This window comes from Xyrauchen texanus, chromosome 17, assembly GCF_025860055.1.
Source record: "Xyrauchen texanus isolate HMW12.3.18 chromosome 17, RBS_HiC_50CHRs, whole genome shotgun sequence".
NCBI classification, from domain to species: Eukaryota; Metazoa; Chordata; class Actinopteri; order Cypriniformes; family Catostomidae; genus Xyrauchen; species Xyrauchen texanus.
This window is the reverse complement of record NC_068292.1, coordinates 34,156,986-34,301,164: the sequence shown is the minus strand read 5'-3', so window position 1 is coordinate 34,301,164 and position 144,179 is coordinate 34,156,986. Positions and strand designations below refer to the sequence as shown.

General features: G+C 38.8%; 1 protein-coding gene across 2 annotated transcripts; it reads left to right on the top strand.

The window, feature by feature from the left end:
• Positions 1–25,563: 25,563 nt before the first annotated feature.
• On the top strand, positions 25,564–141,249 carry LOC127658351 (adhesion G protein-coupled receptor B1-like). 2 transcript variants are annotated; one of them, XM_052147594.1, is made up of 32 exons: positions 25,564–26,028; positions 50,017–50,952; positions 68,234–68,392; positions 69,759–69,833; positions 70,267–70,371; positions 72,711–72,878; positions 75,165–75,344; positions 76,232–76,561; positions 77,514–77,615; positions 78,403–78,509; positions 78,617–78,811; positions 78,903–78,971; positions 81,153–81,261; positions 90,358–90,501; positions 93,708–93,783; positions 96,987–97,089; positions 97,310–97,353; positions 105,660–105,786; positions 114,557–114,660; positions 117,375–117,477; positions 117,596–117,746; positions 118,051–118,120; positions 118,365–118,431; positions 122,014–122,099; positions 126,957–127,055; positions 132,164–132,335; positions 132,446–132,541; positions 133,119–133,158; positions 134,495–135,144; positions 137,759–137,794; positions 137,869–138,027; positions 139,469–141,249. In XM_052147594.1, the coding sequence occupies exons 2-32, from the start codon at positions 50,235–50,237 to the stop codon at positions 139,661–139,663; spliced, it is 4,839 nt and encodes a 1,612-aa protein (XP_052003554.1). In that variant the 5' UTR covers positions 25,564–26,028; positions 50,017–50,234; the 3' UTR covers positions 139,664–141,249. The 2 variants fall into 2 exon arrangements, with proteins under 2 accessions (XP_052003554.1, XP_052003553.1); XM_052147593.1 differs by lacking the exons at positions 25,564–26,028; positions 50,017–50,952; positions 126,957–127,055 and having other exon boundaries at positions 68,352–68,392.
• The last annotated feature ends 2,930 nt before the right edge of the window (positions 141,250–144,179 follow it).

Here is a 144,179-nt window from a genome sequence, read left to right as displayed (position 1 = left end):
TAGTTACCCTTTAATAATGAGTTAGTAATGGTACACATGCACTAAGATGACCCTTACCATTTTAAACCAGTGACATAAAGACCAAGATTTTTTTTAAAGATCTGCTTATTTGAAAATACAAATCAACCAGCATATATAATATTACAAAACACACAATTTAAAGGGGGAAACACCTTTAATGTGAAGGTAAAAAAAAAACAATACTGAAAGACAAGTGTCAATCTTCCAACCAATATTCTTTAAATGAATTAAATCTCTTTTGAAACATAAACAGACTCAAAAGAAAGTCCAAACATACCTGTTAAGACAGACATAACACGAACTGCCTCAAATTTTTCCCCCTCACCTTCAGTTCACTTCTGTGTCTGTTTAGTTTCCCCTGTGCTCACGGACTACTTCCTAGCATGCACCTGTTGATGACTCTCACCTGCCCTCCATCTTCCTCAGCTGTTCCCTGTTCCCTCATCAGTCATCTGTTTGTATATATAACCTTTAGTTTCAGTCACTTATTGTCAGTTCTTGTGTTCCTATGATCATTGTTTCCTTATGTGTTACTATTTAGTTCTTTGTATTGCTCCACGTAGTGTGTATAAACTTCATCTCCTTTTAAAAAGTCTGCATTTAGATGATTTGCCAAATCTCTGCATGTTACAATAGAATGCACTTAAAATTGATTTATAAGGTGTGTTTTCTCTCTCTATCTCCTGATGTCAAATCGGAAATTCTAATGTTAGCTGTTTAATACGTTCAATTCAAACAACAAAACTTTTTCAAATACTACACATAACATTGACAAAATTAACATTATTAACCCTCCGAACCCTGAGACTTTGATGGGGCACATATAAGCAGCACTCTATAGGTGTTGGCCCAGAACCACAGTATTTGGAGACTTTGATGGGGCACATATAAGCAGCACTCTATAGGTGTTGGCTGGCTCCTTGCCACTATTTCTTATGGTAATGCTGACATATGTAATCTAAAATTATTGGTTGTTCTTTTGTACTGAATTAAGAATTGAAATCAGAGGGTAGCAAACTATCTGCATTTTAAATGGCAGATGTTCACACAATAAATTATTGAATGTTTACATACACAAATGTCCACAGAAAATGAACAAAACAAATGACTGTTATTAACAGCGATGATCCAATCATTATCAACAGTTTGAATTTTCACCCCCCTGAGTCATGTTGTAGTTAAAGTTAGCTCTTCATTAGTTTCTGATTAGTCCATTCCTTAACTCATCATTAATTTATGTGGAATTAACGATTAATTCAGGTATTAATTCATGATTATTCATGTACTGTCATTATAAAGTGTTTTGAGCATATTGTGGTGAATTATGCAACGTGCAGTCCGATTCTCCCCAGGTGGCTTCACCTTGCCTGAATGGATGAGATCTCAAACTGGCCCCCCTTGTCATTTAAAGTGAAGCAGAAAGCGGTGTGTGTGTGTGTGTGTGTGTGTGTGTGTGTGAAGAGAGAGAGAGAGAGAGAGAGAGAGAGAGAGAGAGAGAGGGGATAGATAGAGAAAGGCAAATGTGTTCCCCTTCTGTCGCTCTCTCCACGTTGTGTCAGAGAAGCGACACTAGGGGTCTCTCTTGAGCGCCGATATTCACCTCTGAACTATGAAAAAAGGCCAATGAGAGTTGGCAACCAGTATTTGCATGTCCCGCCCCCGGACATACGGGTATTTAAGCGGCGCAAATACGGGAGTTCATTCAGAAAATTTCTTCTGAGCCGATGGTCGTGTTTGCAGACTGCTGCGTTTTACACACCAAGTTCCTGCTATCCTCTGCTGCATGCTGTTGGATTCTACGCCGCACAACAGCGGCTTTCTCCTGTTTGCACGGCTATGCACTTCCTGCCCCTGAGCGCATCGACAGTTGCAGATAAGAAAGATCTCTCACGAGTTCTTTCATTCATAAAAGAGTGATTTTATTTAAAAGAGTAATTTCCTCTAAAAGAGCAAAAAACACAGCGGCGTTGAATGTCCTTTTAAGGACGCGTCTTTATAAAGATGTTTCCACCCCTGTGTTGTTCCTGGATGCGGTAGAGTACTCTCCGCTTCCGACGGCCACAGGCGTTGTCTCGTGTGTCTGGGCAGTGATCACACTGAGGCTGCGTTTGTGGATGGTTCATGTTCTCATTGCCCAGGAGGAGGCCAACACACAGATGTCCGATATGCTTTCCCGGGCAGCCAACAACGTGGACCTGGATTGGAACCCTCCATCCTCCCCACAAGCCATCACGGCTGGACGATTGGTTCTTGGGCGTGGGGCGCCGCTCACAGCCTCGCCCCCCCCCCCCGGTTCCTTTCTTCCCGGAGGTGCATGATGAGCTGAAGTCTTCGTGGAGAGCACCCCTCACCACTCGTCGCACCACCACCTGCTCATCCGCCCTCGCCACCCTCGACGGCGGAGCGCGCCACGGGTTCACAGAGATCCCCCAGGTGGATAGAGCTGTTGCACTCCACTTATGTCCCGGAAGCACTACCACCTGGCGGGGCCGCCCTGTACTCCCTTCCCGGTCCTGTAGAGCAACATCCTCGCTCACCGCGAAGGCCTACAGCGCTACCGGACGCGCCGCTTCCAACCTGCATGCCATGGCTCTCCTGTAGGTCCACCAAGCCAAGGCACTTCGCAACATGCACGGGGGTGGCCCTGATCCCGACACGCTGCAGGAACTGCGCTCAGCGACCCACCTCACCCTGAGAGCGACAAAGGTCACAGCGCAGGCACTCGGGCAGGCGATGGCCACTCTGGTGGTCCAGGAACATCAGCAATGGCTGGACTTGGTTGAGATGCGTGAAGCTGACAAGACTCGCTTCCTCAACGCCCCTGTCTCCCAGTTCGGCCTCTTCGGCGACACCGTTGAGGACATTGCCCAGCAGTTCTCCCTGGTGAAGAAGCAGACAGAGGCCATTTCGCACATCATGCCGCGCCGCAAGCTTGCCGCCACGGCCCAGGCCCCACCTGCTCGCCGAGGGCGTCCTCCCGCGGCCAGAAGACCTTCTGCTCTGCCCCAACCTGGGCCCAGCTCTCAGCCCCGGCGTCGAGCAAACCGCAGGAAGCGTACGCCCCCTGCCTCACGGACCCCTTCGAGGACCCGGAAGGCTCCCAAGCGTCCCTGAGACAGCAGACCCAGAGGACGAAAAGTTAGCTCCGGAGGTGGTAAGACCACTCCGTCCCCCGGTGGAGGGCCGGGAGGAGAATATTTTGTTTTTTCATTTGCCACACCCCCTGACGGGGGCTGCGGTACCCAAATTCTCAATAAAAGAGCTATTTCCTTTACCTCTGGGTCACATGGCCCGCAAATGCCGTTCTCATGGCACTTTGCTTTCAGGCCTCAACAGTGTTGGTGCCCAGGATGCGGTGCTTCCGCCCTCAGCCCCACGACTGTTCCCCGGCCGGCCAGTTCAGACGAGTCCAGAGGACGCCAGCATCAGACCTCCTCCTCAGTCACGAACCCGCCCCCTGCCAGGTGCGCGGAACAAGGTAAGTGCTTTGAATTTATTCTCAGCACCAGAGCCTCGGGACGCCACAGCGCCTCCCGACGCTGCGTTACCTGTTCCGCACTGCTGCGAAGCCCCGCCGGGTACGTCCAAAATACTCGTCCCTTGGTGCCCCTAGCACGGAGCTTAGAGGCATGGCTTTCACTGCCCAGCTCATCACGGTGGCTGCACTGGACCATCCGACTCGGTTACGCAATTCAGTTTGCCAGGTCTCCGCCCCCCTTCGTGGGCGTTCGTTCCTCCGCAGTGCACGGCGAACATGCCCACTCCCTGCACGAGGAAATCGCCTCCCTTCTAATCAAGGACGCGATAGAGCCTGTCCCTCCAACCGAAACGAAGAAGGGTTTCTACAGCCCTTACTTCGTTGTACCCAAGAAAGGCGGCGGCATACGACCGATCTTGGACCTGCGAGTTTTCAATCGGACCTTGTCCAAACTCCCGTTCAAAATGCTTACCCAGAAACAAATTCTATCTGCCGTCCGGCATCTAGATTGTTTCGCAGCGGTAGACCTGAAGGACGCGTACTTCCACGTCTCAATTCACCCTCGACATCGACCGTTTCTACAGTTCGTGTTCGACGGCCAGGCGTATCAGTACAAGGTCCTCCCCTTCGGCCTGTCTCTGTCCCCTCGCGTCTTCACGAAGGTCGCAGAGGCGGCTCTTGCCCCGCTACGAGGAGCGGGCATACGCATACTCAATTACCTCGACGATTGGCTCATTTTGGCCTCCTCGCAGGAATTACTATGCGCACACAGAGACCAGGTGCTCGAGCACCTCGGCCGTTTAGGGTTTCAGGTCAACTGGGAAAAGAGCAAGCTCACCCCGGTCCAGAGCATCTCTTTTCTCGGTTTGGAGTTAGACTCAGTCTCAATGACAGCACGTCTCTCCAACAAGCGTGCTCAGTCAGTGCTGGAATGCCTCGCTTCTTTCGAACCAGGCACCGTGGTCCCTTTCAAACGTTTCCAACGGCTCCTGGGGCATATGGCATCCTCCGCGGCGGCCTCGCCACTGGGGTTGATGCATATGAGACCACTTCAGCATTGGCTCCAGACTCGAGTCCCGAGACGAGCATGGCACCACGGCACGCACGGCATGGAAGTTACCCCCACCTGCCGCCAAACCTTCAAACCCTGGACAGACCTCTGCTTTCTACGGGCAGGAGTACCCTTGCAGCAGGTGTCCCGTCGCGTTTTGGTTACAACCGACGCCTCCAAATTGGGTTGGGGCGCCGTGTGCAACGGGCGCGCAGCCGCAGGTCGGTGGAACCGAGGCCTGCTGCGTTGGCACATCAACTGCCTAGAGCTGCTGGCCGTTTTTCTTGCCCTGAAGAAATTTCTTCCATTGATTCGTGGCAAGCATGTCTTAGTCAGGACAGACAGCACCACGGTGGTGGCCTACATAAACCGCCAAGGCGGAGTACGCTCCCTCCACATGCCACAGCTCGCCCGTCGTCTCCTCCTTTGGAGTCAGCAGCGACTGGAGTCACTGTGCGCCACTCACATCCCCGGCAACCTCAATGTGATAGCGGACGCGCTGTCAAGGCAAAACTTGCCCGGTAGAGAGTGGAGGCTCCACCCCCAATCGGTCCAGCTGATTTGGGACAGGTTCGGCAAGGCCCAGGTAGACCTGTTTGCCTCCCAGGAAAACTCCCACTGTCCGCCCCGGTATGCCCTCACAGAGGCTCCCCTTGGGACAGATGCTTTGGCGCACAGCTGGCCCACGGGGCTGCGCAAGTACGCTTTTCCCCCAGTGAGCCTTCTTGCACAGGTGCTATGCAAGGTCAGGACAAGGAGCAAGTCACTCTGGTGGCCCCCTACTGGCCCAACCGGACGTGGTTTTCAGATCTCACGCTCCTCATGACAGCCCCTCACTGGCGAATTCCCCTGAGGAAGGACCTTCTTTCTCAGGGACGGGGCACGCTCTGGCATCCGCATCCAGACCTCTGGAATCTCCACGTCTGGTCCCTGGACGGGACGCGGAGGATCTAGCCGGCCTACCTTCGGCCGTCATAGACACTATTAACCAAGCCAGAGCCCCTTCGACCAGGCATCTTTATGCCCTGAAGTGGCGTCTGTTCGCGGACTGGTGTTCTTCCCGAGCCGAAGACCCGCAGAAGTGCGCAGTTAGGTCAGTGCTCATGTTTCTTCAGGAGAGGCTGGAGAGGAGGCTGTCCCCCTCCACCCTCAAGGTGTATGTTGCTGCTATCGCGGCCAACCACGACACGGTAGACGTTCGGTCCGGCGGACACTTTCGTGATCCTAAGACTGCGACCGGGCTACGTGCCCAAGGTTCCTACCACACCCTTCAGGGATCAGGTGGTGAACCTGCAAGCGCTGCCCCGGGAGGAGGCAGACCCAGCCCTTTCACTGCTGTGTCCAGTACGTGCCTTACGTATTTACCTGGACCGCACACAGAGCACCAGACGCTCTGAGCAGCTCTTCGTCTGCTTTGGGGGACAGCAGAAAGGGAATGCTGTCTCCAAGCAGAGACTCGCCCACTGGGTTGTCGACGCCATTTCCCTGGCTTATCACACCCAGGCCGTGCCCCCCTTTGCGGGTCCGAGCCCACTCCACCAGGAGTGTTAGCGCCCTCATGGGCACTGGCTAGGGCACTGCCCTAGCAGACATTTGTAGAGCAGCGGGCTGGGCAACACCTAACACTTTTACGAGATTCTACAATCTCCGAGTTGAGTCAGTATCGTCCCGTGTTCTCTCAGGTACCGAGCCCGTGAGAACTCGGTGGCACGTCCACAATCTGACCGGAGAATCGCTTGCACCCAGCCCTTCCCCTAACCAGGGAAACAGTGCACCTTCATTCCCAGGAGATCCCAGGTTTGGGACACTGGTTGACTCCTCCCTAGCCCTCGTGGGTCGCAGTTCTGTCGGAGGAACTCGCCGACCCAAACCACTGCGTGGTACCGCAAGCTACCCTGTACTGATATAGGTGCCCCACAGGTAAGGCCTCCTGTTCGGACTCCCCTGTGTGTAAAACCACGGTTCTGTCCCCTCACGAGTTAACTCCGTGTTTCCCTTAGGTAGTTACAGCTGCCTCGGTTGCCGTGCTGTATGCTTCCCCTCTGCGAGGCTGGATCTACCACCACGACTACTTTTCCGCGATAAGACCTAAGTATAGGCCATGCGATGTATTTGCCACTCAAAATTTGCCTCCCTCCCGGGTAGGTGTGGCCTCCGCAGGGTCTTCTCCGCCCTAATAAGGGCTAAGACCCCCTTCCCTCAATGCGTGTAAGGGCCCCGGCCGTAGTTGCTCTATGCGAGAAACATAGAGAGAAAAGAGGCCCAGCCAGGCTGGCCCGTTCCCATGTTGGCGGCCGTCACCTTGTTCCCCCCTCCAGGGTAACGATAAGGAATCCTGGTGGCTTAAATGGGGCATTGGGGAAGGGTACGTGCAGCCTGATACAGTTGGTCGTTCTGCACGTAGGAATACCTGCTCGCTCCTGTATCAGCGGATCACGTACACGGCTCAGCGCATGGCTCTTTTTAAGTGGACCCCTAGTGTCGCTTCTCTGACACAACGTGGAGAGAGCGACAGAAGGGGAACATCTAGGTTACGTATGTAACCTCCGTTCCCCGATGGAGGGAACGAGACGTTGTGTCTCCCCTGCCACGTCGCTGAGCCGAGCCCCTGTTGTGGCTGGACCATTTCCGGCTCCTCAGAAAAATCCTGAATGAACTCCCGTATTTGCGCCGCTTAAATACCCGTATGTCCGGGGGCGGGACATGCAAATACTGGTTGCCAACTCTCATTGGCCTTTTTTCATAGTTCAGAGGTGAATATCGGCGCTCAAGAGAGACCCCTAGTGTCGCTTCTCTGACACAACGTCTCGTTCCCTCCATCGGGGAACGGAGGTTACATACGTAACCTAGACGTTTTGAAGGCTGTGGTATTGTTTACAGATGGTAATTTCCATAACAGTACATGTCAGTTGAGCTATTACAGTCTGATAATTCAACGATTGTTCCAGAATGTAATATGCTGTCAGGGTCGGGAGGGTTACTTTTGAAATGTATTCCACAACAGATTACAGAATACATGCTGTTTAAGAAATGTATTTACGTATTTCATTAGATTAAACAAGGTCAGTTACGTATTCTAAATACTTTGGATTACTTCTTGAGTACTGTTCGATTTTTTCACTTCTTTTGATTATAAAAACTTTGCCAGTACAGGAAGACAAAATATTCGTTAAAAATTAATTCTCTGAAAAACCTAAATATTTTATGCAGTGTTATTTCTAAAGGATTTTTAGATATTTTTACAGGAAAACAATACAAAAATTATCATCAAGAATATGACTTTCGCTCTAACATCAAAGGTCTTACTAGAAAAAATGTATTATGATCCAACGTGAATATTCTTGATACAAAAATATGATCGTGCCTGGCAACATGCATGTAAAATGACTAGAAATAGCATTTTAGCTTAGCATAAAGCTGACAAGGTTTATTTCTATTTCTTGTGCTCCTTCTCTACTTACTTCTCTGTCTGCTCATATGAATGTAACACATCTGTAACGCTTCCCACAAGAAGGAGGACAGGGAACAGGTGTTCAGCAACAGGTAAGCTTTTAATTCTCTTTTTATACTACACAATAGTAACCAAGCGCACTGAGTTGGCTTGTCATCTCTCTTCGACTGGAGGCTCGGTGTCTGCTTTTATGCCGCTCTCCTCGTGCTCACTGGAATTAGAGACAGGTGTTAGGCATAATTTAGCTCAGGTGTAAGCGCCCTTACCGCTTTCCTCTCCCGGACGGGCGCTTGACCACGCCCCCGCTGCCACAACATCATAAAGTGTTTCATCGCTGTTCTGAAACGACTAATTATTCAATTAAACAATTTACAATAAAATGCAAAGTAATCTCTATAGTAGCCAAAATATTTTTTGAATGTAACTTTATTCCAATTACCAATTATTTAAATTGTAACTTGTGGAATACAGTTACTTACTTGTATTTTAAATACATAATCCCGTTACATGTATTCCGCTTCTCCCCAACCCTGTATGCTATAGGACAGTAGGACTGTCCTCATGTTATGTTCCCAACATGCACATTAATGCACATCCAAAATAATTTTTAATTGAGCCTGAAATCATAAAAATTGTGTAACAGTGGTGAAATTCTTGCAAAATTATATTGCGCGAATCCTTTAACATATCACAGCAGTTCTGATGTTTTCCAAGATGGGCTAAGACACCCCCCTTAAGAACAATATTAATTTACTTTAAATTAAACATTTATAAATAAACTTTTTAGCATGTACAGGATGGGGCATCTCACCCCAATGGTCTAACTTTAGCTTGTCACTTCAAAATAAAAACAATAAATTTTACTCCAAAAATCCAAATACTTTACTGTGTCCACATATCCCCCATTAACATAGACATAAGACATTTTAATATCCAACATAATAGAATGTCACAGATCACTATTTTCCAATTACAAAAAAATTGATAATTTAACCTCAAATATCAAATTTTACTATCAAATATTGTACACATAAAAACTTTTACTGTGAAATAATAAAAGTGTTAAAATGTATTCATTTAAATGCAAAGCTAAGCACATTTTAAGCACATAGGATCTCTTCTAAGGGAATTACTTTTTGGTCTTTGCTCAGAGATGGAATGTGGAGGTGTTACAACTTTCAATCGCAGTTCACCTAAAGTGAAAATCTACTGCAAAACAATACAAGGACATTTCAGCAAGCATTTAGGGCTACTCTGCCTATCCAGTGTGTTCTTCTACACTCTCATTCTGGTCTCCCTAGACACGCCGAAGGCAGTGGCAGAAAATAGAATGATAGTGAAACTGGGTTTTTAATAAACAATTTTGCACGTGTTCTCTATAATCATCCGTAATTAGCTACTGATTTTTCCTACCAGTGTTCTGAGAAGCTCTCCTGGAGATCTTCACGCCTGCTGCCATCAGACAACAATGCATCCTTGTCCTCTTCCTACTCCTGCTGAGCCCAGTTTTGCATAACCTCTGGCTGTCACCCCATTCAGAAGTAACTTGTGCATACAATTTGTTTTTCTCACTCATGAACCCAGTTAAACACAAAGTGTACAGTATGTTTTTATTGCACATACATAAAAACAACTTTCATTTACAAACATGCTTCATAGCATAATTTGCATATCTTTATCTACACATTTAATTCCCAAATACATGAAGTAATAGTCCCATGTTTGGCATGATGAGCACATCCATGTTTGTTTAACTTAGAGTGAAGCATATTCACATTAACTTTATATATATATATATATATATATATATATATATATATATATATATTTGTGTATAGCCAGTTGCTACTCATTTGATAAAATGTCTGGGGCAGTAAACCTTAAAGGTGCAGGTCACAGTCAAATAACCTTCCATTTATGGTTAGATCAGCACACTAGAAATTATACAATGTATAAAGGGATACAAAGTTATTTTTTTCTGTCTGTATCTGTGAGATGGGAAGTGTAAAATGTGCTAAAGTTCAGTTTTAAGAGTAGGAAAAAAGGAATTGCACACAGGGAGTAAAGCAGCCAATTTCTGTTAAGAGGCTGTGGCTGACTGATTATGTTTAAGATCTGTTGTTAATTAAAGGTGTGGAAGGTTTTCACCACCATCCACTCACTGCAACCATCACTCATTGAATACCAAGAACTGAAAAGAACAGGGTGAGAAAATCCCTTCTGAAGAGATAAGAAGAAACAGAGAGATTATTTTTAAACACAGTCTCCCTTTTCTCACGCATGTCATGTTTTATAGTCAAATAATATGGTATGAGGAACACCACCACTCAAAGAAAATAAAAATCCTAAATTAGACCTTTTAATGTCCCTGTTGTTTCTACTAGATGCAATTAGATCACAACGAGAGCAAAAGTCATAGAATTGAACATCACCATTTATTTATTTATTTATTTATTATCAAAACCATCCACAAAATTGTCATAAACTAAGCTCTATAATACCCCTAAGGGGAAAAAATAAAGGTTTAGTTAAACCAACAATTAAAAATGTTTCTGTGTAGATTATCTTAATCACCCGCATGATTTACTGTGGATCAATATACAATATATATATATTGGTGCTGTCGATTTAACATATTAATTCAGTGTGATTCATTTAATTATAAATAATGTGTTATTTACCACTGAATACATACGCCATTAATCGCGCTGAAACCGGATTGTAATAAGGAAGATTCCTGAGAAATCCAAGCTTCAGTGAAGAAAACAACCAGACAGCACAAAACGGACATTCGTTACGTTCTTGCATTCAAAACATTTGATGGAGTGCAAATTCAAACTAAGGGATCTCAAGATGTATTCTAAGTATTAAGCTATATTTAACTTGACACAGTGACCTAAAACAACGCACCCGAGACTCTACACAAGCATGTCTGAAGCTTGTTGAAATTGACGGGTCCGTAAACAAGCCCTCATAATAAATCTCGAACTGATTGACAAATTCACTTGCGAAATGGATTGCTGTGAACTGTGTGCCAATGATTGGTTTATGTTCAATAATATGGTAGTAAACAATACATTGTATTCTAAAGCCACTTTTTGTATTGTCTTATCAATGATTAACTCTTCTGCCACAACAATGTAATGCATTTTGATTATCTGAATATTTTTTATTTATACATATATACAACAGTTAGTTCCGGTCCTCGAATGTGATTGGACAAGAGACATTTCATGAGCACTGATGGTCTGACACCATCAGCACTCCGACACTTCACTCTGTGTGTATCAATCCGCTTGTGTTCGTGCTGTTATAAACTAAAGTGTAAGAGCAATGCATACTGTATGTGTTAAGAGTTACTGTATATGTGTCTAATACATGTATTTTTAATTTTAATTTTTTGACATTACATATATTAGCCAACAGGTGGTGGCAAAAGATAATTTTTGTGTGTAATATGAGCAGTTGGTGATGTGAAGTGAATCTGTCAGTCATTGTTTACATACAACAGTGCCACATGATCGCTCGTATTACTACTACAAGACTACAGCTAGAAAATAGCTTTAACAGATTTAAACAAACTACTTCAGCATTACGGCTCATCACAGCTGAGAGACACAACAGACTGATTAATTACACGATGGGTGCTGTATAAAATGGCGGAGGACATTGTGGTTTCTATAGTGAAAGACTCTTGCACACCTTAGGAAGAATTACCCTCGCTTTGACTGCTATTATTTCACTGAGAAAACTGATCTTCAGAAACTTGACAGCATCTCTGCTTGGGTGTGGCAACAGGTGATCACACATGCTCCGTCTCTCTCTCTCTCTCTCTCTCACTCACACACACACACACACACTCACTCACATCCATTGTTTATTCAACAACTTTGTAGAAACAGCAAAAGCCGTGATATTATTTCTGAAGTGACATTTTTTTAATTACTAATGGAGGCTTGGACTCATCATTTGGTTTGAACCAGCAAGGGCAGATTCTGATCCACTGCGTAATAAATTAGTTCCATGCACAAATGTAGAATCACAGCAGTGCTGATGTAGGGCCATATTGCACACTTGCTCGTGTGATATTGCTTTATATATATATATATATATATATATATATATATATATATATATATATTATACTGCATATGGTAGATTAGATGGCACTAAGGGCACATTCAGACCTGTAGACCATTTGCTTTGTTCTGAAATGGGGACTAAATTTGTTTAAATTGTTGCAATTTCTTCTTGGTTTAGTTTGCTTTCACAAGGCAGCATTTCAAAACTGACCAAAACATCATGGTTACTGTTGTAATCTCTGTTCCCTCAGGGAGGGAACAAGACATTGTGTTGAATGAAGTGACACAAGGGGTCTTCCTGGGACACCAAATGTATTTCTGAACATGAGAAAAGGCCAATGTCAAGTTGGAAGACAGAATTTGCATGCCCTGCCCCGAACATATGGGTATAAAGGGAAGCGGGGCAGTGAGTGCCAGTCAAGATTTTGCACTGAGGAGCCGAAAATAAGGTACGGCCGTTTTCAGTGGTTGGTCTAGTGCTGTGGCAGGAGGGACACAATGTCTCATTCCCTCCCTCGGGGATCGGAGGTTACAACAGTAACCATGAAGTTCCCCTTCTGTTACTCACTCGACGTTGTGTCAAATGAAGTGATACAAGAGGTCCCATATAAAAACGCCATGCACTAACCGTGTTACGTGAACTGCAGAGACAGGTGCAAGCAGTTACTGCTTGCTAGAGGTGAGGGAACTGCGACCGGGGAGTTCTGGGGCCGGGGTGCCGTGAAAATAAATATATATATATATATGCATGTATATCTGGTCTCCGTGAAAACAATCAGAGGCAATGGTAACTGACAGTAAGTGTTTTTGGGATAAAATTTTAAAATAACGACATAGCTCTGGTCTCAGTGAATACAATCAGAGACAATGGTAACTTTAGCTGCATTAGCCATGGAATCAGCTAACAAGCACATTCGGAAAGGCGATTTGCAGACATTCACAAAATATAAAGTGCGATACATATTCAGGATATAAAGCTGAAACACGAATAGTTGGTACTAATTCCATTATGCATTTCATTACCTAATAATGTACAATAAGGACAGTTTAATTTAGTTCATAGCTCACATATTTCAAGACCCTAAATTCCCTTACTTATATTGGTGTTAGAAGACGGGCACATTAACGGTTCCCATCTAAATTCATCAGTACCAAATATCTTACATATAATGGTGTGAGAATGAAGGCACTTTAACGGTTCCCTTCTAAATGTTGCATACATAGTCATGTACATGTCATTAGTGCACAAACATTAGCTGCCTGTCAATCAAACAACACACAGCTACAGAAGTCAGGAAATAAAAAGTCAATCTTTTATATTTTATCTAGATCAACCAACCAGTGGTTGTCTTGATATCACAATTGATGTAATGAACACCCCTATTCTAGATGTAAAACATAGGCCAAATATAGAAAACTACTCAAAAGTTTGATTGAGGACATTTCTCTTATTTCAATAAACATCAAGATTGTTTTATTGCCCAGCCCTATTGGTAACATTGCATTAATCTCCCACAGCACCCCAATAATCTCAGTGATAGAGTTAAATTATACGTTATAGACACACGTAATCTAGTAATCAAAAATATGAAATTTACCTCGATATGTTTCTTCAAATTAGAGGCAGGATTAATGCTGATATATGGCTTGAGCTAGTTAAACTCACATGACACAATCATGCAATTGCCATTTTTCACTGTGAAAAGCCCTTTCAGGTGCGGCCGAGATTTTCAGCTCTAAACTATGCTTGAGGCATTCCCCACATCCATAACAGTTGGCACCAGATCTGCAACTGCCGTTTATGTTTTTTATGTGTGATTTAATTTGACGGGAGTCACAAGACTGTGTGATTATGTTGATGGATAAAAATAAAATCAGGACAGGAAAGTAGCGAACACAGACGGTGTGAAAATAGTGCAGTAAAAGTATAGTTACAGCACTTAAAATGTACTCAAGTAAAGGTATAACATTTTTAAACTACTTAAAAAAGTAAAATTCTTGGGAAAAATTTGTTAACTACAGTAACATGAGTATTTCTAATTCATTTCTTTACACCCCTGTCCAAAATAGAGAAACAATCATATTAAAATTACCTCTGGAATGATAAAATAGCTCCTATTTTAAACATGCAATTATATTTAATATAGTTGCCAAAAGGCTATATCAACGTTTAGATGATGAATTACAGAGAACTGCTTATCTACAGATGTCTTCTCTAAAGATCTTTCATGTTCATGGTTTTTATAGGGATATTGTTTGGTTCGGTGGTCCATTGTGTCGGTTTGCATTCTCACCACAAGCGAACAGCTCCAGAGTTCGTTTGCAATTGGTTTGAGACAACCTCATTCAGGCGGTCTTGGACTGATTGTTTTGGTGCGGATCCGAGTGCGATTGCCGTGCAATCATATATACCTAAACGAACCGAATAAACTGAGAAAATGCGCCAGATTCCGAAACAAATGCTCAAAATAAGCCAGATGTGAAAATGCCCTAAATCTCATCTCAACAAATTTATTGAATGGCTGTGCTCTTCTTAATCTTGATATTTCATCTGAATTTGTGAGATTTTATTTTAGAAGTTTTTAGTGATTTGTGACATTTTTTTTTTTAAACTATTAAACGTTTTAGGTCTACAGTATTTGTTAAGGAAGGTGTCACATCCACACCGGATTCCCCCTCTCACTCCACACTCCGCTCTCTCTCCCTGGAATATTAATCACCTACACATGATCCCAAGCCATCACGCAATTACCTCACCTCTATAAATACTCATCCCGCCACTCCATCCATGTCTAGTCTTCGCAAGGATCTCTCAGACTTACCAGCTAATTGGACTTCCATCATGAAGCTACATTAGTGGCCTTGTATCGCTCATCCTAAATATTCTGAAGTTTCTTCTTCTTCCTTCGACTTCCTGGAGTGGGGATCCGCCAGTAATCTCCCTGGGAACATGAACTCTGTCATTCAAAAGCTAAGTTATCAATACCTTGTATTACTGTTGACTTACCTGTAAAGCATATTCAATAAAGCTCCCGCAACTGGGTTCAACATGTCATCTGTGTCTGTGTGTGTCATGACAGAACGATTTGAGGACACAGTATTGTATTTATTTTTGGAGTAACAAATATGGATTTTGTTTTGAAGTCAGAAGGTAAATTTTGACCCAAGGGGTATGTTCTTTCATTTTTCAGTTATTCAATTATTTGACTAAATTGTGAACCAGTAGTGGGGTAAGATGGCCCCTTTTCATAATTTTAAATTGTGCTATGAAAAATAAATTATCAAATGTTTCTATTAATTTCTATTGATAATATATCATCATCCTGTACATGCTAAACGTATATCTAAATCTGTTTAAATTTAAACACATTGTTCTGAAAGGGGGTTCTTACCCCATCTTCCCTATAGTGCTCTTTTAAAGGTCTTCTGATGCCGTATAATCTCTTAGTGTGAGCAAAAGACCAGAGTTTAATTTAGTGACCAAAAAAACTCCCTGACTTTCTGCAATATATCTCCTTTTGTGTTCCACGGACAAAAGAAAGTCGTACAGGTTTGGAACGACATGAGGGTGAGTAAATGATGGAAATTCTATATATGAATGATGGCCATCTATAAATGAAACATATTATAGCAGAAGTATTGCAACCTTTCCTCTGTGCAAAACTATCAAGCTACATATGCAGAATTAATACTAAACCATGTCTCTTTTCCATCACCTTGTTAGGGCAAATCAATGAGCAGATTTTAAAGAAAGGGGATTAAAATATACTTTCTCTAAACCAATCCAAATCTCCTGCTATGATCATCAAAGGCCACAGGTAAATGAGCATGTCGATGGAGGAGATTTGCGAGGACTAGCGGAAATTAAAGGAGAAGATCTGAGCAAAGAGAGGAAACTATTATTAACATGCCACAAACATGTGATATCCCCCCCCCCCCAACCCCCCACCTAATCAAAGCTGAACGGGGATGTTTGCACTTGCTGAATTTAGTCCTACTCTATCATGCAGTTGTGGTTTTATAGTCTGCAATTTCATCTCATCTGGATTAATGTTGGATTCAGAGCTATCAATTTGTTTTATGTGGAACTGATTTGTTGAAAGTGTGGGTTGTCTTCCATGTGGCCTGGAAATGTGCTTCATTTTTTTTGTGTGTGTGTCTTGGGAATAGTAGATCAACAAGATTAATAATATTATTAATGACAAAGAAGTCCAAAAGGAAGTATAATCCAGAGGACCGTCCATATGCATGGTGCTAATTTTTTTTTCAGATGTGGCAACATATGGGCTAGCTGTTTGCTTTTAGCTGTGTGCACATGTGTTAGTTTGTGAATACATGTAAGTTATCTCTAAGAAAGTCCACATTCTAATGACCTTCAGGCTTTTACAATCTTATATCAAATTATTCTGTTTCTGTGGCCATGACTTTTCTAGCCTGAGGTCAAACTGTCTGACACTCATCAGAACGTGGAGATTCTCTTCTTTCAAGCTCTATGGGGGGAAAACAGTCAGGGAGGGATTCTGAACCAAATAGAGCAGAGCAAGCATTCGGCTGAATGACTAGCACAGCACATTTTAGCACAGAAACAGAGCAATACACTGCCAAGTTTCATCTGACCCCTTCATAATAACCTGGACTCAGAAATAGGATTGTTTTTCTTAAGAGCTTTATTTGTTATATCAAATGACAGACCATTAGGAATAGTTCACTAAACATTTAATCGCAAAATAAAATGTTATGCAGAATGCTTGCCTCAGGCACCATTCACTTTCATTGTATGTAAAAAAAAGATGCAATGAAAGGTGACTGAGGCTGTAAAGATGAAGTTTGAAGAAAATCATGGCGGTTCTTTTCCATATAGTGAATGTGGTGTGAGGCTGCCAAGCTCCAAAAGGACTTAAAAAACAGAACCTTACCTGAGTGGAGCGACTTGTCTTCGTGTAAACCTTGAACCTTTACACTGGTGCCGAAACCCGGGAACAGAAAAAAAAAATATGCCTCATGGAGCCCTATCAGTTGGCTGTTATCCTCCAGTCCCTTGCCAGGATGCACCAGGCCCACCAACAGTCCATGACTGAGCTGCGCCAAGACCAGGACTGGCGTTTTTTCGAAATCCTGCAGGCTCAAGCAGAGGACCGCCACGCGATGCGGAGCCTCCTTGGTCAGGTGAGAGACCCAGTCCCGAACCCCAACATCCGCACTCAGCTGCCCGCCCCCCCCCACGCTTCTGAAAATGGGCCAGAAGATGATGACAAGGCCTTCATCGACCTCTTTGAGAGGACGGCGGAGATCTGGGGCTGGCCGAGTGAACAATGGCCGGCCAGGCTCCTTCCATTGCTGTCCGGGGAAGCCCAACAGTTGCCGGTGGCGAATCTCCTGGCTTACACGGACCTGAAGAAGTCTATCATACAGCGGGTGGGTCGCAGTGCGGAACAGTATAGCCAGCTTTTCCAGTCCTTAAAGCTGGGTAAAAAGGACCGCCCGTTTGCCTTTTCCCCACGGCTCTGAGATGCGTGCCGGAAGTGGTTGATAACAGGGAGTCCTGACGTGGGGGGAGAAATCGACCAGGTGGTTCTGGAGCAACTTATTCACGCTCTGCTGAAGGGAACCACGGAATGGGTCCAGTGCCACCACCTGGCGTCGCTGGAGGAGACTGACCAGCTTGCAGAGGACCAATTGGCGGCGCACCCGAGGGCGAAAGAGCCCTGTTCTCTCTCTCTCTCTCTCTCTCTTCCCCCTCCCCCTGTGTGTTCCCCTCCTCCCCCTCCCTCTGCTCTCTCCCCAGAGCCCGTTCCTGCCCCGCTGAGGCGAGGAGCTCCGCCTACGCGACCAGTGCCCTGCGCAAGGTGGTGGATGACCCCCACCACTACACCATCTCGCCGCCCTCCCCCTCAGGTGGCAGTGTCCACCGACACAGGTGAGGGCATGGCGTCTGGGCCGGCCTGCCAGGGCTGCGGGGATCCGGGGCACTTCCGGGATCAATGCCCTGTGATGGAGCTGAGGACTGTGGTTCGGGACCCCGACGCCCCGCAGACTGCCCCGACCATGTTAACACACTGCTTTTGCAATACATATGAGTTTGTAGCAACATGAGGGTGAGTAAATTGTGACAGAAATTTCATTTTTTGGGTGAACTATTCCATTTAAAACCTTTAACTTTTATCACAACCCAATAACGAGATGTTTATGTGTGTTTATTGTGAATGCAAACACACTCAAGCAGAGGCAGATGGTTGCATTACTCATCTGAGACTGTAAAACTGACACATATTTTCACCCCCTCTTCTTCCTTTCTCAGCAGAAATGCAGCCCACAGTGCTGTGCGTTCACATGTCCAAACCTCCCCCGTATTCCAGCAAGATGAGATGCTTAGAACAGGGGCTGCTGTCCTAAAGCCTTACCATCTTTGCAGCAACCGCTCTGGTGAAAAAAAAATAAAATAAATACACCTTGGATTTAAGACAAACAAACAAACAAACAAACATGTCTGCAAAATCAACAAAACCACTCACTCGATGAATAAGGCATGATTAAAACAAGCTTTTTTGGTATGTTTCATAGGTTCCATGTTATATTGAACATGAACAAGGAAATCGCAGATTATAGAGTATATATTTTTTGCTGATGCTTATAGATAAAAAAGTGCATTTTGTGTTGCATTTTGGCTACCCTTCTGAAAAAGTGTTTTGTAACATGGTAGCTGATGTTTAGCTAGTCCAAGCACCATCTTGGACTAGCAACAAATCAGCTACCAGCTGGTCAAACCAACTTCAGGTGTTCAAGCTGGTTAACACGGCATCATCTTAAAGGAATATTCACCCAAAATTATCATCATTTACTTACACTTATGCCATCTCAACCTTGGAATGACTTTCTTCTTTGGAACACAAACAAACATTTTAAGATGAAGATGTGTGAATATTTCTATTCAGTGCAAGTCAATGGGGTCCAACACTTCCAAGCTCCAAAAAGGACATAAAGGCAGCATAAAGGTAATCCATACGACTCATGTTGTTTAATCCATGCATTCTGAAGTCATACAATCGGTGCGAACAAACCAAAACGTAACTTATTTTTACTATTAATCTTACCATCTGCAGTCTCTTGGGTGCAATCATGATTTGAAGCTCGATGATACTTCCTCACACCTAACATATTGAAGTATCTTTTTTTGTGTTCCGAGGGAAATTTGTAAAACATTTTTACCTCATCCAGGCCTTGGTTATCTCTCCACTAGATTTTTGCAACTCACTCCTTTCACACAACCAAAACTCTTCCTGAACTTTATCAATCAGAGCAACAGTTTCCTGTTCCTTGTGAGCTCTGATCATTGATATTTGCTTCTCATTGTGAGAGTGACCTCCCAAACAAATTCAGAAATAAATGCATTAAAATTCACTTCGGCCTAAACCTGGTAAGTAGAAATAGTATGTCCTAACACTTCCTCTGTTCTATAGATGGCAATATGTAGCCAGCATAATTTTTGTTAGAATGCTTGAACTGAATGGAACTTAATATAGCTTTAGATGCATTTACTGTCGAAATCTTTTCCAAGTGTGTAATTCTTTTAGGTAGACATCCATTTATAACTGGGACTCAATAAAGAGCTAAAAAAAACTGTTGCCTTGATGAGACAATGGTGGTTTACTGCAGAGATACGACACAAGCTGCACCGCTTAATTATAGCTATTTTAGACATCTCATACATTGCATTTCCAAATGTGGGCAATTGTTTTCTGTCTACATATTAATCTGCATGCATTTGAAAGAGTAAAACTGTGGCCCTTCTTTTATGAGGAAAGATGCTGTATTTGCATTTCTACGGTCTTGTTAAATATTTTATGAGTGGCTGTATAGTGAATAAATCATAACTTATAATGGTTGATAATGACCTTAGCTCAGAATATATTGCTTTCAGGCAGACACTTAGAACAGATTTGCAGTATTTTTGTGGAACTTTCTCTTTCCTTGCCAATAATGGCCATGAGGATGGAAGAAGGCAGTCTATAGTAGAGATCTAAGCAATAGTGCTTGACAAAATCAGTATATTCTAAAGCATGTGAATTCACATGGCCCGTGCACAATATATATATATTTTTTTTATTGATTGTCATCATAAATTTGCATGATCATACAGGAAATATACATGTTTCTCATGAAAGTTCATGTACCCTGAAATCAACCACATTGACAAGTGTCACAAATCCACCTGACCTTTCCACTACAAACACTCAACCTTTCTGCTCCCCGAATACTAATCACCCTCACCTGCAACCAATCACCGTGTCAATCAGCTCCTCTTTATAACTCTCCACTCTCCTTTCATTCTTCGTCTAGTATCTATGCTGTATGCAGACTCACTTACCTTCTACTTACCTGACACCATTCCAGTGTGCTCCTTCACTTCCTCTCCAGCGATAGTCCAAAGTTTATTCCAAGTCTCATCTCCTGTGTCTCCTACCCTTAGTGTGATTCTCCAACCCAAGAAATACTTCAATCTGCAAATACAATAACCATCATCAAGTACTGTTGTCAGTTTCTGAATCGATCTGCTCATTCTTCACTCACCTGATAATTGCTGTTTGTGTTTGTTCTGATAAATACATGCATTTGGGTTCACCACCATCTTGGAATGTGGTTACCCAACTATCACTGGTTACAGCCACAACAAGGGCCCCTCCACCATTTTTAATAAAAATAAATTGTGAGCACGTTTCCCTCTAGCGCTACTGAGACAAAGGTTCTGGCCCCATTGGAACCAGGAAGTAATCACAAAAAATGGTGAGCATGATTCAGAGGTTGCATTTTCACTCTTAAATATATATATTTTTTACTCCACTCATGATTAGGGTTGGGGTTTAGGGGTGTAGTTAATAAATCTGCAAACATATAACTCCCTTTTGGTGACACTCTGTGGACATTTCATCCAGATACTGGAACTCGCATACCTTTTTTTTTTTTTCTACCAAAAATGCCACTGGATCTTGTGACGGAGCCTGTGTTCAGCTTGTTCTCGTTTGGGGGAATCTGGAGCCTATCGCAAACCAGCCCACTTTTCCAATGCCTTGAGACCAGTGACGTACCGTTATTCGTGGCTACATGGTTGTTTTAGCCAGACTGTTGTTGATTGGAAAACTTTACCTGGTGACAACATATTATAACACCCTCCGCCCCTGACCCAATCGGTTACTGTTTAAAGACTGGCAAGCTTTTAGGGATGATGTGGGACCAGTTTTCTGCCCCAGATCTGTCTTTTCTGCTGTGGACATATGCAATTTGAAAATCTTCACAGACCCAGCCCCGGAACCACATTGGTGGAAAAGGTTTAACACATGCCCTGACATTTAACTTCACTTTCAGCTTTGGCCAATGGTGTAGTAATTAGAATTTCGGCAAGCACAGACCGTTTTCAGCAGCAAAATTGTTGACCTACTGTTGCCGAATTCACAGTGTGATCAGTTTGCAATGTAATACAATAAATTTAAAGGTGTGTTTAGTAATATTTCAGTTTATGTTCACTTAACATAATGCACCATCACGCTAAACAGATGTTCTCAGTAACCAATGTCACTGTAAAAACGTGTTATTCACAGTCAGTCATGATATCATGGACACCACAAGTGAAAGTGTCAAATTACAGGGGATTATTGAGATAGAGCAAGTAAGGTGAGACAGCGTTTAGCTATTATGCCACCGGCAGCTGGAACCAGCTTCCAGAAAAGGTCAGATGTGCTCCAACGCTAGCCACATTCAAGTCCAAACTGAAAACACATCTGTTCATCTGTGCATTTCTTCACTGAGCTGTTTAATTTTATTTCTGTATTCTTTTTCTGTTTTCTTCATTATTAATCATTTTTACTTTTTAAAATGTATTTTATTTCTTTTTATTATTTTTTGTTCTTTAATTTTAAATTTGATTTTGTTTTTATATCTTGTATTTTCTTTATCCTTTTTATGTGAATCACTTTGAATTGCCATTGTGTATGAAATGTGCTAAAAAAAATAAACTTGCCTTGCCAAATATTGGGCTCTTCATATGATCTTAACGTGGCGGCACTAGTGAATGTGCTCCTCCTGTATGTTTAATAAAGCAGCTCATGTGAGTGTATATCATTTTAAACTTTTTTTTTTTCCTCAAAAATATGATTCCACTATTACTTATTTCTGTTTAAAAGTTTAGCAATTAGCAAAAAAACTAAAAAAGTGCACCTTGAAATACCGACCCTTTAGCTGTTTATATGTGTCACTACATTTGCTCATGATAGAAGCATATCACTTGATGTCTGTATTGTATGTGGATACATGAGAAAGAAACAGGAAACCTTTACTGATGTTCCTGCAAGTCCCTTTTCACATCTCCGTCAGTTTCACATCAGAGGGTTTTCTCAACTGTGGTGTCTGAGCCGAGGGCAAAACTCAAATAAATAAAAAGAGTTATTTGAACATAAAGGCAGCACATATGTGCCTGACAACTAAATGTGCATTGGAAAAGAAGACAGTGGTGTAAATCTATACCTATTTATTCAAGATGTTTATGTTTCTCCTTTGTTCCATTGGTTACATTTGTTGTCATGGAGGATGCACAGCTGCATCCATAAACCTGTAAACTGATGCATATCTGCAATGGTTGACATACACACATCACACATCTTTTAAATGAATTTTGGCAAATTCTGATTTTATGCACATGATTTTGCCATTTTCAGAGTTCCACGCTTCCTTACATGAACAGGTTGCATGATGCCAGCTGATCCATTTGCTAGATTTGCGCACAGAAAAGCGGCGTCTGGCGACATGATGACATGTGATGGGTTTTTGCATTATCATGCTCTCCCTGCTTCTGTTAGATCCCGATCTTTTCCATGAGCAGCAGCTTTAGTATCAGACGCCACCCACTCCCCACCCTCGAGCTAAAGATCCCAGAGTCAGTGTGTACAGTGGGCAGGTGGCCGCCCATGAGCCAAACGCTAGAGGAACTGTAGGAAACTGAAGCACATTTTCCAGGCACACCACCGATAGATTGGCACCAAAAATCATTGTGCAAAATGTACACTGATGTTGATGTTGCATGTTGCTGTGTATAACATTCCCGTCTCCCATCTAACAATATATGATGATGTTTTTTTAATTTGGCAACAAAACTGTGTGTCTCTTATTAAGTGTTTGATAAACCTGTAGACCTAATTTCATTTTTGACGGGAATGAAAATGAGGCTGTGAGGGAGAGAATTTTTTCAATTACCTGTATTGTTCTTCAAATTGTTGTTGATCATTCAGATGAAACATTGAAAATACGTCTTTAAGAAATCAGTCCATTAAAAACTCTGTGACCTTTGACTTTATAGAGCTTTATAGTGCATCCAATTGAAGAAACCTTCGTTGCATCTGAATATCCATACTTCCCTACTATATAGGATGCCAAAAACAGTATGCCATAGTATGTAACAGTAAACAGTAAGCAAGAAATACCTGGATGACTTGCTGTTTCTGGCAAGATTCTGTAGTGTGGATCGAATGGATACTTTACAATCCAACAATCCCTCTGGAAATGAGGAGATGCCACGTTCAAAACGGAACCGCGATTCAGACTGCTCATTTCAACTATAAGTGATATACATATATATATATATATATATATAAGTTGTTCCTTGTGCTTAAATGGTGCTTGTTTGACAAAACCAGAGTAGATTACTTTTGCGGTTGTTATTCTTACATCATATATTCAGGTCATGGGTCAATTACTCATGTCAACGGATGAAGTATGTCTGGAATCAGGGCCGCATTAAAGTTGCAGGAGGGCCACCTTATTCTCCTTCTTCGACGTTTGTGCATGTAAATGCGATCAGCGGAAGAGGGTGCTATATGATGCTTCTTATTTATTAAATTGTGCATCCTCCTTTCCTTGCTTCCTAGCTCCTCCCTTTTAGGAAAATAGGAAAGGATCCAAGGACAGAGGAATCAAAGCAAGACTGATTTGTGAAATGAAATGTCCTGCTCACTCCAGCGGCACTTCAGAGCGCCTACTCTGCGCAGCTATATTACATCAGAGCGCTTGATTATATGTTGTTGTAGCAGCTTAATTTATTGATATTTTCATAATAAAACCTAATAATTCAAGATGCACTGTTAAAGTAAGTGACAATAATGGTTTATGTAAAATGCAAAGGTGAAACATGAATTAAAACTGTTGTGTCAGATGTGAAGGGGGAGAAAATGTATGGGTGCATCAGGTGCATCGACCAAAAAGTCTTCCACATAGTATGCTCCTGTGCTTCCTCGCTCAAGCATCCTCAGTAAACTTCTTCCATCCTAGCCTCCTCCCTCACGATGTATTTAGAGGCTGTCTCGTTTGGAAGGCTGCATCCTCCAGAGGTCACATTTGTCGGCTGCGTACGTCACCGAGGATGTCTCGTTTTAGAAAAGCGAGTAGGACACTTCGAATGCAGCCTTCGAATGCGACTTTCTTTCAGGGGAATTCGGAGGATGCATGAGGTGGATCCTTCGTGGGCTCTTACAACCCAAAATTCTTTGCTTCAATGGAAATGTCTAAAAAAAATAATGTCAATTTGTCAATGTTCAAACACAAGGAATGTTAATTCCCAAGTTGAAGTACCTCAGTTGATGTATGCAGAGTAGATAATATGTATAATTATATTAATATTTAATTAAGATAATAATCTATTAGACTAAAAGTACACTTGTAAAATCTATTTTCTTTTGTCTTTACATCATTATAACGGTACTAAAATTGACCTTTTGGATTCCCTTCCAAAGCGACTTTGTTCCCTTCTCACTCAAAGCGCTGGCACATGTTAAAGAGTGGCGTGCTATCATAGCAACCACGTTACGTTCTGTTACCATTTGTCCTACGAAGGGCGTCTCATTTAAACAAGGCTTGTTTAAAGGAGGACGCTCGGTATACTGCAGCCTTCAAAGGACGTGTCCTACCTAGCACGCAGCCTTCGAAATGAGACACAGCCAGAGAATTGATATGTCCTTCATGATGGTGGACTTTGATCTGTTTCCGGTCTGGAGGATGGAAGAGCACGGAAACTATTTTTGTACAGATTACTATTGTTGGCTAAAGACACAAAAATCACCACAAAATAAACAAACAAAAATAAGTAAATAAATACATAAAATAATTTAAACTTTTTGAAATCATTAGATTCCTAAAAACCCTTTCAATGAGGAAATAATTAAATAAATCATCAGTGTCAAATTGCCAATGCTTAGTTCTCTGAGGGTTAAAAAAACAAACAAGTCTCCATGCTCTCTCTCTCTCTCTCTCTCTCTCTCTCTCTCTCTCTCTCTCTCTCTCTCTCTCTCTCTCTTCATTTTCACTTTCCCATCGTTGTATCTATCCTTCGGTGTTTTGTGACTGACGCAATGCTGTTGCTCCACCAGGGGGGGCTGCTGGATATATGCATTAGTGCCCAACTCCCCGCCTTCAAACGCTGAATCCAGTTTGTGTGGACAGAGCGGACGAGGACAGCCCCTGAACCGAGAGGACGACATCCACTGCCCCGATACACACCGACAAAACAACTCGAGCTTGAGCCACCTCCCTGGGGCTTTAACGTCACTTGAGGACTTTCTTTTTTTTGTGGAAAACGGGAGAACCATGACGACTTGTGGGCTTAAGATGTGGATTAAATTATAAACAATTGGGAAACAGACTAATAGAAGTGACAGACCAGAAATACACGTTAACAGGATAAACTGTGCATTTATGGATGCTTGTTGCTTTTTTCCGGACGTGTGAACACCTGTCTTCCAGTGGAGCAAACAGACCTCCTTTTGTGTCATTGTTCGAGCAGATATTGCCTGTTGAAAGAATGAACGCACCGAACTTATTCTGAAGAAGTTGGAGGAATAGTCGTGGAGTCATTTTGCAAAGGCTTTATGTGCTGACAAAACAGATGAAACATGCCAACTTGTTGGAGGTAAACCATCAATATGATTATTTAAATGGTTAGATTTGATTAGAGCATCTGATTTGCATTTGCAATTGCAGCACCATTCGTCATGCTAATTTAATTAAACGCATTTGCCTACACAACACACAATAAATACAGTTACAGTAGTCAGTGGCACTACTAATCCTTGATAAGAATAATGCAGTGATATCTATCGTTTTAAGGTGGTGTTGAGTGGAGCCTATATGGATTATTCTCCATAAGTGTTGCCAGGCGTTTGTCTTTTGTCTACACGTTGTAAGTGTTGCATTCAAGATCGAATTTAATTTAATTTATCTCTAAACCCTCCCGCCTGCATGTACCTGTTATGGGTCTCCTCAAGAAGCTTTCGCTGTCCATGGTACCTCACTGCGGAGCTGCAATCCAAGGCAGTTTTAGACATATCAATATTGTCTCCTTATTAAATAATTTAGTCATTTTTGATCGACTTTTTGTTTGTTTTGAGTCAATTTAAAGCATTTGTTGTAGTTGGTTTTACATTGTGGGCAATGGTTGATGGTCGTATCTCCCTTGTGCTGAACGTAGATGAGCAAATTGTACGTGAGTAATTTCCCACAATAATTAAATAACAATCAATTACTTAAACCTGGAACAAAGTTTTCCTCTTAATATAAAATGCAGTTGTATTCTCGCAACTTGTGACTATTACGCAACGTGTTAGTTTTATTATTATTATTATTGTTGTTGTTGTTGCTACTGGTGTCGCATATCGTAAATCGGACGCTTTCTTTGTAATTGCAATATTTATTTTAAAAGAACAGCTCATACTTTTTTTTTTTTTAGTTAGTTAGTTAGTTAGTTGCTTATTTGTCTGTATCTTTGATAAAGATATAGGATCTTTCTCGTGGCCAATTCTTTTGGTTTGCGTTTGGGACATTTGTAGGCATTTATGCCATTTGTTTAAGTTCATATAAGCGGGAGCCTACTTAAATCATTATTACAAAACCAGTATGTTCCTTTATGATTTATATAACAGCAGTATCGTTAAAAACACTTCTCTGATGAAGAGTCCAGTGCGTTATAACGCATTTAACGGCAGATTGAAAGAAAAGGCTTAGAGCTCTCGGTGTTGTGTCCGGTTCAGTGATTATGTCTCTCTTTAACAATGAGAATAAAAGGCAAATTCTCTCTCTCTCTCTCTCTATCTTCCTCTCGATCGGTTTATGTGTTTAACTGGTTTATTATATGCTGCTTTTAAAGCCTAAAGCTATACATAAAATGAAAACTTCTCGTGTGTTAGTAATATATGTGGTTGTTTGCTGGTGCTTGGCTGAGAGTTTGCGATGGTAAGGGTGTAGAAGTTCCGTTTTTGTACAGTAGAGGGGACTCTGCCATCGCTCAATTCCCTCCGCGGGAATAAGGGAATAAACGGGGATCACTGAGCGGGAGATGCCTCACTACGCACTATGAGCCTCTGCAGCACAGCAGAGCTGGACAGGTCTGAAGCACAGACCGTGAAGCCCCCATACCAACAGGTTATGATGATGCTCAACCTAAACCGAATATACATTGTTCTCAGTTCATTTTATGTACTCACACATTTCATTGAAAAATAAAATACATTAATAATAATAAAAAATAAAGTAAAATAAATGTAATTTTATCATCATCACCAAAATAACAGTATTAGTAGTAATAATAAAAATAAAAAAAATACTTTGCACTTTGATTTTCACTGAAAATAAATCATGATTCTGAATTATTTTGCTGAAACATCCATGTCACAGTCTATGCATTATCTAAATGGCACTGCCATATCAGTGCTGTCCGACTGCCTCTTTTAAATACAGTCTGCTCTGAGTCTCCGAGGAGTTTCGAGCTGAAGAGGCAAACATAGCACTAAGCACTTGCCCTGTGGCCACAGATATTCGGATGGCTGTGTTTTCTTCTTTATCTGAGGAAAGGAAAAGGGATGATACTTTGAGAATAAAAATAGATCATGCCGTAGCAGGCTGACAGCATTGATTTGAATGTGCATCCTTATCCCACTGTTTATTTCCTCTCCCTTGCTCATGCAGCTTTCGTTGACGAGCATATATCAATTGCATGAATCAGAAGTGATGGCAAATACTTTCATTAAGATGTACACATATGTAAACGCACACACTCTTCGTCATATTCACTAGTCTGTTTGTGACAGGTTCCTGCTTCCACCTCATATCTGCAAAGACCCTCACAATCCTTTTCCCTTTGTTCACAAGACACCTCCTCTTCTGGAAATAGCACACACTGCTTTCACTGTCGAGGAACTTGAAAGGAAAATCACTTCACAGTTTGATAACAGTCAAACCTTGATTAAGAAATGTGGTCATCTCTGTCTGGATCTTTCTTTAATACTAGACCAGATATTTAGTGTAGAGAGTGACAGGAAATTTTGGGGTAAAATGACAAGGAATGGAATCTGACTACATTGCAGGCCAGACTCAAATCTGCATCAGCCATATGAGCAACTTGGCTCAATCTGGCTGAAGCATGTGTGCAAACCGTTGCACCAGAGCTCCGTCAGTTCATCGATGGCTTAGAATGTGGCTTAGACAAACAATGTGTGGATCAGGTCAGACTCGAACCTGTGTCTCCCATGTGGGCACCCATATGGCTCAATGTGGCTGAAACACATGTGCTTATCACTGACATCACTTGCTATCTTTGTGTGATACCTTAAACTATATGCATGATTTGTCCTCCACATATGACACATGATTTGTCCTCCACATATTACTCCAATTAAATCTGATTGAATTAAATCTTAAAGTAGGGTGCCGACTGTTTAGACTTCCTGTGATGGAGTGGGTACAGAGAGGGGGGAGGTGCTTTGAGAATGGGGTCGGTATGTTTGCAAGGTGTTACCCGATTAGTGGTGTGATTGTGCAGAGGGAGCTTGTGGCCCCTGGCCATCCTCACTGAACAAAATGATCAGGTTTGGAACACACCACATTTTGCCATTCCTGCTCTAATTAGGGCCTAAATCAGAGCCTGTGCTTCAGACTAATAAAGCTTAGACAGTGTTTAGAGACAGGACAAAGTAGCTTGGAACAAGGTGGAAAGAAGGATACAGATAATTACGTTTTGCCATCCCACCTTAGGTCCTGAATCCCATGTTGCCAAAAAAGTGAGTTAATGGTTGGCTTTTTGTGAGTTAATGGTTGGTGGTTTGAGCAATCTGCTCAAACCACCACAAGGATGTACAACACTTGATTCCACATGCTTGCTAACTCATACACTGGCATTTGCCCCTCAGAGGTCAAAAATATGGAAAATTGATGAGGACCTCGCCGGAACTGTATGGCACCTTTGTCAGATAATTAGTGACGACAGAAAAGCAGTGTTCTTTGCTTATTCATAATTTGAAATGTCAAATGCATGTGTGTGGAGGAGTTTCATTGTTTCTCTGGCATCTGTGAGGATGTCACAGGCAAATCGCCCCCACAAAATGTACATTTAGTTTCTTCTCTCTTCTCCATTGAATAAGGCAAAAGCCGATACCCCACTCTCTGTTCTTACAGTATGTGATGATAACGTAAAATGTTCCTCTTCTGCACATGCTAAGCCGATAAGCTATGATAGCTTTCTCTTACTATTTATGAGGTGAAAATGAGCTTGGTAGACATTTGTAGGATTGCACTTTGATGTTTTATTGTTCATCAGATACACAGTTAAAATTAAGCAACTTCCAATGGCATGCGGAGAGTCTTTAATGATAAATGAGCATGTGATGTTCAATTAAAATATGGTTCACCCCCTATAAATTTTATATAGGCGATATGGGTGGATCTTTCAAAACCAAGAAACTGTCCAGGTCACATTTCACCCCAAACATCAAAAGAAAGAAATACAAAATTAAAATGGATCCTGTTTTAAAGACCATTCAAATTTTTACATTATACCTTGATTTTAATGACAGTTAAGCACCTACACCGTCTATGCAAATGTTCGTAATAAAAAATACAAATAATTCTCATTACTGTAATGCAAAAAATTATGATATGCTGTATTATTTATATATTTGGGAGTATTTCTTTTAAGTATTCATCTGTCATGGTTTAGTATTTGTTGATTGTATTATTAAAAGTTTTGCTTATTTAAATAAAATAAAAAAATTGCTTTATTAAAGTGTGTTTTTTTTTTTTTTTTATGTAATAATGAGAATTCTGAAGAGAAAAAAGTCCATATTCCAAGCATTATAGTAATGAAAATTGGGGAGGGGGGTCTTAATTTTCAATGGGACAGTACAAACATATTTATGATCCTTCATTTTGTTCACATATAATATCATTTTTATAATAGTTTTGTCTTTTGATTTTGGGGTGAAATGTAACCTAGACATGTATTTGTGAGATTCAAACATACATTGATCAATAAACAATCCAGATCTGGAGTAGACATATCAGTGCATTATATGCAGATTTATAATGCATTAAGATTGTCAATGCACTAACTACCGACTAGAGCATATAAACAGATATAAGACCAAAACAATGAGTCAGTAGAAGACAAGCAAAGAGAAAGAAAACTAGCAAGAAGCAAGAACAATTGTAATAAGACAATAGAAGACCAAGCGACTAACGTTTATCTATCTATACACATATTTCCCGTTTAAGTCATTTGTTTTCTGAAAAGAAAGTTATTCATGCTAAAACAGTTTACACAAAGGGAGACCCTGTCTACAACAATGTGTGTGGGGTGAATAGCTTCAAATCATTACATCCTGAATTGCCTACTCAATTTTGTACAAGAAATCTCTTTCAAAGACTTTTACAAAATGTTGCCGGCTTTCTGCCTTGTCAGTTTAAGGCCGTTTTGTGTACAAACTTCAATCAAAGAGGTCTGTAACAGGGAATGAATGAATGTAGTCCCTCTTTTTCCACCTGTCTATGTTCCCTTGTGAGAACAAAGCTGTCTTTGATGTGAAGTGCATGTATAATCCTCACTATCTGACATCGCATCTCTGGCACATCTTGGTACAAACCCCTCTCAAATATCAGAAGGCCTCTGTCTCCAGAGCAATGTCGTTAACTCCCCTATTGTGCCGGTGTGTCACTAATGGCACCGGTGTACAGCTTGAATGGCTGTCAACACTGTATGTTAGCTATTATGATATACTCGACTAGACATATTTGTGACTTTAAGTCACACTTTTTCAGTGTTCTGAGGGTGCAATGTTCACATTTTTCTTATGTTCTGTCACTTTTTGTTTTCAATTCTCTGTGTATAGCGGCTTTGTGGCAGCCGTTGTCTTTCTTGTTGCTTTTTTATATCTCTGTGCCCTTAGAAGAACAGATGAACCCCAGTGTTGCTCATCTGTAAGATTGTATAAGATGGTATAACTGAATCAGTCTTTTGAACAAAATACATCTGTGAGTAATTAAACTTGCATTTCTCTCCCTGTTTATCATAAATGTGTTTTGTAATTGTTTCCCCTTCAATAAACAACTAGAGACATTAGAAAAAGCAGACCAAAAGTGAAAACATCTGCTCTTGGAAGTACAGACTGTCCACTCTGGACATTTCAGCCTTTCTGAAGACTGTGAAGTGGAGCGTTTATCTGTTTCAATGCAGCCTCTCTCTTTCCATCCCATTAATTTACAAACTCTGCACAAATGTGGTTTTCCTCGGGGCAAACTGCAGCTGTATTTCTGTTTACAGTATATGATGCAGTGCATGTGTATATATGTGTGAAGTGTGGCTTTCTTCTAAAGGACTCATTCCCCACTTCACTCTGCAAATGTCAATCTGTCCTCATTGCCCATAAAGAAGATTCTTGTAATGGGACTATATATCTCTTCTAATTAGAGAGAGAGAGAGTCATCTCACTCTCTCTCCCACTCAGGTTGGTACAGTTTGATGGATGGAGCGGGTCATCTTTCAGGCGCTGACAGTGATAGCCTATGACAACCCTCAGATAGCGACATGGCTCAATTCTTTGATATATATACCATGGTACTGAGTTATTAAAATATTCATATACATATATGTTCTAAAGAGGTTTGCTAGTCTTAATTTAGCTGACCACCAAGCTGGTTTCTACTGGGCAGGCTAGTCTGGTGTGATGATTTTGGAAAAGTTTGGGCACTTTTCAGCTGGGAGGCCAGATAAACAAGCCTAAACTAGCTATGACCACCAAATAGCTTTAGGCTCATTTACATTGTTTTGTAGTTATTGTGTTGTTGTTTTCAGTGAAGATATCTTAGTATTTACTACATTATATTACCATGAAAAAAGAAAAAAAACTTGGTATACAGTTACCATTGTATATGTGCTAAAAACATGGTTTTAACATGATACCATGTCCAAAATACCATGTTAATACTGTGGTACTTTTTACGAGTTGGATTAAAGATGCACGAATATTCCTCCAGGTTCCATATAAACTTATGGTTGTTCAGTGCCTTCAGAGCTAATTGCTGACACTGGGTAATTGTGCCCTGAAGGTCTTTCGAGTTTTATTTAGTTTTGTGATGAGCAACCACGGCAGGCCCTGCAGTTTGTGTGAGGCAGAATGGAAACATATAGCAAAAGGGAGCATGAGAAAGTCAAAGAAGGGGGCAATACTTTACAATACTATACAATGTTTTGATGGGATCGTGATCAACTCAGTGTAACTGGTCATGCTCGACCTGCTCAGAATGAGATTCAAACCAGTGTCTCCAGCGTGGGAGGTGGGCACGCTAACAAGGAGGCTAAAGGCTACAGCCCCTAGCGTGTCTCTTGAGGCCAATGACTGAGGTTTACACACACTGCACAGCACGTACCAGCTTGCTACCATTACATGAGCAAGCGATTAATGTAATTAGCAGTGAGCGTTATGCTAACACGCTGATCAACTTTTTGTTGTTTGTAGATAATCTTTGAGCCAGTGCCACTGACCACTGCAAATGACCTCAGTCTCCATATCCCATGTGATCTTATTTGTATCTGTAGGTATTTTAAGTATTTAAGTATAAGTTTGTAAAGTGTCAGAGTTCCCACGGCCATATTGGAAATATTGTATGAGAGAATTCTACAAAAGAGATTTCCAGGCCTGGAAAAGTAATGGAAATTACTATAAATTAGTTTATTTATTTTGTAGTTTTGCTCTGCTCTAAATTAATTAATTGGAGAGAAATTGCTCTTCGTGAGTACAATCTCTATAAAAATATTTAAAAAAATCTTTATCCAGTAATCCATGTGACTTGAAAAATAATAGATATGTCATGGGAATAAATTGGTCAAAAAGTACAAATGATACATATTAATGTATTTTTAATGACAGCATCTAAAACATAAATCCTTCTACTTAGGAAAAACTTTAGAGTCAGCAGCATCTCTATTCTCAGCGCAAAGTCTAAAGTCAGTTCCTGCATTTGCAGTATGAAGATTCCACCAGCGGGTGGAAATAAAGTTCATGTCCAAATTCTGAAAATATAGTTAATGTTTAAATGATGTTTAACTTCTCTAAATATATATATATATATATATCTATATTCAAATTAAATTTCATATAATATATATATATATATATATATATATATATCATATATAAATTTCATATATATATATATATATATATACTTTTTTTAAATGTAATGTAATTTGAATTTACAAATATTTTTGCTTTACATTGTTTATGTTCAATAAATTAATTTAATTTGAAAGCAAAACTGACTGATAGAATTGGATTTTGTTTTTCAACTAAAAAACACTCCCTCGACCACAGCCTAACTTGAAAGTCCGAACAAATCACTATTAATGCTAGCCATGTTGTATGTGTTAGTAGATCAATTTGATAAATAATACTTACATTATCTATAATTTAACTGAGACTACATTCAAGTCCTGTTGATAACCACACTTTCCATGCATATAAAAGGAGAGTGCCACTAAATATGCCAGCCATTCAACCAGGACGCAGTTAATGGACAAAGGAACATAAATCCATAATTCTATTCTTCCAATTCTTGCACACAGCCCATTTAAATGACCAAATTCTTATGAGTGTGCTGTCTTTGTTAATATAGCTGGTGATTAACATGGAATGGACTATATAGTGGTTTTTGAAAGATTGGTCGGAACAATTGTGACAACACACTCACAAATCAGTAAATACGTGAAACACAAGTTAATGTCACACCATGGGGCTATTTTTGTCACTTAGCCCAACTTTAACGGCACATGGACATCGGAGCAACCGGTGTTCGTGTCTACCATCACCAGACATTGTTAAAATATAAGATTCATGCAACAACCAAGCTGCATGATGATCTGCAGGAGTGAGCTTAGAGACTGCAGCGTCTTTGTTTTCACGGAGACGTGGCTTAGCGACAGAGTTTCGGACGCCGCCATTCAGCTAGACGGGCATTTCGTGCCAACAGAAATGCAGGTCTGTGTGGTAAGACTCGCGGTGGTGGCTTGTGTGTTTACATCAACACGGAATGGTGCAATAACTCTATGCTAGTCTCTAGTTACTGCTCATCGCTGGTGGAGCTTGTGACTGTTAGATGCAGACCTTTTTTATTTACAATGGGAATTCACCACTGTTATTATAACAGTTTACATTCCTCCCAGCACTAACGCTAAGGAAGTACTCTGTGAACTGAATGGGGCTATGAGCGAACTGCAGAACTCTCACTCTGATGGACTGTTTATTGTTGCCAGAGATTTCAACCATGCAAATCTCAAGACAGTGCTCCCTAAATTGCATCAGTATGTTGACTTTGCAACGAGAGGGGCAAACACGCTTGATCTTGTTTACACAAACATCCCAGTCACGTACAGGGCGGAGCCCGGCCCCCACCTCCATCTCTGTTATGCATATTCCAGCATACAGACCGCTCGTCAGATGCACAAAACCACTCCAGAAGTAGGTGAAAACCTGGCCAGCAGGAGCCATCTCTGCTCTTCAGGACTGTTTTGAGTGTACTGACTGGCACATGTTCAGGGAGGCTGCAACATATGGTGACTCTACCAACTTGGAGGAATACACAGCATCAGTGACCAGCTACATCAGTAAGTGCATTGATGATGTCACCTTCTCCAAGACCATCACCACACGCTCCAATCAGAAGCCGTGGATGACTATGGAGGTGCGTGCGCTGCTGAGGACCCGAGACTCCATCTTCAGAGCAGGCGACAAGGCTGCCCTAAGAACAGCGAGGTCCAAACTGTCCTGGGCTATCAGAGAGGCAAAGCGTGCACATCCCTTCCAGATGCGCTGAAAAACTTCTACGCTAGGTTTGAAGCACAGAACGACGTGGTGGTGAGGAAGACCTCCCCTCCTACCATCGACAAGGTGCTCTGTCTCACCAAGGCTGATGTGAGGAAAACTCTATGTAGAGTCAACCCACAGAAGGCTGCTGGACCAGACAACATCCCTTTCAGAGTGCTCAGAGGATATGCAGACCAGCTGGTAGATGTTCTTATCGACATCTTCAACATCCCTCTGAGCAGTGCCGTCGTTCCAACGTGCTTCAAGGCCACCACCATCGTCCCCATGCCAAAGAAGTCTTCAGTGTCCTGCCTCAATGACTACTGTCCCGTCGCACTCACACCCATCATCATGAAGTGCTTCGAGAGGCTCATCATGAGGCACATTAAGACCCAGCTGCCCCCCTCACTAGACCCACTGTAGTTTGTGTATCATCCAAACCGTTCAACAGACGGCGCCATCCTCCATCTGGCCCTCACCCACCTAGATAAAAAGGACTCATATGTTCGAATGCAGACCTGCTGGGCCTGGACACATCCCTCTGCAACTGGATCCTGGACTTCCTGACTGGGAGACCTCAGTCAGTCCAGATCAGGAACAGCATCTCCACCACCACCACACTGAGCACTGGGGCCCCCCAGGGCTGTGTGCTCAGTCCACTGCTGTTCACTCTGCTGACTCACGACTGTGCAGCAATGCACAGCTTGAACCACATAATTAAGTTTGCCGATGACACGACCGTGGTGGGTCTCATCACCAAGAACGACGAGTCAGCATACAGAGAGGAGATGCAGCGGCTAACGGACTGGTGTAGAGCTGGTGTAGAGCCAACAACCTGTCTCTGAATGTGGACAAAACAAAATGACCGCTCTCCGCTGAACATCGACGGCTCCTCTGTGGAGATCGTCAAGAGCTCCAAATTCCATGGTATTCACCTGGCGGAGAACCTCACCTGGTCCCTCAACACCAGCTCTATTACCAAGAAACCCCAGCAGCGTCTCTACTCTCTTCGAAGGCTGAGGAAAGCACATCTCCCACCCCCCATCCTCACTACATTCTATATAGAGGGACTATTGAGAGCATCTTGAGCAGCTGCATCACTGCCTGGTTTGGGACTTGCACAGTTTCGGACCACAAAGCCCTGCAGAGTATAGTGAGGACAGCTGAGAAGATCATCAGGGTCTCTCTTCCCTCCATCAAAGACATTTACAAAAATCACTGCATCCACAAAGCAACCAGAATTGTGGATGACCCCACACACCCCTCACACAAACTCTTCACCCTCATGCTGTCTGGCAATTCGGGCCCTCACGGCCAGACTGTGTAACAGATTCTTCCCCCAAGCCATCAGACTCCTCAATAGACTGGACTGACACACACACACACACACACACACACACACACACACACACACACACACACACACACACACACACACACACACACACACACACGTGTCCTGAGTTGCACTTTAATTATTGTCACTTTATACCTTGCTGCTACCTCAATAACTGCTATGTGCATAGAACACTCATCTCATAGTATATTATGTTTACATTTGGCATTTTTAGAAACTGTCATCTTTTTGCACTACTGTGTACTGGTCGATGCTCCATCAATTTATTGAACTGTCCTGTACTTTTTGCACACATTTGCACCTGCACTTTATATAGGTATGTTATTTAGTCTGTGTAGTCTCATGTAGTTCTGTGTTTGTCCTATGTTGTTTTATGTAGCACCAAGGTCCTGGAGGAACATTGTATTGTTTCACTGTGTACTGTACTAACTGTATATGGTTGAACGACAGTAAAAACCACTTGACTTGATCAGGGCCTAGGTAGCTCAGTGAGTATTGATGCTGACTACCACCCCTGGAGTCACAAATTCGATCCATTGTGTGCTTAGTGACTCCAGCCGTGTCTCATAAGCAACCAAATTGTCCCTGTTGCTAGGAGGGTAGATTCACATGGGGTAACCTCCTCATGGTCCCTATAATGTGTGGTTCTCACTCTCGGTGGGGCACGTGTAGAGTTGGACATGGATGCCACGAGGGAATAGCATGAAGCCTCCACATGCGCTATGTCTCCGCGGTAAGGCACTCAACAAGCCACGTGATAAGATGCGTGGATTAACGGTCTCAGACGTGGAGGCAACTGAGATTCTTCCTCCACTACCCGGATTGAGGGGAGTCACTACGCCACCACAAGGACTTAGAGCGCATTGGGAATTGGGCATTCCAAACTGGGGAGAAAATAAAAAATATAGATATTTTTCAAAATGTCACACTGTTACACTGATGGCATTTTACTTATATTTCAAAATTATTTAGATTTGAAGATACAAACATACAAATTATACATGTTAATATTACGTATAAAAGTACTAGATAGACCCTGCCATATCTGCTGTTCTCTCCTTGATATCCATCTGCCTTATTTATTTATTCATTTATTCATGTGCGTGTAGTGAGATGTTAGGTGCCGTTAGCCGCAGGTAATGCTCGTAAATTTCCTGCCATTGATTTGTAGTTAATATGGATTTTCTCTCTCTCTCTCTCTAAAGCGGTGGGGTCAAATAAGCTTTGTTTGGTGGGACGGCCCTGTGTAAATCTGCCTGTGACATTTTGATAGCTGTAGATGTACTAGAGAAAAGCAAATATCATTAGAGGTGGGCCGGATTAAAAACTGTCACTCAAATTCTCCATTATCAACCAAACAAGGGTGCCACACTCGGAATGCTGTGTGAAGAGTTGCTGAGTTATCAGTTAAGATAAAGAGACACACAATGAGAAGGAGAAAGCAAGTGGAGGAGGAGAGAAAGCAAGGGATGAACTCGTTGGCTTGTCAGTGCGAGAGTCTTTCAGTAAACAGCGAGTCGTAAATATTTCAGCCGTCACAGCAAAGTGTCGACAGCTGTTCCATCTGCATCTTAATGAAGGCAGAGGCGAGGGACCCGAGCTCAATGGGTCCCTTCAGCTCCCACAGTCTATGACACATGCACACACACTCCCACATTCCCACACCCAAGCTCTTTCTCTGTCTCTGTCTCTCGGGGTCTGCCACAGCTCTCCATCACTGGATGAGCATTGTGCTGCTCATGCACCCTCAGCCCCACACGTCCATAAACACACTTGTGTACTTGTCTCTCTAGAGCAGCCGTGAGGTCAGTAAGCTATAGAAAATCCCTCCTTTCTTAGATAGAGAGAGACCCAAAGCTACAGTATGAGATGGATGACAGGTGTAGGTAGTCAAGTGAGGTCAAGTGAAGGTGAGTTTATGATATACTTTACTTATGTTTTATATATAAGAAGAAGATTTGTTTGTGTGTATGTTTGATATGTAGAGTGCTGATGTATTTAAAAGCCAGAGGAAAAAAGTTTAGAAGTAGAAATTCCATATTTAAATAAGCAAAAAGGTACAAAGGGCCATGCTGTACTGTGTCCACTATAAATTGTCGCTAACAACACTCTTTAGCCATGACTACTTTATATTCACAGTATAGCAGAAACTTAAGTGCCTGATTGCTTAAAAATAGGTAACTACTGTATACAATAAAAATATTTTGGACAAAATTCTTTATTTAAAGCGTTATTTTATTCCGCTAAAATATATCCCTGATATATATATATATATATATATATATATATATATATATCTCAAGTTATCGAGAATGTGCAGTGCATCTAAAATTACAATTAGCCTATGAGTGCGGTGCATTGTATGCTAGCAAGATGAACAGTTGTTTTACAGCATAGCTATTGCTATATCGTGGATTTTAGATTGACTTATAAGTATGCAGAACTGAAAATATTCAGAAGCTTTGAGTCCCAGCTTTGCAGTATGCTAAAAACACACCTTAAGTCATGGTCACACTACACTTCAGATCTATTCATATGCATCTGGAACAAAGAAAACATTTTGCATTTCACTGCACTTGTAAGTTAAAGTTTGTTGAACTTTGAAATGCGAATTCTTATGATGAGATGTGTGGGCAACAGAAGATCAAACTTCACAAAATGACCTCTTGGCCCAATACAAAATATAGGCCAGCGTAGTTCAAAGTTGCATGTTTCACTTGTCGGCAGGAAAGTGAGAAGATTGGATATTTTAACATTTTGAAAATAATGTTTTTTGTGATATACTATCTATTAAAACTATAAGCCGTCAAGCATGACAGTCTATGTCTGAAATTAGTCTAGCGTGACACAGGCTTGGTAAAGCAATGCCACATTAATATAGAATGTGCGGTCACAGATGTGCATTTAAAGTCTTTTTACAAAATCTATCTATCTATCTATCTATCTATCTATCTATCTATCTATCTATCTATCTACTCTCTCTCTCTCTCTCTCTCTCTCTCTCTCTCTCTCTCTCTCTCTCATATATATATATATATATATATATATATATATATATATATTAACCTAATCAAAATGTACACTATTAACAGCATTTTCTTTCATCTTTCATTCATATCACAAAAAATTATTTTATTTAAAAATATTATGAAAACCGAATGAAAAGTTACACTTCACTGAAAAAGAATCTGAATGAATGAACATTTGTCACAATGCCAACATTGTTCTGATATTTTGTGTATATTCTGTATTGCATAAATACATGAAACAGTTTAATTATGCTTATAAATGTTTTAAACAGTACAAAAACAGAAGGAAAAATAAATAAATAAAAAAGTGATTCTGCTGCAGGAGCAACCCCTGGCCATGAACACATTGCAAACCGAATCCTCCATTCATCTGAATTTAAATAGCAAAAAAATTTTCTCTCAATGGAGACATTTACTCTGAATAGTTATAATTATTATTTTTTAAAGATATTACTAAAATTGCAAGGATTCATACCTGTGAAATGATAATCCGCCTTAGTAGTATCTATAAAAGCATTTTTAAACTCCAGTAAACTTCCTATATTAATAAACGACTGTAATTGGCCCTTCCTGTCTAACGCTGAGAAAAGTAACAGGTACTACATGTCAGCGACAAGACTGAGGGATGAGAGGATGGTGATAGGCTGTCCAAGTTCCAAAAGCACCATACATATCAATATATCAATTCTTCTGAAGCTATTCAATAGTGCTGTGTGTGGGGCATATCAGTGTTGATTCATTGTTTTCCCCAAAACTGGCACGCGAAACGACTTAGTTTACAAAATTGCAACTGAGAGCGCACTTGACACTGTTACATGCTTTGTGCAGTTCGCGCTGCGGTGCCTGGTGAAAGTTTAAACAAAGCAGGAGAAAAAGTAGAGGTGTAGAAATTGTGCATATTGGTTCTTGCATGTATTGTCACTATTTTTGCTGAATGTGTGAAAGTGATTTGAGAACGGTCAGTCGTCAGACCCCCCCCCCCCATGGTGCGTGTCCCACACTTTGAGAACCACTGCTCTACAGTATTATTCCTATGGTCATCCTTAGCCAAAGAAAACTGTATAATCCTTTTGCCTCCTGCCAAATGTTTACCCTATAGTCATTGTGTAAGAACTGACCCAACGGAGTGGGATTGAGAGCCTGACCATGTCTGTGCGTTTGTGTATAAGTAGAACCAAGCAATATTAGCCTCAATGTCACCCTGAGGATGATGAAAGGTTATTCCTTTTCTCACCTGCTGCGGTTCAAGTACTTAACCTTCCATCCCTTATGTGCCATTAAAGCTTTGTAAAATAACATTGGCTAATTTGATGGATGGATGGATGGATGGATGGATGGATGGTTGTCTAGTTGTTGAAGATCTAGGGAGATAACCAAATTATTGCATGTTCTCACCCTGAATGTGCTGATCCTTGAGATATAACCTGAGTAATGCCCAACAATTAACTTATAATAACGCACACATGTAACGTAACACCATGCCATTCTATAGCTTTGTTATATGAAAGTCATGGAAACAAATGGTCATGTTATAATGAATAAAATAAAAAGAGTTCAACCTGGGAACACAAGGCCATTAGGTACTAATACTTTATTCCAGCTCTTAAGACCTAAAAGTTCTGTCTGGCTCATTTGCACTGGACGTGATATGGCTTGATTGGATTTGATATTCAGTACAATTCCCCCTCATATGTATCTGATTATGTTCAGTCACAAAGCACTCATTATCTGTGGGATTGATTCTGATGGAGAGAAAAGAGGACAGTCTCCACGCCATCTGCAACAGCCCCACTGTGAGATGTGTGAATTACGAGCGATTAGCCATTTTATCTCCTGAACTCTTCCAAGCACTCTCTGCACACTGAAATGCGCACACACACTCACAAACACACAGAACCCTGTGTTTTTCCCAGCCACGCTTGATTCATTTTGTCCCCCTGCTTCCGGAATTAAAGGGCCCCTTTTAAGCTAACTGGGCCTCTGATTGTAAATGTTTGTGACGAATCACTAAGGCAATGAATCTGTTTATCATTAACAGCCTATAAAAGTGTTTGTAAAGCAATTTCTGTAATTTTTGTTGTTTGGCACCACTATAATCTGAGTTACAGATGGCGTAAATTCTGCCGGCATGAAACCCAATTTAGGTAGTGTTCGGGGTTGTATCCATTCCAAGCCCCTGCTTGTGTTGTGTACAGGAGATAGTTGCTTTCTTTCATGTGAGGGATGATGCCACTGGGTATCTTCTGGATGGATGGATAAAGCAGACCCAGATGTGGAAACTGGATAAGGGAGAAATATGTTTTTAATGAACTGTTGGGATGGTAATGAAGGGTTTGGGTCCTCACATCTGCTCATGTTAGCCAGTTTTGAAAAAAGCTTAAAATAAATTTGTTATAAGTGTTGGCGAGTTCCTGACAAAATTTACAGATGCTTAACTACATTTTTAGTAGCGTAACAGTAGATAAGCTGTTTTCAAGACAATGTAGCTTTTCCAGTAACAAGCTACTTTTTACAGCGAGTTGCAGTGTAGCAACAAAAAGCTGTTTTTTCTGCCCCATTCTATTTTGTACACAGCTATACGGCTGAGCGAGCTGAGGACATAATCAAACACACTCTCAAGTCTTGTATGTAACGCTGGGAAGTCCCGATTCATCTCAGTGAGTCAGCTGGTTTGGATTCATTTGAGTCCCTGCGCAGGAACCCATGCAAATATTTTGTATCCTATGTTTTTAATCAAGTGTAATTTAGTGTCTTCTAGTTTTATTACTTACATTTTGTGTACATGTATCTGTTCAAGCTTAATGTTTTCAACATTTTTGTTTATGTGCCAAATAAATTCTGATCTGATTGCAAAAAAATTATAATAAGAATAAGAATGATAATTAAATAAATAAATCTCTATATCTGATACTGAAAATGTATTTAATAGGTTTATCAAAAATAATTATGTTTGAATTTTTTGGAATAAAGTTTGGTTGCACTTTATTTTACAATATGTGTACTTTCAGTATACTTACGATGTATTTACCTTATGAAAGTATTGGGTAATATTAGGTAGCTACATGTACTTAATATGGGTTTAGGTTAGGGTTTGGTGTTACTACTTAGTAATTACTGTAGTTGTTGTAATTATACAGTACGTAAATGAGGAACAGTACTGAAAAATAAAGTACTACCGAAAGTTAGTGGGTCCACAAAAGTTTTTCTTTAGTACCCTTAACTGTTATTAAGTACTTGATGTGACTTTCCTCTAAATGGATGTGTCCATTTGTCTTAATTCTACTTTTTGTTTATGTTAACATTTTATCTGTCTCCTATCTGACTCTCTTGTTGTCTCTGCTGTGGCTCCTCAGTTCTATTCATTTCTTCAGACAGTTAGACGCCTAATTGAAATTAGCGTCAGGTAAGCGCTAGCCTGTGGTAGAGATGACAGGGAAAACAAACATAGCCGGAGCAGGCATGCCAGGGGAAAGAGAGCATGCAGACGCAGCCTGTTAGATCATCACACAAACAGATGTTCAGTTCTCTCTCTTCCCCCTTAACATTTGTCCTTTGAAAACTCTCTCTATCACTCACCTGCCTGTCCATCTCTTCCTGTCTGCCTCTTCACATCACTCTATGATGCCTCTCTCCTGTCTGAATATCTGTCTCTGAATGATGCCGGAACTGCTGTTTGGTGACTGTCTGTGCAATGCAGAATGTATAGGATCCATAGATTAGAAGTTTTCCATTAGGTTACGTTTTGGTTTGAATTGTAAATTTGTCTTTGTTGAATACTTTCTCTGTATCAGTGAACCGAGGCGACAATAAGTAAGCAATTCATAGGGTGATTCCCTGAAGAATTTGTATATATATATTGTACATACTTGAGCAACTTTTTTTAATTTTAGACTTCAAGATTATTTAAGTCATGCTCAGTCAATCTAACAGACAAGCTCTGATCCTATAGTTCCCAGAGCTGGCTTGAGACATCAGAGATAAGTCTGCTTTGCACCGCTTTCTTTAAGAGAGACGCATTTGCTCTGATTTGTTTACCTAGCTTACACTTAATCTAAAAAATTTTATATTCTGCGAATTTGAAAATGTGCCACTATAAATTAGTCATAATATTTGCATATCCGTAAAATATTTGCAGAACATATTGTAATACAGTATCATAAATGGCAGTCCATAAATGTGTGCCCTATAGTCCAAGTCTACTAAATAACTTTGTTCGAGGAATGGAATGAAATATAATAATATATGATTAAATAATGACTTCTCCTTGGCTGTAGCTCTCAAATCTCAGTCTATTTTTCATTTTCAATGGAAATGAGCAACTTGGACTCTCCAAATTATCTCCTTTGTGTTCTTTTAAAGAAGATGAGTAAATGATGACAGAATACAAATTTTTGGGTGAACATTTAGTTACCGACAGCTGTAACTAAACCCCACCGTCTGCCTGAAGAAAAAAAACAAAGCATATTATCTGCTATTGTCTAAGAATTACAAGTGACTTTATAGGACTTTCTGGGAAAGAGAGCACCTCCATCTAACAAACTGTTGGTTAGTGTACAATCCATCCCTGTCCTGTATTTCACCTACGTCTGGTGGAAAACGGAGCAGTTTATAAGTTGATGAAAGAAGGCCTGGCATTTAGCATGATAAACACATTAATCACCAGAGACAGATAATTATCTCTTTAATTCCATGACCATGTGACTTGATGTCACAGACATTGGAGCACAAATAGAGGAGAATGAGGCATGTCTTCAAAGAAGCAGCGATTCTTGTTGTCTTCTGTTTGTTCAAATAACCTTGCTCACTCGGGTGTCATTGTAGCTCTTTAATTTGGCAGGAAGAAAAAAAATAAATGGGCAGAGCTGGGGACAAGATGGCGACGAACGAGAGCTTGCATGAAAAATTACAGCTTGTCTTCCCTCCCTTCTCCATCTCTCTATCTCTCTCTTTATCCCTTGTTTGGTCTCTCATGCCTGTTTGTCCTCTAACTCCTGCATTTTTCTCTCTGTCTCTCCCTATGCAAGGTTTTTACCATTGTCGTTTTGACACAAAGCTAACAGTGATACTTTAAGCACCATTAGGGACAGTTCCAGTGACATGCAATGATTACATGCTGCCCATGACAGATAGTGAAAAGGCTAATGAAACACCATATAGACAACTCCTTTGCTCCTAGACACAATGTAACAGGGCAGCAGCCTAATTGTACAAAAGTGGTTCGCAATTCCAGAGAGGTGGGAGACAATACGATTATACTCAACCACATCTAAGTCTAATGAAAGTGGAAGGCAGGCTCCATCATTGCCCCTCTTATCAGAATATAATCCTGCCATGAGAAATACTATTTCCACAGTCTCTCTCTTTTTTCTTTTAGCTCAATCTTTTAGCCACACACCTTCCTGCTAAAGCTGGGAAATATATAGAATATTCACAATATATTCACTGTGATTTTGATGACAATTTGAAAGTATGTACTTTACATTGTCAATTTTATGGTGATTTTTTTGCACTTTATTTGGCCATTAAGCGTTCTACAGAGGGTGTCATTAAACTATTTTTGTGATCTTTTCTTGTCTTGTGAGTTGAAAATGTGAGAACTGAGCAGGCCGTGATAAGCAACAATGAGCCGCCGCGTTATGCAGAACGGACCACAAAACGGCGCCGCGATATGCAGAAAAGGACAGCGAACACACAACCCCCGTAAATGTTGAACAACATGTTGGTTCCAGGAGAGCTGGTTTGAGTATTTCTGTAATTGCTGATCCCCTGGGAATTTCACGCACAACAGTCTCAAAAAATTACTCCGAAAGGTGCCAAAAACAAAAAAACATCAAGCGAGCAGCAGTTCTTTGGACAGAAATGCCTTGTTGATGAGAGACGTCAACAGAGAATGGCCAGACTGGTTTGAACTGACAAAATCTACTGTAACTCAGACAACCGCTCTGTACAATTGTGGTGAGAAGAATATAATCTCAGACTGTTATTCTGAGCTGTGGGTTTGTGCTGCTTTGGCGGCACGAGGTAGTAGAGCCTCTCCTTTCTGCTTGTGTATTTTTTCTGGCATGTTCAGAATCTGAGGCAGCTAACAGTGTGTGAGAAACAGCCCGTACTTCCATAACGTCATGACAGAATAAAACCAATCTCGTCTCAGTCTTCACGCACATGTGAGACTGACAGATAAGGAAATCGACTGAAAGATTTGAAACACCTTTGTATCTAACTGCATTTGATGATGAGTGCCAGTGACTTAAGGCAAAAATCACTATTCTGTGATTTTTGTTCAGATTGCAAGCACATAATTTTTTGCCCAGGATCTATTTTTTAGACCCTACTTTCGTCCAGAATGACAAAGTGTATAGAAGCGAGGGCTAAATGAACTGAATAGAAGCTTAGTGTACCACAGCTGAATAACTGTTGATCAATAAACACAACATGTATATAATGAGCTGGCCTCTGCACGACATTCAGTGCATTCATTGGGGAAGCGGAGAATGGATGAGTGGAGGGCAAAAAGAGCTTTCATTTGCATTGCAGTCATCATCTCGGAAGCTGTTGAGGTGTTTGATAGTGAGGGTTTTATGGTTCAGCCTTAAGAACGTCCTTCTTTATGTGTTGCATTGCCTTTGTAACTTTAGAGGTGAAGTGTGTACTTTTTTGGATGTTAAAATACTTTGTAGTCAACATGCTGGTGACCAACATCTAAAACAATATATTATAAGGCAGCTTGGACAATTAGGGCCCCCGCCCAATGTATGGGATAACAGATTTCATGGGGTCCCTTGTATTAAAGTCATCAAGCCTGCATCAGTGAAGGTTTTGAGCAAGGGTTTTGAGATTTGGCCTTGAGAACGTCTCGGTTAACATTTAGACTTGAGCCAAAGGATTAGATGAATACACCCTCTAGCTTTATTACTAAAACGGCAGCCATGAAAAACAGTTTATTTTGTTTGAAATACTTTCTCTTTCATTTAGAGACTTCTGCTCTTAGCATCCTGAACACAACTTATCTGGAACCATGCAGATATGTTCCATTATGTTTAAGGCAATGTTTGAGGTCACGCTGAGATCAGTTGTAGTTTGCTTTCATATTATCTGCTTTAGTAGTGCTTTCAGGGAACATGAGTTGTACAAAAATAAACAACTGTCACGATTCCACGTTGTCTGCTCTGTGTTTCTCCCCTGTCTCCTGTTCTGAACTACACTTCCCATGATCCCCTGCCCTCATCACTGCCAGTGTCATTGTTCTCACCTGAGTTTTATTTAATCATTATCCTTCTGTGTATTTAAGCCCTGTTGTTTGTTCATTCGTTGTCAGTCGTTGTATGTTATGGTTGTCTGTGTCTGAGTTCCTGCCGTGCCCTCCGTGGTTGTTTCTAGTGTTTACATTTTTGTTATCCCCTCGTGGATGTTTTGTTTGTTCCCTGTGTTTTGATTTATTCTGTGTTTTCTTGTTTATTTAATAAAGAGCTGCATTTAGATTCTCACTCCTTGTCTGCCCTCGTCTGAACCCTAACAACAACAGATAGTCTTTGCAGTCAGCCACCTCCACATTTTCTGGCCTTCTTTTCACCCCAAGTTGTGCCAATGGATCGGTCTGGGCCTCCAGGATGCAGTCTGTCATGGAACAGACTCATACATGACTTGGCTCAAAGCTGTATGATTCTGAGCCACTTTGATAATTCAGGGTAAAACATATACTAACCATAAACCTTTTATTTTGGGTTTAGTTTAGTGGACATGCTAAAAGATTTCAATCAAAAAATGAAAATTCTAGTTGGTGAGTGGTCAATATGGCTACAATTCTGCCTAATATCTTTTGTGTTCCATGGAAGAAAGAACGGTCTTCGGGTTTGGAACAACATGAAGTGAGTAAATCACAACAATAGCCCTATTTGGACAGCAATTATTTTACAAGGGGACGTCAGGTAATTCCAGCATTTACAGGTGGTAGTCAGTGATTTTATTGCTGTCCGAATCCGAAATATCAGTGTTTTTCTCCCACTTTCCGCAAATACCTACTGTTTTTTGACAAACATCAAGGTCGTGTGGTAATTTAATTACATTTCCAAATTCACATCTCTGAGTTTATACTCTACAAGCCATTTTGGAAATCCTTTTTGACCACTGCTAAATGTCGTAAGTTTGTTCTGTGTGTGGTAACAGCTCTGGCGGTTATTGACAGTTGTAAAAGATGGAGGATTGTGTAACAGAAATTTTTGAAAATTCACAATAATAAAATGATGTTGCCGCTCCACCACAGTGAGTGGGAACTTTTAAATAGAAGGGGAAGAAAAATGAGAGCGAGATAACATAAACTTTGGAAATGGTCCATTATTATGGCAGAAATATAATAACATTTATATATATATCACATTTTAATGTCGAAATGTTTTGTAAATACATTAATACATAGGGCTTGCATGACTACAGGTCAAGTTGTCCCACAAAAGTTGCCTGGTTAATGTCTATCTTATTTAAAATGCTTAATTTCCTCCTCCACTTTTTAAACACTGACAGATAATTCCAAATATCTGTCATTTTGATAGATAAAACATAATACAATTTTACCATAGCTCCTCAAATTTCATTTTACATTTTTTTTACTGTCCTTGATATATGCGGCTTCTATGTCTCCTTGTTTGCACTTAGGAGAGAGAGTGCGCAAACGGCACAGCTAAGGTGATGCGGGTGACAACTTGCATACTCCCATTGACAGATTTATTTGGCTGCGTTGATAAATAGTCTTGTCCCTACAGTTTCTTGATACATTTAATTGCCCTTTGCAAGTATTTTGGCTTGCTCCGTATGTGAAAATGTACACATAAATGTCCGCAGTGCTTTGCAGTGTGGTTCCCTCATGCTTTGAACATTTTATATTCAGTTTAGAGTAATTCCAAACATATTTAAATGCAAATACAGAGGACACAATGTGTGGATTGATGATTTGACAATATAACAAGCGCATCTGCAATCATGTGATCAACGTCATCAAAAGTCTTGCTCCTCCCCCGGGATTTAATTGTCATCAGAACAAATTAGTTTTATCACAGAGAAGCCATGAAAGTGTACTTATACAGACCTCACTCTGAGAAACAATTGCAATTGTCAATTTGGTCTGCAATCAAAAGTCTGAGATTTCTATTTTAACTGAAACATTTCTCATTCAATTCTGCCCAAACCATTTTATCTATCAACAGTCATACTCTTACTGTATGTCAACAATTGTCTCCTATGTTTTTATTTTCATGTTTCCAAAGGAATTCTTGGAGAAATATAAAATACAATGTTGAGACTGCAATGCAATATAGTTCCATAAAGTCAGTATAACAGAGAATTCTCTCAGTGATACACTATTCCTCTGGGCACAAAATGGTCTCACACACACATTCTTAACAGTACCGAGCACGCATCTTATTTGAAGAAAGATCTATCCGTTTATACCCTGAAGCCAACTGATGAACAATATTGCATGGAGGAAACATACTAAGTTTGATGAGAAGATCCTTTACCTGATTTTAAAAAGGAATGGTTGTAATATGATTGTGACAGTTATATATAAGTGATTGTCATAAATATCGCAATTTTGTGATAAAGTGTCTAATTTTGTTAGACACTTGACACAAAGTGACTTTTTTGTATTTAAAACCATATGAATCAGTGCTCACATTTTCCCCTGTCTGGATTATTTTTAGCATGTTAAATGTGGGGAAAAATCTAATGATTTTCGACAAGAGTGATTAACCCAGAATAAAACCAGCATGGGATCTTCCTGTATGAATCAGGCTCTCAGGGTGCCCGGGTGTTCATTTTTAGAGTGACTGATGGCACATGGAAATGTTGCAATGACATCAGAATGGTCTCCAAGATGTCTGTCTTCTGCTCTTCTCTGTGACCTCACATATTTCTCATCTTTAAGTGTTGTAAAAGTACACCAAATATTGAATTGTCAGGGAAAAAATGCCGCTCAGGCCTGTTTGAGCGATGATCCATCCACTTTTAGTCTAATGATTCGATAAGGACCCAGGCTATTGATCATTCTGGCATGAAGCAAATGCACTAGAAATAATGAATGACAGCAGGTGTTCATATATGTGTAATTGATTGCCCCATAATTGGACAAATTATTGAGCTCACCCATGAAATTCAAGATTGAGGGTGACGTTTTACATAAAGTACTTCACAGAGAACAAAAAATGTATTTTTGAATGTGAATCACAGGTGGAGCGCTTTTCAATCAATATGGCCCAGCATGGTAATTTTGTGTGCCAGAGTCAGTCATGTGTCTGCATTTTTAAAGTTATTATGTTCACTCTTATCTGGTCAATGGATAATTGCTGTTGTTTTCCATCTGGCTCATCCAGCCTATTCTGTCTTCTCTATTACTACAGATTTCTCTGATGCTGTGTGGCATTATGGACAACAAACTGGATCAGTGAGCCAACGTTCTCTCATATCCTGAACTGTAAGTCTTAACAGTTCTGCAAACAACTGAGAATATCAACAGATCAACAATAAGAGGCCGTTGATCAACACAAGAAAAGGTGCAAAAAGGAGAAATAAATTTCAGTCTCTCCCTGTTCTGCACATACTTCTGCCATTTACAGCCATGATATCAAAATTCTTACGGAACTGTTCGTCATTTGTCCTGCTGTTTCCTCTTCTCCAATTACTGCATTTGGAAATGTTCAGTGCTGCCCCCTCTGGCCCGGAGTCTGACACTTGCTCCACCCTGGTCCAGAGTCGTTTCTTTGGTTTCTTTCTCTCATCCTCTGTATTTGCCAGCACACCTTGCACCTGGACCCTGCAGAACCCTGACCCACGGCGCTACACCATCTTCATTAAGGTCACAAAGCCAATCAGAGACTGCATTCCCCGACAGCACCGGACCTTCCAGTTCGACTCCTTCCTGGAGACAACACGAACCTTCCTTGGAATGGAGAGCTTTGACGAGGTAGTGAAGCTTTGTGATGCCTCCACACATGTTGCCTTCCTGGAGGCAGGGAAACAATTCCTGCAGATCCGGAAAGGGCTTCCCCGAGCAGGCACCGGGACCAGGAATGGGGATGGGGAGTTTAAGATGGAGTATCTTGTGGTTGGGAAGCGTAATCCAAGCATGGCTGCCTGTCAAATGTTGTGCCAGTGGTTAGAGGACTGCCTTACATACAGTACCTCAAACCGACCCTGTGGAATCATGCAGACACCATGCCAATGCTGGGACCAGCCTCCACCTGACAAAGAGACTAATGGATGCTACCGAGAAGGAGTCTACTTGGACAACTGCATCCCTGTTGTGAAAGAGGGAATGACGGATGTAGACACAAGTGGTGAGATACCAGTTTTTTGTCTTGTTATACCTCAGAATCTTGTTCTACCACTGTAAGTTAGGTAGCTTGTAATATTAGAAGCAAAGCAATAGAGTGCAACAGTGCCCGCCCAGTTTTTCATCCATCTTTGTTCCAAGTATTATTCCCATTAATTTTTTCCATAGGGTTAGGGGAAGGTTTGAGGTAAGGGTTAGGCTAGGGTTAAACTTATGACTTCAGCAGAAGCATGTGCTATTGATTAACAACCTCCAGAGCTGACGAATCTGACTGACAAATCAACAAGAGATTCCAGTTTGTAATTAAATTTATTATTAAAATTAGTATTTGCCTATGAATGGGATTTTTACTTCGGAGCAAGACTGTTGTGCTCTATAGAGCAAGATAAAATATGAGAACAATTGTTCAGAGAGAACTAATGGAGGTTAATAAAATAAAAGAGTTAAGTTTCAGCTGATGTGTCCTAGCTGGCTGACCTTGGATTCTTGGCACCATGTGTGATTCTGTGAGGGTACAGGAAGGGATATCAGATCGGCCCCTGGGAGACTTAATGCGGCAGACATGCTCAGGGAGTGACACAGGATAACAATGATGTTGTGCTTAGAGATTGATTATTAGGAAGGGAAGGGGGCCGGTTACTGAGTTCAGAGGTATGAAATGATCTCTTATCAAAGAGTGGATGTGGTAAAGAGTCTCAACCCCTAGGAGAGGCTAAAGCCATGGGAGTGGAAGATCACACTGTGACCTTCTACTCCTTCACCTTGTCAATGTCTGTTTTTTCAGTGTCAGAAACTCTTTAAAAAGGCATTTACAGGCTCACAGTGGAGAATATGTGAAATGGTTATACAGTAGAACCAGAAAATAAAGAGTTTGACAGGTAAGGCAGATGGATAGATGAACGGAGGGCATGATAAAGAGAAAACATCTTATACAGTAGATTGATTGTGATCACTGGAACGAGACAGGAAGGTATGGCTGGGCCATTGGATGGAGCCAAGGTAGAATGGCAAATGAAAGATGACTTTTGAAAGACAGGTTGTGTATTATTATGATGTGTGGATGTCCCCATCACAATATTAATAGCAGGCTGTCCGGTTTACGTGCCACTCATTTGGAGATGTGTCTCCTCCCACACCCCTCTTGGAATAACCTCTGCCTCCTTCCTGTTTCATAAGATGGAAAGTAGTGAGTGAAAAAGATGAGATGTGTGTTCCATCTTAAAATGCTAAAGGCATGTCTATTGTGTCAATGTTACCCATTGCTCAGAGGCAAGGCATCATGGGAGATGAGTAGATTCATCTCTTGTGTGCAGAACACAGAAAGATTACAGACTGGATTTAAGAGAGAAAGTGGAAGAAGAGTGGAAGAAAGAATGAGACAAAGGCTGTGTCTTAAATCTGAAAAGAGCTGCTTTTTCAGGCAGTATATGGAGGCACATTTGAAACCAGCATCACATTCTGTCTACTAAGATGCCTTCTTATTAAAATATCATTTTCTTAATCAGTATTCATGTCTTGTTTTCCAGTAAAAATATCTACAAATTCTTAAAAAATGTTAAATGCTATAAGATATTAAGTCTTTTTTCAGAGAATCTAACAAGCTGTGTCCCAAATGATGCACTATACATTATGCACTTCCACTATACACTATGCACTTGGCCATCTAGTATATGAATGTTTAAAATATGGTCATGTGTTTATTGTTTAAAAACAATTACTGCCCTTTTTCAGCTGAAGGATGTGACGTTTCAATTGCATGTAATGTGTTTCAGCTAGCTTTAGCAAGCTAGCCAACCTCAGTCCAACACAAATCACAAATTTGTACATATTCACACTCATGCGTGATGGTAAAGCATTCAACTCACATTTGCGAGGTGTTGTCTTCACATAAGTTATGCTAGTTGTCATATTCACCATTAATTACAATAGTTTTATCAGGTCTCGAGGCCAGGTAATTCCGCCCCTTCCGCAACATTGGGCAAGCCACGACTGCTGATTGCATGAAGTGTCCAACATTCCACAAGAAGTACATCATCTGAGTAATCATAGTACTTTCTTTTCTTTGTGCTTTCAGTGTGAACACAATGCTCACAATACTTGCTGTAAAATACGAAGTATGCGATTTTGGGCGCAGCTATTATTTTCAAAAGTTTATGATTAAAACAAGACAAAACTATTTGCCAGTGGGGTGTGACAAATAAACTAGTCTCTCCTTTTAATTACATTTATAGTTCATATACCTTTGGCAATTAGTTTTTTATTTTTTAGGCATAAACATCACTGAATTGTGTTATATTTCTCTTAAAAGAAGACAATTTTATACTGTAAATATATATCATTATTTTTTGAAGGATGTTTAATAAAAATCCATTTTTAAATGGATATATGACTGTATTTCTTTCAATAAATAACCATTTTAGTCACAAAATATTTCCATCGTTATGTTTAAAGCACACATGAATTTGTTGCAGATCATCAGACATGACATTATTGTGCCTAAATTCAAAACAGTTGACTGTTAAGTCATGGAGTGACTGGGTAGCAAGGCAGCTGCCTTTGGTTTCAGACAGAGACAGATAGAGAGGGATAGTTAAAAGAGAAACGGAAGGAAGGGGGAGTGGGAAGACATTTCCAGGTGTCAAGCGATGATGAGAGTGGAGAGAAGAAAATATTGTCCTCATGACTTGCACTTGTTCCCTATTCTGTCATGATTTGTCTCAGAGATCTTTGTTTAAATAAGATGAAAGCGTGTTCTTTTTATTTCTCACAAGGTGCTTTGAATCTTGAGTGGGCTGATAATAGCTGAGCTGTGATGTTTGCTAAGCGAAGGGAATTAAATTGACTGCCCTTGATAGTCCCCAGTCCTTCGTCTTAAGGCACAATAATGTGCTTTAACTTATCACTCTTTCATCGTCTTTAACAGTCGCGCATACACGCAGACTTGCGTTTGTGAGCCTTTTCATGCCGAGCAGTTTTATTGTAGATGGTTGTGCGGGGCAGCTCTCAGTCTGTGTGGGGGTGTGTGTGTTATGTGTATGTTTGCCCACCAGGGACACACTCAGTTTTAGCATGCAACTTAGAAAACGGCTTCCACTGCTCAAATAAGGACAGTCCTTATCTCTGCTGGACGGATGGTCTCTCTTGCTCTCTCTCTCTCTCTCTCTCTCTCTCTCTCTCTCTCTCTCTCTCTTTTAGCACAGTCTTTGTCTCCTGATGTTGCCAATACAAGCTCATGGCCCTTCCACAGCACTTCAAAGCTTATAAAAAATGCATGTTTTAATTAAGCAATTTTACTGCCTCTGTGCTTGATAATAAAAAAAATCCCTCAGGTTAGTTGTGTGTTAGGGTGTTTATATGTGTTTTCAGAATGTATATTAGCCATGAGACTGTGACTAGTCCACGGTAAACACTTACAGAAGAAGAGAGAAAAAATAAATTTGATAGACATCTGTTTTGCTGTAGGGGTTCAGTATTATTTTGAGCACATTTTCACCAGGGGATTTGTTAGGGTATTTGTTCCAAGACGATGTTACATCTTGTCATTCAGGAGAATATAAGTATTTAATTGTTCATTTTATGACTGATGCAGTCTCAACCTATCACTCTCATCAATAACTAAAATGACACTGCCTCGGGTTTGTCAACGTAATACGCCTGGCTAATTGCTCATAGCTGGAAGAAAACTTCAAGGGTGAATCTTGTAAAACAAAGAACGTGTCCGGGTTACTGTTCACCTTGAATTATTTTTTTAATTAAATTAATCAGAAAATGAAGTCTATTTTTAGGACCATTATGATTTGAATGGTTGCATTGTGATATTATTTTCAAGATGATTAATCACCCCCTCTCCAACTTTATCATTCAATCAAACTCATTGTCATAACTATAATGCAAAAAAACATATATTATTTAATTTGTTTAGTATTTATACATAACGTTATTTGTTTCGCATCCCTTTAATGTATGCAGATTTAAATTTAAAATATGACTGAATTACAGTTATTTTTTATAAATAATTATAGTATTTAAAATCTTATCACCATTGAGAATAAGGGGAATTAAAAAAAAAAAACTAAAAAGTTAAACAGCCTCATGCATTACAGTAATTACAATTTGGACAAAAATAATGTTTTAATCCAAACAATTCTAATGAGTCTAAAAATAAACTTTATTTATGCTATGCGAAATATTTTTTATAGATATTTCTTTCGATTTTGAGGTGATCTGTATGTGTTTTTGTGAGATTCATCCCCAGTGTACAGTCATAAACTCCCTCATAGTGGTGTCTGGAATCAATTGTGCTTTTAAAAGCCCCGGGGAGCTGCTTATTAGTGAACATATGCTCATGTAGATAGACCTGTTGTGTTTGTGCGTGGGTGTGTGTGTGTGTTTTCTGTCTATGGAGGTAGAGAGACACCAGTGCCAAATGAAATTGTATGATTCTCCTTCTCTCTAAGTCACATCTAACCAATAGTCCATTTAAAACAGAATCTATAAAAAATGGAAAATCTCTTCTAACACACTGACATTGACCTAGAGCAAGCGAGTGAGAATGAGAGCGAGAGATTAATGGTTTGATATGGGGGATTAGGAGTTATTTGTCTGATAAAGCCTCACACTCTTGAGAGGTTCCACAGATGGTCATGTAGGAATGCCTAATGCACCTAGGCCATGGAACATACATGTGGCGCCTAACTGGTTACCATAGAAACATTAACTCAGGATGAGGCACTCAGAATGTACACCATCAAGTCACCAATCTACAGGGTGTTTTAATTAGGTGTACTACCATAAGGGACGAAAGCACATTATTGTATTCTCTTTTGCTTTCTCTCTCTCTTTTGACCTCTCTAATGAGTTACAGAGTAACTCTTTGATGCAGTAAAAAGGCTAGTTTGCAATACACGTGGCCACTGAAATTCCCCAAGTGAAGAGTTCACAAGTAGCTGGAGGTGCAATGCTCAGTTTATCACAGTCTGCCAATGTTGTGTCAGGTCAGAGGCTGTCTACACTGCACATCACCTCAAAATTTTAACCAACCATGAACCAATCAGCTGTAACTTGTGGATCAACTTCAGCCACAGTAACATAGGGTGGGTTGGAAACCGAAAACCTATTCCAATTTTTTTAAATATTAGAAACGAAAGATTTTCAAGACTTTCGGATCCATTAATTATTCTTCTGCAGTTACGGATGAAACACTGTGCTGAAATACTCACAGTTCTGGGAAGATTACTTCAGAATTGCAATAAGGTACAGATTACAAATTACATGACTAATATTACAATCAGTAACAGAATCTCTAAGATTATATTTTTAGGAAATCTAATCTGATTATTTTTGGATTACTTTTGAAGTACCTCCAAACTCTTGTTTAATTGATATCACATGCATTTACGTTGGAAAATCGAAAAACAATTTGTATAATGTTGCTTAAAGGCAATTAAGAAACTTAATTTATTAATCAAATTGTCAGAATTTATGTTTTTTTGTGTGTTTTAGGCTACATCTACTTTAATCCAGATACATTTGAAAACAGCTTTTTTGTTTTTGAAACGCTCTCATCCACACTGCTGTTTTCAAAATTTTCCAAAAGTTACTCGTCCACACTGATACGTATGTAAACGCTTAAATCGCCTTACTATGCATACAAAAATTGCCATTGCATGTATGGTCTGAAACGCAATTGTCCACGTTATGTCGTCGAACAGCAATTCCAAGTAAACTTCCTGTCGCCTTCGAAGGAATGCAATTTAAATGTTGTACAAATAATTGTTTTTCTTTAACAATGCTATCAAAGTGAATATCAGGCACAACAGTGCCACTATAACATGGACCGCCATGACTTAATTGTTTTGGTTGAATGGATCACATGATTGCATCACATGACCACAAATACATCATCGTTTTCAGATATATACATTTTCCCAGTCCACACAACAATGTGAAGACGGCATTTTAAAATGTATCCTTTTGGGAGAGCGTTTAAAAAAAAAAAAACGTTTTCACTGACAAAAACCACTGTCCCCTGTCTCAGTGTAGACAGAAGGCCAAAATCTAAAGAAAAATTTGTTTTTTGGCCAAAATGGCTGAAAAGGATGGTGTGAATTATTTTTATGTATTTATTAATTTGTAGTCTGATTATGCATTCCAGATTACATGTAATCTGTTTCTACCCAGCACTGAACAGCCTACTCATTTGTATTTCCTATGCTATACCATTCCGAAGCACTGCAACACTACTAATCAGCATATTACTATTAGATACGCATTGTGTAGTTTGTTTAATTTGTGGTATTTTATTAAAATTAAATAATTCGTAAAAAATCTGAACGAAAAATTCTGTGTAAATACCAGTTGCAAGAATCAATTAAAATATTAAATGAACTCATACAATAAGAATTGTATTTCTCATTTACAAACATTTCTTACTCAAAAGTACTAAAAGGATCATTAATGGAACTGTTAAGATACTGTATAAAATCATAAACCCCAAAATAAACCCAAACATGGGAATAGGTCCCTTGTATAACTCTGAAGGGGTTCATTTTATGATAACAACCAACTGACTGTATATACTGCTTATTACATGGCTACTTACCAAATAAATAAACATTGGACATAAAATATCGATTTGCCTTGAAATTATGTAATTCTGGTTGAAGAAAGCAATCGATGAACAACTGAATTCCACCTTCGGTTTCCTGAGTTCTGTTGGTGTTTATTTTTTTAAATAATGACTACACTGACTACTCATTATCTAGTTTATTAAAAACTTGACAAATAATTAAATAAATGGATATGAAACATTGATTTGAGTTGAAATTATTTCATTAGCTTACTGAGATCGCACTGTTATCCAAGAAGCAGGAAAGTTGACTCCCCCAATACCCAGATGACCATTTTAATATGTCTTAATCTCTGGATCTTCAATTGGTATTCTGAAATATCTGTACCTCTAGATGGCGCAATTGACCAATCAGAATAGAGTTTTTCAGAGTATCGTGTAATAAATGTACATAACGAAACAAAATGTTTCGCAGAACGTAAGTGAAAACGGGAACAAAGTGATTTTCAATTGTTCCGGAGTGAAAACATTATTTTTATATGCTGGTAATCTGTTTTAATAGGTTAATTTAGTTCAAGTAATTTTTTTTTTCATGACACCAAAGGCCAAAGGGTTTATCACAGTAATTTTCACACCATTCATGTTGCCCAAAAAAAATTTAATGTGCTTTGATCATGAGGGAAACTACGGCACCACACATTTCTTTGCCTAATTGTCTGTTGCAGAGTTTTAACAACTATGTATAATTACTACATATACTGTACATGCACAGCTAATCCAGATACAAGGAAAACATTATTAGAGGTAAAAATTATATTTCTCAGTTGTTTCCAAGTCTTCACTGAATTAATGTTAGAAACGATGCATTAATACAGATTTGACTGAAAAGCAGATCTGTAATTAATTTATACTTAAATTAACTGTATGCTTGTTACATTTTCTATGCTGATAAAGCCACCACACAGGAAAACATTTTATTGCTTATTTTCGCTTCTTTTGGTGAGGCATGTGGCTCTTTTTGGGGGGGCTTGGTTTTCCAGACCAGATTGCTTGTATCTCTTGCGAGATCTGGCAAGCAATTGGCATACGATAAAACTAAATAACAATACAACTGTTTAAATAAACTTGCAAACTGTTAAATCATGCAAGCTTATTAATTATTCAAGATTGAAAAATGCAAATTCTCTTTTAATTTACTCTCCCTCATGCAATCCCAGATGTGGATGATTTTTTTTCTGCTGAACACAATCAAAATGTTTTAGAGGAATATTTCAGCTCAGTAGGTCCTTACAATGCAAGTAAATGGGTTCCAACATTTTTAAGCTAAAAAAAGAACATAAAGGCAACATAAATGTAATCCATACAACTCCAGTAGTTAAATATATATATATATATATATATATCTTCAGATGCTATATGATAGGTATGGGTGAGAAACAGATAAATATTTAAGTCCTTTTTTACTATAAAATCATCGAGTAGGTGGTGAAATGCACAAAGAATGTGAATGGCTAAAACCAAAAGAAGAAAAATGTGAAAGTGAAAGTGGAGATTTACAGTAAAAAAGGACTTAAATATTGATCTGTTTCCTCACGCTTAAGCTAACTTATTCAACGCAGAAAGAATCTTTTTTTTTTTTTTTTTTTTCTCAATGTACTAAAAAGGCTTACAAGACATCTAACCACCAAAATTCAGCTTGTGGTGAAATACAGTTTCTCACCACTGCATGAATTGTCTGAAGCATTTTAATGATTTTGGAATGACCACATTAATGAAATACAATAAAATGTTGTCATTTGTAATCAGTTGGAATATTTAGTGTTAATTATGGTAAATAAATACCAATGTGAAGTTACAATTATGTAGCCTTTACATCAATTCAGGACAGTGCATCACATTTAAATTAGATTAACTTTTCTTTTTAAATGTCACAGTTTCAAAGAGTTAGATGTAGTTTTGGGCAGTTCAGCCGAAGTGTGACAATCCATTTTGCCAGTCACTGTTCCAAGAATAAATGTGCATGAAAGTGTTTTGTTTTTAGTATGTTTGTGTGCGTGATCATACATACACCCACATCCTGTTGCTCTTATGAGCAGATGTTTCTCTGCCCAAGATTGATGTGCAAGGGGAAAATAAGAAAAGCCTGTTATTTTTCCACTCATCTGTGAGCCTGTGAAAAGTGGAAGGCCCATCTGATCCTTTTAGTGAAGGTGTTTTTGATTCGCGCTGGATTTTTCCCCTTTTGCTCCTGCTGAGGAGAGGCATCCATCTTCGGAATTGAAACGTCGACTTATCTGACCTGCACCTGCAACCAAAGAACATTCAACCAAACCTCTATTCATATCTCTGTCTTACTTTTGATCGGTTTATCTTGCTCATCAGTGAACCATCCGGACCCAAGCCCTCCATCTGACACTGGCCACAAATGCACTCAGCCAAGAGGTCACAGATTTTGTCAATGTGTGACAAATGAAAGAAAAGGGATTATTCTTATCACCATCACAAAATCAGATTATTTGAGTCTATCTGAAAGAAATAGAGTTCGTCCCACTTTATATAAGGTCTCTTTAACTGCTGTGTACTTAAGCATTTGATACAATGTCCTTATTATGTGCATATGTGTTCTTGCATTGTACTTACATTTAAAGTTCAGTACCTGCAAGTAATTACATTTGTAGTAACACTGTTAACCTTACACCTAAACCTAACCCTAACCCAACCCTTACCCTAAAACCTTACTCTAACCCCAAACCCTAACCCTACTACTACTCCAAAACCTACCCGTATATCAACCTCAGTAGCAGCAAATGGGAATTTTGCAGAATAACAAGTAGTTACACAGAAAATACATTATATTGTAAGTATTTTAAGGTCACTACATAGTAATTAAAGACACCTAATACAAAGTGTGACCAAAGAGTTTTACAACTCGCTTGCTCAATTAATTGCTTACCAATGAGCCAATGAGCGAGAATGTGATTGATCACATGTCTTCACAATGGAAAAAGCAGAGTAAACAGCTTAATTGTCCAAAGTGTGCCTTAATTAACTTTTTATAAATATGGTAAATAAACATGCATTTTCTGGAAAAAAAAAAAGTTGCACAATTAGAGAAAATTTGAATCATATAGAAGAATAAATTTCATTATTTGTCATTTGATATATGTGTTTTTTTTTTTTATTGTGGAAAGCCATATTTAATGGTATTATTAGATATCTGAATGACTTCTACGTTTGTATACTTTTATGTGATTTACTAAAGAGACAAATACATTGTCTGCTGGCTGGAATGTCTCAGATATGCTCATCAAACAGGAGCAATATTATGGTTGCAGGAACAATTTACTTGGATTTCTGCATAATTTGGTCACAAAATATGATATTTGATCTTCAGATAAAATATTTACAGTTTGTTCAGTGTAGATATAGATAGATATTGTGTTTGTCTTATTGTGTTTTATTAGTTGAAGCAGACTGAGTTTGACTTGTGTTGTTTCAAGACAAATTTATGCAGACATTCAGGTAAATCCAACAGGTTCATGTACTTTTTTTTTTCAACTGCATATCTATGTCACAGTTTAAGCCAACAGATATCTCAATTCCACATTTTTCAAAAAGAACTGGGATGTTGGCTAGTTTAATGCACCTCACGGTTCAGAATGAAATTGTTTATACAGAGTATAAACATCTTAAAAATTCTGGGTTATGTCACTGGGATTGTTTAATTGAGTGTGGGTGTGCATAGGGCATATTGGGGGCTGCGGCGCAAAAAGGGAAAGATTATGGAGCAGTAAGGGAGCAGACCTAAGTTGTGTTTCCTGCCCCTGGAGTGAGGTTAATCAATGAGATGTGTAAACACAGCTGTTCAAAAATGTATTCCAAGCAGGATGAGTGCAGTAATACACACACACACATGCACACTGAACAGTGGATTAGACCTGTGAGCTTTAGCAAACGGAGGGAGAGATAGAGACAGACAGAGGGAAAAAAAGGAGTGAAATGATGGATGGTTCATTTCCTTTTGTTCAAATACTCCCAGAGAGCAATGTTTTATCTGTTCCGTTTCTACATCAATATGAAAAGACATTTAATGTCTTTGAACCTCTTCAAAGAATACAATCAGATATCAGGAGTTTTTTTCCCTCTCAACCTATTTAAATGTTACATTTTATAATTTATGTTCATTGTTAAATCAGTTGACCTCTAGCCACAAACAGTTATTCGTTTTAGATTATAGTTTTAGATATAGATTTATTTTTTTGTAATTTAATTTTTATTTTAGTTTTATTCTCAATTGGTCCTATTTAGTTTAATTTAGTTTAGTTTTCATTTTACTGTACGAATGTAAAAAAAAAAAAAAAAAAAAAGTTTCTAGTTGCAGTTTAGTAATAGTTATTAATTATATTTACATCACAATTTTATGTATTAACTGATATAATTTAAATACATTTAAAAGTGTTAAATTTTCTCACTTAAATAATATATATATATATATATTATTTCAGTTTTCAAATAATTTTTGTTTATGATAATAACATGCAATGGACTCTCTGTCTCTGTCCATTGCATGTCTCATTCTATGTTGTCTGCATGGATGCCAATGATTAGTAGCATCCTCTGGGTGTCAGCACTTACCGTCTTTCTTTTTCCACATTCTGTCCCCAGCAGACAACTGTTTTAAAACACAAAAGCAGCAAGTAAACAGAGTAAAATTCCAAATGTAATCTAAATGAACTGAACGAGCTTTGTAAGTCAAGTATGTTTTATTTGTATAGCCCTTTTCACAACACACATCGTTTCAAAACAGCTTTACAGGAAATCATGCATTACCAAAAACAAAAAAATTAAACTGTAATATTTATAATGTCTTAAAGTGATCATTGTGTAGTTTGATTAATTATCATTATACAATGTGTAAAGAAATTAAATAATTAAAAATGTATTATATTTATAACCCCAGTGAGAAAGCTGAAGGCTACTGTGTCAAGAAACACAAAACTCCATAAGATGTTGGTTAATGGAGGAAAATAACCTTTTAGAGAAACCAGTCTCACTGTGGGAGCCAGTTCCCCACTGGCTAACATCATGAATATAAATTACAATATTAGTTATTTGTGTAAAGTGTAAGTCATGGTTTTAAATTAGTAAATTAAGTAGGCCTAAGCGTTAAGGTCCAGTGTTTTAAAAATTAAAAGAAAATATTTTTTTATGAACTTTAAGATTAATGACTTATGTCTTTGAAGACCATCCTGGATTAACTGCAGAAGTTTACATAGATGAATATAGATCTATATATCTATATACATAGATATATATAGATCTATGAAATAGATCTATATATATATTATTTCAGTTTTCAAATAATTTTTGTGTATGATAATAACATGCAATGGACTCTCTGTCTCTGTCCATTGCATGTCTCATTCTATGTTGTCTGCATGGATGCCAATGATTAGTAGCATCCTCTGGGTGTCAGCACTTACCGTCTTTCTTTTTCCACATTCTGTCCCCAGCAGACAACTGTTTTAAAACACAAAAGCAGCAAGTAAACAGAGTAAAATTCCAAATGTAATCTAAATGAACTGAACGAGCTTTGTAAGTCAAGTATGTTTTATTTGTATAGCCCTTTTCACAACACACATCGTTTCAAAACAGCTTTACAGGAAATCATGCATTACCAAAAACAAAAAAATGAAACCGTAATATTTATAATGTCTTAAAGTGATCATTGTGTAGTTTGATTAATTATCATTATACAATGTGTAAAGAAATTAAATAATTAAAAATGTATTATATTTATAACCCCAGTGAGAAAGCTGAAGGCTACTGTGTCAAGAAACACAAAACTCCATAAGATGTTGGTTAATGGAGGAAAATAACCTTTTAGAGAAACCAGTCTCACTGTGGGAGCCAGTTCCCCACTGGCTAACATCATGAATATAAATTACAATATTAGTTATTTGTGTAAAGTGCAAGTCATGGTTTTAAATTAGTAAATTAAGTAGGCCTAAGCGTTAAGGTCCAGTGTTTTAAAAATTAAAAGAAAATATTTTTTTATGAACTTTAAGATTAATGACTTATGTCTTTGAAGACCATCCTGGATTAACTGCAGAAGTTTACATAGATGCATTGTCCTTTGTTAGTTGGATGAAGAAGGCTTTTGTTGGCAATTAAATGATAATCTATGTATTCAATTTCATGGTGATGCAGGTAGAGACAAATGATGAGATGCATCCCAGTTCAACCTGCAGGTCATTTCAGTGAGGTTCATCCTAAATCCAAGGTTCAGGCAGTGGCATATGAAGTATCCGATATCTTACAGTTTGAGTTGGCATCAGTTCATCCTCTGATGTCAAAAATCTGAAGTGAAGTGTGGCTAGCACCGGCTGTGGTTTGTCTTCATATCTCAGTGACACATAGCAGTGGAGTCTGACACCAATCAGGAACTGAGCTGGATCTGGCCAGCTCTGATAAACTTGGGATATGAATCCCGAGGTTGAGACATGAAAACAAATAGAATAATATTAGCATAGATGCCATTCAATTTTATGCAGAATTATAGATCATGATGTATATGCCGGTTGTTATTCAGACCTAACTAAAGCAGTCTAATTGTGAGTTGAAGGATAAATTATGTGTATGCCTGGCTAAATAGATGAGTCTTTAGTCTAGACTTAAACTGAGTGAGTGTGTCTGTATCTCGAACAGTGTTAGGGAGACCATTCCATAGTTTAGGAGCCAAATATGAAAAGGATCTACCTCTTTTTGTGGATTTTGATATTTTTGGAATTATCAACAAGCCGGAATTTTGTGATCGTAATGAACGTGATGGAATATATTGTGGTAGAAGGTCACTTAAGTACTTTGGAGCTTGACCATTCAACGTTTTGTATGTAGTTAACAGAATTTTAAAATTAATATGAAATTTAACAGGTAGCCAATGCAAAGATGATAAAATTGGTCTAATATGATCATATTTCTGGGTTCTCGTCAGCACTCTGGCAGCTGCATTTGAACCAATTTAAGTTTATTTATTGATCTTGCTGGACATCCTCCCAGTAATGCATTACAATAATCTAGTTTTGAGGTCATGAACACATTAATTTATTTTTCAGCAACAGAGAGCTTGTGTCGTAATTTAGCAATATTTCTCAGGTGGAAGAATGCTGTTCTACAAACATTGGTAATTAGATTTTCAAAGGACAGATTGGTATCAAATATAACACAAGTTCTTTGCTGAAGAAGATGATGTAACAGTACATCCATCAAGAGTAAAATTATAATTTAGCGGCTTGTTTTTAGAGGTTTTTGTTCCAATCATTAGTACCTCTGTTTTGTTGTACATTTTTTCAGTTTTATCAGTAAAAATATTAATGAAGTCATTACTATTGTGTTGCAACGGAATATCTGGTCCAGTCGATGCTTTATTCCTAACCAATTTAGCCACAGTACTGAATAAACACCTAGGATTGTTGTGGTTATATTATATTTTGCTAAAATATGCTGACCTGGCAGCTTTTAGTTCCTGTCTGTAGCTACAGACAGACACTGTCTTTCCCTGCACTGCAAAATAAATCGAATTGTGTATTTTTCCACTTGCACTCCATTTTCCAAGCTGCTCTCTTGAGAGCATAAGTGTGATCATTGATCAACAGTGCAAGGCTTTTTTCTTTAATTTTCTTTAATCGAAGGGGGGCAACACTATCAAGAGTGCTAGAGAAGACTGTATTTATATTATCTGTTATTTTATCAAGTTCTGCTAGACCTTTTGGCTTACTGAGTATGTGAGACAATTCTGGAAGATTAGTGAAGCTATATTTAGTGGTTGAAAGAATACTTCTTCCTGAAACATAGCGTGGTGTAGATTGAGTGACATTAGCTGATCGCAACAAACAAGAAACAAGGTAATGATCTCAGATGTCTGCCATAGAACATCAACTCCATATGACAGAATAAAATCTAGCAAATGATTATGGTGATGAGTTGGTCCTTACTCCAAGAGAGTTGAGAATATCAATAAATGCTAATCCCAATGTGTCATTTTGATTATCTTTGAGAATGTTGAAGATACCAACAATTGAAGCTCTATCTAAATTAACTATTAAATCAGATTTTCTAAATCACCAAGGAAACCAGAGTAAGGCTCGGGTGATCTATATACTGTAGCAAGGGCAAAAGATGACGGAGCTTTTTTATTTAAATCTGACGGTGTCATTTAAGCATTATTAGTTCAGTTTAGTCCAAAGACATAAACTTATATCCTGTCCACTGAGTAACACCAAAAACTTCACTGTAAATTGTAGCTAAGTAAATTTCAGGTGAGGCTCATGTTTATAACAATAACCTGAGGTAGGTTTCAGTCAAACAGAACACATCCAAACTACGATCTGTAATAATTTCATTGCTACCCCTTCCCTGGAGGGATGGAGTCCATCTCTTTTTAGCTGGTCAGGTGTATCCCAAAAACTTGCAAGCTACAAACACCGATAAAAACAGGAACAGGACGTAAGTAGTACAGTAGATGCTCTATTTGCTGCTGTAGGTGGGATTATGTGAAATCTTATATTGATGATTTCTGTAACTTGTACGGAAATGGTTCTGCCTAACTACAGAGGGTAGTCAAGGTGCATTTGAGGGCTTTATAAGGTTTTCAGCTAGGCTACATTTACAAATGGGCAAAATTATATTTATCCACACACAGTCATCATGCCAGAGCTGCAATGCAAAGATAGGGGAAAAGATAGAAAGAAAGAGGGAAAGTCGATGGACAGAAAAGCAGAGGACGAATGTGAGAATTTAAAGATGACATAGTGTCCGCTGCAGAGGGTATCAATGTACGCGAGCTTCCACTGAAAAAGAGAAGCACACTAAATTATTGAAAGTATAATAAAATGTCCTTGTGGAGCGAGAAAGAAAACACTACATTAGTCTGCCCCCTTTCTCCTCCAGCCTGTGATTATTGAGCCAAACAAAAAAAAGGTTGTACTCTCTCATCATTGTTCACAGAGAGACAAAACCTTATCTCCTAATGGAGTATTATTTTCCCTATCAGGATTTGTTTGTATTCTCTTTCTCAAGAATATTTTATGAATATTCTCACCCTTCTCGTTTCTACTATAGCAATTTTCAATGTCTCTTCATATTCCCATTTGTTTTAAATAAGGTTGAAGTAATTCAGCACAGAAGCTAAGAAGTTTATGTATCTTATATAGTCTGATTTCACCACTTATTGTCCCCTTGAAGCAGGGATTGGCTATGCTGTTTATGACACTTTTGATTGGTTGATAAAGCCATCTGACTTGAAGTGCGATTGGTGGATGGGATTAATCAAGGTAACGTGCTAGGATGTGCCCCGGTTCATTTCGCATGTGATTGTCACTTGCTGTGCAAGGATGACATTTGTATATTTTCAAGTTTGAGGCATTGAAGAGTAGAATTCGTTATTTTTATCCAGTGACTATGTCTCACACACTACGCGGCTAAGCCAATCTCAGTACCCCAAGTATACAATTTGCCATTAATTGCTCATTCTGCTCAAACAAATAGATATTGATTCTGCTTTTCAGCACACATCTGCCGGCAGATATGTATCAGCTTTGTATTTTCTTGCCTTTATGTGGTGTAATGTATTAACTTAGGCTTTGCATGATGGCTGCTTAAAGTGTAACTGTCTATGCTGGGTTTATTGATATTAACTGCTCTTTATATGGTCAATGTTGACCCTCTGCATGAATAAATTCTACAATGTACTGATTTTTCAATGATTCTATCTTTCTCTCTTTCTTTTCAGTACAATTGATTTGTGAGTAATTAAAAATGTCTGCAGCTGGACATGGTCCAGCTTCATGTTCTATTCACACAGATTAATAAATATTTGTCGGGGCCTCCGGGATCAGACAGGCAGCAATGTCTGCTATTAAACATTCATGAGGGAGAAGAACACAGGGACTCATATCCAACTGGTATTTATGGGTCCATTCCTACATCTTAGTGCCATCATGATAGATTACAAAATCAGGACGTTATTGCTTAGCACCAATGGAAATTTAATTTGTGTCATAGTTATGGGAATGTATTAACATCAGTTTTGCTTAGGCGTGATGTTCATATGGAATTTGCGTGTTTATGTGGCATGTGTGGGCTTAAAACAGTCAATTTCAATGTCAACTTTATTTATAGAGCACAATTTATGCAAAAGTCATTGACCAATGTGCTGTACAAAAAGAGCTATAAAACAAAAATACATCACAGAATAAGACAAAAGAAAAGAGTAAAAATGAGTTTATAGCAAAGATTTAAAAATTATGCATAGCTGCTCTTATGTGTACAGGCAAACTGTTCCAAAGCTTGGGACCAGCTATGGCAAAGTACAATCACGTCAAGTCTAGACCTAGGTACAACAAGCAGTCTTTGAGCCCCGATCTAAGGGCTCTAGAGGGGAATACGAATTAGGTCAGAAAGATATGAATGCAATGAGTTATGCAATGACTTATAAACAAATAAATAAACTCTGAAATGGACTGGTAACCAGTGAAGAGAGGCTAAGATATGTCTAATATTTTCACGTTTCTTTAAACACTTCAAGAGTCTTGCAGCAGCATTCTGGAACATTTATAGATGGTCCAGAGAAGAGAAGTTAATTCCGTAAAACAGGGAATTACAGTAGTCTAAACATGATGAGATGAAAGCGTGGATCACTCTTTCAAAATCTTTACAGGTGGCTGGAGTGGGTGGGGCAACTGGGAGGAGTGTAGCAGTGAATGTGGGGGAGGGGTCCAGACACGCACACGTACTTGTCAGTCACCTCCTGAGGAGGCGTACCTGTGCGAGGGAGTTCTGGAGGAGGGACGGCCTTGCAACTCACAGCCCTGCATCGGTAAGTTCCAATTGTGCATGTATGCATGTGAACGCTCACCTGTCCACAACCACAAACATCTTTCTACCTCACGTCCTCTCTTTTGCCTTCTCTTTCTCTCTCTTACTATCTGACACCTCATTTTTACATTTGTCACATTTCACTGTAAAATAAGATGTCTGCGTCTTGTGACAGAATAACAGAGCAATACACTGCAAAAAGGATTATTTTAATCAGCGTTTTTGTCTTACCTTCACTAGATGCTTTTATCCAAAGCGACTTACATAAGAGGAACATAAGCAATTTGTCATATAAAATAGCTTCTAAATATATTTGCCAGTCAGGAGAGAGAATATAACATTATATTGTCACAGAATGTGGTGTTTTAAGGAAGGATCCAAGCACAGATGTCATCAATGAGCTTTTTTTAAAATAGAAAACAAACATAACACAAACTCTCTCCCAACTGATTTAAATATATGAAGAACTGAACCAACAGGGAAGGAAACCAACCAGCGATGAAACAATCCAGCACAGGACAGCAAACACAAGGAACTAATAAGAGGAGAGATATCAAACAGGTTAACGGGGGACAGGTGAAACCAGTAAACTAATAATTCAAGACAAGGAGATGGGATGTGATTCAAGACTGAGAGACACATGGCAATACAGAAACTAAAAAAAGCCATGCGCTCTCACTGACACAACACCCAAATGACACGAGCGCATATCGCCAGAGACAAAGGCAACATGTGCTGATGCCTAACGACAGACAAGACGGGACATTTGTGTGAGGGTTTGTCCACAAATAAACAGGCACCAAGACTGAAGTGGCCGAACCCCAGCAAATAAAAAAAAAAGCGAGCGCAACTCGAAGCATGCCCGAGGTCTCGAGAGACAAACACAAAACAATTAGCATGATTGCATGCCACAAGAATGATATAAGAGCAATCCTAACCCTAAACCATAAAAACAATAGTAAAACAATTTAAATATATTATTAATTTAATTAATATGAAACTATATAATATTAATACTAATGTCAAGCTCTAAATAAAACATATGAATCATATTGTAATATTCTGCCATTTTGCCTCAAGTAAATTTATCTTGTTTTAAGGATGTTACTATATTTTTACTGGGAAACAGGACAAAGAAAAATACATATTTTCAGTGTAACGTTATACATACAACTATTCTCTAAAAAAAAAATTTATTTTAACATTATATAATTTTGCCTAGTATCAAGTTTTGATACTTTTTAGGAAAACAAGACAAAAATACTAATGATAAAACTATTCTTTGAAATGTGATGCTTTACAATTATACAATTATAGACTGATGATAGAATGTGCCATATGTGTGTGTTTTTTTATTGTACCTATAGGCTACAGGCAGTATTCCTCTAAAGGCAAGGGTTTAAGTCCAGTGAAATACAATGAAGTGCAAGAGGCCATGCTTGGTAAGGGCAACACTAAGTCAGTGTGAATGTGACTGTAGTGAGTAGATCAGTTTGGATGGAGGCCATGAGTAAATAACCAACTCCATGGTCGATGCCATCAGCTGCAGATGTTTTCATTGTCTGTGTCTCAGTTCTGCATGTTCTGCTTATTTTCATCTGCCATCCACTGCTCAATCCATCTTGCCCTCTTCCTGCACACTGCCATTCTTCAGGGTTTAAAGCACGCTTTTCAAAGTCACACATAAGTGTCAAAACTCTCATTGAATTTCAAACCAGATGCAGAAGTTCACTTTTTGATTCCTCCTCAGTTACGTAACATGTTAAACTTCACACAAAATCCCAAGCATGGCTGATGCTGGTTTAGGTGCTCAGGCCACACAGCTCTGCCCAATCAGAAGTCAACTATAGTTGCTAACCCCAACCCATCCTGCAGGCAAAGGCCAACTTGGTACTCGTAGCCAATCCCTGCGCTCTGTGGACAGCCGTAAACGGGAGGACTCAGATAAGACCCGCAGTGGACAGCAGTCTTCCCAAACAGGTAAGAAGACATCAGCCTCCTCTGCTGCTTGGGGTTACACACAAATACACAACCAAATAAATGCGCACACTTGCAAACTTTGCAACTGATTGTAGAAATACAGATACAGGGGAGTAGACTGGATGCGTTTGTGGCTATGGCTTGTGTTTTTTTGTTGTTGATGTTTTGTTTTTTACGTCTAGTCATGTATATTATGGCATGGTTCATGGTGGTACATTGAGATGTCCATGAATCATGGACACCATTGCTTAATCTGATGCTAAAAGAGTTTCAAAATGGTCTTGACACTTTCGCCATACTAAAAAACAAACAAGAACATGACACAACTTACTTTTGGTTGGTTGTGTTTGGTTGGAAGGTTTAACACATATTTTTGGCTACTAATGTGATGTTATCCCTAATTTTTGTATTTGTCTGTGGTTTATGAATACTGCATTAATTTATATCATGGCTACAAAGATAAGTACATAAGTAAAGAAATACATTTGACCTTATTCATGCTAGCACCATCTTTGATTTTTAATGGGAATGACAACAACGCTGTGAGGGATATTCTCTTCAATTGGCTGTGCTGCAGTTGAAAGTGTTTTTGGATCATTCCGTGAACAAAACATTGAAAAAATATCTGTCTAAGAACAATCAGTATACAAAAACTTAAGACAACATGAGTTGTGGAAAATCAGACATGATCTAGGAGCTTTGTGCAGCTTTATGAGTGGTGGTGTAGTGGTCTAATGCACATAATTGGTAAACTGGTAATAAGAAGGTTGGTGGTTCGATCCCCACAGCCACCACCATTGTGTCCTTGAGCAAGGCACTTAACTCCAGGTTGCTCTGGGGGGATTGTCCCTGTAATAAATGCACTGTAAGTCGCTTTGGATAAAAGCGTCTGCCAAATGCATAAATGTAAATGTAAATATAAATGTTTATACACTTTGTGCCATTGAAGAGTTGGTAAGTCTATCCTTCACAGCCTCGTTTTCATCCAAAGATGGCACTTGAACGAATACGGTCTATTGCTCCATGTAATTCCAATGTATCAAATATTCAAATTAAACAATAATTCATTGAAAATCTGCTGTAATTTGTGGTTTTACAATGTTTTTAATTTTACTTTTGTAAAGATATGGGATGATACCAAATTTTTAAACAAATTGGAATTTATAAAGGGAATGGTGCAACTAATATAATGTAGGTACAGTTTTTATAATTCAGTGTGGATGCACTTTTAAAATGGATCAAGATGTATGCATGTAGCTCCTGAATGTTATTAAAATTAGGTTAAATCTTACCCTCTCTTCATCAGTTTCCTTTTTTGAATGTCAATATCATTTAATTGGCGTATTCAGTTCCTTCCACTGGATGGCAATGATTGTTTAGCTAATGCTACTAGACAGTTGTGACAGCCATTTTCTTCCAGTCGGACAGTCATATCAGGCCAACTCTTCCTATTGGACAGTTATGACAGCCCATATTTTCTATTCTACTGCCTAGGCAGCCAAGTGCTTCCTATAGAGCGCAACAGTCTGATTCAAGAAGTAAAAATTAGATTTTCCATACAGGAATATATTTTTAATGACGACTAATACATCTTTAAAAACAGACCAACCGGTTGTTAATTGATGGTATACTGTATGTGCCTGTTGAAGCCATCAGTCCTCGTTGTTTTTACTTCATAAATAAAATAAAAATAGTTGAATATCTACACTACCCATTATTCTTCAGAGCAAGATCGACCAACCAGCCAATACATTGGCTATGTAGCAACCATATTATTAATTCCATAATTTAAGACATTAAGTACACAGTACCTTTTGTCTTTTTGTCTGATTTTCAAATACTTTTTTGCTTCAAATCAAAGTTTGTAATGTTGTGATTCTGCTTCTTGCTTTGGTTCATGGCTTATAACATTTTGAAGGATATTATGATGAAAGAAATGATTGGGAAAAATCTTTCTGAAACCAAGAGTACTGTAAAAACCTTTTTAACACTGTTGCGCTCTATTGGACATTGAACATTTTCCTACAGTATTCCTGTGGGATTACACCATGATTTTAGGCCACTCCAGATGGACATCTGTGTAAGGCCAGTTGACAGATATTAAAGTCTAACTGATCTATTGGACAGCCTTGTTAAACCCTCTTGAAAGGGTACATTTCTCCTATGAGTAAATGCTCAGGAAATAGAATCAGCCACAAAATGAATGATCCCTTCCCTGTCAGAGGAAGTGGCTAATCCTGCATGCTAATTAGTTTTGGCCCTTTTCCTACCCTTTCCTCAACACCCTAAACCCCACTTCCCCATCCCATCCCTGCCCCCACCTCCCCCACCCCTCTCAGTGGATCCTCCGTCAGGTGAGGAGTGGTCTGCGTGGAGTGTGTGTTCATCCACGTGCGGTGAGGGCTGGCAGAGCCGCACGCGCTTCTGCGTCTCCATGTCATACAGCACGCAGTGCAGCGGGCCACTGCGTGAACAGAGACCCTGCAATAACACTGCTGTGTGTCCAGGTAAGCACAGCCCACTTCAGACCTCTCCTCACCCCACCATCTTCCTTATCCACCTCCTTTCACCAGTCCCACCTTCACTTAGCTTCACTAGCTTTGCCCACTCACCATCTAGTTGCTGCCCACCAGAGGCTCACCATTTCTGGGCTTCAGTGCACGGCTGCTCTCCTCTCAACCCTGGAAGCTGGAGAGCAGTGGTAAGGTATCATTGGGTTTAAGTGCAGAATGAGTCCCAATAGTTCCCACTGCATGTAGGATGGTGTGCTTTTCTCTATGTTTTTTTTCTCTGTCTCTCTTCATTCCACCATTTCTGCATCTCAGTGGGCCAGATTGGCTTTTAAAGGCATAGTTCACCTAAACATTTAAAATCTGTTATAATATTCTCACCCTCATGCTGTTCTAAACATAAATTACTTTCTTTCATCTTTTGAAAACAAAATAAGATATTGAGAAGAATGTTAATCTCAGACACCCTTTACTTAGATTGCTTGAGAAAACAAAGACTGAACACTCTAAGGTGACTAAAATGGGTTCAGAGCCACATTTTCCCTAATTTTGTGGGTGAACTACCCCATTAAATGCTAATAATTTAATGCAAATTATTATTTTCTCTTTAAAGAACCTTTGAATTTGCCTGACTAGCACAGTTTTTCTTCTTTTGTTGACACAGTTCCTATTGAAAGAGGGTTTTTGGGCAGGACATAAAGATGGGTTCTTTCCTTTTTGTTTTTAAATAGGCTTTTGTTAAATCAGCCATGAAGAATATTTTTTTGCTGCCTGGAAGTTGGTCACAGGTGGTTTTAGGGGCAGGTGCATTCTTATTCTTGAGAGCATTGGCTTAAATAAAACTCATACATATTTTTGATCCATTTTCCTGGAAAAGAGAGAGAGAGAGATTTCAGATCCATTTATCTGCTAAAGGCAGTGATGTAGTCCTACCAAAAAAAAAAAGTGGTTTTCTATTGCCCAGTCTCTGTTCATCTGACTTGGGCTGTCTGTTACTATGTTGTACTTTACTGTTACTGTAGACTGCGTAATCTGCGTACAGAGAGAGGCAGGACTGCAAATCTGTACATAACGTAAATGGTTCATTCCTACAATTTGATGACATTCCAGCCTTGGAAATTTGAAAAATAAACATACTTTTACAAGTTTCTTCATGTTTCATCATTACAGGGACATATTAAAGATGTTATTAGTCATACTGGTCAAGCTAAAAATGACAAAAAAATTCAGATGTACATCCAATTAAATGGGCAGCATCAGACTGGACAATAACAGGGTGGACATTCAGTGTATAAATCAGCCAATACATTGTGTACATTGTATACTGTGATTGATATCTAGGAAACATATTTGTAAACTACTAACTAATATTTATGATTCTATTTCTGTTAACATAAATACTGTATATTGAAGTTTTAAATTATATTAATTTCCCATATATCTTCCCATAACAGTGTAGACATATTTTGCTTGACCATGTATGACAAACACCACAAATTAAAAGAAAACATGCATAAAACAATAGAGCTATGAACTATAAATAACTAAAAGTAATTTTTCAGAATGGATGATGTGACCTCTAGTGGTTAATTTTTCAGAATGACCTCAGTGTGTGTGATGTAATATCCTAACATACAGTATATCTTCAATGAAAGGTCATAGTATCATGACATAATAGGGTGTGCAATAAATCAAGGGACACACTAAATCCATATTTACAGGCGTTCCTGTGTGAGACACTGCTTTACATTGAAAAACAGCTTGGATGGATGCAAAAATGTATTCAGTGCAAATGTCCCCTACTAAAATGTAAATTAAAATTGCTTTAACGCAACGACCAGGAAGAAGAGAGAAAGAGAGATAAAAGGCTTAACATGAAAATAGTTGGATTAGTGTCATTGCTTTGTAAATAATGTTTATCATAAAGGAAATGTAACAAGCTATGATATATGCAAGCTATGAAATATGCAATAAAATGTAATGGCATGTCAAGAATAGGTGTGTTTAGTGGTGTTTTAAAATCCCAATGGTGGTAAACAATCAACATGCACTCGAATGCTATATGATTTTGACTAAATTATCTTGCTTCTGACAGAAAACACATGCTGATTGTCACTGATCATTTCCCAAAGCTCCTAGATCACATCTGATTGTAGTTCAGTTTTTTTATACACAAAGAGTTCCACTTGTACTTGTGCTTAACATTCCCTCATCAAGTTTTTCTCTATTGCATGTGTGTGTGTTTGTAGAGGTGTGTCGTACTCTCTATAAATCATACCCTAGCCGCTCTGATTACAGTGCATGGGGCGTGGGACGAGTGGTCTCCATGGAGCTTGTGTTCTTCAACGTGCGGCCGTGGCTACAGGGACCGTACGCGCTCCTGCAAGCCACCACAGTTTGGAGGAAACCCCTGTGAGGGTCCGGAGAAGCAGACCAAATTCTGCAACATCGCTGTGTGCCCAGGTGATCTTTGGGTCTTGAAATACAGACTGTCTCATACAGATATAATGACTTCCATCAAGTGGCACAATTAAAGCCTAATGCGAGGCAGTGTGGGAGAAGGAGATTGAAAGGAACTATTGTGAAGTTCACAGAGAGATGGTGATTAAGTGAGGCTTTAAATCACTGCAGATTGGACCGCTGTTTGGCAACCCAAAGCCCCTCCTCTCTTCCTCTCCCTTGCAATATATCTCAACAATAGCTTCTTTTAATGCTCTCTCATTTCCTTTGTCTGTCCTGCTTTCACTTTCTCTCTCTCTCTCTCTCTCTCTCTCTCTCTCTCTCTCTCTCTCTCACTCTCTCACACACACTCTCACACTCTGGGGCTGTGTGGTTTATTAGTTTAGTCTTAGTTTAATTCATTTCTGTGAATCACTTCAAACTGTCCATGTAAGTGAACCAATTCAAAATTCAAATTCAGTGATTCATTTGCGTTAAAACTTGAAAATGTTCACTGAAGTCCCTGCCTGACATTTTTCATATATGAAAATGTTTTCATTAAAATATGTGTAGATGAATATTTCTTGTTTATTAATATATATATATTGTACTATTGGTGCATATACATGAAAATGATTAAAAAAGGATTATTGTGTTAAACATTTTGAATCTACTTGGCAACAATGACTGTTTAGTTGAAATGATGATTACTCTGTGCTTTTTATTTTAAGCACACTTTTAATCCATTTTAGGCCAAATGCATAAGCTATATTAAGAGTTTGTATATATTAGATATTAAGATAGATGTGAAGATTAAATGACAAACGGCTGAAAAATATATATCTCCCAGCTGTATTGCCTAGCCCTAATCCTAAAAATAGTTTCAAATGAATTATGTTGTTTCTCTGTAGTGGATGGCGTGTGGAATGAGTGGTCCAGCTGGAGTTCCTGTTCTTCAACCTGTTCTAATGGGACAATGCAGCGCACACGGGAGTGTAACGGGCCCTCGTATGGGGGCTTAGAGTGTCAGGGCGAGTGGCGGCAGACACGGGATTGCTTTCTCAGAGATTGCCCTGTGGATGGTCAATGGCAGCTCTGGAGCTCTTGGGCTGGTTGTACTAAAACATGTGGTGGAGGGAGCCAACAAAGGCAAAGGGTATGCTATGGGCCCTTCTTTGGTGGGGAGCCATGTCCAGGGGACAGAGAGGAAGTTCGGCGTTGCAATGAAAAGAGATGTCCAGGTAAGATGATCATGTGGTTTTAGCCAAAACTTTCATACTGCAGCAGTTTTACGGTTTATGGGCTTTTTGAGGTTTCATGTTGTATTTGTGAAGTGGTTTTCAAATGTGGTCCTAGATGGGTACATGCACTGCACCTTTAATTTAATTAACCTGTTTCAACTCATCAGCTCATAGTAGAGGCTTCAAAACATAAAACAGAGCTCTTGAATTGAATACTTTAAGGGGATTAGGACATTTCTGTCTCAAATGTCGTGGAACATACTGGAACACATATGTTACCATATTTTATTTTTAATTGGTCGTTACCTAGATAACGTAGTAGCAAAATGTGTGCTTAAAGCTGTTAAGATTGCAGTGGCACAGAAGGTCTCCAATGTTGCCTCTTCATGTCTTTAATTCAAATTTATTTCAAACCGTAGTACTGAATCATGTGGCATTTGGTAAGGAACCAACATGAAAACATGTATACATGTAAGAAATACTGTCAGCTAGTTGTCCTTGGGTGTATGAGCTCAATTGTAGATGTGTAAGAAATATTTACCTTTGGTTTCAAAATGTGTCACGAGAATGCACCAGCCAGGATCACATGATCGTAAACTACAAAATCACTTCCTTGAATTGACCATCACATGTGCCCTTCCCTTGTGGAAAAGCCCTTCATGAAGGGATTCATTTGCTTTCTTTCCTTTGGAGTGAAGCTTTGAGTAGTGTTCCCTTACCGCAGTTAGCAAAAAAATGCTTTTTGGAATTCGCCCCTGAACTGCGTGTGTCAGATCAGGGAGACATACAAAATGACCAGGATTGAGAACCTCAGTTTTAGTGATCATCCTTCTCAAACTCCTTCAACTGTGTTGTGTTTGTTACTTTGTTCACATTTGATGGACCTCAATCATTTTACAGGATTTTTGCAGGTATTATGTGTTTTCTCTCTGATGTCTGTGGTTTAATGCAGAGCTGCATGAGATCTGTGATGAAGAGAATTTCTCCAACGTAGTGTGGAAGAGAACTCCTGCAGGGGACACAACGGCTGTCCGCTGCCCTCCGAATGCTGTGGGTAAGACATGACTCATACAAGCACAAACAGACACACACACACACACACACACACACACACACACACACACACACACACACACACACACTCACACACACACACACACACACACACAGGGATAACTTTGTAAACAGTTATAACCCAAAGCTGCTCACAAACATTTTCAGCACCATGGACAGCTACAGACACTTTGCTTAAAGACGTTAAAGGGATCTTTCACCCAAAAATGTAAATCTGTCATTCTTTACTCACCCTCATTGTTTCAAACCTGTATGACTATTTCTTACATGGGACACAAAAGGAAATTTTAGGCAGAATGTTAGTCTTAGTCATCATCACTTTTAGTGCATGTTTGTCCTTACAATGAAAGTGAATGGTGACTTACTGGTTTGGGTTGGCGGTTCAATTCCTGGCTCACATGACTCCACATGCCGAAGTGTCCTTGGGCAAGACATTGAACCCCAAGTTGCTCCCAATGATGCCTTGCATGGCAGCTCTGCCATAATTGGTGTGTGAGTGTGTGTGAATGGCTCACAGTGTAAAGGGCTTTGAAAACCATTTACCACTTAGGCTAACATTCTGCCAAAGGTCTCCTTTTGTGTTCTACAGAAGAAGTAATGTTTTTGTAACTACATAAGAGGGAACAAATTATGACAGAAACTGCATTTTTGCTCGAACTATCCCTTTAAACAAAACCAGAAAGACCTTCATAAACCTCATGCAGCACATAGTTTATGATCAATTCATGTTCAAGGTTTTGTCATTATGGCCCATTTCTGTGGTGCAGGAACAATTCTCCGGCGATGTTCATTGGACGATGAGGGCATTGCATACTGGGAGAATCCTACTTATATGAAGTGTGTCTCAAACGATTACCGCAGTATTCAAACACTGGTAAGTGCAAAACAGGTCTCCAAACTCAACCCTAGCCAATAAATGATCATAGAAGCCAAACCTAATGTGTTGTCTGTAAACCTGAGGTTGGTCTTTTTCTACTCCAGACCAGAGAACACCTGTCCAAAGCTCAGAGGGGGCTTGTGGGAGATGGGGTTTCTGAGGTAATGACCAAGCTGAGGGTGACCTCCAGTGATGGAACAAGCTACAGCGGAGACCTTCTGGCTATCATAGATGTACTAAAGAACATTACAGAGATCTTTAGGAGATCCTACTACAGCCCCAGTAATTCAGACATGAGGGTCAGTGAAAGATATTTAGCTTGGTTTCAAGTGAAGGAAACTGTGTTGAAGTGAATTGACTTTTAATGTTTCTCTGCCATGTGGTTTACAGAATTTTGTGCAGTCAGTGAGTAACTTACTGATGGAGGAAAATAGGGAGAAGTGGGAGGAGGCACAACTGGTGAGCCACCCTTCACTCCCATTCATTCTAAAATGATTACTGCAAATGATTCACTCACCCATCGTTCATTTCACAAATTCATTCACACAAATCTGATTCCTTTCACTCATTCGTTCATTCAAATTCGTTCACTAACTCACGAATTCATTAATTTTTTCACTCACTGTTTCTTTCAGTCATTCTTTCACTCACTCATTCATTCATACACTAAAATATGCTGGGTTAAAAACCAAATTGGGTTGTTTTAATATGTGAAAGAACACATGTTAGGCTAAACTAACCCAGTAAGTTGGGTTGTTCATTTTAACCCAGCAAATTGGTTATTTATTCAATCCAAATGTTGGTTCATTTTTACAGGAATGTTGGGTTCATTTGATCTCATAAGTGGGTTAATATTTTCAAATTGTTTTATCCTTATATAATAATGTAAAATAAACCACACGATATGCAAATTTGAAATGGTAACACCTTTATTTTGGATTAATATAAATACATGTAATAAGTACATTTAAACTCATTTTTACAAACTTTTCAATAAACAGCATTCAAAACAATGGTTAAACAAAATAAACATTTATAATTAATGTTAAATACACTTGGCATTAAAAACATTAAACACCCATTGTATTATTAAAATAATATTTCACCCAAAAATGAAAAATCTCTAATTTGCACACCCTCATCCCAGATGTGTATGGCATCCAATGGGCATTAAAGGCTAGCAAAGCCAAAGCTCATCAGAGTGACATCTAATAACAGTTGACATCATAAAAACTGTTCAGTTCTGATTATGGAATGGTATTTTTGCATTTTCTTGTGTACAATGTCATAAAATAATGACACAACCCTTGTATAAATCCCTGAATAACTGAATAAATCCTCCAATTTGTCCACACTGTGAACCTCTCTCTCCTGAAGACGGTCCAATAAGCCAGCCTCGGGTAACTCATCAGCTGGGCTCTTTTAATGCCACCACGGGGTTGTCACATTTGGGTGGGGGAGGGGTGTATAGTTTCAACTGCCAGTGAGAATGACCCAGCCATTCACCCAGTGGCTGGGTTACACAAAAACTACCCAATACTGTCGAAATAATCCAAAAAAATGACCCAACAGGCCCAACCCAGTGTTTCGGTTGAAAAAATAAACCAGCATTTTTAGAGTGTACTATTCTTTCTTTCTTTCTTTCTTTCTTTCTTTCTTTCTTTCTTTCTTTCTTTCTTTCTTTCTTTCTTTCTTTCTTTCATTGTTTCTCATTCATTAATTTCTCTTATTCATTCATTTATTCATTCTCAAAAGATTTCAGCATAATGATTTGTTTGTTCATTCCTTCACTTGCTTTATATTTAGTTCAATCATTTACTTATTGAATCTTTCACTATTTATTTCAGTCAATGTCTCATACATTTATTAATTCTCAAATGATTACCATAAATTATTAAATTGTTCATTAATTCCTTCACTTATTAATTCATTCACTATGTATTTTAGTCATTCTTTCACTCATTCATTTATTTACTGACTTCACTCTATCACTCACTCACTTTTTTTCTCCATTAATCTACATCTTATGGAGTTTTTTGTTGCTTGCTCACTGGGGTTATTAATACAATTATTATTAAATTATTTTTAAACACGATTAAGAATCGTATTTTATCTAAATTACACAATGATGATTCATCGACTTTATAGACATTACAGTTTTATCGTCTGTTAATGCCTGATCTTCTGTAAAGCTGCTTTGAAACGATGTGTGTTGTGAAAGGCGCTATACAAATAAAATTGACTTGACTTGTCTCACTCACTCATACATTCAGTGTTATATTCACATTGTCTCACTCTCTCATTCACTCAGTAATTGTGCTTGTTTCAGCTGGTTTAAAGGTGATTAATTGGCTAATTTTTTCCTCTTCACTGCACATCTTTCTTTCTGCTTTATGTCTCCCGCTGTTTACAAAGATAATTAGTTAGTTTGAAATTTGTCTTAACAGAAGCTTCAGATGTCATTAAGCTTGTGCAAAGGAAAACTGCTTGAGAATCATGTAATTTGTTTAAAAGAATATTATTTATTTGTTAAAACATCTTTCATTTATGTAATACACTGAAACAGAATGACATAATGATATGAGAACGAACAGAACTTTTAAGATTAAGTTATGTATTTCTATTTTTTTTTTTTTGCAGTTGGGCCCTAATGTTAAGGAGCTTTTTCGTCTAGTGGAGGCCTTTGTGGATGTCATCAGTCTCCGCATGAAGGACTTTCAAGATACTTATGAGGTCACTGACAACTTGGGTCAGTTTCTGATGACATTCAGCTATGTTTACATATTTGTTTTACTCTTTTCTGATGACATTAGAGGCTAGTAGTTGTGGTAGTGAAGTGGTGGAATGTCTGGGCAGACAACCTTGTTGCAACAAACCCAGAAGGGGTTTATTTATGAATTTATATTAATGACGTTATAAAGAAAGTTGCAATGAAAAGTAATTAACATCACTTTTTCATTTGCTTTCGCTGGCACTAAAACACATAACAAATTGCAATCAATCTATTACTATAACTGAAAAAAAAACAAAACATTTTGACCAGTTTCTTACTTATTTGAAGGCAGTGATACACTATATCCTTTAAATATCCTGTGCAAACCCTGAGAGTCTGTCCCTGAGATGCTGTTCAATCAGATATCCGAAAATATGTAGTTCCGGGTGTTCAGATGCTTTTGGAATCCTACTCTGAATCGTCCATGTCTCTGCAGCTCAATAAGGGCTATGTTTTACTCGGCAGACAGGCTCATGAAAACAGCGGGAAGATGAGCTGGCTTGCCCATGGGTTGTGGGCCACAGCTGGGAGAGTTTAAAAGGGGTGTTTGAGGGCATGAGGGGCTGCAGAACTTTCTGTTTACTTCAGAATCACAGAGCTGTCAATGAACTTAGAATTTACAATAGCAAATGACCTGTCAGTCCCACACATGGCATTAAGACATGCATGCACACATGCATAACACAAGCTTTCATGTAACAGCAATTTAGAAGAACTTTGTTAGTTAGTTGGTTGGTTGGTTGGTTGGTTGGTTAGTTAGTTAGTTAATTAGTAAGTTAGCACATAGCAATGTTACAAACAAACAACAAATCAATTTAATGACAATGTGTGTGTGTGTGTGTGTGTGTATATATATATATATATATATATATATATATATATATATATATATACAGTGGGTACGGAAAGTATTCAGACCCCTTAAATTTTTCACTCTTTGTTATATTGCAGCCATTTGCTGAAATCATTTAAGTTCATTTTTTTTCCTCATTATTGTACACACAGCACCCCATATTGACAGAAAAACACAGAATTGTTGACATTTTTGCACATTTATTAAAAAAGAAAAACTGAAATATCAAATGGTCCTAAGTATTCAGACCCTTTGCTGTGACACTCATATATTTAACTCAGGTGCTGTCCATTTCTTCTGATCATCCTTGAGATGGTTCTACACCTTCAATTGAGTCCAGCTGTGTTTGATTATACTGATTGGACTTGATTAGGAAAGCCACACACCTGTCTATATAAGACCTTACAGCTCACAGTGCATGTCAGAGCAAATGAGAATCATGAGGTCAAAGAGCTCAGAGACAGAATTGTGGCAAGGCACAGATCTGGCCAAGGTTACAAAAAAAATTCTGCTGCCCTTAAGGTTCATAAGAGCACAGTGGCCTCCATAATCCTTAAATGGAAGACGTTTGGGACGACCAGAACCCTTCCTAGAGCTGGCCGTCCGGCCAAACTGAGCTATCGGGGGAGAAGAGCCTTGGTGAGAGAGGTAAAGAAGAACCCAAAGATCACTGTGGCTGAGCTCCAGAGATGCAGTCGGTAGATGGGAGAAAGTTGTAGTAAGTCAACCATCTCTGCAGCCATCCACCAGTCGGGGCTTTATGGCAGAGTGGCCTGACGGAAGCCTCTCCTCAGTACAAGACACATGAAAGCCCGCATGGAGTTTGCTAAAAAACACCTGAAGGACTCCAAGATGGTGATAAATAAGATTCTCTGGTCTGATGAGACCAAGATAGAACTTTTTGGCCTTAATTCTAAGCGGTATGTGTGGAGAAAACCAAGCACTGCTCATCACCTGTCCAATACAGTCTCAACAGTGAAGCATGGTGGTGGCAGCATCATGCTGTGGGGGTGTTTTTCAGCTGCAGGGACAGGACGACTGGTTGCAATCGAGGGAAAGATGAATGCGGCCATGTACAGGGATATCCTGGACGAAAACCTTCTCCAGAGTGCTCTGGACCTCAGACTGGGCCGAAGGTTCACCTTCCAACAAGACAATGACCCTAAGCACACCGCTAAAATAACGAAGGAGTGGTTCACAACAACTCCGTGACTGTTCTTGAATGGCCCAGCCAGAGCCCTGACTTAAACCCAATTGAGCATCTCTGGAGAGACCTGAAAATGGCTGTCCACCAACGTTTACCATCCAACCTGACAGAACTGGAGAGGATCTGCAAGGAGGAATGGCAGAGGATACCCAAATCCAGATGTGAAAAGGGTGCTTCTACTAAATACTGAACAAAGGGTCTGATTACTTAGGACCATGTGATATTTCAGTTTTTCTTTTTTAATAAATGTGCAAAAATGTCAACAATTCTGTGTTTTTCTGTCAATATGGGGTGCTGTGTGTACAATAATGAGGGAAAAAAATGAACTTAAATGATTTTAGCAAATGGCTGCAATATAACAAAGAGTGAAAAATTTAAGGGGGTCTGAATACTTTCCGTACCCACTGGCGGCCAAAAGTTTGGAATATTGTTTCGGAAGGAAATCGGTACTTTAATTTACCAAAGTGGCATTCAACTGATCACAAAGTATAGTCAGAACATTATGATGTGAATAACAGCACCATTGATATTTTAAGTCATTTTTGATCAAATCTAGACATCCCCATTTCCAGCAGTCATCACTCCAACACCTTATCCTTGAGTAATCATGCTAAATTGCTAATTTGGTACTACAAAATCACTTGCCATTATATCAACAAGTTTAAAGCTGATCATCCCAAAAATGAAACAGCTTTTTAGAAACTCATCGGTCAATCATTGTTTTGACGAAAGAAGGCTATACAATGCATGAAATTGCCAAAAAACTGAAGATTTCATACAAATGTGTACACAACAGTCTTCAAAGACAAAGGACAACCCGCTCTAATAAGGACAGAAAGAGATGTGTAAAGTCAGATGTACAACTAAACAAGAGGATAAGTACATCAGAGTCTCTTGTTTGAGAAATAGACACCTCACATGTCCTCAGCTGACAGCTTCATTGAATTCTATCCACTCAACACCAGTTTCACGTACAACAGTAAAGAGAAGACTCAGGGGTGCAGGCCTTATTGGAAGAATTGCAAAGAAATACCCATTTTTGAAACAGAAAATCGAAAATAAAAGGTTAGAGTGGGCAAAGAAACACAGACATTGGACAACAGATAACTGGAAAAGAGTGTGTAATGGATCTTATTTTTTATATTTAAATTTGTATCCCCTTTTCTCCCAATTTGGTATACCCAATTCCCACTACTTAGTAGGCCCTTGTGGTGGTACGGTTACTCACCTCAATCCGGGTGGTAGAGGACAAGTCTCAGTTGCCTCAGCTTCTGAAACTGTCAATCCTCACCTCTTATCATGTGGCTGGTCATGTGTGACACCACAGAGACTCCACATGTCAAGGCTCATTCTACACTCCGTGATCCAGGCACATCTTACCACGCACCACATTGAGAGCGAGAACCACTAATCGTGACCACGAGGAGGTTACCCCATGTAACTCTACCCTCCCTAGCAAACGAGCCAATTTGGTTGCTTAGGAGACCTGGCTGGAGTCACTCAGGATGCCCTGGATTCAAACTCGTGACTCCAGGGGTGGTAGTCAGCGTCAATACTCGCTGAGCTACCCAGGCCCCCCGGAGTGTTATGGATCTTAACCCCATTGAGCTTTTCTTGGATCAGCTAGACTGTAAGGTGCAGAGAAGTGCCCGGCAAGACAGCCAAATCTATAGCTATAAGTTCTGAAAACATGATTTATTTATTTTCAAATTGTAATAGTAATTTTTCATGTTATAAATGTCCTGAGTATACATTGTGATTGGTTGAATGCCACTTTGGTGAATAAAAGTACCAATTTATTTTCATAAGAGCAAAATCTGTACATTATTTCAAACGTTTGGCAGCCTGTGTATATATACTAGATGAGTTTCTAGAGAAAGCTGTTTCTTTTTGCCATTTTTGAACTAATATTGACCTTAAGACATGCCAGTCTATTGCATACTGTGGCAACTCAAAAACAAACACCAAGACAATGTTAAGCTTCATTTAACAAACAAAATAGCATTCAACTGTGTTTGACATAATGGCAAGTGATTTTCTAGTACTAAATTAGCAATTAAGCATGATTACTCAAGGATAAGGTGTTGGAATGATGGCTGCTGGGAATGGGGCCTGTCTAGATTTGATAAAATTGACTTTTCAAATAGTGATGGTGCTGTTTTTTACATCAGTAATGTCCTAACTAGACTTTGTAATCAGCTGAATGTCACTTTGTTAATTAAAGTACAAAAACTCAAATATTTTAGGATTAAAAAAATCCAACAGAACTGCTCTCAAGATCTTTTATAAGTGCTATGGATTCATTTAATGATGAAAGTGTGGTCAGTTTGCATTGTATATAGAATATTTCTAAAACAAGCAACCAAATACAGAAATCATAAAAGGGTAAAACTTTAGAATACTATTCCTTCATTAATAGGTAACTATGCAGGATTAATGTAGGACAAATGATTATTACATTAACACTTAAGTCACTACTATTAACTAATATGGAAACATGATTAACTAATCAGTAAGTAATTACAAACTGATGACTATGATCATTTATTATTAGCTAATCAATAATTAATAAAAAATGTTTTGCCTCATTGAGAATTAATAACTAACTATAGCTAAATTAAAACAACTACTAATAAATTATTATCTCAAATTATATTCGTCAAGTTCTATTGTCAAAATGAAAACACATATTCAGAGAAGCATGAGTGTGCCTCTGTTTTCTTCAGGACAGAAATGTATCAACTTTTGGATGTAACATAAAAATTGTTTGGTATCTGTATGGGTCAATGACAAATAAGAAAAAATATTTTTAAAATAAATTATTGATCCAAAGAATTTGCTTGAATATATTTGTCATAGAGTAGGTGTATTACAGTAATTTTTATTTTTAGAAGTGTTATGTATTATTGTCAATATATCTAGTTTAATAGAATAAAAAATGACTGCATGTATATCCCATCTCTATTACAATCAGCATTCGTGATACTGGATGGTGGAGCTAAGGAAGTGGGTGGGCTGAATAGAGGAAAAGAATGCGGTTCCCTTTTGTGGAACTCGAGCTGCGTATGATGTACATTGAAATAACCTTTGGGAAATAGCCCAAACGATGTCTGAACACAACCCTTGAACACCCTGGTTCAAAATCCATTCAGAAAGGATTTATTGAATGGGTATGCAAATCACTGCCTCTCTTTTTATGATGACAATGCAACTAGTAGGGCCATTTTAAGATTCAAAAAATTTTCAATAACTTTTGTCAAGGGCTCGAACGTGGCTCCCGAGAGCGCCTCTGACACAACAGATAAGTCCCATAAAGGGACGTGGACAGGAAGAAAATGTCTAAACCTGCTTACCCCGCCCATAAAACAAGAGACAAGGAATGGCAACAATCAGAGTGTCCATTGATATAGCGGCAATATAGATTTTAAGCGTTGCCAGGGTAAACCCGGACCTGAAATGCTCCTGCAAAAAATTCTAACACTGTACCCACCGGGCAGTGAACTGGATTTTCACTTTGCGCTGTACACCAAGAAGTGAAAATATGCCACTTAAACGGATATATCCTCGTTGTTGATGGAGCTCTTGTATTTAGAATGGTATCAACCACAGCTGGGATAAACCATAATTCAAAATAGTGCCCTATTGAGGGGAAACACCCATGACTTCCATAAATGTTCATAGATGCCCAGCGGTGTCATGGGCGAGAGAGAAAACCAGAGAGGACAGTGCGATGTCTCGCTCGAGGCGAACAGGTCCACTTCTGCTCTGCTGAACTTCCTCCAGATTTGTTCCACAATCTGAGGATGTAATGTCCATGGGTCACAGACCCTGTCTTGACAGGAGATCTGCCCCTAAATGCCCCCAGACACAACTTAGAGCATTTAAGGTGTGAAGAGCACCAAACTTGACTCTATAGTGAACTCCGATTCATCAATACATACTTTAGCGGCTTCGGCTGGTCAGAAGGCTGTTGTCCTCTGAATGGTGCCGATACGAACCCCAACCATTCATCTGTGAGATGCGATACATGTGGGGGGGAGCATTTAATAACCTCGATTCATAGAAGGACGCACAAAAACTGTTGTCTATCACCCTCGCAAACAAAAGCATCGCCTTGACCAACTCGTTCCCCAGCACTCAGGGGAAATCGAGGGAAAGTTCAAACAGAGCCGGTAAACTCAAAAAGGCATTCCTTAAAGTGATATGCTTCGTTGGACTGCAAAATCATTGTGTGTAGATCCAACAGTCCTCTGTAAAGAGCGTCATCCGTGCTGCCATTGAAATATCGAGCAGAGATAGCAGTGCACATCTCTTTTCTCACCAAAACGCCTGCATGATCCAGGAAACGGAAAAAACAAAAAACAAGTTAAAATACCTTGCATCTCCTCATAGAATCCCGAGAGAATAATGCCACTGACGAAGCATTCCACGCGTTGGTTTGCCATTCCTCAGTTGGGGAATATTCTCTTATTCCACTTCCATCATTCTGCGGCTGGGCTTACCGGTCCATGCATGATCACCTCTGCCGTAAGCAGCGCTTCAAACAGGGAGGGGAGAGAGAGGTCGAGGACACTCCTCTATTGCCTTATTCCTGTATATTCTCCCAGAACGACACAGAAAAAGACAATAGGGACAAAGGGGACCATTTTCCTTCCTTAACTCCAAATTACGAATTCTCTTTTTTTTAATGGTGACGGCTCACAACACACATGGTCTCTCGCACACGTTGTTTGTCAGAAAATGGCCGGCGAGCTAGGTCTCAGAGCATGTCCTTATGTGTTTGCCACTCAAAAGAAACAAAAATGGGTTTAGACAATTTGTGCAGTGAAGAATAGAAAATCTGACTCGATGGCATGAAAGTGAGCGCCTTTATGGAGCGCATGACGTAGCTCCCTAGGAGGCATTGCTTAAGCACCCTCAGCCAATAAATTGTCATGATTGTATAAGGGCTTTAGACCACACAACACTCGGCCGGTGTCCCATAGCGATCAAATGCAGCATCTCGTTCTTCTGTGTTGATACGAGCTCACATCGCTCCGGCCGAACAAGCACTGCGATGAACACATACAAGCAGTTAAGATATATTTAGTTCTGTTCAGATCAAAAATAGTCAAAGGACACATGGAAAATATATATTTTAGAAGAATTTTAGTGGAAGGACACAGACAGCTGGAGTCGGCCTCAGAGAAGCATCCTTATCTGGTGACTTTTGGTGATCAGTGCACTTTCTGTAGACAGTTTATTTTTCCATTCATCTTGATTTTTTAATTTGCGTTGAAAGTTAATTCTTTGAAAGATGATTGTGGAGTTTATGTTTACACTAATCACTGCATATTAAACTTGTGAAAGGCCTCCACTACTCGTTCACAGCACACAGTCTGTGAAGTAGGCTGCAACTGTGAGAACCTTTAAAAGCATTATATCCTGCTATAAGTTTGACAAAAGTGTACATTTTTTAATTATGTTCAGTAAATTTAATGTCATAGAAAGACTGATTTATGTATCTGATTAAATTAATACTTTGTAGAACCAAATCATTCAGTATTAAATATTAACTGACAAGTAACTTCTCATTTACTTTTATTGGTTTATAATGTGTTTTCACTTTAGAATATTGTTCAAGATCATTAGTAATTCCTCCAGAAGGATGTGGTAACACTTCAGTCATTACTAGTGGGTTACCATGATCTTCATTTTAGAATACTGTTCAAGATCATTAGTAATAACACATTTAGAAGGATGTGGTAACACTTTAGTCAAAGCTAGAGGGTTAACATGATCTTCACTTTAGAATACTGGTCCAAATGGTCAACAACTCCTTTTGAATGTTGTCAATGACACCTTTAGAAAGATGTGGTAACACTTTAGTCAATGCTAGTGGGTTACTATGATCTTCACTTTAGAATAATTGTCCAAATTGCCATTAACGTCTTTACAGGGATGTAGTAACACTTTAGTCATTACTCCCCCTAGAAATTACCATAGTTACCATGATTTTCAAAGTAGTTATTAATAAAAACCTGACCCCAAAACATACAGAAACAGCATACTCATTTGTAATGGTTAAGAGAGATATCCAGAATAACCATATATTAATGTGAGTTAAGTTGGCTAGTAATGATATTCTACCAGGCAATGTAGTAATTTAGAGGAGTTATTTCTTTAAGTTCATTTCTGGTTAAGAGCACAAGAGGGAGACTGTCCTGTTTCTGTATAGATGTACTTTATTTTTGTCGATGAGTAATTTAATCATTTACATTTAGTCATTCCAGTGCTGGAATTGGTGTCATCATGAAGACTTTGCCCTCACTCCATGAATAAAATCAAATAAAACTGAAAATAAATCACTGTAGGCTTCAATTTATATGGCATATGTGGTAATGATGGCTGAGGAGTCCTTTTGGTCCAGTATTCATCCTTAACCCTCAAGTGATTAAACCAAGTACTGACATAGGCTGTGTTATCTTTTTTTAAATTTACAGTATGTACAAATAATAATAATTAACAGGGCCAATTAATTCACAAGTTCACATAATATAATCCATGAGTGAAATGAAGATAAACATATTTGACTTGCTGTACATACAAACTCCAGCATGAGACTCGGCTTGGGCTTTTAGTCATTTGTCCTGAATTAGTTCTTGATTAGTTTCACATTAATTATGAAACAGTATAGTTACTTAGAAGTTCTCCAGGAGGTATAAACATTTTTTAATTATTGATTAGCTAATAGTGAACTACTGCAATTATCTGTGTGCTATTACTTACTAATTAGTTAATCGCAGTTTCTTGTTAGCTAATAGTAGTAATTAAAATGTTAATGTTGTACTACTCATTTGTTCCTGTGTAGTTACCCATTAATGAAGGAACAGTATTCTTAAGTGTTTCTAATAAAAGAGTTTGAGCTGAGAGTTTATATTGTAGAGTCTTCTTACATCTTGACACATCCTCTAGTTGAGAAGGAAGTCAGTATATTTATGTTCTCACAATTCCCTGTGGATTTTCCCTACAGTGTTAAGTATTCACAAGCGGCCTGTTGCGGGAAATGCAGATATCACTTTCCCCATGAAGGGATGGAGGGGGATGGTGGACTGGGCTCGCAACTCTGAGGACAAAGTTAGAGTGGCCAAAAACATCCTGGTCATTGGAAAACCAGGTAAGAAATAAGTACAATTACACACAACTCTACACACATACACATAGACACTTTGACTTAGTAGTAAACACATTCTGGCAAAAAATGGCTTGCCATAACTGTGGCTCAGCGGTTAGCTCATTTGATCTAGACACATTGCGCCTTGGTGCTTATTCAAATTCCAGATTCAAATTTCACTTGCATCGCATGCCAATTCCATTGCTAAATAATTTTCTGTCTTCCCTGGTTTGTTCTGGCATTATCAGAGCCGTGGCCTAATGGTTAGCACATGTGCTCTAGAAACATTGAGCCTTGTTGCTCATGTGGGAAGTACAGATTCCAATCCCGCCTACGTAGCATGCATAACCTGTTCCCTAATAATTCCCTGTCTCCCCTCTACTGTCTCTCTCAGAAACAGTGGCAAAAGCCCTAATATAAAAAAATACAAAATAAAAAAAAAATATATATATATATACGTTATAGACGTTACAGGTCATTAAGGAAGCTCCTACCACCTTGACTATGCTAATAGGGTAGTTGCTAGTTAATCAATTGTTGGCAGGAGCCAATCTAGAGCAATTAGGTTTAATTCCCCCTCCCAATGGGAGATCTGTTGCCATGCCACCAGTGGCGGATTGACAGGTTGTCAAGCTTAGGTCATACTGAGATGAGAGTTTATATTAACAATGGTTTTGGATTAGATAAATGGCCTCATTGACACACTCCCACAGATCAGACTAAACTATGTCATCCTAGTCTTGCATAGCCAGACCTTTTGCAAAAAAAGATCTGGCCTGTGTTGCAGCTTATTCTGACAAAGAACAGACAGCAAGTGTCCCACTTAGACAGCAAGAGCCATCTGATGGACATGTAAACTGATTTGTTACAGTTCGTATTGTCCCTACGCACAGTTTAAGTGGTTATCTGAGATATGCAATATCATAATAATAGAACAGCAAGGGAAAAAATTATGCAAATAAGGCGTAGATTCTAAGTACAGTACAGAAAATAAGTACTAACTGTTTCACAATCATAACTGAGTAAACAAAGCATTATATACAGTTCTGCTCATGGATATCATGTTTACTTGCTACTACACACCTCAAGCAAAACTTTTAATATCTTTCAAAGATTTAATGCCACTAAATTTGCAAAATTTGGCAAATGTTTCATTCATTAAAGTGTTTGTCCTATCAACCCAGTCCCTTGGCAAATTGATATAAACAGCCTCTGTTTCCTTGCCTGTGGAAGTTGTACCAAACCAGCCAAATCAGATTAGAACAGTTAGATAGAGAAAGGATTTTCCAGTTTTGTGTGAAAGATGTTGGTACTCCTATCATTATGAGGACTCTCCATAGACATAATGATTTTTATACTGTACAAACTATATATTCTATCCCCTAAACCTACCCTCACAGAAAGCTTTTGGCATTTTTACATAAATAAAAAACCCCAAAAAACATTGTTTTGAATTTTTTTAAAGCCATTTGAATTATAGGGACACTAGGGGTGTTCTCATTTACCATATTTATAGCATTATACCCTTGTAATTACTAGTGTCACCTAAAAATGTCCTTGTAAACCACAAAAACCAACTCACACACATGCCCCTATCGCTCTGTGTTCTTGTCCATGGAAGCTGCTGTAGCCCTGGAGCTGTGGCCTCTGCCCACTGTCTGGCACATCCCCACTATCTCTGTCTCTCTCTCTCTCTCTCTCTCTCTCTCTCTCTCTCTCTCACCCTACAGTGTATGCCAGTCTGCCAGGCTTTAGTCCACATGTTTTTACATGAGCCATAGCAATGTAGCTTGATGACCAGGTGGACGTTGTGTGTGTGTGTGTGCGTGTGTGTGCATTGTTTTAAGTGGTTAAATTCCCTGACAACTATCCACAACACCCTATGGTTATTTATAGAAGTGATAACAGAATTCTCTATTGAAAGATTCAGGTAGTGACAAACAAATTTGATCAAATCTATGTAATGTGTACAAAAACAAACTGAACAATAAGCTGTTAATGCAAAAAAAAAATTAGAAGCACAGAACTTTATAATAACATATAAGCAATGAACATTATTTCGGTTGAAACTTAAGTAATGAAACTTATTTCGGTTATTTCTGTACGGGTGGATGCAAGTTCAGTGAATGTATCTTAATCACTCTTATGCTAACTATATGAATGATATGGAATAAATAATTAAATTGCTTAAAGCAATCCATGAAAGGTGTCACAGAGACAAAAGTTGACCATACGCTCATTGTTCATATAAAATTAAAGCTGATGTGTGTAATTTTTCACATATTAATATAATTTCTGTTTACATGCACAACATTTCACTGATAACTACCAAAAATCTCAACTCAAGAAAACAGTTTTGAATTTTTGATGTCAAAATGTAAACAGGCATGCGCACAACACTTGCGCACATTATGATTATTTTTTTATAAAAAAGCTTGCTGTTTTCATGCAATGCAAAATTGCAATAATAGGCAAAAAAATATATAATTAAGCTTTGTTTAATTGTTTAAGCTTAAACCATTTATGACCTTACCCCGATAAAGGAAAGCCGTTGAAGGCTTTCAATGCACTCAAAGGTATTCTTGCAATTCCGTTTGTTGAAGCTAATGTCACAGAAATAACACACGTCAGCTGAAATATTATTGAAAACTGCTCTGAAATTGAAATTACTTTGCAAATCAACCATCAACAGTTGTGTTGCTTTCTACTTTCATTTGAACAAATGACGTCACAACATCTCAGCATCTCGAGTATCGGGGTATTGATAATTCTGAGTTTCGACTACACTTGGTCATTCATGTGCACTTAACTTGTACTGTTATTATGATATTTTCAAATCTACTTGAGCTGAATAAGTGCATGCTTGTGTATGTGTGTATTTAATGAATGTGTGTGTAACATGTTTGAAAGCGGTTAGTCATGCAGGCCAACTCTGTGGTGAGAAGCTGGAGGGAGAGAGAAAATGAGAGAGGGAGAGTAACCTGCAATCTTGCCTACAGTTACATTACAGGTCTCTAAATAAAGGGTTTCATTATACGCCACTGCTCTTTCACAAACATAAAATGCACACCAATCGAGTGACACACCAATGAAGTGATCTCCTTTATAGCTTTCTTTTCTTTAACCCTGTGCTTTATGTTTAATTTCTTTAAGAGGACAGTGAGGAATGTGACCTGTGTTTTTCTGTTATATGTTTGTGTGTGTTACAGATGAAGATGACGCCTCAGCTTTTGTGACTGGTATTGTACTCTACAGAAACCTGGGCAGTATTCTCTCTCCACAGAGGTGAGACTTTAAATCAGAGATGCCCAAACTAGGGCCCGTGGTCAACTTAGATTTGGCCCACCTTGACGTATATGACAAGAGTGGGGAAAAAAGGGGGAAAATGCTATGGACGCGCTTTCATTGCATTTATTTAATAATTATTTAATAGTTTTTTGTATTATTAAATCATAAAGGAGGGAACAAGAGAAACTTTAATATTTGAATATAATACAGTTTGTAGAGCCTGAAATTCAGTTCTGGATTGCAGGTATTGCTCACAATTCTAATCATTCCCGCAATTTCCACAAAAGTGTAAGCGCACGCAGTGAGTAAGTGCAATTATACCGCATCTCCATAAGCGAGAGACATTATAAAAAATATATCGTTCCAGTTTATATACAACAAAGCAGTTAACATTGCAAGCACATGCGCATTTCATATCTTAGCACTCCTCACAATTCATAATGCAGCACATTTGCAAGAAAGGCAGAAATAGAAAAAATGCTTTGTGTAATTGATAGTTATATTATCAGAAATTAATGGAGGCTCTGGGCAAAAACAAAAAACAATCCCCTGCAATCTTCATTTGAATTTTCACTGAACATTATTTGTTTCGTGCCATCCATTGTGCAGATGTTGCAGGGTCATTGGCAGATGCTCGTGCCATAAACGCGCACAGACGATCACTCCGCTCCACTGAGTATGTTATAATGCAATGTTCTCTTTTGGCCCATGGCCCTCAGTCAAGTTAGATTTTTGGCTCTTGGTAGGAAAAGGTTTGGGCACCTCTGCTTTAAATGGAAACACCCATATTAAAACTATGCTTTATTTAAATCAATGCTAAAGTACTCAACATAAAGTATTCAACATAGCAAAATTTGCTGAATAATTGACAAATCTGTTTGGACAAACAATGGAGGATGAGGCTGTAGGATTGTTTGGGAAACGTAATAATCGAAATAATCAAAATAATCATTATTTTATATTTTCCATTTAGTGCTGCTATGGTGCAAAATTCCACAATTTCCATACAATTTTTTATATACCTGTGAGATTAAGAGGCAAAGTATACCCCATCATCCTTTAGAGAATGGATGGTAGTTTTTCTTTTTGTTTATTTATGCTCGTCACTCTTCTTTTTCTGTTTTTATTTCTTGGAATATGTTGATTTTGAAATAGATGACTCAAACACTTTTCTTGACTGTTTCTTCCAAAGGGAAATTCAGAGAGTGCAGGGGCGTAGCAGTCATTTTAAAAACGGGGGCACAGCTTCATTTTTGTAGTATATTAAACATTCTAGTAATGCAAAACAATTGCATAATTTTGCAAAATTTGCAGCAAAAATAAAGGACATCTTGTGAAGCACTTCTGTTTTAAACATGACAATAAAAGACTGAGCACAAATTGGTCCTGAATGAATTATTTAATCAATTACAATCATAACAATTGTGCATATGCACAATATAAGTTTTTACTCTGTGTTTGCACATTGTGGGATTTAAATGTATCCAAGTGGTTTCACGTGTTTTGAGACGTTCACCAAATAAACAGTAAAATCTTCCTCTGAAGCGTGTTTTCTATCAGCCAGTATCAAAACTTCAGTATCAGGATCAAAAGTTCCTTCACAAAGCAGGAGATCCAGGCTGTTTAAACTGTCAGGAGATTTCATTTGTCTGTGCATGTTAACATTATTCTGAAGGCAGGAGGTGTCAAGTAAAATGTGAAATGTCAAGCACACATTTTGCAGTGAATAATAAATACAAATTTAAACATTAAAAGAAGTGAAAATAAAATCTATATAGCCTACATACAGGTGAAAGTCCCATAAATCTATCAGGATTTTTTATGATAAGACACCATTATTTGGTTAAATAATAATGATAATAATAATAATAATAATAAAGTTACATTTATATAGCACCTTAACAGAGGTAGCACAGTTTAAAGAAGAAAAAAAAATGTTTCAGATTCTTCGTTTTACATAAGGAGGAATATTCCTAATAGATAAATACTCTATGGAGCATTTAAACCTTTTTGGAATAAATTCTTAACCAGATAATTATCTTAAATGCTGATGTGAATATAAATGTGGTCAACTTTAAGAGACAAATAGACGAGCTCCGATGTGAAATCATCACTTTAGGTCAGGACATTGCGCTCAGGTTTAGGCTATAAATGATTACATGGGTATCACGTGTGACTCATGTGATACATTAACATAGACATATCAAGAAGTGGAAAGTGTAGATGTTATTGTATCTTAATGTTACACTTGATAATCTCCAGATGTCCACAATTGACAGAGACCACAAATGGAGTGGAGATCTGAAATCACAGAAATATATTTTTTTATTATTTGGATTAACCCAGATAAAGTTATTAATTTTGAAGTCATTATTTGTGCCTTTCCGAATAAGGTTTCGACTTTGGGCACATCCCTAGAATTGACCTATCGGCCACCCTGCCCTCTGGATATTGGCAACGGCCATTAAAAAACCCATATCGGTTGATCACTAATAAACTCCACTTACAACGTGTGCTTTGAAGAAGGATTGTCCTTTGTTTTTGTTTTCTGTAGTGCATTTCACTTAATGCTGCCAATCAAGAATGATATGCCAATAAATAACTCTCGTTTGTGTGTTCCTCATCTCTAGATTATTCATTTAGATCAACATCAATGGCAATAAAAAACACGGATAAATGAGCATTGTTGAAAGCAACTTTGTAGAAATTAACAGAGCCGTGTTGATTAGACTGTCTCACTGACGGCCTATTACGTAAGGGTTGTTTCTCTCACAAAACTCACTGTGATTGGCTGGATGGTCGCTATATCAGCCCAAAGTAACAAAATGCAAAGAATACTGTATACAAATCCACCATTTGGACTCAGTATGGGTTTAGCTTTTTAAAAGTGCGTGGGACAAAAATCACCATTTTAAAGAGTGGAGGGGACGTGTTCCCCACGTCCCCCGTGGTTGCTACGCCCTTGAGTGAGTGGAGAGAGAAAGGATACTGATGTGTATTTGTAGATGGGTGAATGTGCGTGTCTGACATGAATGTTTATCAAACCACAGATTGTAGAAAATGGTCTTTTGAAACACTGTGTGTTACATGGGAATTATCTGGTTTGATTGTAAAGGTCATGCATGACCTAGTCTCTTTTTTCCTCCTGTGATTTTTGCTGGTCTCCTCATTTTCTCTCATGCTTCTCTATGATTTCAAAGAAATAGCACAGTGCTAAACTCCAAGGTGATCTCTGTGACAATCAAACCTACCCCAAGCTCCCTTTCAACTCCACTAGAAGTTGAGTTCTCCCACCTTTACAACGTAAGTAAGCCTGACATTTAAACCAACCAGAATGGGAAAATTTTAACAGCTGCATTCCAATATATTCAAATCATGACTACAAAACTCTGTCACTCTGAAAAATTGATATTAATTCATAAAAACAACACCATCTGAATGTATGTTCATTTAAATATCTGCAAGGCACAATTACAAGTTGGTACATCCTTCCCTGTCTCTCACCCTCTGACTCTCTCCACAGGGTACCACAAACCAAACCTGCATTTCCTGGGATGAGAATGACAGGTGAGAACCTGTTTATTGATTTTAAAAAGGTTTTTGCTTTATGCAGAGTTATTGGGAGGAAACTTGAGTCATGCAGTGACACAGCAGGGTGTATTTTCTCAGGCTTTAGGAGGAGAATGTATAATATGATGATAAAGTGTTTGTGACAACATGCTGCAGAATATTAAAACACTGATGGAACATCAGTGACAGAGCATGCCAGAGGATGTTGAATGCTGCAGATACTGCTGCATGGATCTTAAATTGACCCAGCATTGATTCCACTTAGACACTAGAAGACTGTTGCACACCACAGTCCTTCTGTACTACAATAAATACACATAAACCAGTTGGTGTTTCTCCTGCTTAGGACACTTTATGTTCCAAACAGATATTGTTTTCATGAAGATCTAATTAAAACTCTCTTGAAAAAGAAATTCCATACCGTACTCATTTATATTTGCCGCTTTCAGATGCCTCTTATGTATAGATTGTTTTGCAATCTTAACATATAAAAAATATGAATCATTACATTTCAACAAGATTAAACCCATTTTAATACATATTTTGTGACAATTATTTATATTATTATATCATCGTTGGTTACCAATGAGATAACAGTGTCAGTGAATAAAAAGCAGATGAAAAATGAGACATGAAACAAATAAAAATTAAGGTACATATCTTGTAATTTTGCTATTGTGTGTCAGTTCCACTCAAGATGTCATTTTGTGAGATTTTGCACAGTTGAAAAAGTTTAAGCACTTTCAAGTTTGAAAATATTATTTAAATGTACTGTATGTATTTAGGCTATATTAAATGCTTTCATTGAAATAAGCCTTAACAAAACAGATGATTGTGGATTTTTATTCCAAAAATATTCTTTCCATCTGTTTCCATCACAGAATGCTATTAAACACTGCACATCATTTCAGATGTGATGGAAATAACACATTGGCAGAAATGTTCATGATATTTAATAATAAAGTTTCTGACAAAATAATTTTAAAAAGACAGAATTCTCCTGTTATGTATTTCCACTGTTGGACATTGTTAGAACACATATTAAACAAACAACTTTTAAGAGTGTAAAATGCGTGTTTTAAGTGAGTTTTATGTATTTATTTAAGGGAGTTTAAGTCCACAGGGTCAAAAGTGACCATAGTTAAATATTGAAAATGCTCTTGGATTTAAAACATAGAAAAGAAACACAAACATGTATACAAGAGAAAGCAGTGAGGAACAAACATAAAATAGTGACAGAAAGATGATGATGGATAGGGAGATAAGAGCATGAAAGACAGACAGAAAGTCAGACAGAGAGGCACCAGAAAAACTAAGAATCATGCTGTACTTGTGGAAAAACCCTGGGTCTCTTGGTCATGTTTTAATATGAACCCCCGTGCACATCCATCTGCTTATGTACGCTGTGTGTTTTAAAACTGAGAAGAACTATACTGTGCCCATAGCACTTAATGCAGTGTGGGTGGAACATTTGCATTTAGATGGATGCATATAGATAATATGAGACATAAAAAGTTGTCTGCCTTTTTCCTGAAAGGGGGGGAATAACTAGGTTTTTGACATTTTCAAAAGAAAATAAGAGTGGTGCATGCTAAACTTGCCTTGGTGCTGGGTGTTGCTATGTAGTTAGCAAGGTGTCCTTAGAGGTTTTTTTGTTTGTTTGTTTTTTGCATTGTGTCTCAGTTGCTAGTGTCTTTTGGTTGGTTGCTTGAATGTTGCTACGAGGTTACTAAGGTGATCTGGGTGGTTACGATGTTACATACTGGCTGGTCCTTTCCAGATCCAGAATTTCCTGTCTCCCTCTCCACTGTGCTATCTAATAAAGATGACAAATGCCCAAAAAAGAGACCACCCCCAAGTCTCTATGTTATTCTGGTCCCCTTCAATGCCTAAGGGATATTTCGCGCAACATTTTCATCCTCCAGTCTAGCACATATCCATAATAGCACAACTCTCTTCAATAAGCCACAGGATCTGAGGTATTGTTCATGTCCATAACAAAAACCAAGATTAAAACATGGGGTGAGGGGTTTGTTGAAACCCTTAAACCTTAGTGTGAGCAATAATTGATGATTGCCTTAGCAAGTAGCACTAATAACATAATACTATAAAACGTTGATGTAGAGCAATGGGAAAGTCAAATCAAGTCAAGTCATTTTTATTTGCATAGCGCCTTTCACAACACACATCGTTTCAAAGCAGCTTAACAGAAGATCAGGCATTAACAGATGATAAAACTGTAATATCTATAATGTCTTAGAGTCATAATTGTGTAATTTGATAAAATATGATTGTGAATTGTGTTTAAAAATAAGTAATTAATAATTGTATTTATAACCTCAGTGAGCAAGCCGAAGACAACAGTGGCAAGGAACACAAAACTCCGATAAGATGTTGGTTAATAGAGAAAAATAACCTTGGGATAAACCAGACTCACTGTGGGGCAAGTTCCCTGATGGCTAACATCATGAATATAATACCAATATTACTTATGTATAGTGCAAGTCATGGTTTAAAATTATTAAACTAAGTAAGTGTTAAGGGACAGAGTTCAAACAAAGATTTTGTATGAACTGTATTAATGACTAATGTCTTTGAAGTCCAACCTGGATTAACTGCAGATGTTCACATAGGTGCAATTGTCCTTGTTAGTTGGCTGATGAATGGTTTTGTTGGCAATTAATTGATAGTCTATGTTTTCCATTTCAAGAGTGTAGTCCATCATTAGACCGAGGTGATGAAGGCAGTAATCAGTTAGGTGCATCACAGTTCAAACTGGCTGGTAATTTTGGTAAGGTCAATCCTAAATCCAATGTTCAGGCAATGGCATAAGAAGTATCACATGTCCTATGGTTAGAGTTGGCATCAGTTCATCCTCTGAAGTCCATAGTAATAGACTGAAGTGATGTTTGGCTGGCACTGGCTGCTGTTAGTCATCATCTAACAAAGACACATTGCAGTGGAGTTCAACAGGAAGCAGGAATGGAGCTGGATCCAGCCAGTTCTGGTGACATCAGGATAGGAGTAGGAAAGAAATAAAACTGCACCTCCACCCACCACAATAACATCATAGTGAAGTTTGCGGACGACACTACAGTTGTGGGGCTCATCACTGGAGCAGACGAATCAGCTTACAGAGAGGAGGTTAAACATTTGTCGGTGTGGTGTAGGGAGAATAACCTTCTCCTTAATACTGTAAAGACAAAGGAGCTGGTGATTGATTACAGGAGGGAAAAGACTGACATCACACCACTCATCATCAGCGGGGATCGGGTGGAGCAGGTGTCGGACTTCTGTTTTCTGGGTGTGTACATTGAGGAGGGTCTGACATGGAGCGTAAACAGTGTGAAGGTGCTAAAAAAGGCCCAACAACGTTTGCACTTCCTGAGGGTCCTCAGGAGAAACGACATCACTCAGAGACTGCTGTTATCCTTTTACAGGTGTTCCATAGAATCTATCTTAACATACTGCCTATGTGTGTGGTTTAGTAGCTGCACAGTAGCCCAGAAAAAGGCTCTCCAACGGGTCATTAACATGGCCCAGAAGATAGTCGGTTGTCCCCTCCCTACAATGGTTGACCTTCACAGTGCTCGCTGTGCCAAAAAAGCTCAGAGCATTATTAAAGACACTTTCCATCCCGGTCATTCCTTGTTTGAACTGTTGCCATCAGGCAGACGATACAGGACAATCAAATCAAGAACAAACAGACTTAAAAACAGTTTTTATCCAACAGCAATAACCACCCTTAATGCCATAAAAAAACATTCATAAAACAATACTATATAGTTAGATTGTGCAATAACTATGACAGAATGAATGGTGGTGTGTGTGTGTATCTCCAATAAGATGGGGATTGTTTTTTTCTTTTTATTGATATTGATTTTATTGATGCACCAACTGTTTGGCACTTTTAAATTTCGTTGTACAGGTTACAATTACAATAAAAGGATTACATTACATTACATTAAAATAATATTAGCATAGATGCCATTAAATTTATTGCAGAGTTATAGATCATGGTCACTGTTTCTGGTTCCGGCAGACCTAACTAAAGCAGCTTAATTGTGAGTTGAAGGATAAATTAGGTGTATCTACTGCCTTTTGTGGATTTTGATGCTCTAGAAACCATTAACAAGACAGAATTTTGCGATCGTAATGAAGGTGATGGAATATATTGTGGTAGAAGGTCACTTAAGTACTGCAGAGCTTGACCACTCAAAGCTTTGTACATAGTTAACAGAATTTTTAAATTAATATGAAATTGAACAGGTAGCCAATGTAACGATGCTAAAATGGGGCTAATATGATCATATTTCACAAATATAAAAGTTATTCGCTGTTGAAGATGATGTAACAATACATCCATTGAGAGTAAATTATATTTTAGCAGCTTATTTTTAGAGGTTTTTGGTCGAATAATTACTACCGCTATTTTGTCGGAATTGAGTAGAAGGAAATTTCTGCTAATTTGGAGAATTGTGAAATCTTATCAGGTTTTGAAGAAATATAAAGTTGGATATCATCGGCATAACAGTGGAAACTTATTCCACAATTCCTGATAATATCTCCCAGGGGAAGCTTATACAAGGAGAAAAGCAGAGGCCCTAAAACCCTGCCCTGTGGCACTCCATACTTTACTTTTTTACAAAAAAAATTTTATGTTTACAACATCAATTCCATATGACAGAATTAAATCTAGTGTGTGATTATGGTGATGAGTTGGTCCTGTTACATTTTTCTGACTCCAAGAGAGTTGAGGATATCGATAAATGCTAATCCCAATGTGTCATTTTCATTATCTATACTGAATGTTGAAGTCACAAGCAATTAAAGCTCTATCTACATTAACTACAAGATCCGATAAAAACTTTGCAAATTCACCAAGGAAATCAGAATAAGGCCCCGGTGATCTATACACTATAGCAAGGGTAAAAGATGACAGAGTAAGTAGTATTAAGTAGTAAAGACTTTAATTTATATCATGTCCTCTTGAGTAACACCAAAAAATTTGTAGCAACACCTCCTCCTCGACTCTTCAAACGAGGCTTATGTTTCTAACAATAACCTGGAGGAGTAGATTAATTTAAACTAGTATATACATCCGGTTTAAGCCAGGTTTCAGTCAAACAGAGTGCATCCCGACTATGATCTGTAATAATTGAATTTACAATTAGTGCTTTGAAATAGATCTGTTTAGTAGCCCTATCTTTATATGATGTTTATCTTTAATTTGTTTGTTTTGTTAAAGTTTGACCTTAGTCTAATTTTTTCTAAATGATTTAGTGAGGGTTTTGTGTTTGGTAGTTCAGGGAACAGACACAGTCTCTATATGATATCTAAGTGATACAGTCTCTATGTGTTTTAGTTTATGTGACCTGTGTGATGTCTCACGGCAGCCAGCAGACGTTCGGATTAACCAGTTTGTCTGCTTCCTGACCTTGGCCCCAGTTAGTCAAATACTATCATTATTAAAACTATGAGCCACATTACTAGAGAGGTGAGCGGCACCTTCCCTGGAGGGATGGAGTCCGTCACTCTTCAGGTCAGGTCTACCCCAAAAACTCTTCCAAAAAACTTTATTCCAAAAACTCAATGAGAGACAAAGATACTTGAGACAGAGTGGAAAAAGGAATTAGAAAGGAGTCAGATAAAGGGAGCGAATGAGAGAGGGTGAGAGACGTAAAGAGGACAGTGAAATTTAATCTGCCTGCATTGAGCGAAGGGGGAAACGGGATGGTGTGTGTTCGGCTCAAAATTAAAATCCATCTTGGACAGCTGCTATGATTAATGACTTCATATTTGGGAGAGAAATTGGAATGTGTGGATGTGTCTTTTTCTTAACAGCTTTAAGAATTGTGGGCTTACTTTTGACTCACACCTCAATCACAAGCCAGCGACACAAGCTGATATGTTGCCAGTTCATACATTATACTTCACATTTGTGTCTGTGCTAAAGGCATTGAGCATGCATTAATATATTCAAAATTGACATGGCTGGATATTTCTTTCATAATTGTTTGCGTGATACAGATTTGGATTGTTTTCTCGCTGGCACTTTTCTCACTCATCAAGAATTTGCTTGACCTCTGCAAACACGCACACAAGCTATGGCTGGACTGCGAGCCCAGTGATCCAATTACACAGCCACGCTGTTCTGTCTTTATATTTGTGTAGTTGACACAAAGTCTTAAACATATCATGCGTATTTTCTGTGCAGTGGGTGATAATATATTGGGTTTCAAGTTTATGTGCTAATGTTAACACTGAGCCCTCCCCTGGGGCTGCAACACGCTGTGCTTTCAGTGCTATATGCTTTGACCCTTAGCACTCTTTCTAGCCCCAGTGCATTACGGGTAGCCCTGTCTGAGGCACTGCAGAGCTCTACTGCACAGTGGGTTTGGTTTGGTTCCGTTTAGCCCTAGGTTTGCACTGAAAACAGCAGAGTGTGTGTTTTTTTGTGAGTATATTGAATCCATATTGCATGATTTATGGCTTGCTTTAAGGATCAGTTGAGCGTGGAGCTGGTATGTTTGCCTTTCCATATGACTTTCATATCACTTTCATTTATGTCATTGTTAGGTCTTTATTACAATTATTTGAGTCATATCAGACGCAGACGAATCATGCTTTCAAGAAGAGTCCCCATCAAGATTATGAGATTCAAATGTGTGTAGGTGGTGGAATGGACTAATTACAGTGTGGCTTTGGGCAGCAGCAAAATGTACTCCCTAACAGTTGTCTTTAGTTGTTTTTGTGACATTCATATGCTGTTGTTTTCATCTGCTTTATTGCAAATATACTTGGTAGCAAAACTCAGACTATATTTTTGTTTTGGAAGTTTACAAATTAATCTTGCCTTTGGGTCTGCTTTAGAGTTATGAAAGCTATAAACAAACATAGCTTGAGAATAAAATGGCTAATAATGTTTTGTTTTAGTGTATATTTAGACTGTGGTTGTGCAGTCTTTACACCCACTCTTCAATTGAAGATTGTAATATTTAGTAAAATATCATTGTATGTCATGTGTAATTTATGAAAATTACTGTTAAATGGGAAAAGCATTCATTTGGGGCATGAAAGGTCAGATACCAGTCAGACGTGCCCTGATTGAAAAGGTTCATTCCTGTCTGCATGGTGTAAATAACTACTTTATATTCATAATAATCTACTAGATCTTAGCATGGCAAACACTCCAATGACTATGTTAGGGAATTGTTCACATGCTGTGCTCCAGGTGTCAGCAGCCCAGTGTTATATCAGTCTGCTACTCCACTGCACTTCTCCACCACACTTACCAAACTTACAAAGTTTTGACCGGTAAAAGAGACTGTGCTTTACTCCTTTTGTAAGCCTGGCTGCAGGCTAAACACAGTGTGAAATGTCTATATCCAAACTGTCCTTTGGGAACTTCCATCTGAAAGGGAAGATAATGTGTACATTTGAGATTTTTGCTTTTGGCAATGCCTCAAGCAGCATAATAATAATAATAATGTGCATTCAAATAATGTATTTATATATTTTTGCTTTATTATTATAATAATTATTATTATGCTACTTGTTGTTTTACAAAACTGCAAAGACTCCAAAGCACACATCTTCACATTAAGTTAGAAGTTGACAAGTTTGGTTTTAGAATTTTCACACTGTGTTTAGCCTGCAGCCAGGCTTACAAGAAGAGAAAATAACTCTCTTTACCTGTCATAATAATAATAATAATTAATAATAATAATAATAATAATTTAAATAATAAAGATTTAATAATAAGAATAATAATTTATTACTATAATTATTATTATCATATGAAACAATAGTAATAATATATTTTAATAATATCGAATCTGTTTATTATTATTATGCAGCTTGAATTATTATTATTTATTATTATCCTGTCCTTATATTAAATAAATAAAGACAAAAAATACTACTAATAATAAAATATAGAAATGTTTGATAATTATTTGAAAGCATATTATTTATATTGTTATTAATATTATTAGTAGTATTATTACAGCTACTACTATACAACTATGTCATGATACTTACTGTAACGGAGTTTGTTATTTTACTTTTTCATTATTTTCATAATTTCCTGACTGTTTTTTGCATCTGATATCTTGGCCATGCAGAAAGCAGAGGTGCGCGCTGCATCACATCGGCCATTCATCTATCTTTCCACTGTCTTTTCTGGCGCTCCGGCTTTTATATACGGCGGGCTCGGTGCGCGCTGGATTAAGGTGGAAAAATCGTTTTATCACGCAGGGATTTTATCTCACTGAGCGCTTGTTTCTCTCTCCGCTCTGCAGCTCGTCGTTGCTGGGCTCCTGGTCTGCGCGCGGCTGTAGAGCCGTCCCCGTCGACTCCAGCACAACCAAATGCTTGTGTGACAGACTCTCCACCTTCGCCATTTTAGCACGCCTCAATCCCGATGTGGTAAGTAGAGCCATTTCTTTCGTTTTCTCTGATGCTGAAGAATGTAAAAAGACGCATTTCTGTGGGATCGTGTGAATTAAGATTTTTTGTTATAGGCGTCATTGTCATTATGCATCAACAGATCCCTCTCTCACTGCCCCCTCTCTTCCTCTTCTCTCCGAGACATGCCACAGCCATACAGGAGATTTAATGCAAACAATTTAAGACATATTTCAGTCTTTAATGTGAGACGTGTGGGTGTGTTTGTAACATTAAATAATATTTAGCTACGTTTGTGTATCAGTATCACTATGTCATGCATTGGATGTGCATGCATTACAATCTATGCATGTTTGTACAGAAAATTGTATTTGACTAAACAGTATGTGGTTTAAAATATGTTCATCAGCCTACAGATGGGTTACTAATGCCATTTTTTCCCCTTTTCAATGCAATGTCTAATGTTGAGAAAAATCATATACTATATATATATATATATATATATATATATATATATATATATATATATATATATATATATATATATATATAGCATTCTTTCTTTTGCATTTTATGCTGTGTACACACACACACACACACACACAAATACATATTCTGAGAGTCGTCTAATGTTGATAGGGTCTCTTCATAGGTGTCGATTGTATAGCTATCATAATGACACACCATTGGTTTACTTGGGCCTTACAGGGCTGTCGTTGTATATAGCTAGACAGTATGTGTATCTTTAAAGCAGGATGTTTCTTCATAATGCTGGGATTTGGCTTGGTTTAATGCAGGAAATGGCTGTGTCTTTGTGTGGAATTTCATTCAGTGTGATTAGTTATTATTAGACTGAAAACTGCCTCTGAAGCAGTTTATTCACCAGTTGCCCTGGAAACAGCATGGGCAGTGGAAGTTCTTAAAGCTATAGAAGACGCAATAATGCTCTCTTTGTGCAGCCTGGCCCAGATATGAGACACAGAGCCAAAAAAAAAAAAAGAGGAAGAGGAAGCTTTACACCCTACTGGCCAAAAACAATGGCCACATCTTCTCACATTTACTTAGCCAAGATGTTTCAAATTGGCCTTTTTCAAATAAGTCACTGTTGCGAAACTGTTTTGATTTGGAAAGCCAAGAAAAAAGGAGACCAAAGGGATTATGACTGCTTTGTTTCAAATTGTGTTTTTAAAGTCAATATGAATTAAAAATTACCCTATTTACTTTCGTAATACACATTCTAATTGTGAATGATTCATCCTGAATCATTCACAATTAGAATGCGCATTATTCCATAGGAAAACATCTTTGTGTTCGTAATCTTTTATTACTATGTAATAGATTGATTCACCTCTAAAACGGCTTTCCTTTTTGGCTGACATCATTGAGCCCTATATATTTCAACCCCACCCCTTCAGCAACCTGGTTCCATTATATGATGATAAATCAGTTGCAAAACTTGAGAGTTAGTAGATTTGAATTTGAGAACTTGTACAATTAATATTTATATTTGTAAGTTAAAATTTACACTCAGAGCAATGATGTGAATACTTGTCAAATATAAATCTGAATTTGAATATTGCAATCCAAAATCCAAAACCTGTGTTTTAAATTCAAAGTTGTAGACAAATAGTTACTAATGTGTAAAATGACATTCACATAAATGCAACGACAGACACAAACTTGTATTACATATTTACTTTTGTACATTAATTTACTTTCGCAGTACAACCACAAATCGGCAGTTACAACCTCTCAAATCTGCCACTTTAACTTCAAATCTTTCCGCCTTGACTTTTGCAACTACGTTTGCGATAAACCTGCAGCAAAACTCACTTGTGCACTTGTAAACCTAGATGAGGAAATTAAAAGTGTTGCATCAATCCAGCCAGCTGTCATTTGCAACGAGTTACATATTTCCATTAAAATATTAAACAGAGGTTAGTTACAATAAGTATACGAGTGAAGAAAATATCTCAATTATCAACAGAGAACTGTTCCTCATTTTTTTTAGCTTTTCCAGATAAAATTAGATGAATTGTTGATGACAACAGAGACAGCTGACAAATTCTTAAATTGTGTGTAGCATTCTGCTATATTTCAGTCATTTTCTGACATTTATTGATCTTCTGTATTATTTATTTTTTATTAAAAAGGTTAAACTTAACAAAGACTGGTATCATGTTGTTGCTTAAGTGCTTTGACGGAAATGGTTTTGATCGTTTTGATGTGTAAAACACAACAACTTGAGTGTTATTCTTTCCCAAAAATTCTCCTCGTTTTCACATGAATGGGTAACTATATTAATCATGCTTGCTGAATACCTATAGAAGTTTAAAAATGCCTTTATTATTTCATTATTATTATTTCAGTTAGTAATTTCCCTTATACGTATTTCTACTTCAATGCTGTAATATTGCGTTGTTGCAAATTAGCAAGAAAATGTTAAATCTAAATAAGACATACCGTACTTGCTTAGATGAATTGTAATGGGACTGTAATTATTGTGTGAAACCCACTTGTGAAATAAAAGTAATACTGTACACAGCGTGCATTCTTGCTTGAAATGAGACTGTTCATATATTTATTCATTCAGAATAAAACTAAGGTAATTTTTAAATGTCATCTACATGACAATAGTTCATTTCTTAGTTCTAGTTAAAAGTCAGTTTAAACTGTTTTATCAGCCCGTCCATCCTTAAAATCAAGCAGTAAGAAATTACAGCTTGACGCCTTAAGAATAAGATGTATTATTTAGAACGTATTAAAATATGTAATTGCTTGACCATTATGATGTGCTTTAATCATAATTATTTGAGATTACAGCAGTCATGTGCACATTTAATTTAAATCACATCTTGACATCTAAATTAGGAAAATTATCTAATCCTAAAAACACCAGAAAATGCACATTTCTCTATATCTTGTTCAGATGAATTGGGTGAATATATTCAGCCATTAAGTAAGTACTATGATCCATTTTGATTGGTCCAGCTGTTGTGATTGGTCACAACTTCGTTGGCCCCTCCCAGCACCGGTAGCCTGCTCTCTCGTCTTGCATCTGGGTTTACAAGTGCACAAGTGAGTTTTGCTACAGGTTTATTACAAAAGAACGATTTGAAGTTGCTGTGTCAGATTTGAGAGGTTGTAACTGCCGATTTGTGGTTGTACTGCAAAAGTGAATTAAAGTACAAAAGTAAATTTGTAATACATGTTTGTGTCTGTCCTATTTATGTGAATGTCATGTTACACATTTGTGACTATTTGTCTACAACTTCAAATTCAAAACAGGTTTTGGATTATTGTCTGTGAGTTTAGATTACAACATTCAATTTAAGATTTTTATTTGACAAATATTCAAGTCATTGCTGTGAGTGTAAATTTCAACTTACAAATACCAATATATATTGTACAAGTTCTCAAATTCAAATCTACTAGGTCTCGAGTACTACAACCGATTTATCTTCATACATTCTGGTATGTTATGCCTACTTAGTACAATTCAATAAATTCCTGATTGATAAAATCAAACCCGCCCTGCATTGCTTTGCCTGCTTCACACTGAAATACATTGCTTTATGGAAGTAAAATGGGTTGCAAATGGGTTCTACCATTTACATTTTAAGCACCCTGTGTTTTAGGACAGATTGGGTTTGTGCCATCTTAAAGCTAGTCGTATACGTTTATATTCTGTTATATACTTGCATAGTCCAATATTCGTTTTTAAAAGGCTCCCTTGTGCAATAGTGCACAAGTTGCGGCTTCTGGTATTTTCATTCATGGTTGCCCATGTGAATACCGCATGATCTGCATGTGGCTTACTGTGAACCAGAGCTTTAGCGGTATGCTAATTTTTTGCCTTGTGATGGCTGCATGTCCTGCTCTACCTGGTCAGAGGGAAGTGGAATCAGGCATTGTCGCAGTTAGCTCTTTACATGCCTCATGGGAAGCATATTGTGAGGATTTCATTTGTGCCGTGCAGAAGGGAGGGCTGCTCCTCCCCTTGGCTCCTCTGCTTGTCTGTCTCTCTCTTTCTTTACCTTGCTCCAGAGCCCCACCGCTACACCACTAATGATTCCTGCAGCTCCACTTGCCACCTCAAAATGGCCCATCCACTGGCAACTAGTGTCCCACTGCTTCAGAATGACAAAGAGCCAGAAAAACACTTCTCTCTCTTTCTCGTTCTGTCTCTTTTACCTACTTTCCCTCCCATATTTTGAGAATGATGTGTAAAATACAGCTCAGCTGCAGTGCAAGAAAGATAGTACACTGCAGCCATTCTAACCACACTAAGGGTCTGTTCCAAAACCTAGTGAGCATCCTCCTGAGGCAGTATTTTAAGTCATCATAGGCGCACTTCCGATGCAAAGACTCCAAAATGCCAGACGAATCATGAGAAATTTAGATTGAAAATACACATTCAATTCATTATATACTCAAAAGTATTGATACATAACAGTTTAGTATGTTATATAACCAGCTATTTTACCGAAAATGCGTGTACTGTGCTTATTTTTGCTCATTAGAGGATTGCGTTGTTTCCCTCATGTCACCTGTATTGAAATCAGTTGCGAGTCAAGTGTCCCGTGCACTTCATGTTTGGAGCACTATTTGAATGATGTGTGGTGCTGCCGTCTATGTAGAGCATTCGAAATCACTCTCATATGAGGCTTCATTTCATTAAGGATGCTGCCATAGAGTACAGCTGCCTATGTAGACAGGAGACAACAGACAGCTCAATAAGTTTTGGAACAGACACTCAGTCTGTTAGCAGTTGGGTTTTCTACAGATGTTGCCAGTTTTAAGCCCTTCTTTGGTTTACATGGGTCAGCTTGTCTTACAGTTTATACACAATAAGATAAGAGAACATAGCTCTCTCTTTTTTTTGGCAAACTAAATATTTATGAGCTTAAGCTTGTATTCATCTTATGTGCCAGACAAAACTAGCGCACAGTCATTTTGAAAATGTTGTCTTGGAACTTCCGTTCTAGTGGTTCTATATAGATATTATGGTGTTTATGTCAAAGTGTTATTAGCTAGCGTAGCATATGTTGGTGTGGCTATCCTTATGTGGACTTTCCATAGACATAATGATTTGTATACTGTATAGATTATATCCCCTAAACCTATCCCTCACCAAAAACTTTGTGCATTTTTACATATTCAAAAAAACATAATTTAGTATGTTTTTTAAGTGATTTGAATTATGGGCACACTAGAAATGTCCTCATAAACCACATTTATAGTATAATATAGAAGTTTTTCACCTAAAAAAAATGTCCTTGTAAACCACCCAAACCCATATGGGTGTCTCTCTACATTTGCATGCAATTTGGCAAGTTTATATATTAGCAAATGCCCTCTTATTGGCCTCTGTGTCCTATGGCAACAGATTGTCCTAAATTATTATGCAAACTGACCAGGTTTTATGAATATGAAGTACCCACTTTGATATCATAGAAGAACTAGCTGCTGTATGCCTCAAACCATTTTACAAATAGAGATGTGCAAAACAGTGTATTTTTGAAATGACTGGTCAGTGGGTCGCATAAACAACCATTCGATTAATCTGTATTAAGTAATCATTGTGTACATCAATTGCATTATTGCAAAATCTTGACAGAATGCAACAAAATGGAACAGGATGTAGGGGTCTTATGAGGCATTAAAAATGGGACTATTTTTAACTTGACACGGCATTTTAAAAATCAAATCCATGGCTACTGGCTGGATACTCAAAAAGTGTGCAAGATGTCTCCCAACGGCCAAAGACATCCATCAGAATTTGTTTGGCTGCAGCTGTGGTGTTTTAAAGGGATAGTTCACCCAAAAATGAAAATTCTCTCGTTTACTCACCTTCATGCCATCCAAGATGTGTATGACTTTCTTTCTTCAGCAGAACACAAACAGATTTAAGAAGAATATTTCAGCTTTGTAGGTCCAAACAATGCAAGCGATTGGTGATCAAACCATTGTAGCTTCAGAAATCACATAAAGGAAACATAAAAGTAATACATATGACTCTTATTGTTTAAATTCATGTCTTCACAAGCAATATAAAAGGTGTGGGTGACAAAGAGAACAATATTTAAGTCATTTTTTACTCTAAATCTCCACTTTCACTTTCAGATGTGAAAGTGAAACTAAAGAGGCAGCACAATTAAAATTAAAAGTGGATATTTAGAGTAAAAAAACTTATTTAAATTGTAATCTGTTACTCACGCACACCTATTATACTTTTCTGAATATATGGTTATAACCACTGTCAGCTGTCAGCTATGGCTGTGTCGATGCAATCAAATATCAATATATCTTGATAATTGTTTCTCCCAATATTGTATCGATACATTAGATCCATGTTCAACTATTTTTACGTTCACATCATGTCGAGCATTTCAACAAAGAAGCAGGTCATCAGTGCAGTCAGAGACACGTCTATGATGCGTGAGAGAGCCTCAAGCTGAGCCGTTTCTCTCGCGGACACGCTTGGACTCTCCCACGCGATTGAGTCAGAGCTCTTGGGGGGTCCCCTTATACCTCTTCCAAATCCCATCTGAATTATTATGTCAGATGTACGCACGACTCCACATGAATAACTATGTGAATCCCTAACAAAAATGTACCAAATAATTTGATATGTTGATTAAAATTAGTAATGTTGACATTTTAATAAGTTTTAAGACAAGAGTATGATGTTATGTTCAATAATAGACTATATTTTTTAGAATTTAAATTGTGGTCAACCTGGCTGAGATGCATAGTGTATATTGGAGATATAAATATGAATAAGCTCATCAACATACAGTAATAAATGCCATTTTAAATAGTTGTCTCTGTTGACGCTATCGTTCATAACCATGGCTTGTGTATTTAAAGATATGGAGGGAGGGTTGCTTGTCACAGGGGCAGCATAATAAATGGACAAAGATATTTCTCCAAATAGCATGAATGTATTAACTTTACAACTGTTTGATCATGAGCTAAGATGTAGTGTGCATGTCTACGAGCATATTAACTGTGTGCGTATTAATGAACCTGTACCGACAGTTTAGTTTTAAGATACAAGATGATTTAAAGTTAGTAACTTAGGAGTACCAACAACCATATATCAAAAAAGAATTGGGTTTTACCATTATTGTGAGGTGAAAATGAGGACAAACTCTGCCAGGGTCACTCAGTCACCATCTGTATGTTCCTTCAGAAAACAGCGCATGGTGCTTTAGGGCTTGTTTTGACTTTTCCGACATAAAAAATGTGGTTTAGGTTATTCATGAAAACTGGGACAGATAATGGACAATGATGCATTATTTGATCATTTAAACATTTAAACAAGTTTCTAGTATTCTAGTTTTTATGAAACACCAGGGACACCAAAGATACATTATTTTGGTCTTATGTGGGGTCCCACATAATGGTGACAGCCCTACGTCTCACTAATTGACTAGATGGTTGTTGGATTACTAGTTGATCATCGTGACCCATACTTTCAGTCAACTATCTTAGCACTTCACCTTATGGATCCACTTCCAACTCAGCTTTGCTGTGGCTGTGGGTTTGCACTGAGGGACTAAATTATTCCCTTGGTTCGATAGAGGTTGCTCTGGGAACTAGCTGTCTTCCACAGTTTAGGCTTAGGCAAGTGTTTGATTGGCTAGGAGAAGACAAACTTTGTCTCAGAGGATACATTTCTTTCTTGACTGTCAGTGGGGACTTCACTGCAGTGTAAATTAATCACAGGGATTTAATTAACTCGGCCATGTGCGCACATTAAACCTGGAGACAAGACTATAAGGCTATAAACTCATCCAATTATCTTTGTTTGTGCCTGTATGTCTGTGTTTTTGAGTTGAGAAGTTCACATCTATAAGAATGTCTAGTACCAGTGGACATTCTTACTTATGTAACATTAAGCATCAACCCATTTTAAATGTAGCTAAAATGTTAAACTAAAAGTTCACCCAGAAATGAAAACGCAACCTGATGATGTTCCAAACCTGTATGGCTGTTTTTTCCATGGAACAAAAAAGGAGATTTGGGCACAATGACAGCCTCAGTAAGCATCCACTGTCATTTTATGGAGAAAAGATGTAATGAAAGTGAATTGTGACTGAGGTTAACATTCTGCCTAACATCTCATTTTGTAGTACACAGAAGAAAGTAATTTGGGTTTGGAACATGAGGGAAATTAAATGATGTCAGATTCACATTTATGGGTGAACTATCCCTTTAAGCACCATTGGATAGTGTTTCTAGACATTGATTAGCAATGACAACAATCATGTAGTATACTAGCTTAAACCATCTTAATCTGTCAAGCTCTTCAGGGAATGCAGATATTCACAGACAAGCATACACTACTCACACCTATGGTATGGTTAATGCTGCGTACACCACTGCAGTGGCCGCTGTTTCTCAACCACATCACCATGGCAACCAAGACAGTGGTTGCGCCAGCCTGCAAATGTGTTATATTTGAAGGTTTTGTTTCAGAATCTCAGTATGAGTAATTCACAGATTCTCTTCTGGTTTTCTGTTTATAATCAGTCATGCTCACACTCATTAGTTGCTCTAGTGAGCTTTTCTGCTGAGCCCTCTGGATCTCTCAGCCCTTTGTATTCAGCCCTTTAATGCTTGACCTTCATCTCACCTTGCTCCTGAGCTGGAGACTCACAGACAGCAGCCCACGCTCCCCTGCTCTCTTCAGCATAGAACTACATGGAGGACAGCAGGCAGTTAGCCTGGTGCACCATTAGCATTTCAGAGAGCTAACTCAGAGCATTTCTTGTGTTGACAGAACATGGATAAGACCCAGCTTCCATCAGTGACTCTGATCGTGGGCTGCGGGGTCTCGTCCCTCACCCTGCTGCTACTCATCATCATCTATGTGTCTGTTTGGAGGTAAGCTAAAGATCTTAAACTGCTGAAACATAATTTAACTGTTGATACGACATGGATAAGAAGCAACATGTATTTCAGCACCATGGACAGCAATTTATATCTATAAAGAGGGCTTTAGAGTGCTTTGGTGTTTGTGATCACAGTATAGAACCCAACTGTTTGGTTCCGGAAGTGAAAATCCCATTTATTTTTTACATTGGGGATCTGATTTTTAACCATAATGTATAAAACCTTTCAGACAGAACTACTGTGAGGTCCAGTGTTATTAATCAATTGTATGTAGTTTTTGAAGCCATCAGTTTGTGTTATTTTAACTTCATGTTTTGTTTTTTTGTTTTTTTAAATCACGTTGAATACCAGAATTTATAGTTACGAACTGCACTACCCATGATACAGCAGTGGAAGATCCACTTATCAGAGAATTGAGGCAAAGAAAGCACACCACATGAGCTCTGCAGTGACAGCCTACTTCCATGACTAGCTGTGAATGACACAATGGAGTTGGTCTCTCTTCACTCTCACACTACTCATATATTTGTACTGAACATATTTTGAATATTTTGCAATAAACGTAACCCTTGTGTTGTCTTTATTTTGCGCTAACACATTTTGTGTAGCTGATCAAAAATTACCAGCCCACTATGATTGTATATAAATCTCTCATATTGCATATATTATCACAAGATATAGCATTAGATCTTTTTATCAACTTGTTTTTTAGTAATTATGACAGGTTTTGTACTCCTTTTTTGAACATATATAAAAAACAAATTATAAAAAAATAAATATATATACTGTATATATGTATATTGATATAAGTATTCATTGAACTAAGCTCATACCGGGCTAGTGGGGGCACTCCCTGTGGAAAGCAAAAATGTAATTAAATAATAATACTAATAATAATTTGATTCTAAATTAATAATACATTAATTAATGATGATTAATTAATGAACAAAATTGGTGTCATTTTAAAGCTTAGAATTTGCACTTTACAATGCATAAATCTGAACTTACCAATTCTTAAAAGATGCTTTTAAATTTGCTGATGAATAAGAACTGTTTCTTTCTCATCATTTGCACATTTGTTAACACAACAATTATATTTAGAGTTGGTAAAATCATGTAAAAGATGAGATAGCGATGTGTTATATTGTTGGATAGGTTTCAGTTGGAAGAATGCAATGAGAAAAACGGTTTTACTTAGAGGCAACACTGCAGTGAGTTTAAGTGTTTGAAATTTTCACAGACACGCATAAATGGGGGCGGACTGGCCATAGGGAGATCTGGGACTTTTACCGGTGGGCAGGCCACAAAACGGAGATGAACTCTAGCCCCCTCCCTGGTTTTTATTACAAATCCAGTGCCGAATTCTCCTCCCAGTCCTCCCTTGCACAACAGGAGTGTCATTTTGTCATGTTTTTCCTTAATGCTTCTTGAAACATAAATATACACAATAACATATCATAATTTACAGCAGACTATCCCGATTCATACAAGCCCAAACACATAGATTTTGAAATATTCCTCAAAGAGTGAACATTGAAAGACGATGCACAAAAGGGTCCTCAACACACTTTGTGTGTGTGTGTGTGTGTGTGTGTGTGTGTGTGTGTGTGTGTGTCCAAGGAATTTTGTGTGCTCATCTAAAGGATTGGGATGCTCCTGAACACTTAATATTTCTGTATTTTGTATTCTAATCCATTCATTTCCAATGGCCTGTAATTTTTGACCAGGAACACAAGTGTAACAAAGTGACATTTTTTTGTTTTCTGATACTATATTTGTACAAAGTCAAGTAATTTTATTCCAATAGGATTAAAGTAAAAATACAATAAAAAATCATAAGAAAAATTGTTTTCCTGGTCAAAATGACCGGAACACAACATAAGGGTTCAAATGTATTGTTTCTATACAGTACTCATAATTAACAACTTTAAATCAACAGCTTTATATTTTTCATTCCAATGCTTCATCGAATTGTAGTCCATTCCCTCATCAAACATGTTAAGTACACAGTCTCGGACCTTTGTCTTTTTGTCTGATTTTCAAATACTTTTCGGCTTCAAATCAACGTTTTTAATGTTGTGATTCACCTCGGAGCTGGTTGTTTTGGTTAATGGCTTAGAATTATTATTATTTTTGAGGATTTTATGAAATCCCTATAGAAGAAATAAATGGGAAAAATACTTCTGGAACCAAGATGGCTAAAAAAGTGGATGGACACTGATGTGATCTATTCTAAGACTTAAGTCCTTAAATCAGATTGTTGATGTGATGGAATTTGTAACAAGTCCTAAACATTTACATCGTATGATGCAATTCCTGTATTCATTGGGGTGCAAAAGTCTCAGACCATAGTAAAAATGCCTTGTAACCTTTTGTCTAAAGGAGTTAACATGGTCTGTCACCGTGCTTATTTTGCTTATTTGATTAGTGACCTTGAAATATTGCAATCTTAAATATTTATTTTTTAATTTAATGTCAAAACGTTTCTTTGTTTAAACTTTTTTCATAATTAATTCGATTCTGATTCCCAGATTTTCAATGTGGTCTTAGACTTTTGGACCCCACTGTAATCATGTCTGCTCTGGTTCAACTGATCTGTTGAAAGCTTGTATGAACTAGGAGGATATATATGTGCAGTTGTTTTGTGGAAGCAATTTACGCCATCCAAGTGTGTTGGCTCAGTGTGTCAGTGTGTTCTTCAACAGGTACATCCGCTCGGAACGCTCTGTCATCCTCATAAACTTCTGTCTGTCCATCATCTCCTCCAACGCTCTCATCCTCATCGGACAAACTCAGACACGGAACAAGGTATGTCAATGTTTTAATAAAACTTGATCCATAACAGAATCTGCTTCTTAACCTTTCTCATTTCTGCTTTTTACATACCATTCTAATATTTGCTGATCTCTCTTTCTCTCTGTCTCAGGTTGTTTGTACACTTGTGGCTGCTTTTCTGCACTTCTTCTTCCTCTCCTCTTTCTGTTGGGTTCTGACAGAGGCGTGGCAATCTTACATGGCCGTGACTGGCCGTCTTAGAAACCGCATCATACGCAAGCGTTTCCTCTGCCTTGGTTGGGGTGAGGGCTGTCTCTCTCTGCCTTGCTGTCGGTCTTTATTGATTTCTTCATTTGCATCTTTGTTTTTCCAATTTTCCAATTCACATAACACATGCAGTTTATGACCACATTTTAATTGAGACACTACATGGAATATTTGTTCTTTTAATGATTCACTTGTGAAAGCAAAACTAGTGAAAGCAAAAAGTGATTTAAAAGTTGTAAAAAAATAATAATAAAAAAATAAAATAAAAATGTTGTATCAAATTGTTCATGTTATGTCATGTCAACTACCCACCTACTAATTTCAGTTTTCCTCTTTTAGGCTTACCTGCTCTCGTTGTAGCAATTTCTGTTGGTTTCACTAAGGCAAAGGGTTATGGCAATGTTAACTAGTAAGTATGACCATGATAATGTTTAATAAACCCTTCTATTTTTGCCTATATTGATTTCATACTTCAGCACTACATTGATGTGGTAACATGACTTTTAAATCAGCAACATGACTGTGACATTTACAATCCTCATGATTTCTTTGATCTTTTTCCTGTTTGGTCTCTACATTTTTCTCTTTCTTTCATTCTGTCTCTCTTTGTCTCATCTCTTCTTTCTGATCTCTTTTCTTGTATTTTGTGTTAGTTGCTGGCTGTCTCTGGAAGGTGGACTGTTGTACGCATTTGTTGGTCCAGCCGCTGCTGTCGTCTTGGTACGGTCTTTATCTCTGTTCATAGAAATTTCATAGAAATCTGCAGTTTTTCGTATCCAGATTAAGTGCTACACATTACTTGCATCCGTGCACACACATTTTTTTAATATTTTACCAAAAAATAAGCCACTGCTTTAACGGCAAGCACTTAGAGTGGTAGTGAGTGGAGATGCTGGCAATTTTTTATTTGACCTTCATAACCCCATATGCAATCTCCAACAAATTTGTATTTGAGCTGGTCTGTTTAAACACTGCTAATACTAAGTGTGCTTAATTTGGCTCATTACACCACTGCAGATTAATTAAACCTGATCTGGTGTCAAACTCTATTACCGTTTATTATAGCAGGAGCTTTTTTGTTGAATAACGGATTTCCATTTGGCAGACGTTGATATAATGGTGGTTTTGAACATTTTCCTGTGTACCGCCCAAACTTGTTTTTCCGCCCCCTTTTAATTGACAGGAAATAGTCTGCCCTGATCATCAGCAGCTTTTAAAGTACAGTGCAAATAAAAGCTGATGATACCGATGACTGGCTGATACATCTAAGAATAACTAGTTCCCCTTCTGTCGCTCTCTCCACGTTGTGTCGGAGAAGCGACACTAGGGGTCTCTCTTGAGCGCCGATATCCACCTCTGATCTGTGAAAAAAGGCCAATGAGAGTTGGCAGCCAGTATTTGCATGTCCCGCCCCCGGACATACGGGTATTTAAGCGGCACAAATACGGGAGTTCATTCAGAAAATTTCTTCGGAGCCGATGGTCTGTTTGCAGTTTGCTGCGAGTTTACACACGACTACGTTCCTGTTTCCTCTGACGATCTTCATGCTGTTGGATTTGACGGTGCACAACAGCGGCTTTCTCCTACTTGCACGGCGTGCATTGTTGCCCCTGAGCGCTTCGACAGCGCAGACACACACACATACTGTGTATTAAAAGAGTTATTTCCCTTAAAAGAGTGAATTTCTCTAAAAGAGCAAAACACAGCGGCGTTGAACGTCGTTTTCAGGACGCGTCTTTTTCAAGATGCCCTTCCGCCCCTGTGTTGTTCCTGGATGCGGTAGAAGCCTCTCTGCTTCAGACGGCCACAGGCGCTGTCTCGTGTGTTTGGGCCGCGATCACACCGAGGCAGCGTTTGTGGATGGTTCATGTTCTCACTGCGAGAACATGACCATGACCACGTTGCGGTCGCGGCTTGCTTTCAACAGAAAGTACGTCCAAAATACTTGTCCCTTTGGTGCCCCTAGCGCAGAGCTGGGAAGCGTGGTTTTCGCTTCCCAACGCGTCACGCTGGCTGCACCGGACCATTCGACTCGGTTACGCAATTCAGTTTGCCCGGCTCCCGCCTCCCTTCAGGGGCGTCCGCTTTTCCGCAGTACACGGCGAGCATGCCAGTTCCCTGCGCACGGAAATCGTGACCCTCTTAGCCAAGGGCCCGGTAGAGCCCGTCCCTCCAACCGAAATGAGGAAGGGTTTCTACAGCCCTTACTTCATTGTATCCAAGAAAGGCGGCGGCTTACGACCAATCCTGGACCTGCGAGTTTTCAATCGGGCCTTGTTAAAACTCCCGTTCAAAATGCTCACGCAGAGAAATATTCTGGCTGGTGTTCAGCATCTAGATTGGTTCGCAGCGGTAGACCTGAAGGATGCGTACTTCCACGTCTCAATTCTGCCACGACACCGACCCTTCTTACGGTTCGCGTTCGACGGGCAGGCGTTTCATTACAAAGTCCTCCCCTTCGGCCTGTCTCTGTCCCCTCGCGTCTTCACGAAGGTCGCAGAGGCGGCCCTTGCCCCGCTACGAGTAGCCGGCATCCGCATTCTCAACTACCTCGACGACTGGCTCATCCAGAGTTATTATGCACACACAGAGACCAGGTGCTCCGGCACCTCAGCCGCTTGGGGCTTCAGGTCAACTGGGAAAAGAGCAAGCTCACTCCGGTTCAGAGCATCTCTTTTCTCGGGTTGGAGTTAGACTCAGTCTCAATGACAGCACGTCTCACGAGCGAGCGTGCTCAGTCGGTGCTGGACTGCCTTGCTTCCTTCAAGCCAGGCACAGTGGTCCCTCTAAAACTTTTCCAGAGGCTCCTGGGCCATATGGCGTCCTCCGCGGCGGTCCCGCCGCTGGGGTTGATGCATATGAGACCACTCCAGCACTGGCTCCAGACTCGAGTCCCGAGACAAGCATGGCACCACGGCACGCATCGGGTAAGGATCACCCCCGCCTGCCTCAAAACAAGTCGCTGCGTGCCACTCACATCCCCGGCAAGCTCAACGTCGTAGTGGACGCGCTATCACGACAACGCCTGCCCGGCAGGGAGTGGAGGCTTCACCCCCAGTCGGTCCAGCTGATTTGGGAACGGTTTGGCAAGTCCCAGGTAGACCTGTTCGCCTCCCAGGAAACCTCCCACTATCAATTGGATTGTGATATTTTGATGCGTCTTTAATAATTGAACTTCAGAGATTAAAGGATCTGAAGTATAAATGCAATATCAAGCGTATACCATGAGTACGGACTCACGGCCCAGCCCCGCCCTCCTCGTCACACTCCTCCCTCCTTTGCCTCAGGCCAGGGTACCCCTGGCATGACGTACAACCCTTCCTTGTCCTCCCGGCCATGCCTGCCGGAAAGCTTTCCCCGCCTTTGGAGACCTGGGTTGGAGACAAGGTGGAGCGAGAGAGATAGTAGAGAGAGAAAAAAAAAATTGCTTGCCGGTCGCCTGGTCCTCGATCACTCCTCCACCCTCTGGCGGATGACAGCCGCTCCTCCCCAGGTGGACCGGAGCAAGTCCTCTGACCCCTGGTGGATGGAACACCCCTCCGTATTCTGGTGGCCGGTAGCGAGCCCCTCCACCCCTGGCAGCGGCTCCACCGCTCCAGGCAGCCAGCGGCTAGCCCCTCCTTCCATCGTGGACGGCAGCCATTCTTCCGCATCCAGGCAGTCGGCAGCGACTCCTCCGGCACCTTTGGGCAGATGGCAGTGGCGAGGACTCTACGACAGTGCATCCCTCCTCCCTCCCGGGCTTCAGCACCAATGTAATAAGGTTTAAAATGGGCAAGGAGGAGGAGGGAACCGGCTGAACAGTCAAAATAATGTAACAAAAAGACACAAACACACACGGCAGCTGTGAATGGCTCTCTCTCTCCCGAACTGCCACATCCGGCTCGGTCTTATCCCTCATCTCGGCTGATTAGCCCGATTGGTGGCCAGCCGTGCAGACTCATGGCCTAGCCCCACCCTCCTCGTCACTGGAATTAGTAAGCAAATTATTCCACAGATGTTTCATTTCTTAAAATAAAATATTGGAGAGGAGGCTGGATCAAATTTGATGCCTGTTTTATATCAATTTTAAGTTATGTTTGTTGATTATTTTCTTTGTCTCTGTGGGGAAAAAACCATACCTTTTTCTCTGAGCCAAGTCATACGATATCTTGGGATTTCGTCATTGCATGCAATTTATTATGAATTGTCATGAGACTGTTAAAAATGTCACCAATATAACTCTAGGACTGTTCCATTGTGAGAATGGACTGAATTATGAGATGCACATTTGTGTTCACCTCTTTCCTCTCTCTTCACCAGGTTAACATGGTTATCGGGATTTTGGTTTTTAACAAACTGGTGTCCAAAGATGGCATTACTGATATGAAACTCAAGGAGAGGGCTGGGTATGCTTCAAAGCACACATTCATCTCACTGGCTGACCTCTATACAGCCCTGGGAAAAACATTCAGTGGCCAGACCTTTCATAACATCTCTCCTCCCTCGAGCAAGGCACAAATTAGCACATATTAATCCGAAAAATAACTTCTGAAAGACAAGAAATGACAAGAAGAATGACAATAAATAATGAAGTGATGGAATATGATTTAAAAGAAGATAAAGAGAGAATCAGTCATAAGCAGTCAAAAATAAATAGATTTTAGAAATAGAAATAGAAAAATCACATTAATTGTCTTTTAAATATATATTTTTTACTTTAAAGCTGAAATGTGGCCTATACATTCTGTACCACTAGCATCAACAAATGGAATTGCAAAAATAATGTTTTTTTTTTAAACAGGTTTCCTGAACACACTCCTATTTCCTATTGGTCAGAAAAACAGATTGTCCTGCTCCCAAACTCACATCATTGGTTAAACCAGTTTTAATAGGTTGGGGCGCATCAGAATACTCAAATAAACTGAGAAATGTTTTGATACAGCGTTTCTGGGGGAATCAAACTACATATGGTTTAATTGCAGTTGTCTTCTCAAATTTAGCAGGGATTAAACAGTGAAACATTGAATAAAATGACACTTCAGCTCTAGGAAAGACTCCAAGATGGCAGAAGTGAACAGCAGATCATTCAGAGATAAAAAAAAGGGGGGAGAGATCATAAAGGACTGGTTATTGATCCTATCAAATGCAGGATGACACCTCTGCCCACCTCATTGCATTTCTTTTACATTTCTTTTGATGATTTGCCATGTTTTCTTAATCATCTCTCCAGCTTCTCTAGATTTCAAGGTGTTGCTGTGCATCTTGATATGAAGCTGTTTAAATCCATGTGTGTCTTTTCTTTGTGCAAATGTTTATTTGAGGGTCAGACACAAGACCCAGAAAAGGAAATCTCACATAAGACATTGGTTTCATGTGTCTGATTCATAGCATTCAGGCTGAGCGAATTCTCATTTTATACCTATTGATTTTGACAAGTTTTTATTCTTGTGAGTAAAATGTCATTGGAGCGGAAGTATGAGCCGAGAATTGTCATAATAGACCTCATTATAAGGTTTCCACAAACTTATGATGTCCATCTAGGCGCTATGGACCATTAATTACTCAGCTGAATTGTTAATTATCCAAGAATCACATACTTTCTACCAAATTAAAGATCTAATCTGGCATTACAGCTGAAATTTGATCTGGGATTTATGACTAAAAGAAGAATATTACTCATGTTATGTCTCATGATTGACTGTCTGTGTTTCCATTTCTGGGCTGTGCTCCTCTGCCTGCAGGCTGTTGTGTCCCCTTACTGGCATTGTTTCTGATTCCAAATGTTTTCTTACCGTTGTCCTTATCTTTCATTTTGTTTTTGGATTATTTTATTTGAACAACAATGTGTTTGTCTCTGCTATGATTCTCTCTGATCGGTTGTGTTTTTCTGCTGTTGTATTAGAGTTACCACAGCATCCCCTCGCTCACACTCAGGGCTCTCCTCTCTGCCCCGCCCACCACCTCACTGATTGGTTGAGGTGCAGGACTGCCCACCATATCTCTGATGACCTCAACCTTTGCTCCTCCCATAATCTGGCAACTTTAAACCTTTAGTTAGTTTCAGTTTTAGAAGAGAGGATATCTGATTTGAAAATATCACTGATTGTTTTGGATGGAAGTACGCAGGTTAAATTAAAAATTGTGCTTTAGATTAAGTTTCGGATGTGTAAAGTATTTCCATGAGGAAAATAGCTTAATAAACATACCTAATAATGTATGAACTAAAATTTCAAAAGGCAAAAAAATACAAAAAAAAAACAGTGACTGTGAGGGTAAAGATTTGACGTAAGGATATAATAAATATCATTATAGAACACAGACCATTAGCTCAGTATAAAAACAACAGATGTCAACGGTAAAGTCCCTAACAAGAAAAATACAAAATCAAACAAGTATTTTTGTGTGTGTGTGTGTGTGTGTGTGTGTGTGTGTGTGTGTGTGTGTGTGTGTGTGTATTTATCACTTTGTGGGGACCAAATGTCCCCATAAGGATAGTAAAACCCGAAATTTTTGACCTTGTGGGGACATTTTGTCGGTCCCCATGAGGAAAACAGCTTATAAATCATACAAAATTATGTTTTTTGAAAATGTAAAAATGCAGAATGTTTTCTGTGAGGGTTAGGTTTAGGGGTAGGGTTAGGTTTAGGGGATAGAATATAAATTTTGTCAGTATAAAAACCATTATGTCTATGGAAAGTCCCCATAAAACATGGAAAAACTACGTGTGTGTTTGTGTGTGTGTGTGTGTGTGTTTGTGAATTTGTAATAGAATGCTTGTGATGTTATTTCAAGTTTGGAGATTTGGTCATGTTTTTTTTTTCTTTCTGTTTGTGTAAGAATGGAAAATAGTTTTGTAATTCCAAATTTGCAAACTCTTAACATGTTTGCTCCAGTATTTCGCAGCAGTCGATTAATGTGCAGCACTGCGTTCTCTGTGGTAACTCAAGGCTTACTGCTGATGTTCAGGCCTGAAAGTGAATGAGATTTGGAGGGAGGATTTTTTTTTAATTATTCTTTCTTCCTCACTCCCCTGCCCTCATTCATAAACACAGCATTTTTCATTAACCTAATTAGAAATTGCTGCTGTTAATTATGCACAATACAGGAACAGCACTTTTATAGTCTCCGTATACCTGTGGATCATGGCATTTTCGTCAGTTTAAGATGTGCATTTTGACAAATTGCTGTCAGCCTCCTGAAGCAAGATCTTTCGTAATGTTTTCCACCTGCGACAAGAAAAACTGAAAGATGAACTTTGTCAGAATGGTAAATGAAATATATTTATATATATATATATATATATATATATATATATATATATATATATATATATATAAGAAAAGTTGTTTTAATATTTGGTTGGATCCAATCAGCTCTGTCTTTGAAGTCCCTCTCACATTCTTCTTAAAGACTAGCAAGATCACCTTGTAATTCAAAAAAATGCTGATTGTTTTTTAATATCACTGCCTCCATTGAGGTTTTATTGGTCATATTGGCCTTTTGCTTGAAATTAAATTTCTGATATTATGTGGATTTTAATCTACATGTCTGCCAGAAGCAGACTCGACTTCCTGTCCATTATAGCAGCCCTGCCAAGCTGATGGCTTTAATTGTTTTTTCCAGGTGGTCATTTTGTGTAAGCGAACAGATGCATTTGATATTTTAGGACATTGTTAAATAATTAATTAAGCTTTCTATAAACTGGACTGTGACATTTATACTAAAAAAGGGAAAGCATAGTCTGCATATTTGTTTCTGATTTCATTAGCTGTCTGCAAATATTAAAATGCTCTTGAGAGCCTCGATAAAAGCATATTTAAGATGCTTTTTGTCTGTAAGGTAACATTACAGTAATGCAGCACTGAAAAAATTACCACAGACTTAACAAATAGTTCTGCTGCAAAACATCACAGGAATAACATGAAATGTAAAAACAAATATAGCATACTGCAAGAGATATAAAAAATATATATCTCTTGCAGCCACAGAGATATATGAAAAGTTCAGACAGGTGCACACAGCATTTTGGCAGTTATAGTTGTGAATGACTTAGGATATGTCTCCTAAAATAACTATGATTTAGCTAGAGTTTGTGAATGCATGATCTTCGGCTGTCAACACGAATTAATGTTTGTGTATGTTTCTCAGCCAGCTTTTTTGAGTTGCCATGTCTCTCTCCAGGGCCCAAAGACAGATTCAGAGTGGGATGGATAAACTACTCACAGCCTAAATCAAACAAATTCCATATGGCATGCTAATGCAAAAGAACACTTTGATTTCATTGATATGAACATTGCCATGTATTTTCACATAGGCTGTCAGTTGAAATAAATTATGATAATCCATACATACATGCGTTGCATATATACCTCTTTGTCCCACATGTGCAATCAGGCCTGTTGAGAAATAAAACTAATGTGACAGTGCATTTTCCATCATTCCCACACTTTTCCCATAGCCCTGGCAGAGATCTGCCCTGAGTGAGAGCTGGATAGGGGATTCTGTAGGAGCTAGATCTTTGTATCTACGTGTGTACAGGTGTATATAGTTGTGTTTCCATTCACAAATTTTTATGCAAATTTTGGGATAATGCATTAATAATGTTGGATGGAAACACCAAGCTGCGAATACAATTTCTTAAATGCGCATAAAATGGTGTTTTAATGGATTTTCTTTTTAATTCAATTCAAAGACATGTGCATAAACTACGATGAAAACACTTTACGATTAATTTTCTATTGGTGCATCAAAAAAGTAATGTGACTGAATAATTTGCTTAAAACTGGACTAACCAGTGGACCAATATTATCGCATAGCATTGTAAATGTTGCCCTGGTCATTCTGAAATGCCAGAGCCAAAGCCTGTATTCAAAATGATTGGCTAATACAGTATGACCTCCTTGAACTGTCTTACACAACTCTGATCGCTATTAATCATGACGTCCTTAAGAGTGCTGTGTCTGCAACCTCTTAACCACAAAGTTTATTACATATAATAAAAGAGCCAAAATGGCTTCCCCAGTGGCTACAACTTCCAATTCCATTTTGCATCAAATTCGCTTTTGTTCTTTTAAATGCTGTTTTGTTCGTGAATTTTTTTTGTGAAATTATGTATTTTCACGTAAATTAAATTTGAATTTAATTTAATTCAAATTAAATTGAATGGAAACCTGAATTGTGCCTTTGTATGTGGGTGAGAGTGTATGTGTGTAGTTATATGTCAGCATACATGTGTATCTCAGTGTGTTAATTTGACTTTGCAGTCAGATGACAGTGCCACTGTACAATATGACGCTCAAATGTGCCAAGTGCGGAGTTATCTCATCGGCTGACGTTTCCACCACAGCTACCAGTAACGCCATGTTAGTCCCGCTAATTATTTACCAAGTCTTTGATGCTCTGCCTTCGGTTCTGTTTTAATTTCTTTTTGCATTTTTCTACTTCACACCTTCTTTTTCTTTTCTGGTTTCCTCTCCCCATTCATTTCCCTCACCCTGCTATTGCTCCTGGCTGTAATGAAATGAATAACAAAGACAGAGCTTTAATGCTGTCACTGTGCTAAATCATGCAGATTGCAATAGGAGCCAATCCTTGGATTACTACATACAGTATGTGTGTGTGAGTGTCCTTACTGTATGTCATTGCAGCTGACAGCCTTAAAAGGCCATAAAATGTACCATGGTAACTGCCAAAATACCTTGTTTTATATAGTTAAGACCTAAAAATTCTCTATGCAAGTACGTGAACGCAGATGCCTCTAGATACGCAAGCTTGACTGCAATCATAACACAACGCAAGTATGAGTTGCATTCTCAATGCTGCCACAAGGGGTACTATAGCTTAGTGTAAGTTGTCCACTCCTATGGTGCGTATTCTCACCATTTTCAACTACTGTCATGGCGGAGCAAAATTTTGAAAAGAATATTGCTGAGCAAGGAAGATAAAGTCAATATATTTATAGAAACTTACCAGAATATTAACACATCCAGTGTAATGGCACCGAGTTTTGAGGTTTGTTTCCGCCATGGCAACGCAAGAATGCATGTTAAAGAAGTATTCCGTGTCCAATAAAAGTTAAGCTGAATCAACAGCATTTGTGACATAATATTGATTACCACAAAAATTATTTTGACTCACCCCTCCTTTTCTTTAAAACAAAGCAAATATTGAGGTTACAGTGAGACACTTTAGTGAATGTGGTCAATTTTGGAGGGTTTAAAGGCAGAAATGTAATGCTTATAATTTTATAAAACCACTTACATTAATTCTTCTGTTAAAACAAATTTTATTTGAGCTGTTAAGTTGTTTAAATTTAAATTTTTACAGTCATTTCAGAGTTCTGGGTGTTGTTGAAATTACATCATCATGGCAACAAAGTTGTAAAATTGGCTATAACTTTACCCAGACAATGTTAGTAAGTGATTTTATCACACTAAAATCATGTTAACATTTTTTCTTTTACATTTTGTGGATAGTTTAGAAAAACATTATTTTGACATTCAAAAATTGGCCCCCATTCACTTCCATTGTGAACCTCACTGTAACCCAGAGTTTTTCTTTTTTAAGAAAATGGGGGATGAGACAAAATCCATTTTACATACAAAATCCATACAAATGCTGTCAATTGAGCTAACTTGTATTAAACACGGAATGTTGCTTTAAGCATGTTCAATGGCGATTTGGTGGCCAAGCGCTCACATCTGATAACGCATATTTGCATAAAGTATGTTTCTAGCCTTATTGTTACTATTGTAAAATTATGATACATTAAAATGGGGTCTCCTTCAAAAAGCTTCTTTCAAGAAGCTTTCAAAATCTTTCTGTCATTTTATTTAAGTCCATTTTTTTTATGACAGTGGTGGCTAGTACCACAGTTTTCTTTTAAGACTGTATAACTATGGTATTTTGGTGGAAACTATGCTACTGTGCAACGGTTGAGTTATAACCAAAATTAGGTCTTTTAGTCTACAATCTGTTCTGAGGCAGACAAGTTTGGCTCAGCTATGCTCAGATTCAGAGGGAAAAATTCAGCTTGACAATTTGGCTGGACAACTGGACTATAAAAAAGAAGCCTTTTTTGTCAGTTTCAGTTTTGCTTGGCTACCATGGCATATCTAAAGCAATCTTAAGAATTGACTGTGAGACTGAAATGAGTGACACTGGTCTGGTCTCCATCATTACCCTGTTGCTCGTTAGTTGGTGTTCTAACCTTATTATCTGAGATGATGTAGACCAATCTTTTGATAATGTACAGGTCCTTCTCAAAAAATTAGCATATTGTGATAAAGTTCATTATTTTCCATAATGTAATGATAAAAATTAAACTTTCATATATTTTAGATTCATTGCACACCAACTGAAATATTTCAGGTCTTTTATTGTTTTAATACTGATGATTTTGGCATACAGCTCATGAAAACCCAAAATTCCTATCTCAAAAAATTAGCATATTTCATCCGACCAATAAAAGAAGTGTTTTTAATACAAAAAAAGTCAACCTTCAAATAATTATGTTCAGTTATGCACTCAGTACTTGGTCGGGAATCCTTTTGCAGAAATGACTGCTTCAATGCGGCGTGGCATGGAGGCAATCAGCCTGTGGCACTGCTGAGGTGTTATGGAGGCCCAGGATGCTTCGATAGCGGCCTTAAGCTCATCCAGAGTGTTGGGTCTTGCGTCTCTCAACTTTCTCTTCACAATATCCCACAGATTCTCTATGGGGTTCAGGTCAGGACAGTTGGCAGGCGAATTGAGCACAGTAATACCATGGTCAGTAAACCATTTACCAGTGGTTTTGGCACTGTGAGCAGGTGCCAGGTCGTGCTGAAAAATGAAATCTTCATCTCCATAAAGCTTTTCAGCAGATGGAAGCATGAAGTGCTCCAAAATCTCCTGATAGCTAGCTGCATTGACCCTGCCCTTGATAAAACACAGTGGACCAACACCAGCAGCTGACATGGCACCCCAGACCATCACTGACTGTGGGTACTTGACACTGGACTTCAGGCATTTTGGCATTTCCTTCTCCCCAGTCTTCCTCCAGACTCTGGCACCTTGATTTCGAATGACATGCAAAATTTGCTTTCATCTGAAAAAGTACTTTGGACCACTGAGCAACAGTCCAGTGCTGCTTCTCTGTAGCCCAGGTCAGGCGCTTCTGCCGCTGTTTCTGGTTCAAAAGTGGCTTGACCTGGGGAATGCGGCACCTGTAGCCCATTTCCTGCACACGCCTGTGCACGGTGGCTCTGGATGTTTCTACTCCAGACTCAGTCCACTGCTTCCGCAGGTCTCCCAAGGTCTGGAATCGGTCCTTCTCCACAATCTTCCTCAGGGTCCGGTCACCTCTTCTCGTTGTGCAGCGTTTTTTGCCACACTTTTTCCTTCCCACAGACTTCCCACTGAGGTGCCTTGATACAGCACTCTGGGAACAGCCTATTTGTTCAGAAATTTCTTTCTGTGTCTTACCCTCTTGCTTGAGGGTGTCAATGATGGCCTTCTGGACAGCAGTCAGGTCGGCAGTCTTGATTGCGGTTTTGAGTAATGAAACAGGCTGGGAGTTTTTAAAAGCCTCAGGAATCTTTTGCAGGTGTTTAGAGTTAATTAGCTGATTCAGATGATTAGGTTAATAGCTCGTTTAGAGACCCTTTTCATGATATGCTAATTTTTTGAGATAGGAATTTTGGGTTTTCATGAGCTGTATGCCAAAATCATCAGTATTAAAACAATAAAAGACCTGAAATATTTCAGTTGGTGTGCAATGAATCTAAAATATATGAAAGTTTAATTTTTATCATTACATTATGGAAAATAATGAACTTTATCACAATATGCTAATTTTTTGAGACGGACCTGTATGTGTGTCTGCATGTGTTTTTGTGAAGGATTAGTCCAGATACATTTGTGTGTGGCGGCAGTAGAGTAATGAAGAGGGGGCAAAGTTTAATATTGTTCTTGAAAAAACCTGCAATATATTCATATATATTTATTTTGCCAGTGAATAGCAGCAATTTGCAAACATACAATAGCAGACAATAGGGTTTAAGGTCGAGGAGGTTTACATGTACTGTACGTTATATATACAGTACATGTATATATATATATATATATATATATATATATATATATATATATATATATATATATATATATATATATATATATATGTTTTGATGTCTGGGGTTGGCTACGTTTGTATTTAGATTTGCTTGCAGAGTGCTACAGTATATCCCCTCTTCAGACAACAAGGTCTTTATTGAGACTGTGTATATTTGGGATGCACAATAAATCTGCAACCATTTCAGCATTGCCCGTAATTGTTTTCTTTTTTTCCTTTAGTTATTAAAATCTGTCTGATTCGGTCGATATTGGAAGGATTTAATATCATGGTATATTTGTTCCTAGTCAAACTGTACTGTAGACTCTCTATGTCAGGTTTCAAAAGTATCTACCCTGAAAGTATGCGTACATCACCCAGACATCTATTTTATATTTATTAACATCTGGAAGACATATTGTTTGCTTATCTGCAATACGTCCTCAAGACATCTGTCAATAAGCATGTCTCAGATGTCAAGAAGAGATTAAGCAGATGTCTTTGAGACGTGTATCGTATTGATTTTTTTTTAAAGTTAAGCCAATAAACAATTAAGTGAAGCTGGTCTTTAGGTATCTATAGTATATAAGCCATTTATCAGACTGTATGTGTCTGTATGGGAGAATATACAGTATATATATATATATATATATATATATATATATATATATATATATATATGTGTGTGTGTGTGTGTTTGTGTGTGTTTTTGTGTGTTATATAGTCATAAATGCAGAACACCAAAGCAGATAAAGAATAAACTATATAAAGAGAGGAATAAAAAATAATGCCGAGCATGCTGGCCCTTAACTCCAAATCGACAAACAATGGAGAGTTTTTCTCTAAAGACCACTTGTGTGTCTTCATGCCTTCATCTCTCACCCTGACATTTGTCCCTCTCTTCTTCCATCTTCCATTGCTTCTTTTTTCTTGGATTTTTTTAGCTATTATTTACCTGTTGCAACTGTTTTCATATTCTGTGAACTGTGATCAACCTACCTGTTTTAAGTATATTGATATTTTGCAGAGTATAATCAACAAAAAGGGCAAATTTAGCTCATGTATAGAATTGTATTGAACAAACATATTGAGCTGTTAATTGTGTGGATTCACATATTAATGCTTTTATTAAAACACCAGATTCATACATGTGAAAGACTCATCTGACCTCCAGGAAATCAGTAATATGCATTATAGATATTAAGTGGTTCTCTTACTGAAACATATCTAAATATCAACTGAAGTCACTTTAGAGAAAGAGAAGCATTTATACTTTAGTTTTGCCCTCTTTGTCATTTTGAATGTCATTGGTGATACAGTATACTATACTTTGAGCACTAAGCACCTACTAACAATAATTCTGCACCTATCCTGTAGGGCGTCACTGTGGAGCTCCTGCGTTGTACTGCCACTGCTGGCCCTCACTTGGATGTCGGCAGTTTTGGCCATTACTGACCGCCGTTCAGCCCTGTTTCAGATCCTCTTTGCTGTTTTTGATTCCCTTGAAGGCTTCGTCATTGTGATGGTGCATTGTATTCTACGCAGAGAGGTGGGGGGACGTGTCCAAAACCCTGGTGTTACAGTTTTTTATCTGTTTTGAAAGGTAGATTTTCCCATTTTAGATGAAGATATTTAGACATGATTTTGACATCTGTTTAGGTCCAAGAGGCAGTGAAGTGTCGAGTCGTTGATCGCCAAGAAGATGGAAATGGTGACTCTGGAGGATCTTTCCAGAACGGCCATGCTCAGTTGATGGTGACTTGCTGCTACATAACAATAAACTAAAGCATGCAGTACTTAAGACATTATCAGGTTGATACTTCTTTTATAATCTAAAGAGAAGTGATTATAAAAAAATGAACTTTTAACCTGATTACATGCTTCAAATGTCATCCATACTTCTGTTTGGGGTCTCAAAGAACTTGGGAATTAAATATTAAGGACTTTCACATCTTAAGGTTTTTTGATTGGTGCACACAGTAGAATTTTGTTCTTGCCTATTGCCTATTTTGATATGTTTCATTATGTTTTATTGGATTTTTGCTCTGGTCAAATTGACCCCAATCAGAAGCAAAGTCACTGTCACATTTCTGAAAGATTCATGCCTATTTTTGTGCTACAATTGAGGTTTAAAGATGGGAAAATAATTTCGCAATTACAGTGATTATTTTTACTTGTTCATCATTGGGGTCTCTGGAACCCCATTCATAAACACTGGAATATCTATCTAAACAGAACATGAAGGTTAAATTCATTTTTCTATTACACACAAATCATAATTGGCAACTTTCTGTCTTGGTACAACAGTGTTTTTTATCCCTGTTTTCTCCAGACTGACTTTGAAAAGGATGTGGACATGGCTTGCCGTTCAGGTGAGTTTCAACATCATTTAGAGTCAGTGATTTACTGAGGGGACTTGGTTCTTCCAAAAGAGCTCCACTCACTTAGTGGCATCCCCTTGAGATCTCTAGCCTGCTGTTTTGACAAGAGAAGTGCCACATTACAGGGCCCATAATGCATTTTCTTCAAGGAGATACAGAACGTGATCTGCTAGCTGGCAAGCAGCAAAATGCAGATAAATAGACTCGTCTGTTCCCTTGCTGTGCCTCAGATCTGCCGGCCTGTCCTAATTAAGTCCCTCCCGACATTTCATTATCAGATAGCAGCTTTCTTCTCTGATATCTATCGGAAATGGGATTTGTGTCCAAAAGACATATCAAGCCAGCATCTGGAAATGGAGACTTGTGTGATGACAGAGTGATATTTTTGCACACTTTGAAGTGTGAAGGAATAAGGATAAAGCTTTCCATCAGATTGTTTATTTAGTTACTCTAAAGGCCTATTCACATGTCTGGCATCTATGCTTCCCAATGCATTGAAATCTATGGAGCGAAGCATCAAGCTAAAGTGTTGCGCTATCAAAGGTTGTAACGTAACTCTTTGAGTTTAAACAATTTCAACTTTGCCTTTGTTTGCTGCTGACCTTTCAAAGTGCAGCAAATGATTACCGACCAATGGACCCTTTTGGGTTTAAAATGTTGAAGTAGGTTGTAAACTATAGTGGGATAAACTTTTATAGCAGAGAATGGAAGACCACAGTAAATATATATATATATATATATATATATATATATATATATATATATATATATTGTGTCCTATTTGCTCCAAAAGGAAAATAAAAATATATAAGCACTATTACGTTTCCACAACTTCACAGATTACGGCAGTCAGAAGAGAGAAAGAAGCTAAATTCACTGTCAATGCCTGAGCAGCTGTATTAGAAACCCATAACAGCAGTGGTGACTGTTTTTTTTTTAATTAATGCAGGGTAATATGACACATACATTATTGTTATATGTTTACCCTAAATAAAAAATAAATAAAAGTGATAGCTCACCCAAATATTAAATTTTTCTTCCTTAGAACACAAAAGGAAATGTTAGGCCTAATGAGAGTCTCAGTCAACATTCACCTTCATTGTATGGGCAAAACATTTACTGAAAGTGAAGAGATAATCATTTTTGTACATCAAAAGCATCCATTGGTCTTGTTGTTTAGTTCTGGAATGTGTTTGTGTTTCATGATGCAGCAAAGTTTTATTAAGACAGATTATGTCGAAATTTGAGCTCATGGCAGAAGGTGAAAAGGCAATGAAATTTACCCCTGTCCTTTCACCTAATAAGGCTTTATATCTCTGATTTGCAGGCACCCTGAAACGTTCCTCCTTACAAGGTGAGGAGAAAGTAGCTTCACAGCAAATCACAGTGCAGAAAGGCTCCAACTTCAATACTCTTCCTGCCAGCTTGGCAAAAGTCCACCTGCAGAACATTGCCGACTATGCCAGCCACACGCTCACCATGCGGCGTGAGAAGGGAGCCATCGCTGGGGTCAGCACAGAGCTGCCTGGAGCCAAATCGATCTATATCTGTGACGGAGAGCTCTTCAAGCAGTTGGACGGAGCTCCAGGAGACACTGGTGGACCCGAAGGAGCAGGATCAGGTCAGGGTTATGTACTCTTACCCAACAATAATAACACCCTGAGACCAGCAAAGGGCAGCAAGGAGGACCAAGCCACCAAGTACAACATCAGCATTGAACAGTTACCCCAGACCAGGCTCATTCACCTGGCCAACACTGCTGGTGCAGATCCCGTATCAGGTTTTGGGCTGAAGAGTCTTCCCACAGAGCGAGTTAGCGTTTCCTGCTCGGAGAGGGACTCCCCTGTGCAGACAGTGCAGAACATTTCCAGTGAGTCCCAGATGAACAGCAACACATGTGAGCCAGGGGACTCTGGCAACTCGGGCATGATGTCTAAGAGTGAAACCATCTCCACACTGTCTATGAGCTCTCTGGAGGTAAGTCATGATGATCAGCATGTGATCACAAACCCTAAGGTACTCAGCACCACCATAATAGTCCGCACCTGTTTCCACACTTTAGATAAGCTTGTTTGACTTCATGTCTTCTAAATAATGTAGACCATGGATTACGTTTTTTATGGTAGGAATCACAGCTTAAATTAATCAAAGCCCCACTCACAGAGCTGCTTTCTAAATGACGATCCATTAACATTTGATGGCTAACAGTGCTAAGATGGTAAGTGCATGTGGAGTGCATCTATCAACTCTGTGTACATTGCTCAAAATTGAGGTGTCTCTCCTCTCTTTTAAATCATGATTTCTTTTCATTCCATTCTTTCTTAAATCGTTGTCTTGCGCACTCTCTTTTCTCAGCCATGATTATTCCTAATTACTGTGGTACCACTTTGGTTTTTGGTCCAAGGAGACATGCTGTAGACCCATCTGCATACAAGGCTGTGAATTCAATGTTTGTTGTATTTGCCACAAGGGAGTGAGTGTCCTAATTTATGTGCAGAGGGGAAAATGCATGTTTGTGGAGAGTGAAGTGTCTGCGTGGAGACATAACAAGCTGACATCAAGCAATGCACATGCACTTAGTTTCAACAAAAACTGATGCCACATCAAAACACTTAATAGCATGAAAAAATTACTTTAAATGCATTAAAAGAAGGAATGAATGAAAGTTACATATTTTGTGCCTCTTTGCATATGCATAGGAAAGGGAAAGTTTTGGCAAAGGTCCGATTTTGCTCATGTTTTAAAATTGAGCAGATGACAAGCATGTATTTCTCCTCACCTAAGGCCATGCTCCCAGAATGCATTGCAGGTCCACAGCTGCAGCCGAGCACAGCTCAGATAGAGTGTCAGAATGCCCTCAGATGCTCACAGACTGGCTAAAGAAAGGCCATGAGGTCACAAGCTGTTTAATGCATACTCATGCCAGGGGCTCAGACGAAACATGCAATATAAAATTAATACAATACATTTATGTATTTGGCAGACACTTTTATCCAAAGCGACTTACAGTGCCCTTATTACAGGGACAATCCCCCAGGAGCAACCTTAAGTGCCTTGCTCAAGGACACAATGGTGGTGGCAGTGGGGATCCAACCGGCAACCTTCTGCTTACTAGTTCTATGCTTTAGCCCATTACGCCACAACCACTTATGCCATCTCAAAGTCTGCCTTAAAGGGGTAGTTCACACAAAAGTGAAAATTCTCTCATCATTTACTCGCCCTCATTCCATCCCAGATGTGTATAACTTTCTTTCATCTGCTGAACACAAAGAAAGATTTTTAGAAGGATATCTCAGCTCTGTAGGTCCATACAATGCAATTGCATGGGTGACAACATTTTGAAGCTCCAAAATCCACAGAAGGGCAACATAAAAGTACTCCAGATGACTCCAGTGTTTTAATCCATTTCTTCTGAAGTGATATGATATGTGTGGATGAGAAACAGATCAATATTTTTCACTTTCACCTTCCGTTTTTGGTGATTCACATTCTTCTTGTATATTGCCCCCCTACTGGGCTGGGAGGAGAATTTATGATTAAAAAATGACTTACATTTTTTTTTTGTTTCTCACACAAACCTCACCTATCAAATCATGATAAACACATAGATTAATCCACTGGAGTCATATGGATTGCTTTTATGCTGCCTTTTTGTGGATTTTGGAGCTTCAAGATTTTGGCACCCATTCGCTTGCATTGTGAGGACCCACAGAGCTGAAATATTCTTCTAAAAATCTTAATTTGTGTTCTGCAGAACAAAGAAAGTCATACACATCTGGGATGCCAGAAGTGTAAGTAAATCATGAGATAATTTTTGTCAAAATGATATGGCTTGTTATGTCTTTCTGCCTGTATGTCTGTCGATCCATCTATCCATCTATCTATCTACTCATCCATCCATCTAGAGATCTGCACGCAATATTATCAGATGACATGTGAAATTATACCCATTTGACTTGCCTGAGGTGGTTTTTTTAACACTAAACTGACCATTTTACAAATCGCAGTTTCACATCCTTTGATGACATATTTGTTCTCAAAGCATATACTATTTCTGCCATACACACATATGGCAGAAGTAGTAAGAGCAGTATGGGTATTATGCCATTCCAAACTCAGCCAGTGTGTCCACGCTTTGCTCTGCCATTCTTCCAAAGTATAAATATCCATATATCCAAAAATATTGGATAATTTGATGAACATACTACTGTATATGCACATTTTTAAGTCATATTTTATGTTTATTCTAATAAAAAATAAATAAGTCATAAAAAAAACATTATTATTGAATTAAATAATAATAATAAAAAAGATATCCACATCAATATTCTCTGACCGCCCGCCGTCTGCATCTCATGGAAGTACTGCCGCTCCCATTTTCAACTCAAGAATTTAGCCTCGAAACAAGAAATCTAATCGGGTCCTGCAGGATTTCTGTGGGAATGTAGACCTCTACATCCATCCATCCATGCATCCAACCAAACCCTTAATGCTGACATTCAAGCTTTGTCAAAGTTGACAGTTTTTCCTGTATTGTTACAAATTGGAAACTTTATAATAATAATGTCATTCTTCATATTTTTTCTTTTAGAGACGAAAATCACGCTATGCAGAGCTGGACTTTGAGGTGAGTGTAATCTCATTATATAATGGTGAGAAAAAAAGGAATACCACTATTTTTAGTCATATTGTATCTTACAGAAAATCATGCATACACGGAAGCGCCATCAGGACATGTTCCAGGACTTAAACAGGAAGCTGCATCATGCAGAGAAGGACAGAGACTCTCCTCCAGTGGATGGGAAGGCTGGGAAGAGATGGAGTGTGTCCTCAGGAGGCAGTGATAAAACCAACCTTAGTGTATGATTCTTCATTTATTACTCCTCACACTTCCCTATTCCTATATTTGCTGTTAACTGGCAAAAAAATACATATATATATATATATATATATATATATATATATATATATATATATATATATATATATGCCTTACATTTCCCATTTCAAACTCTCATTACTAGATTTAATCACTTCTAAATACAGAAAATCAATCTCATTACTGTAATGCGTAAAAAAAAACTCATTCTAAAACTCAAAGAATTAAATCCTGTCTAAATATTATTATTATTATTATCATTACTAGTAGTAGTATAAGTAGTAATAATAATAATAATACTAAATATAGCAGCGATACCAGGGTCAAGCCAATTATCGGCACCATGAACAGCAAAAGGAGCTTTGTGACATGTTTTTGGTTACAGTCCGATGAACAGTGTATTAGGAGTTCGAAAAAGTAATTTAATCTAATCAGACAAATTTTATGATTTTATGATAAACTGTTCAGAAGTTATAAGCAAAAATTTGCTTTTTTCACTACTAGGTGGCACGGTTCTGAAACTGAGCAGACACCCTCGAGTCATGGTGCCTATGACAAATAATAAGTTTGGTAAAAATACGCTAAAGCGTTACGCAAATATACCCTAGTATGGTTTTTCAAAATTCCTCTAGATGATACAGACCAGTTTTCATACAAATCGGACAAACGGCCTAGGACGAGTTTGAAAATTAGTTTTTTCAGAAAATTCTAAATGGCGGAAAATCATAGAATGCAATCGAATCGTCTTGAGCCAAGGAATCAGAGGAAAGAAGAATTAAGTTTCTTTGACTCACAGTTCAAAAGTTATTAACATAATAGTGAGAGCAAATTTGGGCAGTTGGTGGTGCTACAGGGTTTGAGGTAGAGATACCAATTTTGCTGTGGTAACATATATCAAGACTATCCTCTATTTGTGTGCCAAATTTTATAACTTTCCCGCAAGCAGTTCTATGGGCTGCCATAGACTCAAAGCGGTAGAAGAATAATAATAAAAGGAAAACTAATGAAAACAATAATAATTATAATTTTAACTAAAACTATAAACATATAAAACTAATAATTTTATATGAACAATTATACTCTTCAAAATAATAATTATTAACATTACATTATAAATTAAATATATTAATAAAATATGCCTAAACTACTAGTACAGTACAGAAGTCAGAATGAGATGTTTTTTGTTTTTTTGGATTACAGTATGGTACTGAAAATTGGGATGGGGGATTACCACCAGTATAATGTCATAATGCCAAAATAAAAAAAATAAAAACTTAATGGACCTAAAAAAATGGGCTTCAGTATCCTTATGCAAAATATAATTTCTTAATTTTTACTTTTGATTTGGGGTAAATTATTACACAGACCTTTCTTTATAGTTTTTATGAGATTCACCCTAGCATCCTCCTCTCATTAATCCAGGACAAGCAACAGACCCCCAGTAAGCGAGTATGGGAGGGCATCAGGAAGACCCACTCCCCACCATCATGGGTGCGTAAGGAGCTAGAACCTCTGCAGGCCTCCCCCCTTGAGATGCAGGCGGTGGAATGGGAGAAGGCCAGTGCTACCATCCCTCTGGTGGGCCAGGAGATCATGGACCTGCAGACGGAGGTCTGAGAGACCACCAGTGCTACTCTGAGGAACAGACTCTACTTGCAAGGAAAAGGGATAAAGAGAAGGAATGATGTGTATGCAAAAGTGTGTGAAACAAAACAGGACAACAAATAGAAAGTATATCCAAAAGACACTGAAAGAGTGAGAGAAACAAAGAGAAAGCAACATGGAAAATATGGCTGTGCAATTTGTTTTTTCTGTTTCTTTTTATCCTGGAATGGCCTTTTCCTTAATGTCAAAGCAAATCATACTCTTTTGAAAAAGCAGGTCTGAGCCTGTTGCCATGGTAATAATCTGGCATGACCAAGAATGGCTGAACTGGGCAAGTCGAGTGGTGACCCTCTTTGGAATTCTGGGATGTTGCCATGGGAACTTTGGGAGTGAGTCACTGAAGGGTAGGACCGAAATTCAGGCAATGAGCAGACGAGCCTTAGCGAGTGGCCTTCAATTTCTTACACATATTAGTTATTCTGCCTTTAAAGGTTATAAAGACTGCATTATGGATGACAGATTTGGACCTAAAACTACAGAAAGCTTTGAAACTGCCCAGCAGGAATCAGGAGAAACATATAATTCAAATGAAAAAGAAAATATATAATTATAAATATTATTATTATTCTCTTTGTTGTTGTTAGTGTGACACAACACATGCATACGCTTAGGGTTTGTGGAGCGATGTGATCGTTGAGTTGTCCTTCAGCCACAATGCAGTGCCGAAGCCATCTGCATATGACTGTTAATCTGTATCAAATGCCCTCTTGTCATGGCAAGAAGACACCTCCAAGCCAGGATCGCCCACAGCAGTGCCACTCACGCCCACAACTTAGACACTGTGCTGTTCCGTGCACCGCACCGACCCATGGACGCTTTAAAGACGGCAGTTAAAGTTGCCTGTTCTGTTGGTCAATGTCTCAGTGACATCAGAGTGAGTAATCTTCTTACCAGTGCATTCCTGTGTAACGAAGTTGGCAGGAAGTTAACAGGACCAGAGTTGGTGGGTTTGTGCATTCGTTGTGCAAAACCAACATGATTTAATTTACTTGAAGTTTAAGCCTTGGTGTTTTCATCAGAATTACTGGAAAGAATCGTACTGAATAATATTTGAAAAAGAAAATGGAAATATTAATAAATATATAATATTATAAATAGTCTTATATGTGAAACTGCAGATGGGTGATATTCTCTGGTCAGGTTGTGGTTGCACACACAGAAAGCACAAGACTCAATCTTCAAGAGTCCTGTTGTACAGCATTGTAATTATTTCCAAAAGAGTTCTACAAAAATGAATTTTAGCCTACAAATATCTTTCTTACTGTGCTTGGGGAATATCGTTATCATTATTCTAGATATTATTGCGATTCTGAGATCCCCAAATCTCATCGGGTTACTGGACTATATCAGTGTTCTGTAACTTCATGTAACAGTGTGTATTTTCCGTATCACTGACTGTCACTCCAGATGATACGTTCTTGCCTGAATTCTTCACCATTGCCCCTCTTTTACCCTCCCCTCCCTGCCTTTCCACGCTCCCTTTTTTAAATTCACTGGGGTTTCTTTGTTATTGTACAGTTTTCAGAGCACAAAATGAATGTGTCATATTTCTAATAAAAAGTATATCTATATAATAAATGGTAAGGTGTCGTATTTATGGCTTTTTGAAACTCATTTAAAAGCCTAATGGCTACACAATGTTAATGGAAATGGACAGACAGACAGACATATATAGATAGATAGATAGACAGACAGACAGACAGACTCTGTTTCAATTTCAACCAAGGAGCAATTATTCAGTTGTTAATGCAGGTGAAAATAAGTGTGTGTTATTATTTGATTAAGATAATACATCAGGATTGCAGTAACAGGAATTTGGTGGGAGGAATAATGTGATCATTCTACAAATGTAGGAAATTAATTTCATGTCAGCACAGGGCAGGCCAGTGTCCCGAACCTAATTATGTCATTATTTACCCAATATGTTTGTTTCTTTTTTTGTTTTGTTTTTTAGTAATCAGAGAGAGCAATCAAATGTTCAGTTCTTTTGGTTTGTGATCCAGTTACAGGGTCAATCTAGTTCAATGTTGTAAACAAAATTTAACATAAACACACACAAACAGCCAAGAGGGGAAAAACAGCAGAGAAATTTCAAATAATTAAAGGAACATAACCCACTGGCTTTGTCTATTTTGTATTGGTTAATTTTTTATAATCAGTTAATTAATTCATGAGGACGTCTGTTTTCAAAGTTGTCCCTTTAAAAAATGAAATGTAGTAATCATGACAAGTTCAGATTGTGAACTGTTTCGGACCAATAACCAAGCCCACATTAAAGCCTTTTTTTCTTCTTTTTTTTTGTAAAGCAACATATATTTGAAGTTACATCTAAATAGATCTTTAAAAGGATGATAGGAAAGGCTGATGAGATGTGCTACAAAGCATGTGGTGAATCACTGGAGAACATGGTATCCTTATTAAAACCACCTCAAGCTAATGAGGCATGCTAAAATGAGCAGAGACAGACTGAACAAAAAAATACTGCTGGATGTTTATCTTGCATGTGGCAAAAAAGGGATGTATGGGTGTCACGTTCCTGTGTTTGTTTTATTGTGTCATTGTTTGCACCTGTTTGTCGTTTGTGATCCTCCTGTGTCTGTGTATATAAACCCTGTGTGTTTTCCACTCCTTGTCTATCGTTGTAAGTTGAATGCTGATGTTTCATGTCCGTGCATATGTTTACTCTTTGTCACTCGTGTTCGTTCGTTCGTTCATTCGTTCGTTCGTTCGTTCGTTTGTTCGTTCGTTCGTTCGTTCGTAACCCTGCCCTTGGTGGATGTTTTGTCAACCTGTGTTCACCTGTGTGTATTTTGTGTTTGAGTTTAGTCTTTTCCCATCGTGGACTTTTCGTTTGTTCCTGAGTTTGTTTATTTCTGTTTTTGCTTATTAATAAACTGTGTGTGGATCCTAAACATCAGTCTGCCTTCTCCTGCTTCCCACAGTCATAACAATGGGATATTGGGATAATTTGCATTTAACACTGATCGGTCTGTCTGTCTGTCTGTCTGTCTAGAAATAAAGAGATTATTTAGTCACCTTCAGGCATTTACTTGAATGATTGCCATTGTACCATAAACATCCAACAGGCCTGAAGTACAAAATTTGGAACAAAATATGAGAAAAAGAATTTTATTGGTCAAGCCAAATGTGCATTTTCAAATTCTCTGAATTTTCTGAAACACTGAATTGTTTCCTCTGATTCTGAGCATAGGTGGGCCAAACTTGTTTGCCAGAGTACAGATCGTAGACTAAAAGACCTAATTTCAGTTATAACTCAACTTTTGCATTGCTGAATAGTTTCCACCAAAATATCATAGTTATACAGACTTAAAAGAAAACTGTGTTAACTTGATAACTTGAAAATCTGGGTTACAGTAAGGCACTTACAATGGAAGTGAATGGAGCCAATCAGTGCTGGGTACATTACTTCGGAATTGTAATCTGGTACTGATTACAGATTACAGATTACATAATTAAAAGTGTAATTAATAATGTAATTCCTTAGATAAAATTTGTAGGGAATCTAATCTGATTCCTTTTGAATTACTGTTGGATTATCTCTGATATGACTTCTGTTTATTTGATGTCACATGCATTTGAGAAAGATAACCTTTTTACAAAATGTTGCTAAAATACATTTAAGAAATATTTTTTATTGAACAAAATATGAGATAATATGTGTTCCCCGTCTGTCGCTCATGTCGATGTTGTGTCGAAGAAGCGACACTCTCTTGAGCGCTGAATATGCCTCTGATCTATCAAAAAAGGCCGGAGAGCGTGGCGTCTGACACTGATGACTCCCCTGGGCTGCCGCCTTTGGGCCAGCACGGCCAGGCTGTGGCTTACGACCGATCTTGGACTTGAGAGTTTTCAACCCGTTCAAAATGCTCACGCAAAAACATATCTTAACTTGCGTCCGGCATCTAGATTGGTTCGCAGCGGTAGACCTGAAGGATGCGTTGGACGGCCAGGCGTATCAGTACAAAGTCCTCCCCTTCGGCATGTCTCTGTCCCATCGTGTCTTCACGAAAGTCGCAGAGGCAGCCCTTGAACCGCTCCGAGAAGCCGGCATCTGCATACTCAATTACCTCGACGACTGGCTCATTATGGCCCACTCCCAAGAGTTACTATGCACTCACAGAGACCAGGTGCTCAGGCACCTCAGCCGTTTGGGACTTCAGGTCAACTGGGAAAAGAGCAAGCTCACCCCGGTTCAGATTATCTCTTTTCTCGGTTAGACTCAGCCTCAATGTTAGTGGAGAGGTTGGAGGGGAGTCTGTCCCCTTCCACCTTGAAGGTGTATGATGCTGCTATCGCAGCCCACCACGACGCAGTAGACAGCAAGTCTTTGGCAAGCACTACTTAATCATCAGGTTCCTAAGAGGCGCCCGGAGGTTAAATCCTTCCCGGCCAAGCCTGTTCCCCTCCTGGGATCTCTCCATGACTCTTCCCTAGCCCTATGGGTCCG

Coding starts and splice junctions, on each gene's coding strand:
- LOC127658351 (XM_052147594.1), top strand. CDS start 50,235: ATGATATCAAAATTCTTACGGAACTGTTCGTCATTTGTCCTGCTGTTT. Junction 75,345..76,231: donor CAACATCGCTGTGTGCCCAG/GTGATCTTTGGG, acceptor GTTTCTCTGTAG/TGGATGGCGTGTGGAATGAG. Junction 114,661..117,374: donor ATCTATGTGTCTGTTTGGAG/GTAAGCTAAAGA, acceptor GTTCTTCAACAG/GTACATCCGCTCGGAACGCT.